Here is a 144,179-nt window from a genome sequence, read left to right on the forward strand (position 1 = left end):
TGACACAAAACAAGTGTTGTGTCATTACACAAGGACATCTTTGCAGTGGCAGCGCACTGTGCCATAAATCTGTGTGTGTGTGTGTGTGTGTGTGCAAATGTACATAAATTTGCAGACATTTGCATGTATTCAACTATCGCTCTGACCTTTTTTGTCCTTTTTCAGGCGAGTAGTCCACAGGACCTCCGGCTGTTCTATGAAAAGAACAAGACTCTCAGCCCCAAGTAAGGCGTTACAATGACAGCGCATTCATTTCTAATGTGATCAACCAATGTTATGCATTAGTTTCATGGGTTTCACTTAAAAGAGATGAGAAACTTTGCTGCGATACATCTCGAGAGCAGGCTACCCCATAAAAAGTGAAGTCCCTGAACGAAACTCTTCAGAGAGACCCAATTATCTTTGACAACGTGTTTGCGAAAACCCAAACAAATGTAGTCTTTTACATAAATGCTGCCAGTCACCGCCATGCCAGCTGGGTGGGTTTAACGGCCGAACAGCGGTGTATTCACGACATTGTGAGCGATGACGAGCCCAAAACAAATCCCCAACATCCGAAGCTAATCAACGTCTGTAAGGCTTTACGTTTCAGTTCCGCACAGCTGCCTAATGAAACCACACTGCGGCTTCCATTCATTTATTTATCTCAAGGCAATAGAGAGAGAGAGAGAGAGAGATCATGTATTTGTTGTCAGTACACACATAACAAGTAAACAGAGTGCAGCTAAAAGTGTTCCTGTGTCTCTTCTGTGTTTGCAGCATCCCCCGAGAGACGTCGAGCCACCTGAGGCACCTGCTGTTGGGTCTGCTGCAGCGCAACCACAAGGACCGCATGGACTTTGGTCCGTGAACTTAAAAGACAGGAAATTGAATGAGGCGTTGACTATTTGGTGTTGACGCAGACCTATAATACTGCTAGCTTACTTATGTAGCATTTTATAAATGCTTATCGAGTCGCATCGTCCCTGTGTCGGCCTATATTTATGAATACTGGATGTACAATACTGTTCTGACACGCTGCTCCGCTTCACGACCTCCTACTTATTCGTTTTTTTCTTTGTGTTGTTGGTAGATGAGTTTTTTTGTCATCCTTTCCTGGAGGCAAGCTCATCCCTGAAAAAGAGTAAGTGAGAATACACTTCTTATTAATGCTCCATTATGGCTGGATGATTGTCAGTAATATATAAATGTGTGTGTGTGTGTGTGTATATCTCAAATCAAATGCCTTGTATCTATGACTGTCACTTTAATAATGAACATGCCCTGATTGCAGTAATTGCAAAAGTTTGCACCTCTTTTAAAATAAGATGTAACCCTCAAAGTAATGCACAGAGCTGCCAACTTCTGTGCGACGACGACGACAAATACGCGTCGCCGGACAGCTCCAGTCCCTGTCATTACACGTTGCCCAGAAACAACAGATACGTTTTGGCTGATTGGCTATTCGTGTCGCCCATTTCTTATTTTTCTTGATTGGCTGATGATTAGTTGTGTGGCGTGAGAAAACATGCAAAAGCGCGCGTCACACGGCGAAACCGTGAGAGTCGGTAGCTCTGTCGACACAAAGACAGAACTAACGTTTTCACCCATAAGACACTTGGACTCCGTTCTAGGATTAGATCGAGGACCAGAGGCGTGTGATGCGAACGCAGCAACTAAAATCTATTACTTTTTGTCAAAACGCCAGCGACGCATGACTTTTTAGGGGCTTTTTCTGTGCACAACTCTGTGTTTCTCAAACCGCCTCGAGTGGTCTAACGAGTGTATTGCAATTGATCGCAGCGACTCCTACCGTGTCCATGACCTGCTTCCCAAGCTCGGCATCAGCCAGCTCCTGCAGCAGCTCGTCCACCTCTCACCTCGCCTCTCCACCGGTTTGTGTTTATTATTTCTGCATTATTCATCTGTATGTAGCCGAGTACTGAGGCAGTGTTTTGATGTGCAATCTTAGAAACCGAGCAAGTCAACACACGTTTCTCACACTGGTTTCTCTTTCGCTTTTTCGCTTCTTTTGCTTTCTCTCTTCGTTCACCCACGACTTTCTGTCTCCTCGTCTCTGCAGCAGTCTCTTGCTGAGGGTCAGCACTTGCGTGCCAAGGCTCTGGCCTCCCCTACCCAGGAGGCTACTGGGTTTCTCCTCAAGGACTCCTCTGGTGGGGGTGGCAGCAGCAAGAACTCCTCCTCCTGTGACACGGATGACTTTGTCATGGTGCCGGCTCACTTCCCCAGTGAGAACTTTTTTTCTTTAACCTAAATATCAAATGCTGCTGTGTATAGTCCAAGTCTGGGCTCCAGCGCTGTAGGATTACTGAAGTCATATTTTATTCAACAGTTGTTTTTTTTTCACAGACTAGCTTTTATATGGCATTAATAAGCTGGAGCTGTACTCTTGACGTCATTTCTTTCTGATTTATTTTTCCTGGTTTTCCAGCGGGTGAGCTGGCATGTGAGAGTAAAGTGCTGCAGGACAGCCTGATGAACAGCGGGTAAGACACGGGGATTGGTTATTCATAGCCATTACCTGTATTACACTGATTTATTGTTGTGCATCAGCGGTAAAGAACATCGCTAATAAAGGAGCATAACTGACTATCCGCAATTCAATCTCCAGTAAAAAGTGAGAGCAAGTTGTATTCCTTTTCAAAATGGCACCTCGATAAAGCCCTGATGACGTGTCTCCTGCATCCCTTCTCCTCTTTCATCAGCTCTCTTCTGGCTTCTGCTGGTCTGTGCAGCCAAGTCAAAACCCCACCGCACTCTCCTTCCTGTAGCGGGTCTCCAAGTCCTGTCAGGTAACAGCTCACTGCTATAAATATATGCTCGGCTACGCTGATACATGCACTGCTGTGTAACTCAGAGGGCAAGACACTGAGAGACAGAGGAGGGGTTGGTGGAAGAAAAAGAAGAAGAAGAAGAAATAGCAGCAATTGTCAAAGCAGCTGGTGCGGTACAATAATTCATTTAGCTGATATCTGCTAAATTAATTTAATAATGAATTAATTGGATTCACCTCAATTTTACACATACAATGTCATGTTTGTCTTTTACATGAGCAGTATTGTACATTGGCAGTATTAACAGAATGTCTCTATGGCTAAATATGTGGAGTACTCACACACGTACGCACACACACACACACACACACACACACACACACACACACACACACACACACACACCCTCAGCCTCTCATCGCTCAACTGTTTCTCTTGGCACACTCCGTTCTTCTCACTGTTGTTGGCAGGCCCAGTGAGTGCTCGGCAAGTAACTACAGTGGTAGCTGTGGAAACCAGGGTCAGTCCTTGCCGATCCCAGTCCCCACCCAGGTCCAGAACTACCAGCGCATGGAGCAGAATCTCCACTGTACCAAACTGGACGGCTCGCCACGGTCTGTACCGCTGCCGCTGATGTAAACGTGTGTTGACATTTCTCAAATTTGACCGCGCTGACTCGCGAACGTTGCATTATTAGGCTGTCGACACCGGTGCGGCGTTGCAGCAGCGGAAGCTCGTTGGGCTTTGCTCGGACCGGGCCTTCGCCGCCCTACGGGCAGGGGGCGGGCCCAGCCAACCGTAGGCTTTCCCTCGGAGGCGCCAGGCCTTTCCAGCTCTCGCCTCAAGGTATGTCAGAGACTGTACTTTGCTTCGTCAACACAAATGCACACCACAGCTTTCTCTATGCTACTCGTTATACTACTTAATAATATATATATAGATATATATTTACCAAATGGTAAATTGATGAATCAGAATATAATCAAACCGAACGAATCATCATGAAGTAATGAGGTGCAGCCAGAGTCAAGTGCAGACAAAGAGGGAAATACTTTTGTGGTTAGCATTTGCCAATGTTGCTCTGAGTCAACCAGTTCATTACTTTTGAAAGTCCTTGGTTGTAAAACAATAAACCAACCTCCTACGCACACAAAACACTCTCCTTCTCACCACCGGTTGCTCTCCACTCGTCTGTGCCTCAAACTGGCACAGTCCCTTCCCTGTCTGGGCATCCATCATGGCAGCGTAGGAGTTAGGCAGCACCCGTCCATCCCGGCTGTCTCTTGGTGGACGCCTTGTCTTGTTGTCTCGTCTGACATCTCATTGTGCGACGACACCTGCCGTCTAAAAGCGGGAAAAAAAACAAAAACAGTCTGACCTCTGCCTTCTGTCTCGCAGCTCCGCAGCACATCGAGTCTCGGCCGACTTCTCAGCAACACCCGCAGACGGCAGGACTGGGCACGCGGCTCCACAGTGCCCCCTGCTTGTTGGAGGGCACCGCCACCGGTGCTAAGCAAAAGATCAGGAAGCAGCACTCGGACCCGGTGGTGGCCCCCTCGGCGGGTCTGATGACTCTCCGGCCTCTACACGCTTCCCCCAGACTCAGTGAGCTGATGCAGCGTAGCCCGCTACCCACAATCCTTGGCTCCCCTTCCAGGGTGAGTCGGCAGTGTGTATGTGGGGAGGGGGGTCAGAGAGTGAGACAAATGTGTGCACGCTTAATTCTCTGGCGATACACACAACAAGGAAAGACAACCGAGCAGTTTCAACAAACCTGTGGTGCTTCCTCTCCTCTCCCTCCACAGGCCATCCCCCCGTTTGAATTCCCCAAGCCTCCCAGCACTCCAAACCTCATGACCTTCCTGACGCAGCAGGGTTTGGTCATCGGCTCCCCTTGCAGCAGGACTGCTCCGGCAGAGCCCAGAGACGCAGGACCACAAGCGCTAACGCATGTTCTCCAGCCGGCCCACTGCATCCACAGACTGAGTGACGATACCAAGGCCTTCGGAAGGTTCAATTCTTGTTTTCTACGCGTCGTGATGCTGTGTATCGGAGGAGGAATTGTTTGTCTGCAGATACAGGATAGACGAGAGCGCTTCATCGGTGTACAACTTTCCCTTTCTGTCTTTCCATGTTCTTCCTGTCCCTTTTGGAGCAGGTCTCAGAGTGCCGGTCGTCTGTCTGACATGCTGCTGATGGCTGCATTCGGACCAGGTGGACCTGTGGGTGACCGAGGCAGCGCGGAGAACTTGACCTCTGAAAAAACCACAGGCATAACGGGTAGGAAGTCTCTTGTCGAATATATTTAGGATTGCTGTTCGTTCACGTGGCTCATTCCAACGGTCTGACCTTGACTCGTCGCTCTTTTCTGCCCTCTAGTGCCCCCGGGTGGTGGGCGAGGGCTTGCACCTGGCTCGGTCAGCCCTGCTCAGGTGGTTTTCACTGTGGGCTCTCCTCCCAGTGGCGGCACCCCACCTCACTCCTCCAGACAGAGGAAATACTCAGGTAGTACATGCACATTCAAACACAAGTAAATGCAAGTAATTTGTCTCGAACTTCCTTCTGCCGCTCACGGGAATCAAATTCCACTTTTGCAGCGGCATTAGTATAATGCTCTGCACATTATACAACATCCAGCACTGCGAAGATATTACTTTCATTTTCCAATCATGTGGAAACTTAATTAAATATTAGGGAGGCGAGGATAAAAGGTTGATTTTTCTTTTCTTTTTTCGTTAAACCCAACTGTGGAGAGATGTAGCTACATTTAGGGAGTAATAACCTAATTTCCATTTTGTTTTTCCCCTAACACACAATCTTCCAATTGGTAATTAGAGTATAGAGCATTTCAGGGAAAACATTCATGTAGCTGCTGGCAGATGTTGATCATTAACTGGAACGAATCTCTACTCGATACATTGATCATCAAGTGTGAAGCATGGAAATATGTACATATTAAACACATTTAACATTTTTCTTCTCCTTTTTTCTTCCTTGACACCTCTTTTTTCTGACTCCTGCAGGCTCGTTCACTTCAATCAGCCCTGCAGGTTCCTTCACAAGCCGCTATCCCCAGACCGCCACCTATGTGGATGGCTTCGAGGCTCCTTCCAGTCCTCGCTACAGTTTCACTGATCCTATCACAGCCAACATGGGCGGGCCTGTAACCTTCGAGGCTCCTGAGCTGCCTGAGGAGACGCTAATGGAGGTGAGACGCAGGTTTCATACACGACTCAAGAAGGCAATGAAAAAAGGAGTGAGTCCTCGATTTAGAGCCTGTGTACTCTGTGTACTTATCCAGCATGTACCTCTTTGTTGTGTATATCAATGAAGGGTTCATTCTCATAAAACCTTGATAGGAATAATCCCTCTTGACAGTGCAGACTGTAAGAAAAATGTAAGAGCGCATTGTGTACTTGAAGGGTTTAGCTCAAGTCATCGTGGTAGAATTAGCCCAATGTGGAATCTGAGAATGGGAAATTAAAACGCATTGATTGACCTGAATGTGAAATCACAGTCTGGTGCTCTCTGTGTCTAAGTTCTGCCTCTGAACAATCTGTTTCTCCGTCTCTCTTCCTTCCGGTCTCTGTCGGAGCGCAGCAGGAGCACACAGACACCGTGCAAAGCCTGCGCTTCACGTTGGATTTCGCCCGCTGTCTGATGGAGGTCGCCGGAGCCTGTGGGGTCGTGGTGTTCGAGGAGCAGGAAGACATCTCTCGTGTCTTCGAGCAGCAGAGCCTGGTAGCAGATCAGATAAGCTCACTGAGCCGAGAGTGGAGGTAAGGCCGTGTCAATCAACTATCGCTGTGAGTCTTTCTGGATGGCGACGCTACCGTGGATTCAATTTGGGTAGAATATTATTTAAATGTGGATCTCCAGTTTTTTTTTCTCCCTGTTCGGAGAAAACATTGGGGACACTCGGGGTTTTGTTTGTTTTTTCCTTCTTAAGTGGCAAAACATTTTTTCACGTCAGATTTCCCTGTTGCAGTTGGCAGATTTATAGAAGCTGCTCATGAGTATTGACTTAAATATGTCAAATTCATGCCGCTTGGTATGAAACACGATTTGTAAGCTTGAACGCATTCATTTTTCGCGGCAGAGCAAACAAAGACACGCTGACATAAATATGATAAAGTCAGGGAGAAGAGAAGGAGATTTCATGCCTCCTAACATTTAGGAAAACACACCGTGGAGGAGTTTGATGATGGGGAGCGTGTAATTTAATGGGAACGACTTTGTCCTCATCTCTGGTCCTCGGGACTCGACGTGATGAGGACGATTAGAGATATTGTATGCACCATAACCAGTGGTCACATTCACATTTTCTCATTTTCTGTGGCCTTCTTGCTGCATAACGGCCCATACACCTGCCGTACAACTCGATCATGCTAACTTTCACGTTTGAACACCAACATCGTATTGCTTGTGGTCTCATTTGTCAATTTTTAAATCTGAGTTTTAAGCAGTTTTTGTGTGCGTTTGTGTCTCCTTAGTCATGCAGAACAGCTCGTCCTCTACCTAAAGACGACAGAACTCCTGTCCACTGCCTTACACACAGCCATGGAGCGAGTTAAACAGGGCAAACTCTACCCATCCTCGACAGTCAAACAAAGTATGAGACTTTTTTTTGTTTATTTTTATGAGGAATCCAATATGTGTATCAAACACATATTGCCTGATGAGTGTCCTGGCAGCATATTCAAATACATTTCTGCCTGTGTACAGTAGTGAGGAGGCTGAATGAGCTGTACAAGTCCAGCGTGGCATCCTGTCGCTCTCTCAGCACCCGTCTGGAGCACTTCTTTTCCAGGAAGCACCGTTTAATGGACCAAATCACCTCCATCACAGCCGAGCGGCTGCTGTTTAGCCACACTGTGCAGATGGTAAGCCAGGGGGGAAATTAGACAGTTGGGATGCAGAGGAGCAGATGAGGGTTATTGACCAGCGGGCCAAAGTGTAATCATTCAGATACTGTATGTGTGGGCAGGAGCAACAAATTAAACAAGCATTTATTGCCAACCTAAGCGGTCAGTATGGCAGCATTTCAAAACTCAAACTCCAAGCCCTTGCTCTCACATTGTTGCTTCATGGCCACGGCAATATTGTACGGCCCCCAAAGTAACTGTCAGCTAATTAGAGTATTTGTCTATGTGCTCCGAAAAGTGTAGTCCACAAAGCAAGGAAAACAAACACTGGTCAATGATGTTGGTGTTTAATCCGGACAAAACTTTAATATTCTACATATTGACTTGAGCCTCCCGGTGTCGTCTCAGGTTCAGACTGCTGCACTGGACGAGATGTTCCACCAGGGGGAGGCGTCCGTCCTGCGCTACCATAAAGCTCTGCTCCTGATGGAGGGCCTATCTCTGCTGCTCACTGAACAGGAGGACATCCTCAGTGTGAGCAAATGTAAGTGCGAAACATGGTTTGTTGTGTTCCTGCAGAAGAAACACTGTTGTGATCTATGCAGTGACATTCAAATAAATATTTCGGCCAGTTTATCACAGAGCTAATGCACAGAACGAATGGAAGAAACCCTAAGGCGTGGATATAACTTGTTATGCTCACTGTCTCTTCTTCTTTTTGTGTGCAGGTAAGGAGTGCATTGAACGCCGCCTCACAGCTTTGCAGTCGGGACTCTGCGTTTGACAGACACACACTGCTTCCTGAGCGTGGCTGTGATGTCAGTCATTTTTGCACCCTTGCACATTTCCAACAAACCAAATCTCCACCAAAAATCTCATGGTTGTCACTTCGAAATGCTTTGTCACTTCGAAATGCTTTTGTTTTCACGAGAAAACCACAAGGCTCGCAGTTTTGACTTGATCGTGACGGCTTGTGTGCTCACTAAATGGCTTGCCATTCGCCCCCAAGTTCTGGACAGCGGCAGTGACTTCCCCCGCGCTAAACTTGTGCCAGTATTGGACACGAAGCACCTTGTGCTGCGAAAGAATGCCTGCGCTCTCGTCCATGTGAGTAGGACTTTGCTCCTGGCGCTGACAAAAGAGGGGCACATTTTGCCAAGAAGAAGATTCCTCTCACCAGGAGTAACACCTGCAGGAGTAATTGTTGCCAAGTAGTCACATACCCACATACAATACTTTACTAAACACAAACAGATGGACAAACTGTTATATTTTACCCAGATCAGTAGCTGGAGGGGAAGTACTCTGACTGCTGTACAATGTACATTCAGTGTGCTGGTGAAGGGCGGGACTGTCCAAGTATCAATCTCATCAAATGTATGTTTGTCTCAACCCAATTGTTTGCTTTCCTGAGTTTCTTTTATTCCTGGTATTTATCTAATTGTTACTTGCTTGCTGAAGGGAAGTCTAAATAGCAACGCTCCAGCTTGTATAGAAGCCCATACGAGCGCTATTGCAAAACTGTTGCCAAAATTCAATGTAGTTTTGCTTTTGTGTTTTGTTTCGTTGGAGAGTACTGCAGGGTAACCATGCTGTTTTTTGGGGGGGAAAAGATCCCTGTGTTTGTCACTTTACTGATTCTATACCTGTCTAATGTTAAATATCATGTTCCATCTTTGAAACCATGGTGTGAGGGGGATTTTTGTGTTTAATATGGTGGCTGCTGTTAAAGCAACAGACAGAAAGATGGGTCCATAAAACACTCCCCTCCCCACTGCTAAATACAAAATATAGCCCTGAAACTGGTCTGTTAGCATCCCTGGTTGCAATCATTTCAAATAACCTGGGACGTATTCTTCAGATATACGTAAGCTCAGGTGCTGCAGTTGCTGGTAATGCCTTGACATAATTCCATATTCTGTCTGATCATATTTCGTCACTCAATCTTGTTGGAGCTGAGCAAATTTAATCGAATTTGAATGTAGGGCCTCCAAAAGAGGAACAGCCCACTGTTACTAAAATTGAGTGTTTGTTCCGGGATTAACGTCTGATTGTGTTTGCACTGTTGAAGTATTGTATGGGATGATCTTGAGTGAAACATGCTAAACGTGTTTAGTTTTTATATTTATACTGAGACATATTTGCTTATTTAGAGATTTCTTTTTCGTGCTTTTATTGCAGTTCAGTTGTATTACAGTTGTGTCAAAAGGCAAGGTGTGTTCGATGTGAGAATGCTGATGAAGAGATGGTATAAGCTATGAAACCTTAGAAAGAGTTCTTTCAGAAGAAAAAGGAGAATATAAATTGCTTTACACTGAAAAATGATTTGCATTGACTGCGCTGTGTTTAGTTTCAGAGTAGTTAGTGGATTTTTTTGAAACGTGACCGGTTGGTTTGCAGTGCTAGTTACAAATGTGTATTTTACCTGAAATGTTTATGTATTTGTTTACCGTAGCCATATATCTCAACAGGATACCTTTACTCCCCTAAAGTGTGGGCCAATGGGAAGGGTTGTACTGTGGTTGCTCTCAAAGAGAAGTTTGAGTGCATGCATGCATGTGTGAAGTGATGTTGTTCAACGTATTACTGGATAGTGGCGTTTGTTCCGTACAGAACTAATGGCATTGCTCTGCAACAAGATGTGAATGATTGGATTTGGACTCCAGTTGATTGTGTGGATGTAGTTCAACAATATCCACTAAAAGTCAGAGGTTCCTCAGGCGTAACCAACTTTCTTTTCCCTGGGGTGTTTTTTCCTCTGCTTTTTTTTCGAAGTTTATTAACATGGGGACTATTGATGCACCGAAGAGCATATTTTAGAATACGTTGTTGAGGACGATAGTTTAAGATGAGATTTTTTTTTTTTGAAAGCCAGTATAGTAGCACTGTCAGCAGAACAGAATGGAGAATCTTATGATGGAAATATACATCATTTGTATTTGATGTTTCGCCTTTTGTCAGATATTTTCTTTCATACATTTTCTTAGGTATACCTCTACTGAGAGGATTCTGCGTGTGTGTTTGCAAGAGTGTACATTCCTAATATCAACTCATCACAGCCTCGCTGTCTCTTACACATGCTGTTACGTTCTGTCAGTATGGAGTGGCAATGTCTCAAAAGATACAGATAGCAGAAAGGTATGGCATTGAACCTTTATCGAACTGATGCATGTCTCACTTTTTATTGTTCCCAACAATCATTGCTATTGGCCATCCTATCGGTGGACGGGGTCAACAGATGATGTGTGCCGCCGTTGAAATAATCTAAAACAGCCGGTTAAAGAATCATCATATAATCATTTGTCATTGATTTGGATTATTATTTTGTATGTTTGCTAAGAACATACCTGAATGTTTTAATTTTTTTTGATTTCATGTTACTCATTCTGTATTACCTGTAAATATTGTAAATTAAGTTATTGTTGTAGTATATATGACGCCGCAGGAATGGAGAGAATGGCACCATACCATCGATACGTTTCCAAAGAATAGGCCTTCTTCTGATCTTCCATATTGTCCTGTGTACTCTCAATGTTGCAAAATCATCTTAATGTTGTCATTTCTATGACCGACAAACATTCTCAGTGTCCCCGTGTGTGATGTAACCTTTACTGTTTGAGAGTTGCACCATGAATAAAGTGAAAGGAAAGGTAATTTCTCTTAAGATGCAGTGAGTTCCATAATTTATATTAAACATCCACAATGCATTGGTTTTTTTTCATATTAGTCCCCACAGCTATGGGATAATGTTCAAGGGAGACTGGCATAGCGGTATTTTGGCATGTTTTAGAATAAACTATTCATTTTGAGTCACATGTCTTCAACATTACAGCTTGTAAATTCTGGAAATATGTGTTTTCTTTTCTCTCACATCAAGCCACTAGTTTCAACTAACTAGCTTCATTTCCTTGTTGCAATGTCAATGAACAAAAACATACCGTTTAGCAACACATTATACGTTTCACAATTATTATTTTTTTGTTTGTTGCGAAATTGCTGAAATAATTGCCACGCCCCGCTTTCTACTCTCAGCCAATCCCAGGCAGAGACTGTGTGAGAGAGGCGGTACTTTACGGCAGCCTGTTGGTTGTCACGGCAACGTTGTGTGTGAGCGGAGAGCATGTCAAAACGAGTACGAAGGTAACTCAGGGAGGCGAGCTTTACTAAAGCTGTATACAGGCAACAGACCCAAGAAAACTAGGATAACAATGTAGGTTGACCTGCCGACACTGGAAAGTAATGGTGAGAGAAAACGGTGTTGCTAACGACGCGAGTTAACGGTTAACGTTAGTTCGTCGCCTTGCGAGCTAGCTAGCTAGTTAGTTAGCAATGTCGAGTCGTAATCTCCCCCCGGTGCGGCATCTGCCTCAGTGGACTCGAGTTGGGCAACTCGGGAAGTCCTGCACTCCGCAGCATTTACCAGCGAACCAACCGCATCAGCTGCCTGTTGTCCCGCCGGTGAGCAAGGGAGCGTGCGTTGCGGCGGGGACGTCCCGCCACCGCGACGTGGACCCCCGCGGCGCGTCGCTCCAGAGGAATATCCAGTTCCTTCAGCATCAACACAAGGACACTCTCGAGAAGCTCCACGCAGAAATAGAGTATCTCAGACGGGAGAATAAAGGTGAAGAAACCAGTGGGGAAAATATCATGTTTAATGAATGTAGTTTCTACCCATAATAAAAACGTATGTATGTGACTTGATATTTTGGGGTCATCACAAATTAAATCATAGAAAGTACACACATGTAGCTAGTTACAACGTGAGAAGAGAGAAAAGGGAGAAAACACGTTTGTTAAAATAAGACAATATAATATATTGTGTTTAAATGATGTGCTCTGATTTTGTGTTAGTTGAGAAGCAAAACAGCAACACTATTCATATTCATAGATGTTAGATAAAATAAGAGTCGTTTTTTTTTCATTCCCAAGAAAAAATTGCAGGGTTATGGTGTTCGTCGAGGAATTTTTCTTCATTTAAAAGGGGTAAACTTAGCAACCTGCTGTTGTGCCCACAGCGCGTCTTTTATGTAATTAATTTAAGTTAATGGCAAAGAGCTGTCTGTCCTCTGATAAGGTGCTGAAAAGAGACATTCAATCTAGGTACCATGGTCGCATAGCAACTCCAGGGTTTTGATGGTCTCTCAGTGGGAGGTGGACAAAGATCCAGTGTCACTTTACTAAACAGGTCAAATGCTGATCCATATAAAAGCCTCTCACCACCCACCAGGAGACTCTCCAGGAGATCTGTCTTTGTGCAGTCACAGCAGTCAGGACACTGTGGAAACAGGCTGTTAGTCACCTCCATGTTTCATGATTGTACCTCTTATGTGCCTCTCCCTACAGTATGTTGCACACTAAATTACTCTTAATGTGGATGTTGCAGAGTTGCAGTATAAGCTGATAATGGAGCCTTCAAAGTCAAGTAGAAAAGGTAAGATGTAATCCCTGATTTACTATTGTTTTTGGTTCTTTCTGCGATGCTCAAAGGACATTCTTGCAGGATTGGGATGGTTTGAAGTTGTTGACAATATGGGTAAAATCTTCTATCACAATATATGTGTATATATTATATTCTGATATGGATATATATTGAGATATATATGTATTATAAATCAACCAGTTATTAAGTGTATATCACTGAACTATCCCAAACCTTACTAATAGAAGTTTACTAGTTTGTCATGCTTGGCCATTTAGGTGAAACCAAATAACATCAAGGGCGCAACATTTCACAATTTCTCACACTCCTATTCTTGGATCCTCTTTCTTCTAGGGATGACATATAGTCGGAGAGGCATTAGACCACCCACTCAGGGAAGTGACGCCCATACAGGACTCTACCTGGAGGAAACACTGCAGGACATGCGAACCTCACAGGACCAAGCACTCAGGTGAATCTGTTAAACCGCTCAGAGAAACAACTTCCCACTTCACACATAAGCAATGACCGGCCATGACATAGTTGCACGTAATCACGGCCAGAAACACTGGTGAAATAGGTCTACCGTTTGGTTAACAAGCAAAAACACTTAGAGCAGATTTTACTGCATGGCAATGTTTTGCAACTAGACAGGCCCCAAACAATTATAGCTTTATTATGATATTTAGGTATGAAAAATATTGAATTATGTGTATTCTAACTCTTGTAACCAACAATAAAAAAATCCAGCATATTATTCAAATTTGAATATCCGCCTTGAACAGACATTAAGTACATTTAGATTAATTGTGACTCTGTGGCACTCTTCCCCTGAAGTAAACATGTAAATGCAGGACTTTAACTGTGTGATATTAGTAGTTTTACTATTGATAATTAATAGTTTTACTTTAAAAAAAAAACACTTTGTGTTGATTACAGCAAGCATTTGTCCCTCAAATCACTTCATCCAGCCCTGAAAAAGACACATAGTTCAGGATTACTCACATTCAGAAACATTGATAGAGGAGGTCATTTCCACATAGATGACATAACCACCTTAGTTTTAAAGTGGAGGTTAATTAGTGGACATATTCTGCTGGCGATAGTGTTTTTAGTGTCATTGTTGTTAAGTTCATACAGTGTTAAAATAGAGCGTGGATAGTCAGAATATCCCAGACATTTGTGTCACTTAACTGTGATTGAGCTGTTTATACAAATCAGTCAAGAAGTAAGAAAACACTCCATCAATCTAAAATGAATATCATAAGATTTCATCTTCATCAAGCAAAACATTGACAAGAAAAGACATGTTTGTTGATACAAGGTGATATTGAAATGAGACCAAATTAAGCTCAGTGAAACACTGAATAATATAATGTACATGTACACTGTAGGCGAACATGTTAAATGACATTAGCAAAACATAAATGGCACAAAGAAGATGTGAAACAAAGAACATATTTATAGCGACATGCAGTGGTACACCACCGCTGCAGGATGTGGAGGAGCACAGGCAGGTTCACACAGAGGTGTGGACACATTGTAACGCTCACATGATGTGACTGTTTTAGATGTGAACTCTAAAGTATATGGCCAGCATATGTAACATAGTTTGTCAGTCAAGATTGCAGTCCAATCTTGGTTTTCTGGTTTTATCTTTTGGGTTTCTACATACCACGTATTATCTAATTAAAAAAATGTTCTGTACATTATTATGTTCATGCTTTATCGGATGTGCCGAGTCTACAAAGTTATATTTGCTAAAAATAATTCTTCTAGGGCTTTTAGTGTGTGCTTTTGCAAAGACTCAATTTATTTGACTGCAATGCAGTTGGCCTGCAGCCACCTTGTGAAGCAGTCATGTAAAGAGGTGCTAGTATGACCACATAGATTTGCTAACATTCAAATGTTGGACAATTTTTCAGCATTACCTCATGTAGCAAGGAGTTTTCTTGTAAGCCACATATTTCGATACAGTCGTTACGTGTCCCCTGAGTGACGTTGTGGTTGTAGGTTGATCAAAATTAGTTTGCAAAGTCTGCGACTCACCAGAGCTAACACCTCCGAGGGGCTTGGGCCATAAAAGACATGTTTTGCAGCTGATCTTGTCGTACAAGCAAGGCAAAGGAATATTCGATCCGTACCTGTAGGTGAAGCAACTCGGCGTATACAGCCCAAACGGCCTTCAACAGCTCGTATGTTATTGCTAATTGAAATGGTCTCCCTCACTACTTAGCAACATTGGAGAGGGTAGCAACATTCTGGGATCTGCCAGGCGGGACCATAGCCCAGACATGAAGGGGGGCCTCATCACCTCATTACAGCCTCTACGAATTCACAGCCATCCCTCCCATCCGCCGCGCGCTCCCACACTGCAGGAGTGTGAGGTCATCATCCGGCAGCTCTACAATGCTAACAGTTTACAGTCACAGGAAGTAAGTGCCCCATCATCAGCCAATGTTAGTCAAAATACATTTGCTTTCCATCATTGGACTATTTCAGATTTTTGTTGTTTAATAGATATTTTGTGGGAATAATTTCATGGCTTTCATTTAGATTATTCGTGTGAAGGCATTGCTGAGAGATATTGTCTTGAGCAAGAAAATAACCCCGGAAAACCACATTCTAACCAAAGCCTACCTTGTTGATGGTACCCGGTAAAGTGAAACAATATTATCATTTTTACAGTATTCCTTGATAAAATAAAAAAGCACAATTGTGACACGGGTGTCTCTGTTTTTTTGCACTTTTCAGAAAATCTACAGAAGAAAAGAAATTTCCAAAACTTGGTCTTCAAACCTATCCGGAAAAAACGTAAGGATGTAAATATGTTTCTCTCTGTGCATCTATGTAAGTTATTGCTCAGATCTCCATCATATTGCATTCACTGCCTGTTATAACCAATACAGAGGCTTTTGGGGGGCTTTTATATCTTTTCCTCAGGTCTGGGGCCTCTCAGTCTGGGGTGGTCCTCCCAGCCCTCAACCAGAGCATCAGCTCCAACATTGCAGAGAGACAGAGGAGGACCCGTGCTGTGCAGAGAGACCGTTTCAAAAGGACGGTGCAGTGACGGAATCAAAACCTACCACAGCGTCGACTGCATCCATCTAAGTACTTGGGCTTTTTATGGTGGTTCTAAAAAGCCTTATTCAAAATGATGGATATCCATTTGAAGTATTTATGTCATGGGCACAGAAATGTACTCACAAAGGACAGATCATATGAATATATTTAGAAAAAGGTCGATAGACTTGAAATCTTTTGCACACAAAAAGAAGATGAAAGAGTCCCAAATCTACCTTTGTACTGGGAATGATAAATTCATTTATTCATTTTACCTGATAGTGCATTTTAGGACATTTGAACAATAAAAGTTCAACAACTTTAACTTATCACTGGCTGCTTATTTTCACCAAACACAGTCAGTTTTGAGTGGGTCTCAGTTTAGTTGTCAGTTCATGTTTGTAATTCTGCCAAAAGGATGGTGGAATTGTTGTATGTCATAACTGTATAGAAGTAATCACCTGTTACGTTTGAAACATCTCAGCGTTTAAAACGTCCAATAGTGCAAACAACCAAAGTTAACCTTTAAAAAACACTTGCAATTTATGAAACAGGAGACACTCATCAGGCTTGTTTCTCAGGCACTTTTTGTATTGGTTTGTATTTCTATTGTGCGTTACCAATCATCCACCTGCAATACACTTTAGCACAACAATACAAAACTCCATTAAAATGATCAGCAATCTACTGTGTAATTTTTTTGTGTACAACTTTACACCCAAGTCTGTTTACAAAAGGCACATGCGATGACGTGGGATGGAAGTTACTGAATTCACTTCTCGGGAAAGGCTGCACAGTAAAGCATATCTCAGACTGCATCTCAGCTGTCCTGTGTTCATCTGCACAATGTCAGCAAGATCTAACTCTGACTCTACTTTTAGTCTCATCACCACCAATAGATTAGCGGATGGCTGACCGAGCAGACTTTAAATGATCACTCAGCAACTCCGTTCAAAGCTCAACTTCCACACATTCTACAACTCCACATAATTCAGCCTCAATATGGTTGACCCTGAGCCTTGTATAGCGTTGTCTTCCTTCCTCACATCTTCTTAAACCCCTTAATGTGCCTCATAACATGTAGGTGCTTCTAACGGCAAGGTGTTTTATTAAGTATGAAACAAAGTCTTTAAAAGTTACTCTGGACATAATCACGCAACAGTCTCAACAATCTAAAATAAAGAAATGGACGAAACTTTACTGTTATATTTAAATAAATAACCTTACGTCCCACTAGATGGTGGTGTTTCTGAAGAAACTTCCTTGAGCATGCCTTAAATCAAGGACCACAGATGTTGTGCAATTATTTATATGCTGAAGAATCCACCCTACCGAATGGCTGTCATGACCTTGTCATGAAATCAGAATACATGGCTAGAATAAAGGTTCACAACAATTGAATGGCTAAACCATAATATTTTTGTATGATGCAGTGATGAGGTAAACAGTGTGCATCCATTTTTTTTCTACTTTTACTTCTGAGGAATAAGGAGCAGTTTGTTTTTGTCTATCCTTTTTTTTTTTTTTGCATTACTGCTCTGTTGTGGGAATTGGCCGGCTTTAGCCATTAAGACCCGGTGGGTGCAAATCTATTAACATTCAGGCAGCGCTGCAGTGATGAGAGCCGCTCTGTGCCAGCTGCAGCCTCATGATGCACGGTCACTAAAACCTCAATAACCAGAGGAACAGAGCTACAGCTTTATATATATATATTTTACTTTCATCAATTAGCAGAAGTTGTCCTGACACATTGGACAGCTTGTCATACTTTCCAACTTATTCTTTCGTTTGTGCCACTCTTTATTAAGGCTTCTTTTGAGCCACTACACCCTCTCCATTTAAATTCACTCTATCCCTTCCAGCATAATGTGCTATGGGTGGGGGGGGGTTGGGGAGCTCTGAATCGATGCGTCACAGTTCTCGGCCAGATACCGATACTTAAATTATGAGTTTGCAAGGAGGGGAAGTTGGAGAACAACAGGAAATTAAAATAGGGAAACATGTAAAACTTTTTACGGATGACATGAAACAGCTATTGCCTGAGCAAATATACTGTACCTCAAACATGTGAGCCACTCACGAAGCCACAGTAAGCTTCAGCCAAACAGAAATACTAGGCCATGAAGAAATACATCATGAATATTGATTCACATCAGATGAATGTCGTTTAATAGGACAGGCAGACAGGGATGACGTCAGATATGATTATGTGTAAAACTGTCATGACTTAAATCTGCGGTCGCTTGTTTATTACTACAGAGTAATCGTAGTGATATCAAACTGTTCATTCTGCCTTGGGAACAGCCTTGAAGAAGAGAACCTTAATCTTGATCTTGGTTTTGGGACTGTAAACTCCCTAATGCCCTTTACTTTGAGAAGTCTGCAGATGTCTACAGTTGTGAAAATAATCATAAATAATAATAACGTACATTTATGTATGTAAGACAAGTGTTGGCACACTTATTTAGTTACTTTAAACACAAATATACGTGTTAATCCACTTTTCTTTAGTGTACAGTTATTGTGCCTACTTTGCAATTTAAGATTGCATAAATATATTATATGATTAGCTAAGCATAAAATTTACATATTTGCACACAATCAACTTCAACAGCAACATGCCACTTGCACATAATGTTCAGTTTTAACTGTCCAATGCTACAACATTACAAAGTAATACATGAACCAATGTTTGCATGTTCAAAGCACCTTATTTAGCTGATAATACTTGTTTAATTTTAAATGCAGGACTGTGGTATTTGTATATATATATATATATATATATATATATATATATATATATATATATATATATATATATATATATATATAGACTTGCATCTTATGTCAAACTCTAAACTATTGTCAAATAAACACACCCAAAGAAGCTAGTTTGTTTTACAGACCAAGAGTAGACTTCTCTATTTGCGGTCGTGCAGGTCTGCAGTGTATTTAGACTGTCAACGCTGGTAGTTTGCCCTGTGATAATGATGACATCACTGCTTTATCGTACATACAAATGTTCTGAAGCTGTGTCACGGAAACATGATCGACACTCTGCTCTGGGGGTGGGGGGCCGTCCGTGGCCTCGTCACCCGCCCACCCCGTTTCCTCCTCCTCCCACCTCCCCCTCCAGGCTTCAGTGACGTGCGAACAGAAAGCGGGACCTGCCCTCCCGTCGCCATTTTTCGGTCTCGTACTCGTACTTCTGGTGGCTCGGGTGAGGGGGGGGACGAGCAGAAATAAGGGAAAGTATAAAATAAAGAACCCGTTCAGCCGGAATCCCTCGTGAGCGGTCGGGAATACACGCGCGAGCTTCAGTACAACGGCTTGGCACCTGAGATGAACGCGCAGGAGACACGCCGCTGCTGTGAAGTCTTTTTTTGTGTGAAGACGTGTTGCGGGCCGCCATTTTTTCTGTGCTGCCTCAAAAGTCTGCTCCGGCTCGAGAAAGGGGATTCAAAAACGTATTTTTTATGACGTGTACCTCACAGTAAGACCAAGAAGATACAAAGTAGTTATCTCGCTTCCGACCGGTGGCCATTGGTGACTTTTTTTTGGTGGGGGGGCGACATGAGGATTTATCAGATGAAGAACTGAGGACACCTTTTCCGTTCTCTTAACTGACACTGACTGGAGGAGATACAATTATAAGAAGAGCAGCCTGGTGTTTCTCGGAAGGCGGAACGAAAAAGGGAAGCTTCATTGATCAGTTGTTGCTTCGCTCTCCGTCAGTGTTTGTCCCTGTAAGATTTTTTTGTTTTAGCATTTTGGCTTCTGAACCAATCGATTGACTGCTGAACACAGGAACCATATTATGCTCCAAAGTTGGATCAAGCCAGTCGCAGCCTGTCTCTGAAACACGTCAGGTTGTTTTTGTTTTCTGCGGCTGTTTTTTTTTTTTTTAATTATTTTGTCATCTTTAGCCTGCAGCGTTTGTGCAGAACTCTCGGGGCGACCAGTGCCCTGCCCTGCATCTTTCTGAACCCTCCGGCTCTCCGTAATTGGCTCATTCCAACCGCGCGCACACGTTTTTTTTAAACTTATTTTCTCGTCTATTTTGTCATGTTTTCATATTATTTTTAAGTCTTCATAATAACTTATTTTTAGGGGGGTTGCAGAAATGTCCACCGCTCGGTTTGATTCGGGTGATCGGTCCACCTGGTATTTCGGACCCGTGTCGCGAGTAGAGGCACAGAATCGGTTACAAGGACAGCGGCACGGCATGTTTCTGGTTCGAGACTCGTCGACCTGCCCCGGCGACTACGTGCTGTCGGTATCCGAAAACTCCAAAGTGTCTCACTATATCATCAACTCTTTGCCCAGCAAGAGGTTTAAGATCGGCGACCAAGAGTTTGAGCACCTGCCTGCTCTCCTGGAGTTCTACAAGATCCACTACCTGGACACGACCACGCTCATAGAGCCAGCCCCCAGGTAGGAACATCTCACAACGACATGATAACAACTCGGCCCCATAGACACGTTTTACCACCGAAAAGCTGGGTGATCTTGGTTAAGTAGGTTGTCTATTTTTATCAAAAGCAACCCACTTTCAGTCAGACCTCAGTACCTTCCTGATGTGCCATGCAGCATTCGTTTGTTTGCCAAATTTGAACCTAGTGGCACTTCAACTGCACTACCACTCCCACCACACATCCAGTGTATTGGTTTTTAGCAAGGTTTTGTTGGGTCCCAACAAACAAGACACCAGCCCGAGATGCTGATACAAGTTTGTGTTTTGCCTGTCTTAACTAGATTTTACGGTTTGTTGCCAGGGCTTTTGTTTTGTCAATCTGTATGTACGATTTAAAAAAAAAAAAATATTATGGATGTTTCAGCTAATCCTTTTTTGCCAACTGTGTGTATACTACATTATTAAACATCAATGTGCCAAATCCCTGATCGGGTCCTCAATTTCATTAGTTTTAATGCTAACCATTGTGTCGCCTGGCTTGTCCTCATTGTTCTATTCTCTCAAGGTACCCAAGCACAGTGAGTGGTCCTATCCAGCCTATAGGAGGCCCAGATGAGAACCTGGAGTATGTGCGGACTCTATACGACTTCATTGGCAGCGATGCAGAGGACCTTCCCTTCAAGAAAGGGGAGATCCTCATCATCCTTGAGAAGCCAGAGGAGCAGTGGTGGAGCGCCAAGAGTAAAGAGGGACGTGTCGGGATGATCCCTGTGCCCTACGTGGAGAAATTGGTACGACCTTCACCGCATCCTGGCCAACCTCCCCAACCTCCCCATGGATCTCGCAACTCCAACAGCTATGGGATCCCAGAGCCCTCCCACGCTCTCGTCCACGCCTATGCTCAGCCCCAGACACCATCACCATTGCCACCAGGAACGCCTGGAGCAGTTATCACACCTCTACCGTCGGTGCAGAACGGCCCCGTTATGGCAAAGGCTATCCAGAAACGAGTGCCATGCGCCTATGACAAAACAGCGCTGGCTTTAGAGGTATTGTATATTTGGAGTTAATTTTAAAGTGTGTTTTGTCTTTTAGTTTTTCTTTCCCTCTTCTTTTCTGCCTGTCTAGGAGATATTACTTCATCAGCTGTTTTAAAATGATGCATTAATGGATTGCTGATATTGTGAGAGATTAAGTGTTGTACTAACTACAGTCATAAAACTCCACTTTATCGTTTGTGGGCTGTAATAGGCAACAGAGCAATATGAAGAGTTGGGAAGAGGTGTGTGTTTGGATATCAGTGGCACAAACTTTGTTTTAATTTCCAAAACAATGTGTCTGAGGTATAATTCATTCAAGGGAAAGAGATTTCCAACCGGGTCTGTCACTGCAGTGCAGCCAGAAGCAGGCCGATGGATGTCAGCCGGATGACTCGATACAAGGGGTGGACATTTGCCGGAGGGTGAGCAGGGAGCATTCACATGCATGTTGTGCCTGCGCTGCAGTGACACAGACCCATCGCTCCAGAGTCCCCATCTCCAGTCTTTCTGTCCCCTCTGGTTTTAAATGTTCAATCCCCTTTTTGCCTCTGACCTCTGTTAGGCGTAGTCAGCAGTGTGCTCTATTGAATCTGTAGTCCCACTCAACAGTGATGTAACAGGGTTTTGTGGTCCGCATTGTACATCACTACACAAATAGAGAAGTCTACTCTTGGTCTGTAAAACAAACTAGCTTCTTTGGGTGTGTTTATTTGACAACAGTTTAGAGTTTGACATAAGATGCAAGTCTTGTGCTCCTCAAATCATCACATTCTGCCTGGGAGCTCTACTGGGAGAAGCTATTTGGGCTAACTGCACTCTGCGTTGACATTGCTCGAGTCGGTAGCTAGTAACGAGAGGCCCACCACTGCTGTCAACCTTATTTTTATGTGTGAAGGTGTCATAAGATAACTTGCAGCCCTTCTGCAATCATCTTATATTTAAGGCCATTTCCTGCGCAGTCACACCAGTAGATTCATAACCAAACAGCAGCCACCCTACAGACTTTATCTGCAGGGAATCGTTGTGCTGACTCAATGGAGATGGTACTTGATAGCATTCATTGAAAATGATTGAATGTCCGTCACATTTATTTTCTTATAGCAAAGGTTTTTTTTTTAGACATTTTTGTGGAATGGTAAATGAAATGCTACATACGCTTTGGCAATGCTAAATTGAGGCTTGGCGCGGATTGTGGTCCCATTCTACCAGTTGTCTGTAGCCCAGACTTATTCTTCATACAAGCCAACTTGCGGCTGTTGCACTTCCTAGCTCGATTGTATTTTCATGAAGTGCACTCTGGCTAATACAAATTGGCTTTGACTGTGGTAACATGTCGGAGCGTGTCATGTAATGCATAACGTGCGCTTCATATACTGGGCCTCTGGAATGCCCCACTCTTGATACTAGGCTGAGCTGCAGTGATGCCCCCAGGGGACAGATGGAAAGATATATGGTAGGTATATCTGGCCTATCTCTGCTGCCATTCCCTGACATCAGAGTGAGTCAGTGGACGTAGGAAGTAAACTAGGCTGCTGCAGTGTGGGCGCTGTGCTACACGTTGTCCCTGTGAATCTGAAGGGAGGTGTATTTTTGGACCATGAGCAAACCTGGCAAAGGGTATTCATTTAAAATGTTTGTTCGCTCCTTCTCACAACATCAGTCTTGTCGTCTTGCTTCCCTTTGTGTTCCTTTTTTAAAAAACATTTTTTTAAACGCATTTGATATTAATAATCATCAAAGGAAATGCCTAATACCTCTTTCAGACTGACACTGACATGAGTTAAATGGGTCAACGAGACATGTTAGCTGGCCTGGGTCCGAGTTTTTTTTAAAAATCTTTTGTCAACAGCTGCACAGAGTAGAGATGGAAACTTCTATTAAACTATAAGTTAATTTAACAATCATCACAAAAAGAAACTGAGTGGGGACAATAGAGAAAGAGTGTGTGCTCACAAGTAGGGCAAGCGTTTTGAGAACTGAAATTAAAACATTACTTTATTTGTCTCTTTTATGTTATGCAATTCCATGTAAAGGTGTGACGCGTAGAGCTGCAGTTGCAGACTTAATCCTGGTTACCAGCAACTGGAGATTAATCTGTGACTGATCTCTCGCTGTATGAAGACATGGACGAAGTGTCAGTGCCATCGTGTAGAGAAAAAAAGTTTCTGTTTCAGAGAACCCTTGATTCACACAGAATACAACAACTACTGTTTCACATTGACATTAATTGCCTCAGTAAGAACTAATTTAAATCAATTCTGATGGTTTCTCCAGTTATTGATTATGTTGCATGTCAGGGGTACAGAAGTTGTTCTTCACATTTCCAAAAAAACGGAATCCCTCTAAATGTGGACAATCTTTGTCAAACAGGGGCAATGCTAATAATGATGTTAGTGAAAGTGCAGCATGTTTATATATGGTCCCCAAAGTCTATGAAGTAGTTAATAGTGACAGTTTTTTGTATTAAATATGTTGCTTTCCGGCATGCCTATATTCGTTATTTCCCTTCATATGAACCCTGCCTTAAAACAGGAGTACCGAGGAAACCCCTTACTCGGTTGCAGCTGCAGTGTTCCCACAGATTTAGATTAGGAGTGTGGGGTGAGAAGAGTCCATGACCACCGCACGCCTCCGTAGTCCCGCCTTGCTCGCCAGTGATGTTCTGACACCAGAAGTCTACTGGTTGATCCATCGCGACTGTCATTCCCTCAGAAAATATTTGAGTTAAATCAGAAATGCTAATATGGATCAGCAAATATACTAGGGTGACTGTTAATATACCTGTGCGGCCCGCCCAAGTAAAGAATGTATGTGGGGAAACACTGATTTGTTCTGGATTATCGTAGATCCATTGTCTGTTAACAATTCTACTTTTAAACGCATTATGCTACTAATCTTACAGTGTCTTTAATAATACTATGTCTTTCAATATTGTGCGTTATTAAAATTCTGTGCTCCAGAAATATTCTCAATTTTTCTGTTTTGAAAGATTCGGCCAGGAGACGCAAAGTAGCAGACCTAAATATAAAAGACATGTAGATTAAGATCAAAACAAGAAACTGTACTGTCCAATATTTGTTAATCGGTGCCGTAATTACTCTAATAGAGATAAGGAAGACACCAGAAACCCTGAAAAAAAAGATTACTAGAAAGAAGCCCTAGTGTGTCCTGTGGCATTTATTATTTATTGGTGCTCAAGAAGCAGAAGCTATGGGTCATTATGTATTCACTCCAGACAAGGCAGTCCCCACCAAATGAAATGAGGTTATGTCCTCATTCGTTTGAGTTGGATATTTAAATTACCTACCACATAATACTCGTCTGATTTGTTGGGATTTTGCTTGCAAAAATAAGTCTTAAGTACAAAGTTAACACAATCTTCAACATACTTGAGTATCTTAGAATTAAACTCCGCGTCATTAACAATCAACCGATTCTTATTTGCAGAATATTAACCCCTTAAAGTATGAGAGATAATTTAACACTTGGTTTAATTTTTGCCTTTGATAATGTAAGGGACGTTGGTCTAGTTTTACTACATTGTGAGTCGTTCGAATGGAAGCTTTTCTGGACTAAGTAGCGTTCTTGTCATTCCATGATGGCGTAAAGGATTATAGTTTCACATAATGTTTCAGACTGGATGTCCTCGAAGCCTCATTCTGAAGCTACCGACAGCGTGCCCTCACATTCTCATTTCAATCATGTTTTTTTTCCCCGATGAAGACTTTACCCTTCTAATCCTGATAAAGAGCATATGGTTGTAACAGATTGGGGTCACATTCAGTGTCACAACTCACAAACCCATCTGAGTGGCAGCTCTGTGCTTCTTTATCGTCTGTTCAAACCACAGCGTGAAGCCGGTGTGGAGATCTGACAAGAGGCTTCTTCTCTTTTTTTTTTTAAGTGTGTATTAATAAATCCGTTAGACTGGATATTGTGGATTGTGTTAGCATAGTTTGGAGACGGTTTAAAAATAAGGGCCATCTGTCAAAGGCTATTAACTTTGTTCTAGTTTACTTGTCTCTTCTTGTGTGCTTCTTTGCAGTAGAGTCTGCAGCAGTTAATCACCAGCTTGAAGTTTAAATGAATCCATTGATTTATCTCATTTTTGTCTGCGGTTATCAACAATGACGCTTTTGTGACTTTATTAATCACATCATAGCAAATTAGGTAGTGCAACATGTTTTAGGAGTGTGTTAATCTTTGAGTAGCGCGGAGGCTTGCCCAAGCAACCTGAGGTGGAACAAATGTAACTTTTGAGACATCACAACATCTGTACAGGAGAGGCCCCTAAAAGCTGCAATGCCATTGTGGTAATATTTATTTTTGGAAATACGTAAGCGATACAGAGCACTGTACCACCAGACACAGAAACAGCTCTTTTCCACTGGCCGTCCCTCTGAACAGTTATCAGAGACCTCCATCTGCACTATATGCACTTTTTCGACTTTTGTTGTCTTTAATGTCTTTTTTAATATTTATCTTGTTTACTGTGTATAAGTACGAAGAGCTAAGTGAAACTGGAGTTATATTCCATGTATGTGTAAACACACGTGGCCATTGAAGCTGATTCTGAGATTTTTTGTTTTTGACCGCACTGCATTTAAAAAATGTTCTACTTAGAGCGTAGTTTGATAATCCATGCTCGTCCTGTAACTCCGCCTCCTGTCCTTCTGCCCTCAGGTTGGCGACATCGTCATGGTCACGCGGATGAACATCAGCGGCCAGTGGGAGGGAGAGGTAAACGGACGGAGGGGTCTCTTCCCATTCACCCACGTCAAAATCATAGACCCCCAAAACCCGGATGAGAGTGACTGACCCAAGCGTTCGACCGGACCGTCTCGTCAGTGTTTCCTGTAGCTGAATCCGCTGGCTGTGTCCACCTTTCCCGCCAGTGTCACCATGGTTACGTGCTTGCCTGCTTTGGGCTGTACCTTGATAGCGACCCCTCTGTTGTTGCCGACCGTTGCAAGGCTTTCTGACTGTTTACAGCTTTGGACATTGGGTCCAAACTAAAACCCTGACCCCTCTTCTTCCCGGTCCTTTTCCCCCACGACTTGGCTCTAGACTGGGCAGTGTTTTTGTTTTGTTTTGTTGCATTAGTGTCCTTTTCATTTCCAGATCACTGGGCATCAGTGTGAGTGTGTATGTGTGTGCAGAAGTATGTATAATTGTGTGTGGATGTCTGTGTGCGGGTGTGATCACAATAGATATTTAGCACATTACATCACATGTTTTTCTTTTCTTTTTTCCCCCATTTCATTTCTCCAAATATTTGTTATGTTTGAAGTATTGGGGACTTTAGGAAGTGTTGGTGTGTGTTTGTTTTGTTGATGTGAGGATATTTGTACGGAGTAGGGAACAGCAATATCCCTATGGACTTTGGAGAGCACTGAGGCAATGAGGAGCTAACCAGCCAGTCAAATGTTATTTCTCCAAACAATCAAGTCACTGTTGTACCTTAACCAACACACGCGCACACACACACACACACTCACACACACACACAGGCCATGAGTTATTCAGGTTGACAGTTTGTTATTTTTACGTGTATGTGATGTGTGATTGACGTCAGGAAGAAGCAGGAGAGGGAGGGTTTGTGGAAGATCTAGGTTGTACCGTAACATTATAGATCCCATCCACTCTTCAACTTGGCACATGTCTGGCGGACAAGACTTATTTATATTTTGTTAATAAGACATGACACGGCCAAAAGTGATTTGATCCTTTTTTCTTATTTGTGCCACATGATCAAATATAGTTTTTATTTTGTTTGTTTCTCATTTGTGACATTGAGAGGATGTGTTGCAGAGGGTTGACTGCATGTCCACTCGGTACCTCTCTTTACTGTCCTCAGCATTATTTTGAACTGAAAGGACATTGCTTGGAGATTGGTAGGTTTTTTTGTTTCCGGCGGCACCGAGCACGAGAAGATATTTCAACTTTCTGCATAGGACTGCCGCTTCGAACACATTTTCAAAAGTCAAGTAGCAACGGCCCTGGCCAGCACTTTCCCACAAGCATCTGACTAAAAGGCTGAAGGTTTCCACGTTGTGAGGATTCCTGCTTTCAGTGGCACAGGTCAGGGGATGAGGTAATGTTTCAGCAAGCCAATGAGAATCCCATCAATGCCTTTTTCCAGAGAGTAAGATAAATGTATGTATGTTGTTTTTTTTTAGCTCATGCAATCCTCTCTGCCAAACTTGTGTTTTTAAATGCGATGTTGCTCCCGTCAGGTTAGGATTTCAACCATCTTTATCACTTCGATACCTGGTCTGTGCACAACTTGTCTCTTTATGCAAACTGTCAGAGTAAGTGGGAAAGCGTCTTTGTTCCTACTGTGCTGCCACCAATTTGGCCAGTAAGAGCAGCCAATTGAGCAATTGTGCAAACGGTGCCGGCCCCGACAACGTTTCTGCTGTAAAAATGACCCGTTCTGAACCCACACCCACGCGCCTAGTGCTTTCCCTATGAATCAGTGCTCAGCCATTCACTCAGAGTAATATTGTGCAGCTTTTAGTTGTATTCCAATTTTTTTTTTATTTTGCCAGTTTATAGTCGGCTATTAAATCAAGCATTTTCTTAAAAATGATTGGTGTTATTAAACTTAAGTATCTACGGTGACATTTACAAAAGGGAAAAATGCCTGCTGGTTGCCTCTGTGCATGACCTCTTGGCCGGGGGAAATGGTTCAGCCCGGCCAAATGCTGCTTAATGCCATTTTTATCCTTATTAAATCAAGGTTTCTCATTTTAATCCCCCCTGGTCTGTGCAAACGAGCCAGTGTGGGTTTTCTCATCAAACTTAATGAAATCTACTAATTAAGCAATACACCCTGATTATTTCCTTTGTTGAGGTGAACTTGCTTTTCTCTTGCTTCTGAGTTGTTTTGTAATGGCATTAACAGTATTACTGTGCTCTCTTCTCATATTTTAGGAAAGCCTGTCTTTTACTTAAGAATTGAAAATTGTGCCTTTTTATTTTCTTATACCATTTACATGTGTTAATAATTCCCATGGTTAACACCTGTGCTGGTATTGACCCTTTATGTACAGAACAAGTAAATAAAATTTACGTCTACTTCTTTAAATTTCCTCTCTCTGATCCTCTCTGGTCCATGCGCATGTTGTCTGTTAACAGATGGGTGGGCGTGGAGGTGTTGGCAGCCGCCCGGAGTCACAGGTTGTGTATCTAGAGCACAGGACAGTTGCTCTTGCTCTAATTTTTGACAGTTCCAGTTTTGATTCTGGCTGCGCCCAGGAGAAAGGAAGCAATTAATGAATTTTAATGAAGTGCTAATAAAAGAAACTTTGCTGACCTAGAGATGGGGAATGGAAAACTTTTCAAGGGCAGTATTTCAGATGGGCATGTTCTGTGACTTGTTTAATCAGCACTTTTCAAACCAGGTATACATATAACAAGTTTAAGCCAATAGGTCCTAAAATGCTAATCCAATATCTGCAAAAAAAAAAGTGATCTGTGGATGATCTACTGAAATATACACATCCTGTCTCATGTACTTGAGAATTAACATTCTCTTCCTCTTTGACCAGTGGAGATGAGCATCCCATTTTAACTACATCATAAATAAATCGTCGCCTCATTGCACCGCTGTTGTGCCTTTTCAGATCTACAATACGGATTTGAATGAAACGTAGTCCCATCGTACAAGCCGTTAGTCATTGGACTCCACATCCGATGCTTCTGATGAACAGGGAGGATTCCAACAGTTCAGTGTCTGAGACTTTATTGACGCATATGCAACTATTCCCAAGTATAGTAGCCATGGTCGTACAAGGATCCCCCAGTAAATGTACTGTAGAACGTCAACGTTCCACACTGATGGCATCGGTTCTCATGCTATAAAGCATGACTTTATAGCATAAACTGTTCACTTGCTGATTTTTAGTATATCTTCTTTTCCAATTGTGCAGTTTTAAACCTCTCCATGAGGGATGTTGTGTACTTAGTTCTCTCCCTGCCCTTTTCTGACCTTGTGCTTTGTGCATGTGCCAGGTTAAATTGTCATTAAAGCCAATCAATGCGTTGCTCCGGACCGCTGGGCGGTGGCTGCAGTGAGGATGACCACAGTGAAGCAAACGTAACGGTCTGACCTCTCCTCGGGCCACAGTGTATGTAGTAGTGTAGAAATGGATTTGCTAAACGGTCAATGAAGGCCTTCCTGCAGTCCATTACCACCAGCGCCCGCAAACTGTGATGGCCCACTACATGTTTGCAGTTAAAAAAAATCTAAAATGATTTACAGAGGAAGATAATTAAGGTTAAGATGAACAACAGACATTTCAGGAATTTAAGTGGAAAGTAAGTGTGTGTGTGTAGGGTCTTAAGTGGGCTATCAAACATTGATAGATCAATTAAGAGGGGTAAGTTCCTTAAATAGTATTGACCGCCATTTTCCGTGCTAGTCATGCTTTGTCATGTTTTCACATATTTATATTACATAGTATGCCATGTTTTGTAATGTCATACTATACTTTTTTCTTCTATACTGTGCGATGAGTTTTTTGCATAATGAAATGACAATTTTCCTTACGGCAAACCATACTACTTTACTAAGCATTTTTCAACGTACTATTCTATGATTTTTGTCATTTTTTGTCCTATTCTATGACCTTTTTTTTGTTATACTATGACTTTCTTTGGCCTACTCTTTTACGCTATACTATTTTGTTTATGAATCACTCTGCTATAGTTTTGTGACACTACATCACAGCGTTCTTAAACCGCATGAAGATTTGAATGCCATTTTGTGCGATGCACGTTGACATTCAAATACATTTTGGGCTTTCTCTACCAGGGTTTCTCAAAGCTTTGAGCACTTAGTGCTCATACAAGGAGGCCGCGTGATTGCGTGCAGCACAGGATGCTTCTCACTTTCACATTAAACTATCAAGTTGTACCCATACATGTATCATGCAATTTTAATGACATACTTTACATTTTTGATGATTTCTTTGTGACATACTCGTACATGCCCCTGGGTGCTCAAACTACAACTTGGTGCATTAGAATTGACCCCATCTGCGGTCAACATATTCATACCAAGGTGAGAGGAATCTGAAATGCACTATGTGGCTGTCCCCGATGACCCGCGCTACTTATCATCCTGTAATCACAATGTCACCCTTTCACACATCTTTACAACATAGATTGTAATGTAGCATCCTGTAGAAACACAGACTGAAAGCCTGTCTGCCTCAAGTCTGCTGCCATTCATGATTTTGCCTTTCTGTATGTATTATTTAGGGATGTAAAAAAAAAAAAAAAAGAAGAAAAAAAGTCCATCACACAAAAACATGTCAGTTGAAATGCTCTAGAAAATTCAATTGCAGTGTCTGCTCCCTGAAGCTGTTTGGATGTCCCAGATATGGTGCCTCTCTCTTTCTTTCTCGTAAAACATTTACAGCACAGACGCTGCTGCCTTCTGCAGAAGAAACTACGCCAGACTGGGATGCTAACTATCTGTCATAACTATCAGGTCAGACAGGCTTCTGGCTTTATACATACATCTTGTTTTTTCTTGTTTCTGACAAACTATTAAAGTGACCCGCCCACCCCCCCACACACACATACAGTAAAGGCTATTGGAAAAAAAACACATGAAATTATGAAACACTATGGTATAGTTTTAACAAACTGCTAGAGTGGCCTGGCCAGAGTCCACCCATAGTAGCAGCATTCCTTCACAGCTTTGAGGGTTCTAGCCCCCATCAGTGATGTCACCGTTGCAAAGTTCACCAGCAGGAGTAGGAGAAGAGCGGGTACTGGCTCCAGTCCGCTGCGTGGCCGTAGTGGTGCGGGAGGTGGTAGTAGCCGTGTTGTTGAGCGGTGTGTTCAGCGGTGGCAAGGGCATGAGGTGGAGGGTGGAGCAGGGAGTGCGCCGCATCAACGCCATTGGAAGGATATCTGGTGTAATCCATAGATCTGGAGAACCGAAGAGTGACACGGAGTTTACATTTCGCGGATCATCTGGTTGCGTTTCATTTTTCTGTGCCGTCCAAGGGTAATTGGATTTGATCTCATCCTTGGAAGGCTATCTTAAATCACCTGTAGGGCTGGTATGGCACGGACGCAGGCACCATCTGTTCTTCACAGCTGTAATCGTACTCTTGCAGCTCCAGGGCCTCGGTGTGGAGACTCTCAGACGGGTCCTGCTCCGCAGACACGGCTGAAAGGTCAGCCCTCTTCACCGACTGCTGGGTGGAAACCCGATCCCTCCCTGCATCCACTGACTGAGAGGTCAAGGGCATCCTCTGCAGGCCTGAGGTGGAAATACAATGCAATAAGACTGATAAAGACATTTAAAGAAATGTATTTTCACACTACTGCGATCTGTAAAAACTTACGAGGACTATTGCAAAGAGCGTTACTGTCCAGTGCGGCTATTTTTGGAGTAGGGCTTCTTTTTGAACGACAGCTGCAGAAAAAAATAGATATTTTAAAGCATTTTTTTTCCCACTTTTAAAGCTTTTTGATTTCATAGTTTACCGAAACGTTATGTCTTAAATTTAAATACAGAACATAAAAATGTGATTTGCTCCTACCGTTTGCTGTGGGAATGGGTGCCTCCCTCCCTGAATCCCTTAGCGAAGGGGTTGTGGTCGATTTTCAATTTGGTGATCTGAAAAAAAGCAAAAATATATAGTTGCCCAAGTGTGTTTTGTTTCAATCAAACAGGACTATAATCACATGTGTGTCTTCGTAATGTTTTTGTAAACCTGCTCATACCCTTGGATTTTGGTAAGCGGTCACCGCAGTGAAGGTGGTCTCTGGGAAGGAGGCGGTCTGGAATGGGGCCCAGCAGATAGTGTAGGGACTATCGGCCTGGGTGACATGAAACCTGGGGTAGTAGCGGTGCATGGAGTGGAGGATGATCTGACGGACAAGTGGAGACAAATTGAATCGAAAACTACACATGCACTCGTGTTATCATTTGAACTCCGGATATAAGATGGCGTGTTACATGGCCGTGTTGGTCCAATGTGTTGTTAGTGAGCTTCATCCTGAGAAAAGACAACGGCTGCTTCATCCAGTGACTTCCTGGAGCCGGGGAGTCCGGGTGCATGTATGTCCGACACGGGGGCTGGGGCTCTGCCTTCCCAGCGACCTCCCACTGCTCCTTTTTCCACTACAAAGAAACAGGAGGTTGGTGGGGAAAGGGAGGGGGGGGGAGGAGATGCAAAGTTATGAAGTGTTGGCCCGTAGGCCATGTCTGATTAATCAGAAGTCTTGGTGAGGCATGAAATACTCCTTTTCCTCCTCGTAATGCTCGGTGCAATGCAAGTGGTCGTCCCGTTACCACAAGGGAGCTGGTTCGATCCCCAGTCCCCCCACAGTTCACACGTCGAAGTGTCTCTGAGCACGACACTTAACCCCTCGTTGCTCACAGGGCAGTCCACTGCTCCTTCATCAAGGATGGGTCAAATGCAGAGAAGAATTTCCCCGAGGGGATTAATAAAAGTGTATGTTTTTTGTTTTTTTTAAGTTGTACGGGAGTTCTATCTTTCTGGTCAAGCATGTTATATTTGTACATATTCATCATAAACCACCACTCATTCACCATCAGCCCAAACCAAATGCTCCCCTACAGTACTTTCCCTTTATTGTGTCCCTCTTTGTTTCAAGTGTGTGCTAAAGGCAATATCAAGGACCAAATGGGCCACAGCAGTTGGTGTAAGAGCCGTTGAGAGCATGAATGGCCGACTGCTCCTCATTCACCGATCGCGAATAAGGAGGGATGCTAATTGATTGGGCCTCCAGCCGAGACTGCACAAACAGGAAGCAATGAAAGGCTTTGAAATGCAGCGGTGACCGGCTCAGAGTGGGCAGGCCCATGTCTGGCTGCAGACTGCTGCGTTTTACATACTGCAATCTGCTGGTTTCCGAACCCCTGAATGACGTCGACAACAGCGCACACAGTATGCAATGGGCGCTATCTATGCATTTACCTTGTATTTGAAGCTGTCTGCAGGAACCATGTCCATCATGATAACGTAATTAACAAAAGGCTGCAGCCCGGATACCCCGATGCTGCAGTGTGGAAACATCCGCCTGAAACAAACGCAGAAAGTCGCGGGTCAGCGAAGTCATTTCTTGTCGGTTCTGGACTATGTTGTGAATGGTAAATGATACAAAGCACTGTTGGCGTTTTCAGAAAGCAGCGTCCAGCGTCGCTACCTCCCATGCTTTGTTATAATCATCTCTGTCCCAATGTTGTGAAAGGACTTCCAGAGATCAGCGTTCTCCAGGGTCATCCTGGTGCAGCCCTGCTGGTATGACTCAGCTCCTGGAGGGGACTGGGGCATGCTCAGATAAGACTTTGAGTCTGTGGGGGAAATGCTTGTGAGAACAGTTCTGCAAAATCAGTTGTATGTATAGAACTTCAAAAAAGGAAAGTTCATAGAATCTGCACAGGTTGAGGATTTATTGGCCTTGTGGAACTTGACGCCGGTTACACGTTGCTCCCATATTGCTGTACATATTGTATACAATAAACAAGATAAATATGAAAAAAGACAAAACAGTCAAAATGTTCCCACAAAGCATGAAGAAGACTTGAGACATCGTATCATTGGTTAGGATACTTGTATACGCCCTATTTTATTGATAAAGTTATCTTCAAATCAGTAAAAAAAAAAAGATTAGGGTAAAAAGTAAAGTAAATTAAAGAACTATATGATACTTCATGGCATTTTGTGCCTTATTTGACATATTTTCCTATACTATTAGCATTTGTAGCAATGTTTTTTTTTAAATTTTATATTAATTCTAATTGAGTTGTTTTGTACCTTAAGTGTATTGTAATTCTGGGTGTAAAGAGAACTTAACAACACAAGCTTTTCAATGTGCGGAATAACTGCCTGTTACCTGTGCATATGACAATAAACATATCTTGAATCTTGAAAAGCATCTCGTCTTTGAGAACAAATCGTTGCACAACCAGCACAGTGAGAGATAAGAAGTTGAAACTTACCAGAGACGTGTTGCATGCTTACCGTCTGCCTGCTATCAACACCGACGCTGTCCTGAGACAAAGTGCTGCTCTCAGATGTTCTCAGATGGGTCACTACTCTGACAAAGTCTGAGCTTTGAACTTGATTGGTCATCGCACAAAAGGGTGGGGTCTGATCAGCCGAGAGGGTATGTAGACACCAGGGGGCAGGTGAGAATATTACCTGATGTGGTTCAATTGTCCTCGTGTGGCACTGTGAGCAGACAAAAGCAGCCAACCATGCTTAGATCAGGTGAGATGTGGAAAGAGAATTCCAGAAAACTTTCAATGAGATCATGAATATGTGCAAAACCGTCGTGTGTTCAATCGTTATTAGCTCTCTGGTCGGCCTGGTAGTTGTTGTCAAGACACTTAGGGGTTCAAAAACCATCTTAACAAAGAGTTCTGGGATTTTGTAGAAACTACCCAAAAAAGAGTGTGTGTTTGTATGTGTGTAGTTGTGTGTGTGTGTGTGTGTAGGCCTGAAATGCATAAACGATTCTCTCTCCTTCAGTGCAATCTTAGGAGCAGTGAGCAGAATGTCAGAGTGCCCTCGGGGGGGATGGAGGAGCAGACAGGTTCCTTCCTGGCAGCTCTGGTTGTGTATTGAGAACACATCATGAGATTACAGAGGTGATTGGTGCTGCAGCGGAGCCTCGACAATGCTGCTAATCCTACGAGGCCATTTGGGCCCGCTCCTCCACCCTGGGAGGAGAGCAGCTCTCTGATGGAGCGGGCCGTTAGCGAGCCGTTCGCGAGCCGTTAGCGGCCCATTCGCACGGCAGACAATGGGAGGGAGTTTGCGACTTAACAGGAACACATATTTAAGGGGTACAGAGCAATTTGTTTAATTCGACATGCATTTCATCGAGGAAAATGTCTTCCCAAACATGCTAGTCTGTAGAAAATGCTGTACAAAACATCTTCATTTGATGGGACGGTTCAGTCAGATACAACACCACTTCTTCGGGGTTTGAGGATTTGAGAACAAAATACTGCTTCGATGAGTTGGAGCAAGCAAATGCAGAATGCATGACTCTGTCCGACAGAGAGGTTTTGCAACATTAAAGCGAACAGGAAAAGGGAACAAAAACTAGATGAGGGGTTAAAACCTTCCCATTCTGAAGACAAATGAAAGCATCCGCAAAAAGGCTCGTGATTGTTTCTACTTACTACGATAAATGCAAAATGTAGCATAAAGGTTTCAGATGAATTGTTCCAAGCATTCACCAAATTACCCCGGAGCATACATCAAAATGTGTGCATCTGTGGTCAGACGTTGAACTGAGTTTGACCTTAATGCCTCATCATCATCATCATCATATTCACCCTTTCAGATGAGCTCAAATTTGAAGAGATCAATATCAGCTGCGACTTGCTCTTGCTCTTTGCTACTCGGCAAAGCACTCCTAACTAAATGCATTTAAATCCAGTCACCCTCCGAATGACCATCGAATTTTTATTTGTGATTCTTTATGCAGCTTTTCGGTGGTTTTACTCATCATTTTCTCGGTGCAACCACAAGTAACTTTTTAGTTCTGGGCTCAGATTAGACGGTGTGAGGGTTGTGCATATGGGGAGAGTCGTTGGCTGAGGATGCACTGTACAGTATCACCGTATTAGTTCTCTGATCCCTCTCTCCCGATTTCACAGCACACGTTAAAAGAGCGGCAAGCCGCCTTTGTGAGAGCTTCCAGCTGTCGGCGTGTTGAAACACTTCTCCTCCGTTTAAATCAACTTCAGGCTTAAAGATGGAATTCGGTCTGTTCCGGCCTGCGGCACGCGTCACCTCTGCAAATATACAAAGTCAAGTTTGTGTAGAAGAAGATATCGCTAACATCTGCCTCCGCTAATGGTATTTCAGCATGATTGGGCAGTGCTATAATGGGAATGCAAATGAAGCTCCGTCAACGTTCGCCTTGGATTTTGAGGTAATTTTGCTTCACCGTTTTTATCCAGGTGACTTGCAGTGAATCCGATAGGAGACTGCAGATCTCCAGATCTCCCATTTTGGGCTCGATGTCAGTATTCCTCCCGCTTTACATTGGTTTAGCGTCGTGTTTCTGTATGTAATGCATCTGATCCGCTGCAGAAAAAAAACAACAACTCACAGGAAGTGTTGCGGTTTCGACAGTTTCGCAAAGTTAACCCGAGCTGCAGCTGGAAGATGCAGTGCATAACCCCGGCGGTGGCAGTTTGGGGACGTGGCTGTGTGATCTGCTCACCGCGTCGGGTGAAGTGGCTGAGTGGGTGGGATGAATAATCTGAGGTCCCCCCCCCCCCCCCCAAGCAAGTCGTGACTGATACAGAGAAAGGAAGGTGGGTTTTTGTGTGGGGAGGGCAAATTCGTGAGGTTTTTATTTCCTCAAAAACAACCTCGTGCAGCATCTCAGAAACAGTATCCAGAACCACAGAGTTAGTGGAGGATGCAACACGTACAACAGATATAAAAAAACAAAAAAAGAACCAGAGAGAAGATTAAAGCAAAGTTGGAGCAATGTTTTAATGTAATAAGATCCCATAATTATAGAAGTATAGGTTAAACTAGTCTATAGTGTGTTTTTTACAATACAGTATTAATAATCAATGATGTTAGAATATGTGTCATCGTCCCTCAACTACAGAGATAAGAAGTAATGTTAAGAAGCCACATATAAGTTTTAATAAAGCTCTTATTTGTCAATACTGCCACCTGCTGGATGTTTGTTTAACATCTCAAATTGCTGTAAGTCAATGATCCTTTTGCTCACACTTGTTTTAATATAAATATATTTACCTTGAATGCTCCCTTGTCTTTAATAATGCAGGCGACGCAAATCAGTCTTTACCCTCGACAGTTGTCCTTCAATGCGGCCTCGAAAGGTTGAGTTTCATCTTGACAGCCAAATACTGTCCTGTACGGATGCTTCAAATGTCCTGCGTGGAATTATTCGTTCATATTTTTATTCAGTCAATATGGATGAGAAATAAATATGGTCGAGCAAATTAACAAAATGTTTCAGCCCGTTATATACATTTATACAACACACACACACACACACACACACACACACGTATACACCATATTTAATATAAATTAGATATGATGCAGGCATAATTAATTCCATTAATTCCAGCATCGATCCTCTGCAAATGACTAACATAGAAAAGCATGAAGGTCAAAAATCTAGACTATTAATTCTCACTTTCGTCGTACAATATGATGTTTTGGGTTTACCAAAAATGCCTTGAGGCTAAAGTTCATGTTTTTATAGGACAAATGTGCAATATTCAGCTTGATGATAAACTTGAAAGAAATCCCTTGTGCTGTATGTAAATCAATATAAAAGGTGTCGTACCCCATGTACTTTGTGTTATGCGTGTAAGTGTTGTAAGGAGACACGCTAATACTCAAAGTTTTCATGCAAAGGGGATAACGAATCCTCCAGATTTAGTGTGAAAAGCGTGTTAAATCAAAGAAAATGGAACAGGAGTTGATAACGAGAGTGAAGCTAACGAAACAATTAAGCGGAGAAATTAGAGGACGATGCAAGGAGGCGAGCCAAGACAAAGAGAAGGGCAAGAGAACGTGAAGGCAGAGGAAACAGGGATGAAAGATGAGGAAGAAGCCCCTGAGAGAGTGCAAAAGAAGAAGGAGGACCCACAGAGACTGGACGGGGCAGCTCAAGATAAAAAGGTAGCCGGAAATTGAAAGGCCGTTTCTTCATTTGGGAAAAAGAAAATAAGAAAGGGGAGAGGTCCACGAGGTAGAGTTGAGAGCAGATACGCCCGCTGCAACAGTTCCAAAAGTAGAATAAATATAACGTCCACAGTTCAGACACTCAAGTGCCTGTACATCTGAGAAGAAACTGACACAGGGTCTGAGGAAGACCCCGGGGGAGCAGACTTTAGTCCTAGTCGCTGAACAGAATTTGAAGAGACGCAAGAGCAGATCAGAGCTCAAACGCCTGCAGATATCTTCAGCTCCAACGCCGCCGCATCAGTTGGCTTGGGAGGGGGGGGGGGGGGGGGAGGGATCTTAGGGCATGTCAGCCAAACACTGGGTGCTTTAACCCGCTGCAACCCAAGTGGCGTCTGTGTGAATGTTGATCAGACCTCGCACGCTGTGTGTTCACGGTGACAAAGACCACCACCATGCTGGTTTCACGACTTCATGTCAACGTGTTATACTGCCCGCCAGCAGAGGGCGTCAGAGTGCAGACAAATAGCAGACGCGAAGATCGACGGAGAGAATGGCTTTTCTGCATATTTGCGACGGTTTTAACAATGAATTTAAAATGCCAGTTTCTACACACGTTGCTTTCAATACGAGGTAATAATTACTACAAACATTAGGCCTTGCTTTGCTTTCTAAAACTATACTACTACTACTACTACTACTACTACTACTACTACTACTACTACTACTACTACTACTACTACTACTGCTGCTGCTGCTGCTGCTGCTGCTGCTGCTACTATGAGGAAGTTAAACCCAGGACTTTCCTGCTGTGCGTTTATTTGACATTATTGGAAATGGTCACGACGAATATAGTTCCGACATGTTTAGAAAACAGTGCGGAGCTGTTTGTCACCACGGGTTAGCGCGTCTGTCAAACCATCCCAAGAGAGTATCGCAGGAGATTGCTCGGTTGGTGAGTATTCCAGCTCCAGCGTGGTTCATCTCAGATAGATCGATTGGCTCTGCTGGCCTGTGCCGGTGATAATGGGGGCAAAAGGCCTTTAGGTGTAATTTCCGGTTCAAGGAAAGAGATCCATGCCTGGCAAAGTATGTCATATATTTAAATAAATCTACATATTTGTACCATGACTGAACCGCCTCATGTCTGGGAGCAGTCACGCTTTCTGCAGCTGATGTGCAACGGTGGGCTTCATAACTCCATGAGTATTCCATGTGAACTTATGCGCTTGATCATTAGAAGTTCAAAAGTGTTGTACCATCTTTTACAACTTACTGTAGTTGAGCTCTCCAAAGGCAAAACTACTCTGGCATTCATGGCTCCCTGCAGCTTCCCCTACGGCTCCAACGTGGCTCCCTGTCAGGTCTTTAAAGGTCCGTGTTGTGTATTCTGCACCTGTGCAGCTTCAGGGGTCCTGCTCGGAGCTCTTTGATGTGCGCGTAAGGACAGGCAACATCCAAAATGGACCACCAGAACAACAGCTGCTCATTTCCCCCATGACCACCACCTCCCGGTCCATGGAGGGAGGACGATCCTGAACACACACACACACACACACACACACCGCACTTCTATCATTGTGAGGACACGCAGATTCACAATATGCATTCTCAAGCCCCTGATCTAACCATCAAATCTAAATGCCGAACCCGAACCCTTACCTTAATGACTAATTCAACCGCGATGATTAAACGCAGTACTGAATTCATAAACAGGCTTTTGAAGACGTGAAGACTGACCACATTGTGTCCACTCTCTCCGGAAATGTCCTTACTTTGAAGGTATAACACTCCTCTGGACACACACACACACACACACAGAGAGAAAGATTAAATAATCATATGCACGTAGTCGTGTGGGGTTAGCCGAGCTACCACAGTACAAAGAGAGCGGGAGTGTGTCTGATAGAGAGCATGGCTCAGAATTCAGAAATCACTGCAGAGCACTAACCTCAAGCTCTCTCTCTCTCTTTCTCTCTCTCTCCCTCTCTCTCTCAGTCATACTCATAGACAGAGGTAATTGGTTATACTTCGCCCTTCTCTGCTAGTAACATCTTGTTATAGGTCCGACAACTGGCACCTGCCTGAGCAGTGATCTTTGACTTTTGACACGCACTCACTGCCAGGCTTTTATTTGTGATGTATTTACACAACCTTGTTGAGATCTGTGCATGTGAACGTGGCAACGAGCTGATCAGCTGATCACTTTGGAACACACGAATGTCGTCAACAGCCATCATAGTTTACAGACCAACCCCCTGTTTCAATGTGTCGTTTTCTAACTTGCCATATGTGTCCGTGCACTAATGAATGCATTTTGGATGCTGCAGGTTTCACCTCCAAATATAATGGTTTGGTAATCGGCCGAAACAGCTTTTCTAATAACCTGTGTCATCATCTCATCAGACCTTAATGGAGCTCAGTCAGAGCAGTTACTTTGGGGAGTATATTGTTATCATAACTGATAGAAATTATGGTCCAAACTATTCAAAAAAAAGGCCCTTGTAATAAACAGAATTGTCCTTTAACAAACCGTATTAGCAACAACTGTGAGGAAACGTTTCCTATCTCCTCTGTGGATTACGTACTTACCGCTAAATTGCTTCTTTATCTTTGCTACTGTCTCTCTGGAGATGACATTGTTTTTCTATTTCTAAATCTGTTTGTCTTTTTCAGTGTGTGTTGGTTCTCAGGCTGACAGTTCCTCCATTATCAGTGTGCCTGTGTCTAACCCTGCGTCTGTCTATTAATCCGGCACTTCCTGTACATTTGTTTCTCCTCTCGCACTACACAACCCCAGTGCAATTCCTCAGCTTTGCGAGCAGCTCCTCAACTCTTGAATATTTTAGTTACGGAGTGATGGATTGGTTCTGCCCGGCCCATCTGGAGACTCAGTGAGCAGCGAGAGGGCCATGGGGCAACTGGAGGAGAAGCTCTGTGGATGATGACACTCTTTTTGAATATTCAGTGAAACAGTAGTTTGGAAATGAAAGGTTTTCTATTGACAATAACATTCCGGTATTACGAAATCAACCACATCTAATTGTGCCGTTAATGGTGTCTTACCAAACAGGAAGTGCCGCGAGAAAGTGACCCATCCCTGCGACGTTTGCCTGTGGGTGCAGGTGCTCTCCTGGTGGCTGCTGAGACACACCACTTAATTAATATCACTCGAGCGTGTCAAGAGCACGGAAGGAAAACTGCTGCCTTTGGCAGAAATGACGACTGAGTGACTTTTTTTAACTTTTAAACTTAGTTTTATCTGAAAACCGAACTGCGTTTTCGGGTCTGCATTATTTAGGTGAGGCTTTATTTTACAGCTTTTGGCTCGAATGAACCTCAACACAACAACTGCTTAGACATGCACACACTGGGTTTGCTCCTCTGCATGATTAGCACGCTAGGTGTGTGATGTAACTGTAACTAAAAGGTGTCAATGTGTGGTGTTCATCGTGCGTTTGCAAGTGTGTGTGTGTGTGTGTGTGTGTGTGTGTGTGTGTGTGTGTGTGTCCGTCTTAGGGCACAGTATCAGTTGTATGTGTTCAATCTTTCGAAACAATATTTGTGTTCCTGTATAGCTGTTGAGATCCACATGAGAGTAAAGAAGAGGCGATAAAAAACGCGTGGCTGACGGTAATAAGCGTAACGAGCAGCGGTGGGCGGTTTGCAGACAGAAACGGCCCCAGGCTTCCCCTTTAAGGCATAAAAAAAAGCTACTGACGGACTCTCAGAGAGGCAGAGGTTGTGCCTGCAGACTGAGAAGACTGAGAAGGCACGAACTACTCAGTGGAGAAAAATACTGCAACCTCCTCTGCACAGTCTCTAAAAACCACACCTGTAATTTAATCTATCGGTTTTTTTTTTCCTTCCATATTCCCCTTGTAATGTCCTGCAATAGAGTCGAACATCAGTCAAAAATGAAACGTCAGATATTGCAGTAAAGGAGAGTGGGGTTTTTTGCTGAGGATGCACATATTACATTCATCACGTGCACGTCGAGGCTGACGTCCTCTTAACTTCTCTGATCTGTGAGTTAAAAGGTATCTGAGCGGCTGAATTTTGGGGGGATTCGGAAACACAAAAGGTACACTGTACACGCTGCCAGCGAGTGTGCGGCATGCGATTGACATGTTGTGTTTTGCATTCCTGATGAGCAGCAGTGGCCATCACAAGTGGAGACATGCAGAACATCAGAGGGATGGAGAGCAGCTCCCAGTCGGTGTCTGCAAGCTGCCGTGTTGCCTTCATCTGTCTTCGGGGCCGGCTCCTTCTCCGTGATGCTAATTACACACTCACACAAACACAACATCGAGCACTCCAAATAGTCTTAATGTGACCGGGCAATGAAGTCATTCAGATGTTTTTCTTTTTAATTTTTCCTAAAAAAATATTTTACATTATAAAACACAGCTTAAAATATACACAGTCCACTCGGTTATGCAATAAGTGCAGAACCCTTCAACTCAAATATATCCGTCTATAGGTAAATATATCTTTACAGCAAGAATAAATCCGGGGACAAAGTTGTGACTTATGCGGCAGAAGCTCGCGGTGATACATGGTCCAACGGTCCAAAAACAAGTCTCTATAAACTATGGCCTGATTGAAGCAATGCTAAATAAACAGGAATAGTATTTCATCTGGATTTGATACAAAAGAGACAACTAAACCAAGAGCAGGGAATGCTTCTGAACCAGAGGTGGAAATGATGAAACCATTGGGAATGCGTACACGAGCGGCAGCTCCTCACTCCAGAGTACAGTTGAGAAAGAGAAACTGGTGGCGACAGAGTCCATCCACCTACACATCAGTCCATCCTCGAGGCTCTGGCAGTAAACAGTTTGCAGATCGAATGTCTGCGGCGCACATGGCAAAGTAAACCACCCTTACTTCTGCAACTTCAAATTCAAGTGTCGCCATTACTGCCTAACTTAGTTTTAAACTACTTTCAAAAGGAGTAAATGAATCGCAACGAGTTCTGTGCGGATCATCCGGAGTAACGCTGACAGGTGTGAGACACACTGTGGACTTTTTTCCCAAATGGATCTTTGCAGTGTTGAACTGCACACATCAACTGCTTTCTCCTCCACTGTATCGAGGTGTCGGCAGAAACTATGACATAATAATGAAACCACCTACATGGCTCGTTACTACTCAAGGTGTGTGGGCATAGGTTTTGGGGTAATTTTCAAAATTCAAGATGAACTTCATTATTATTCATACTATTCACGGGGCAAGTGCACCGCAGAAGGAAATAACAGCGTCATACAAAACTGCTAACAATGTTTTGACAGTTTTGAACTTGGTAAACTGTACCTTGTGATAACGCATCTCCTGTAATTTCATAAAATAGGCAACAGTGTGTGTGTGTGTGTGTGTGTGTGTTTGCTGTTCACCTTTGCGCCTGCCTAAGACCCAGGATACCTTTATCTTATCTGTATAAGAGGTATAGAAGCTGTAGATCTGCTGCACATGAAGATCAATAATTACACTGAGTGCATTTGCAATACATTTCTCTAACTTGCAGTATTTGCCCTTCCACGTATGAGGCAGTTTGACGATTCAAGAAAACACTTTGTAAAGCATGTGTGGGTTGATGCCTCTTCGGGTGACTACTAAAGCTGGCAGTGTCCACCAAATGACCTGCAAAATAAATAACAAAAAGGATACCAATGATATTGTAAGAAAAGGCTTCCACTGAGCCGGCTACTGGCCCTTCAGCCATCAGCTTGGGAGCTTTGCCCCACGCTTTGGCATCATAGCGGCTCCGAGCGGAGGGCCAGCGAGAGCGTCCAGAGAGGCGGCAGCAGCCACAGGGCGGACGGGGAGGGCCGCGCTCCTAAAGGCGAGGCGGAGTCGGAGGTGCAGGAGCACACCTCGTACCCGTTCTCCGCGTGGTCCGGCTGACGGCGCACGTTGACTCTCGTCTCCGTGTTTTTGGGTTCTGCGTCCGGAGAGTCCGACTGCATCTCGGTGCACAGCAGCCAGTCTTTAGCGATGAGGCGGGGGTATCCGGCCTCCGCCTCCATGTCGCTGCTCGGCACTCGCCAGTAGTCCTTCCCCTTGAAGAAATAGGATGAGCCTTCAGAGAGAGAGAGAGAGGGAGAGAGAGCGAGAGATAAAGACAGGTTGGTTTAAGAACGGAAGACAAGACTATGTGCTTTAGTATTCACCCACGGTGCATAATTGTTTTTGATGTAGAGTACACCTCAAGCAGAGAACACATTGATGGGATCCGGCAGGAGCGTGCTTGCTTATTAGCAAGCCTGAAAACTAAATATCTTATATCAATACAAGTATTAATATTAATATGATTACTAACATATGTTAACAGTAACGGGGCACCACCCTGGGTTCAGAGACCAATCACCAAACTGTAGATAAAGTCTCAAAATTGGTGTTCACTCAGTCATATCAATAGTGGAAGTCCTATTCCACATACATAGCCTTGGTGACATCATGGCTGTGTCACAGGGACGTCCCGTGACCTCATCCAATGAGGCGCCAGAGTTTGGTTTGACCCAAATCTAACACAGAGGTGAGATTTTGACGCCTGACGGGGATTGGTGCGGTTTAACCACTTTGCGCTTTTGAAATGCCAGGTAGGCCTCTTCTTTTGTTTTAGCCACACGGTAAAGTCCCAACAACATAAAACATCAAAGGCCTTGATTTCATGAATCAGTGATCCAGGATGCACAGTGTGTATGCTCAACAGCTTCACACTGTTGTTGACATACCACAAGGTACCAGCGCAAGACAGAGTGGGACACGTTTCTAACAGGAGGGGACTAGAAAAGATGGAAACAGAAAAGCATTACATCACTCAGCAAAGAGACATTCTATTCACACTTACATCTAATACATATAATAGAGCTCTTAGGGCATTGACACAGTCTTCAAAACTAAAACCAACAACCTGACAAGCCGTTGATGTACTTGCTGTGCAGATGGTACTGTCGGCTCTATTACCTCCAGATGAAAACATCATTGTTACCATTCACCAGGTGTTGTCACAAGCTTTCATTATTTGGTTGCAGTTAGATATTGTGGAACGGTGGCGATCCAACGAGGGAGTGGACCAAATTGAATTAAGGTGCCAGATGCATCCTGTGTTTACTTGGATGCTGTAAGCGAGAACTTTGCTGGTAAGAAAGCTGCAAGCTTACGCACCCACATCAGGAGAAACTGGATAATTGAACACCAGCAAGAGCGTGCATAAACGATCCTTAATCTAGTGAGAAGGTGTCTTTTTGTTTTAATGTTTCATGGACTTGGTTATCAGAATAATCATTTTTTTATTGCATTATGTTAGTATTAATGTGCATTTTTTTTACAAATAATCCTTTAAACTAGCCAAATACATAAAAAGAGTTAATGTCATTTTGGGGGCTCTTTGTTGCAGCGCAGGCAACAGCAACATTGTTGGACATTGTTGACGGCATAATTGCACTGCGTCAGTTGATCGTTACTGACACGCCCCCTTACTGTGCCTGTCCTGTCACTTAAAGTAATTATTGTTTTCGAAATATCGAATGAAAATACTGGTTCGTGGGAACAAAGCCTCCAAAAGGATTCATCACAAACCGGTTCAGAAAATAGATGGCAATATTTTTGCCACATGCTCTTTTTTGCGATTTCAAATATAAAATATGATTTGAGTGTAAAAATGTGACTATTATTTGTACATTTGCTTATTTGGGACCTTTATGTGGGACTCTGAGAAACAATGTGTTATCAGCAAGGCCATCACCTCCAACAAGGCTGTTGACAAAGACAAACAAGAGGAGAGAAGTAAACAGGTGATAGTATCATGGCTTATCCAATTTCTCAACTGGTGATTGAAATAAATACGCGGCCAAAGATAAACAAGTGAAGGAGCTTGAGCAAAGTGAACAATGTTCCCTTGTCGCTGATGACCTTGGGAGCTCACCTTTAACGGTGGAGTAAATGTTCTTTGGGTTTAAATAATAATTCTTGTCTAATAAAATGTATTTATAATCGGTGAGCCTGTAATATCACGCAGCCATGAGCCTTTTTATTCAGTGAGACAATGGGATGAAAGAAAATAGTCATAAAAGACTGACTGATTAAAGCATTCACTTTCTTGCACCGCGAGTGGAATATTGACTAAATCATGTAACTCAAGCATTACGTTAGCGCATCATTTTTGTGTTAAATGAAAGGAATAATGCACATTTGATCTTGCAGAAATGTATTGCCAGGCATGGCTACGTAGAAGACTGAGAACTCCTTTACATTTATTTTCCCATGCTTTGCCCTTGATGCCAAACAGTTGGCAGAAAGAATCTCTGATCTTCCAAATAAAGGCTAAATATGTTTTCTTCTGGAGAGTTCTCTGGCCTGCATGTTTAAGAAAACCCAGCAACTGAACCTTGAAAAAACTAAAAGAAACCTTCATTTCTTGTGAGTGATGCAGTTTTGTTGTTCATCATGGCTATGAGTAAAAAAAAACAAAAAACATAAAATGTACAAGGTAAGGTGAGCAAGAGTTGTGCTTATTGTAGCACTTTTCTGGAAGGTTTTCAAGGAGGTGAAGGCTCACAGAACCCAGTAGGGTTCATTTGCTGTGCATAACCACGAGATATATTCAACCTGGCTCTACATTGCACAGACACACTCATCATACCTCTAACCTTCTGAGAATTCATCTTTCTCATTCCTACCTGAACCATAAAACAAGTTCCAAAATAGCTCTGAGGCCCTTTGCAATGAGGATTTATTAAAGCCTCACTTTCCAAAAATGTCCTCATCCACCAAGTCTAGAGCTGAACTTTATCCTCGCAAAGACACGAACACAAGAATAATCACACTCACAAAGTCACTCTCCTTATCCATCCATCACTATTATTAGAAGTCCAATCCCATAGGCCTGAATGCCACTATGCCAGAATTCTTCTTTTTCCCCAAAGACTAAAAGTCCTAGCTGTACAAAGCGGTGAACACATCTGAAAGCTCGCCCACCCCTGGATAATAACACCTGAACAGCTTGAGAATACAGTTTTACTTCAGATTTTTTGACTGAGGAAAATCAATGGCTGAACAAACAGCGGGCTCTTTCTTTTACTTTGGACCTCACAGAGTTTTTCATCATTGTACAAAAAGGAAAGTTTGATTCATTCAAGACTGAAACATCAGAAGTAAAAAAAAAAAGGCAGGTGTTATTGTATATCTTCTTGTCAAGAAATCACATGAAAAGATCACACACCAGAACCCTGAAACCAGCATAGAACCCTGAGATCAGAGCAAAGAACCCTGAGATCAGAGCACAGAACCCTGAGATCAGAGCAAAGAACCCTGAGATCAGAGCATAGAACCCTAAGGTTAGAGCATAGAACCCTGAGATCAGAGCATAGAACCCTGAGACACAGCATAGAACCCTAAGGTTAGAGCATAGAACCCTGAGTTCAGAGCATAGAACCCTGAGGTCATACTGAGGTCACTCAGTAATAAGACTCAGTAATAACTCTACATAGCAAAGCTATGGATTCCTTGAATTTGCCATTGCCAGTATAATTTACTTTTATATAATAATTTCATATCTTGTTTAAAAAAAAAAATCTTGCTTATGTTGTATTTTTTGTTTCCAACTGGAACTAGTGTGTTGTGTGCAACAAGTAGCTTTTGGCTACAAAGTTGCCCGTGATTAAATTGTTTGATTCCAAAATCATTACTTGAAAAACATTCTGACATCCTGGGAACAGCGGTTGTAACTTTGACTTTACTAATGACACGCTACTAAAATGATGGATGCTGACTAGTTTATTAGAACTTCCTCTATATTAAATATAATATTCATGCTCTCACTATGACTAAATGGCAAAACTATTCCTGGTTGCCGTTCTGGTGCCAGCAGCTTTGGTTGTTACCATTACTATTTTGGTAACGAGGTGTCACCGTATCTCCTCTCTCCTTCTTGCTGCCAGATCATCACTCTTTTCTTGCCTGTGTTTTCTCTCTATGTATCTTGAGCTGGTGAAACAAACAGAGCAGGCTTTGATGTGGCTCCAGTTTCCATGCCCCATGGTCTGTCTATGTGCGCTTGTGCGTGTAAGTTTCCAAGTTTACCCTTCCTAGGCTCTGTGGTATTAATGGCCGCGGGTGAAGAGTCGGGGGGTGAAGAGTCGGGACTGTGCGATTGGCCTCATCTCATACACATCAAAGAGCTGGGAGTGAGACCAAAGACAGAACACAGACCACTAAACACCTGACAGCGAAGGAGCTTCCTTGTACTAACATACTGCAGGGGGGATTAGGGACATTTAGAGCTCCCACTGAGAGTAGCCTCAAAAGGACTCTGTGGCTGCTTTTTGGGTGTATTTTGTTTCATAGAAAAATGCCCTTGCATCATTTTAAGCGTAATACGCACACAAGCCGAACAGAAAAACAAAAATGTTGCAGGAAAGTTTCTCGCAAAATAGTGTGGGTGACTGTGGTGTTTTGATGGAAGCCGGCGTTATAACCTTGACACTCAGCTGCTACAGTGGAGCTGATCAGTGTGATTACACTGGGCGGCCTCCAAGGTTTGAACACGTTCTTCTCTGTGAATGTGAAGCAGACTGTTGGCTAGAACCGACCATGTGTGCTCAGTCCAAATAACACACAATACCTACGAGACATAGAATTTGATTAAACTAATGAATACATAACATTTCAATTCAACGTACTTTCAAGGTGCGGTAAGAATGTTCTGTATTCAGATGAGTATGAGGTGTTAAACCCTGTATTCCCTACAAACATCAATATAATGCAATGTCATGACAATAGCACCATTGCTATGCTATGCTATGCTAGCGGCACAGCAAGGGTGCACGGAGCATAAACATACCTGTTTATGTCAACATGCTAACATTCTCGCAATCATACTGCTAGCAAGCCAATGTTTAGAAGGAAGTTTAGAAGGTTAGCATGATAACATTTACTAATTAGTAGTACATTCCTAAGTTTTGCAAGTAATCAAGGTATTATCAAGTAAAATATTACAATTATTGAATGTGTGTATTACAAAAAAATCTCACATTTTAACCTCAGCGTGGTGCGGGAGGAAGTTAAGAAACAGTCAGTGGCATTCACCCTCCAGAGACCAAGAACACTCATCCACAATATTAGCATGACTAAAAAGACACATTTAAGTTGTTCCAACTGTTTCAGCTTTTTGCTGCACCTGGAAAGTTGTCTCAGAATTCTAATGTGATTGTAAAACTTCATCCAAGACTTGAGGCTGCATGTTTGCTAACTTGCATAATTGTTCGATCCTCATCTCATATATCTCTTGTAATTCATTCGTCGTTGAGGATTTCCCCGAAGAAGGATATTGCACAGTCTTGCCTTTGGCACCAGCAGATACCAGAACTACCAGTGGTCTGACGCTCTGGTGGAGTGTTACAACTCTATTTCTCTCTGAGAAATGTAATCAGTTATTGCTGGAAGAAACAGACTGTGGTGATTCATCATTTATACCTTACTAATGACAGAAGAGGTCAAAATACAGCACTGGTTTCATTTCCCCCCCTTTTTTACTGTAATAGATTATGTTTGGGGATATGTTTTTGATTGTTTATTTGTGGAAAATTGCAAAAGTAGCAACTCAGCTTTATTATCACACACAAATTAATTTGAAGTGCTTCTGGAAAGCTTTCATTTTTTCCGTTATAGAAACAGAAAGACAAATTAAGACATCTACGTTTGTGGTATTTTACAATGTTGGGATATAGTATCATAGCTATCTGTCTGGATTGCGTTTAGTTGTAAAGCACTGTGTAACATTTGAAAGAAAGCTGTCATATGAATCTAATTTTAGTTTACTTGCTTTACTTTCAGCACAGGAAGGAGCACCGTAGAAACTCAAGTAAAGGAGGTTGAGATCGTGAGCACACTTTAGGTGACGTGACCTGTCATCCAACCACGCCTGAAGGAGAGCCGCTCATATCCACTGTTGTAATGGGGTGGCTCAGACAATCTGATAAGCACCACACTTGTTGCCTTAAGCCCCAAAAGCAAAGCTTACCTCAATTCACACCTTTTGTCTTGTCAACTTTGGTTCGTGGCAAAAAATGTGATCATGGACCTTGTGCACAGGGGGTCAAATTACATTCCTTTGGAGCGTGACTGGTTTTACTCGATGTGACAAGTTGAAGTGCACAACGGACCCAAAAGTCAACGACTGCCTTTCTTCAAGTCCTGTGCATGACCCTTTACGGGAAAATAGAACCAGACCACTCTTGAGGGACTAAATCTTCTAAAATGCCAGGAATTACCAGGTGTTCGGGAGGAGGAATACAACTGGATGAGGATCAAATGTCATTTGGGTGTGTTTTTTGAGTCTTTGAAACTGACGTAAGAAGAAAGCGTCTTTAAGGTCACTCACCATCAGTCCACCTCATGGCGTCATCCAGTTGTGTCGGCAGCCCCTTCCAGAGCGTGCTGTCTTTGGGGTAGCCCTGGTCCATACGCCTCAGGTGGTCATCGTAGCGCCAGTAGTGGCTGTCCTTGAAGAAGTAAGTTTTGCCGTTGTGCAACCACACAAAGGCTGCATCCACTCCTTCCAAGGGCAGGCCAAAGTCACTGATTGGTCGAGGGTAGCCCTCCTCCACGTTATTGTCTTTAAATACCCAGTACTTCAGACCTGAAGAAGGGGGTGGAGGGTGGGCAGAACATCAATCTCACAATCTGTAGTTTTTCACATCACACACGGCAGACAGTAAATGCACTTGAGATGATACATATGAAAAAATGAGAGACCCGAACAATATGTTAAGTTCACGCTGATGAAATGAGGAAAGATTCACACGTACGTTTTGCTACGGTGCCAAGGGAAAGCGTTCTCTGCCAGGAAAGCTGTTATACATTTTCTATCAAAACTGAAACATGCCCTTGTTTCTGCCCTTGTTTTTTTTTCTTCTTTTTTACAGAAAATTTACATCTTTTCTTTCTCTCTTTCACATAGTGAGATAAAACATGCTTCAAAGTCTCTGTGACAAAGGTGTCTCTTTAATCAGGACGTATTATAGTGTGGATGAATCATATTCGAAAAAGTCTGCAAATCATCAAAAGACAAAAAAGAAGGAAAAAAAAAGCTTTTTTCTTTTTTTTTCTTCTTTTTCTTACTATTTACTTTGACAAAGAGAAGAAAGAAGACAATTCCATCCTGTGATTACCGATGCTCACTGATACTATTGAACCAGACCAACTTGAAGTACATTTCAAAGACTTATTCCAAGATTTGAGCTTGTTTTTGGTTCTGTACCTTTGAAAAAGACTATTTTGTGATCCCCTGGCCTCTCATATACAGCATCCACACTGTCCAGATTGGTGGGGAGGCCCCTCCAGAAGCGGTTGATCTGAGCCGGACGCAGAGACACCAGGTGCTTCTCTCTCGTCAGTCGCCAAAAGTACCTCCCTGTGGGGAACAAAACAGTTCACTGCAATATTTCGGATGCTGACAAATAATTACGGGTGTGGTGGCCGTTATTATTGTTTTTTTTGTTGTTTGACTGAAGAAGTTAATTAATGTATTATCAATTTGAATCACCATGCATTAGTTGTTTCCTCTGCAGTTTGTGTATTGCAGTCTACTCATGTAGACATTTTAGAAGAGCTCCAATGCTGACTGAAAACACTTTCTTTGAAAAAACACAATCCTGTGCTTCAGACAATAACCAAAATTTAATATATAGACCTTGAAGAACTGCTCGCAAAATCTACACCTTGATCAATTCAGACATCTGAAAAAATAACATTCAAAAGGCGACATGATCGTAATGACCATTCATCAAACTTCTAATGTCATCTTAATGTCAAAAAGGTTGAAACCGTTTGAAATCTGTCAGTTAAAGTTCAGCGTACTTTGCTAACGCTTCTGCATATGAAGGTGTGCGAGTCGGTTTCCTGTCTCCGTTGTCAGTGGGAGACTTGCGGTCATTCCTCTACAGGCCAAGCATGAAAGAGTGATGTAATTTTTGGACTGCAGCCTCTCAGCAGGGCTCAACTGGCTCAGTCGGCGGTCTGCATCTACCCCACTCTCTCATCCTCTTCTTCCCTCTCCTTTTTAAATTTGCTTTTATTTCAGCTCAATTAGCTAATTTTTTTATTTTTCTCAAGCAGCTCTGTAGCTTTGCGTCTGTCTTTCTCCCTTTGTGACTCGGTACCTTTGAAAAAGAAGGCCTCCCCTCGTATCTGGGCCACTGCATCAAAGTGACTGCTGCATCTGTCTGGGGCATCTCGAGCCAGCCTGAGAGAGATGTGAAGAAAGTAGGAATGAAGAATGTGAAAGGAGGGGCGGGTGGAAATAAACACTTTTGTAAAGCCGGACACATTCAATGCTTGAACACCACAGCCAATCATGTTTATGTGCTCTGATGAATGTGTGTATATGCTTGTTCACTTTGCATCAGGTGTGTCTACCCATGAACCAGAGAAACCAGAGAGTAGATGAGTAGATTATACGCCGGTTTTTAAGTGATTTAAAGCACTGACGTGGCTGGCCTTCCAATGACGAAGCCATTAGCACCACGGTGCTGGGAGTGGGAGCCTGCCAGGCCTTATATTACCAACAAAGGTCTCTATTCAAAGCTCTATTAACGCGACACCACTGCAGAGTGGTCAGCATTGGAGCCCTTGTCAGGCTTAATCCAGCTTTTTCACGCCTCATGACCTGATGGAGTCAGTAGAAAATGATTAATGAAGGCAATGGCAGTCAAAAAGTGGGGAGAAAAAGATTCATGTTAAATATTGCACCGCTGCCTGTTTAGTTTAGCTCTTTAGCTTAGTGCTGCTGCCTTGCTGTTTACTGTAGTTTTGAACTAATGTAAATTGCACCAACCTTGTGAATGAAGCCATTTTCATGTTTGATCTTCCACTGGACCTCTCGGGGGCAACTTTAAGGTTAGTGCTTGGTGGTTCGGGTGTCTGAGTGAGTTTCTGTTTGCTCATACATAAATGGACAAAATTAAGCCAAATTATCCTTGATAATCTGAAAAACCGACATGCTGATAGTGGTCCAGCTTGCTTTAGGGAATTACTTAATTAGACGGGCAGGCTCCCAAGCTCACTCTCGGCCTCTTTGCTAATTTGCTTTGTTGGCAGATCAGGACTTCCTATGAAGCACCAACAAACTCTCTGTTACAATAAAGGTTCAGTATTCCTTTAAGGATTCATTACAATATTTCTCAGTGGAAGCAGAGAGAAGGCATGAACATTAGAAAGCGATCACACTATAATTACGCTGAGGTACAGGGAACTCTATAATGACGAGCAATACAGTTACACTGCAATGACTACTACCTGTGTGAGGCCGAGTGAGAGTGTAATAGAAGTTGAACTTCTATTATTGCCCTAATTTTATTAGACACTTTTTATGGCTGTGTAAACATGCCTAGTTAAGGAACAACATAGTAAATACAAAAAAAGAGTATATGGGGAAGTTTATGAGCATTTCCAACTTTGATATGTCTTCTGGCCTCAGTTGCCAAAGAGCAGCACTTCTGGTTTTAATCAGATGTGTCCTGAGTCGATTCTGGTGCCAAAATGGTACTGTGCCATCCCGGTTTTTATCCTCTCCGCTGCACTCATCTGGACACTGCAGCACAAGCCGTGTCATGTTGAATGGGATTCAAGGCTGCAGCTGTTGTGAAGCAAGATCACTGCATTTGATCTCGGCACAACAGTAACATGCCGACGGGTTATTGAAGTGGCCAAATTAGATCTTTGAATGCACTATAGTACCAGATTGCTTTGTGTTGCATGTGAAAGAGTCCACCTCTTCTACTTACAGGAGGGTGGATCTGTTTTCAGGAAGGTCCAGCAGGACAGGAGGTTCAGCCGTCTGGGAAGGGTTGCCTGGTCGGTTTGTGTGGGACACCGAGTCTCTGACACCTAGGAAGACATCAAATGGCAACTCACATGAATATATAAAATATATAGAATAGAGCAACATTCTTGTGATTCTTGGTTATTTCCTCTACTCCCGTTCCTTTGCAATGCTACCATGTTGTACCATTTTATAACATTGCACACAATGTATGCCATTTCCCCCGTTTTGTGTTTGCTTTATTTGTTTGTTCACTCATGCACTTCATTGCACTCCTTTCCACGTTCACCATTCTCTTTCCTCACACTGCCATTTGCTATCTATCCCAGAGTGAATGGTTTGATAAGGTCTCATGCCATCATGAGGTACAATTAAAGCATCCATGTTTTCATAAAATCAATAACCTTCTACTACAGAGCTGATCAATTGCTGCCTCCTGCATGAGAAGGCCTGTGTAGCTTTTGTCGACTGAGCTGTCGCCAGCAAACGGTTGTTTCAAACACTAGTCCGTGAAACAGCAGAGGCTCTTGGGATATGGTCAGTGGAGAAAATGAAGATTCTTTTAATACAATGGCGTCCACACTGTTGTTGTTTTTACACGCTCTGAGACTTCACAGCACTTAGGAGAGAAGAGGAAGACACAAATTTCAAGACTTAAATGAACAGCTCATTCAGCCAGTATGTGGTGTGACAGAGGTATCATGGTCATAATAACAGACTTTTTCCATTGTTGTTTACAGAATTATATGTCCAGAAGGTAATGACAAGGCACGGCTAAGTGAGGTTCTGAAATCAGAAGAGTCTTTCCAAGTACTTTGGAAATTACTTTTAAAGGCTGACTGTAAAATGAATTGAACATGGACTTCCCACAAATGTCATACATGTTGTCATTTGCATTAATAAAAGGTGCTGTTCATAGTTATGGCCATTTTGTCATATTTTCTAACAGCATCTCTCTTTGTCCCAAGACATTTTTTTTTTTTTGAGTCCACTTTTTTTAGCGAAAGGTAGAATTTTTAATAGAAATGAAACTGATTTACCCACATTTTTATCTCTCTCACACATAACACACACATAGTAAGTTGACTACATGATCCCACGTACCGTAGAGCTGCCAGACGCGGACCTTGTCTTCGTAGGGTAGGTCGTACTTCAGAGGGTCTCCTACAGGACCCTGGTAGTACGGTCTCATGATGGACTCTATGGCTGAGGTGTGGACCAGGCCGATGGCGTGACCAAACTCATGGACCGCCACCGCAAACAGATCCATCCCATGAGAGTCTGACGGAGACAGAGAGAAAAGAAGAAATCATAGTCACAGTTGCTTAATCTAACTTTTCTTTGAAAATACTAAATACTTAGTACTACCAAATGGGTGCTAAATGCTCAATTTCACTTTGAACAATTCTCCATTGAACGGTATATATTATCGATAGGCCTATCAATCTGTATCATGTATTATGTGAGGGGATGAACAGAAACTACTAATGTAACGGTTAGTACTTAGTTAGAGACAAGTTTTTTCCTGATAACCATCCGAATCTTATGGCTTTCAACTATGTGTACGGGACTAGTTCATACACATATCTGTGAAGCGGCTTTTTATCCGTGACCAATATGATGGTTCAAATGGTCAAACACGTCGAATTCATTGTTCAAAATTCTGTGAGTTTGATGTTTGAACAGGGCATGAAAGAGTTTTGGGAAATGGCTTTGGAAAGACCCAGTGGCGACACTCACCAACGTGACCAATTTACTCTGTGTCCTAAATTGACCCAGTCAAAGCCCTGTTCAGGTATTTTATACTTTTTCAGCTCATCTGCTTATGGTGCAAATTAAGAGGCATGACAGACAGCTCAGGAGGCTCAGGAGTGCTGTTAGGCATGTGGTGTAGTGAGATAACTATGGTAAAGCTGCCTGAGTTCCTCAGCTGGCAATCAAAAACCTGAGTGTTGAGAGACACCTGAAGAGGCTTCAGGCTATTAAAGCATCCTTCCCTCTATGTTCAGGAAGAAAAGGAAAATAAAAAGCCTCCCAAACTCTTTGTCTGACTTTGTCAAGCAGGACAAAACCCGGGCTTGGAGATTTAGATTTGTAAAAATATGGAGAGCTAGCGTGTCAAGCCAAGCTAGCTTAGAGTTCCTTGGTGGCTGAGCTGAGGTCTGCATTCAGTTAACCTATGGCCGGCCTCAGCAGGGGACGTGCACTCATGCTTACAGTACCCAGTTGGGGTGATCAGGAGGCAAATGCCAACTAATCTACCGGAACACATGGTGCAGAGAGGAAAGGTGGACAAAAGAAAGGAGAGGGAGGGAGAGAGAGAGGGAGAGAGAGAGAGAGAGAGAGAGAGAGAGAGAGAGAGAGAGAGCGAGAGAGAGAGAGAGAGAAAATAGGGGCTCAGAACAGAGTATGTACCATGTCATCGTATTCACGGTCCATGGGAGGCTGACAGAATGAATGTAATGCCTGTGGACAAAGTAGGAGCAGAGAGAATGGGATGGATGAACCAGATTCATTTAGAAAGGCAAAAAGAGAGAGAGAGACAGAGAGGACTTTTGTGTAACTCCACAGACTATTTCATTCTTTTATATGTAGGGTAGGGGTTCAATCTATGCCATTAAGCAGGTATTTATCAACCTTAGTGCTCTCATTGCATGATGCGGATGATGGCAATTCATTTACTAGACCTCTAAACTCTTCCTGTCTTCCTTTCAGTCCTCAAAAAACTAGGATCTCAGGACACAGTGGCTTTGATCTTAGAGGGCCTTAAAGACGGCAACCTAAAAAAATAACATCACACAGCCTTCAGAGGATGCCCTAAAATTTGCCTGCAGGGCCATCATGTTTGTGGAAGACTGGCTCCGTCAACATCAGTCTGGAGTAGCTTTGATACCCTGGGAGCGTATCATGTGTGAAGAAGACCGAACATCTTCATTTCGATCTCTTGGTTTGCAAAATCCCTCCGTCGATTCTTAGTAACTAAGCTGGTTTCAAACAACTGATTTACTAAATCATGTTGCACATAAAAACATAAATGCGGTAAAACTACTTAAGGCTTTAGTAATATATAAATCATCTCCGAAACATCTGGAGCCTGGTCCAATCAAAAGCACTCATCCTGGACACAAGAAGTCATTGTAGCGTCACAAGCGCTGAGATAACTTCAAAAGAAAGTTTCGGTGGGCACACAGCATATTAATCTGTCAATTCTTTCAAAATATAATTATTACTGTGCTTTATTTATGTATGAATACACAGAAAAATAATAGTTTCGTTAATCATTAAGTTTTAGATTGAGTGCAAAATATTTAATGATGCTATCTGGGTCATATATTAGTAAGCTAACATTAGCTTTGCCAGTTGCTTCTTTTAGCATTAGTTACACGTAGCATTTACAAGGTGTTCATATAAGTGATCCTTAGTTGAGAACTAAATGGTGTGGTGGAACAAATTATATTTTACAACTCGGGGACAAGACACAATCTAAAGGCTTCAAGTTCCTAGGAAGTGTAATTGTTCTTTCGGACTACTATAACCTAATCCCCAAGAAGGCCTATCATGTGGGTTGACGACTCAAGTGTCATTTGAGGACACACAGCTGGTGAATGATAGTGGTGTGGCCCACAGGCAACGGTCAGTCCACCACTACGAAAACATTTCTTCATTTACCAGACCACACAAACAATCGAGTAACCAGAGATCATTGCCAACAACGTCCTCATTCTCCAAAAATATCTGCCACTCTGGGCCCAAAGAAGCTTGCCTCCAACATTATTACCAACTTCCTCCGTGCACATTGTCACAACCTCTCCCTTCCGGGAAGCAAGTAATGGGATAATGGGAGCCAAAACAGCCTCTTCCTCTGAGCAGTGCTCCTCATCAATACATCTGATATCCCACAAAAGGGTAAACAGAGCAGGCAGCATGCAGTCTCTGTGGCCAAACAACATTGTCTTTAATCAATAAGTCAGCAAATATTTAGTTGCATTTCACTTTCACGTTCGACAATGCATTTTTTATTTGATTTGGGCAAGGGATCTTCAATTAAAAAAAAGTTTTCCTCACAAACGATGGAAGGCTATAGTTGATATTTCTGCTTTTTTTTTGTTTTACCATATCTCCATCACATGCATATATATTATAATATTTTATGGTGTTGTTTGTTTGAGCAATTTTGAACTGCATTGCTATGTGTTTATAACTATTTCTAGAGTAGTACTAATTCTGTCATTCTGTTTATTGTTATCATAAGGATGCAATATGGGTATTAAAACTAGTTAAGACTTTCAGTGGCAAAATGTGTTGTTGCAAATATATCTAGCTCCTCAGTCCTCTGTCCAATTTCATATTAAGATGGCAAAGACAATGTTGATTAGCCAGTGTGCAAGACAGTTGATGAGAAATTGGCATTATGCAAAGTAAATAATGAGCATGGAGCAACCTTGTGGAACACATAATTAATCAGTTTATGTTGTGGTCGCCTGGTTCTTCTTCAGCTTTGTCAAAATCGAGTTGACAGTGATATATATATATGAGCTACATTCCTTAAGTTTCTGTGACTTGGTTCAATATCTTCCCACCAGGTTCTCAAACATTTATGATAAATGAAGGCGAAGCTTTTTCCGTGTCGTATATCTCACAACAGCTCTATGCTACTACATTTATTGTGTCGGATCTAAAACGGTATGATGGTTTAAGCAGGCCCTCTGGGGCTTCAGTCCAAGTAAGGATCATTTGTTGCGCAATGAATACAGTTCAGTCAAGTGCCCCATTCACCGCGATGTGACATGATGTAAAGACTCTCTGGCCTCCACTTTGCTCAACTTTAACAAGGACAAGAACGATCTAGCTCGTATCGCTGGTGTTTATTTATCTTAAATTGTACAAATGCAAATTCGTTTTGCAGTTGAGTATCATTTGATATTAATATATCTCACTAATTTTTGACTTCAGGTTTTTTCTTTCTTTTTCTTCATGAGAATGATAATTAGTGCACCGGAAACTCAGAGAGACAATAGTTAGAAATGATCTGTTAATTATCTGAACTAATAGTAATGTCATAAACAATTCAGCACGTGTTCAAGCACACAATTTCCACAGGCCACGAGAGAATAATCCCTTCCTGATATCTCCTGCATGCTCAGTGAGCCCTAACAGAGCTCTGTGTTTACATGTTTATCCACTGGGGGTACATGATCACAGCTCAGTCTTATATTGTGTAAACTCGCCAATACAATATAGTTTTCCATTCTGTTTTGCACTTCGACACTTTGTTATTGTCGGCTCTGTTTCAGCCAGCATCCGTCTGGACATGTAGTGGTGTGAAACCCAGATGTGATGCAATGTAAAATGTATTATCTGAAAGGAAGTTTAAATGAATGATAATATAGTAGCATGAATCATTAAACCGCCCAATCCGCCTACGAAGGTCATATTTTGTGTTACTGTTCATTCGCAGACGACATGAGCACACGGAGAGAAATGTCTTGAAAAATTCACCTGCTTAATAAAATACACTTGTTTTAGTCAGGGCAATCAGTTTGCAGAAGCAGATTGCTGGCGGTCTGCTAATTAATAGAGGCAATCTGCTGCCGATCAAAGCAAAAACAACACATCCCGACCTCCACTTATTCGTCTCACCGCGACTCCGCCCTCTCACGACTCCTAATGGGCGGCGGAGCCATCAATCACCCAGCAGGGGTGAACTGGGCCGCTAAACGTAATGCTTAATATTCCACTATTCAGCATCATCATACACATTAGGAGATGGCCTTGGCAAACCTAGATTTAGGGTCCCGCAGAGAATAATGCACCAGGAGATGGGGGGTAGGGAATTAGCCAAGGCAATTACTCTGCTGCGGATTTGTCTGATAAGGTTCATTTTTCTAAAGACGATTACATAGCTCCGCAATCTGCTGCGGCACCGACATTCACTTTTTACCCCCTGGGCTGACCTAACAAGTTTACATCTTCTCAAGGGATTAGCGTGCTTTTGAGAAAGTTGCTAAGAACAACAATTCATAAATCTGATAGCTTTGTGTGAGCAGAGCTGAGCCGGGCAGGACTAAACGTCTGCCGCCTTGAAGGCAGAACCACACGTAGAAGCAGTGATACTGACATCAGCTCTGCCTCAGAGACAAGTTGATGATGCTGGGGGGAGGATGTTGTGAGATAGCAGCAAGGTGAGGCTGGCAGAGTGTGACTTGCAGAAATTAAGAGTTGTTTAATTAACTTTTTTCCCCGTACGCCTCAGTGCGCCAGTCTGGCAGCCGCAGAGCGGGAGAGAAGGCAATCCCGACGGCTTAGTAAAGCATCATAATCCAGAGGTGAGCTGAACACGCAGAAGAACCACAGAAGAAGAGAGAATGTCTGCGGGCTCTCTTTGGGGGGCGCAGATTGAAGACGTCTGAGGAGAGTTTTGAAGGAAACTGAAGCATCCTTTAGAAAAGCAACGTCCAACCAGGTATGACGATTCCCACATCGAAGATGGTTTTACTCAACAAACACAATGAGCCTCGTCATCCTTCAGTCTCATTAACTTTGCTGTTAAGTTTTAGCCATTTTACTGGATTGTTCTTTAACTACAAATCTATTAAATATATTTTCACTATATCGTCGTACGGTCTTTTAAAACCACCACGATTGAGGCAGAGAAATATAGAGTTTCCACCTTTGACCGGTCCCTCCCTCACTGCCCTGCTCTCATTAACCAAAGCTACATCTATGCAGCTGTTCCTGACCCTCCAACCACACACATACACACACACACACACACACACACACACACACACACACACACACACACACACACACACACGCACACGTCTGCACGACAGCATCCTCAGCTTGTCCTGCCACTGCTGCGGCCCAGTGGGAGGTCTAATTGGAGCAGATTGAGCTGCTGTCCTGTAACATATGGCTCACAGCCCTGACAGCAGAAAACAAAGGAGGGAGACCCAAGCAGGTCCTGGCCCCATCAAAGACTCACCAGCTGGGATGGACAGACACACACGCACACATACACACACACGAACACGCACGCACGCACCCTCTCGGCTCCACCCTGCGTTTGAGGTTTAATCTAAAACATGAGGTCAACATGCACCACGGGGCTGGGTGCATTTTCTACAGATCTTTCACCTCGACAACAACGAAACCGAATAAAAGCATGTTAAATTGAAACTTGGTTACAATATTAAACACATTGTTACACTAATTTCAAACTCCAAATCTTTGCGATAAAGATGTATAATTCACACAATGTTTGTTGCTGATTAAGAAAACAGAGCTTGATCCCGAGTCCCCTCGTTAAATACACAATTCCTTTTGGCTCAGCTATGTTAGAGGGAAGTGACTAAGTGACATTAAACCGAGACTAAGAAACCAGGCATGCACTCAATTCAACGCTTCAAATTCAGTTAGGAAAAGTATAATGTTATTTATTTTAAATTCATCTTTCAGATCCATATGATGAGAAAAGTGACTGAACGTCTGGTCTCACACAATATCAGCAACTTATTTGCACCAGAGTTGAACATCCTGCTTATTGTCTGTGACAAGCGACCAACTGTCTGCACACTAAATGACCAAATGAAGAGTTATTAGGAGAAAAACCTGGACAAAATGCAACAAAGCATCACAGCAGAACTGTGCCAATCACATTGGACCAAAAACACAACTTACAACCAGCAAATGAACAAATATTCTATAACAATCTAAACACTGCAATTACAAGACCGTTCCAATGGCCCACAGATGTCAACTCTTTCCAGAATACAGCAATAAAGTACTGGTACATGAACTGTTCCTGAGCTGTTTCTCACAGTGCATTACACAAGATAACGCACACATAACACTGAAATGAGTGTGTAAGCCTACTGCCAGTGTGTGTGTGTGTGGCAAAATCCTTCAAACTCTAAGTGCAGCTGCTTCAGAAGTTACTGCTTGCTTACAGATTCTGCTCCGTTTTTGGTTGCAGCTTCGGAAGAGGTATTCATGTCATGTTTTGTCATGTATTCATCTTTCATCCAGGAATTACTCTCTTTGGGATGTCTGAGGGTGAGGTGAGAAAGAGGTGTATTTAGAAATAGGTATAAGCTGCCAAGTTGCCCAAATCTGCTGCTACTGGAAGGATGAAAAGGCTTCACTAGGAAACAGAGAAGGCGTTATGGTGGCCAACACATCACAAACTCTTGGCACCCTTTCATTTATTGGCTGCGGGGACTTTTCAGCAGATGATGATGTTGAAAGCGTGGCGGTAACAATTACTCTTCCCCTGCTTAGGCAGTGTTTGCGATTCTATACAAACAAAGGCAAAATACCACCATCAACTACTCGCAAACTTTGTGTGTACCGAGCGCAGCGCTGTCGTGTGTCTTTGAGGAGAGACTGTGCATCATGTTCGCCATTACTCACTGAACCCCACGCCGCCTCCTCTCACCTGCAGCTGGTCGCCTTTAAGTCACAGGTGATAATAAACCAGTTTTGTGGGGCTTCAGTGTGAGATAACCAACAACCTAGAATTCGAACAACCCTTTTCTTCATTTGTTTAGCGTACCCGCTATGTGTGTCACTTTAAAATGACATAAACCGTATGCCAATATCCATTATAGCTTGGTGCTAAATTAACTGAGTCAGAATAGCACCCTGAGGACACTCGTCTAGCAACCCTTTGCTTTATGAGCCAGCCTATAACGCGGTCTGATAGAAAACTTTTTTTATGTCCTAGTATTGATGGACCAAGTTAGAGTGTACAAACACAACGTATTGGCATGTGTGCACACTTGTGTTGTGACGCTAACTTCAAATAGCTTACAATCTTCTTGCTAGTGTCTTAACATGACTTTGGGGCCTTTGTCGCATTGCAATTCAATAACAATTGAGAGGGGTAAGTAAAGTACTAAAGTGTCATCCGACGACAAATTCACTTCCACTTCATTCTTGGACTTGTCGCGAGGGACTTTTTCCACAAATATTTTCTCACATCATCTCTACCTCTCTTTCCGTCATGTTTCTCTCTCTCTCTCTCTCTCTCTCTCTCCTCTGCTGTCCATCCATCTTTCAACAAAAAAAGGGATGGATGGAGGGACTGAGCAGAGGGGAGAGGAAGGACATTTTCCATCCAGTCATCCAGATGAAAGGGAGAATAAAGAAAGCAAGTCAGAGAAAAGTAGAGTTAATGATTCATGTTGTCATTCGTGTGACCGCACTGAGACAGCCTCTGCCTGACGATGCATTCAGCGCGACTAGATCACTCCGTCCGCTCATTTCATCCGGATGAATGGACTTATACTGCTCCCCTGCCCTTTCCTGCTTTCCAACTCCCTCCCTCCCTCACAAAAAAAAAAGAAAGAAAAAAGAGCAAAGGACAGTGAGGAGAAATGATGATGAAGTGACAAGCCTGCCAGAGTTTAGAGAATGTGACGATTAGGTCAAACGGTCCTGCTGTGCCACCAATCATTTAATTTGCACCAGTGAACACACACACACACACACACACACATTCATTGCTGCAGAGGTGCAAAGAGGACGCGAGTGAATGAGAAGACAGATCTTGGACAGTGAGTGAGTGAATGTATAAAAGAGGTAACTTTCTCAAGCCAGAACACCAAAGCACTGTGTTGTGTTTTCCAGAGCTGTCAAGGACTAATGGATATTTCTAATATAAGCTTGTCTTTTTTTTGATTGGCAGAGCTGATTGAATACCATTTAGAGCCGCTGTCATTCCGTGCTCATTTCAGACTCGCGGATCTCCCTCAGCGGGTAATCACGCTCTTTCAAAACTGTTTGATGAAAGTAATTTGGCCAGATCATTCAGGATAACGCTGCATAAAGCAATCTATTAGCCCGCACAGCTCCAAGCAAAAACACTGCGCGGATACGTTTCACGGGAACGGGCCAAACACAGAACAGTGTGTCGATGAGTAAAAACAGACCTAATAATAACACAATACAACAGATACCGTTTATCCAGGCTCTGGTTAATAAGCTATTTTGACAATGAATTAAAGCTTCACTTGACAGAAATGAAAGCGTTGGGATGAAGTGGCCAGGGGGTACGCAGAAAGCTCAACTGAATAATTTGGGTTAAAGAGGGAAAACAAACAGACGAATTGGATTTCAAATGGGTGTGATTGTTTTCAATTGTGAACGAAAACTAGTTGGCAAGCGAGCAAATTAGTTGAACTTTAGCTACAAGTAATGGATAGATGTTTGAAACAGTTAGCTTAAAAGGGTTTTAAATACGACATTCAAAGCATTGATTCATGGTACGCAGTGCAGACACACAGACACACACAGGCACACACACGCACACGCCTGTAACTAACTACAAATAGTTGTTTAGTGCTGTATTAATAAACTTCAAAGTTATAGATGATGGATGGAACAGTTGAAAAAGTTAGCTCAAAGTAAGAAAATGTTGAAATAGTCCCGGCATTAAACTCATATACATCAAGTTTAAAAAAAAACAACAACTCTCTTTCAGATATAAACAGAGTATTTAGTCTCCTGTGCTGCTGGCATCGAATGGATGTTACACAACATATAGACACCGCTTAAAAATAGCAGATCGCAGCGTTCCTCACCTGGAGATCTGAAGGTCCAGGCCTCGTCATCATCAAAGTGTGTATCCCCCGCTGTGAACCTCTCTCCGGGGAAAAACGCGTGCGCCACCGTCCCCCCTGGCCCGTCAAAGGGATATCCATCGTTGTGGTCGGCCTTCGTGAAGTCAATCTGAATGTCTGCATCGCTGCCGGCCACTTCATGGAAGTTCAGCGGCGCGATGTCACTCCAGACCTTCAGGGCGTAGTACATCAGGGCCCGGACTGTGTCCCTGCCCAGGGAGGCCGAATCCTTGGGGAAGGTCCTCACTCTGAGAGAAGAGAGGGGAGGGGGGGGGAGAGTGATCATGTTACATAACAGAAGAAGAGACAAGATGGGGCGAGGAGGAGGCGAGAAAGGACACAAGGGAGTTGAGATGACAAGAAAGGAGAGGAGAGAAGAGGTGGCTGATGAAGGAAACGAACGGGAGACTTGACAGAAGAACAAAGTAAAAGCGGAGACAAGAGGAGAGAGCTGGACAAAGTGAGAGGTGATAGATAAGAAACAAGAGGAGAAGAAAAAGAAAAACGAAGGAGGAAAGGGTAAGGGAAGTGAAATCCATGGTAGGAGACAGGAGACAAGGATGTCAACTGTAAGGGTGACACATCACGGATGAATAAGGAAAGGACACGACAGTAAAGTGTCTGGGAAAGAGGGAGCCGAGCACAGGACAACATGAGAAGTGGAAAAAGGAAGCAGGTTGCAGCAGTAGATGCATCCTGCAGTAGAAGAGCAGGGTGGAGAGAGAGATCTGAACTGTTGAAAAGCATAAAGGTCAACTACGCAATGTTTGCCACTGAGACAGACCTGCACAGAAACAAAAAATGATGTTTGCATATCGTGATTCTATTGTTTTTTTGTATTTCATGGTTAGCTGCCCCCGCTGCTCACACGTACTGATAATAAACAGGGAATACAATGTGCATCGGAATAGATTGTGGTTAGATTTCCCTTTTCCTTCTTTATCTCCCTATTATCGTTATTCCCTCCCTATTATCATCATGGCGTCTCTCAAGATATTTGTTTTTTGTGTCCGTGACGGTAGAAACGGGACGGGAATAAACAGAAAATCCTCCAGAAGTTTGTTTACTTCTGCTCCTTCTCCATCATTCCCTTTCTTTTCTCTCCTCCAGTGAGTCTTTGCCTCTTGCTACTCATCAGCCTTTAACTTTTTTTTCTCTGTAAATACAAGAAGCGAGTTGGCCACTGCAGGCTGCTGTTGGACATTTAATCAAGGCACTTGGTCTTGAGAGAGTGCCGTCTCATATTGCCTCTATTTTAGAATAAAAACTGTTTTTTTATTGATGGCTTGATTTGAAAATCACAATCTAACAGGAGATGGTCACAACATTAAAACATTTGCATCACTGATTGTTGCGAAAACACAGATGGAACTTTATATAGTTCAGAAAATATGTTTAACGTTTCGTAGGTGCTCAAGGTTATTCGGGTTGCACGTTTGGACAGCAACGTTTGGACAGCTTGATTTTTATCAACAATCTTAACCTCTTTTTCAATATCGTGTCCTGCATCAAATGAGGCAAAAACCCTCCCTCAATCCCCGCCCGCCCCTCTTCCCAAAAAGTGGATATTGATTCACGTATTGATTGTAATAGACAGACCTGAGACATAGTTTAAGACTTTAAGGCAAGATGCCCCACACATATCGACTGACTTCCACCAGCATAAACAGAAGATATTCGTCTCTGAAAGTGTGAAACCAAAATATACGGACAAGACTGAAATAAAATGGACAACAAATTGGTGAAAGGCAACCTCGGGAGAACATCCATTCCGACATGTAGCTGCACCAAAATAAAAATGACCTTCTGTCAAACCACCCACATTTCTCTCTTAAGCTGCAATTTGCATGCGAGAGGTAAGAAAATACTAAATTTAGGTGAAATGGGGAACTCATATATGTGCAGTTAGCAACAAGGACTGTAAACTATGTAGATGAGTGCACTGCAGCTGAGCCGTCCCTTCCCAGTAACTGTGGATAAACCAGTTTATAAATGAATTGTCTTTCACTCAAGGGATACACTGATTTTATGTTGGCTTTCCATTTTAATCCATTCATTAGAAACATGTTTTTTTTTTTCCTTCGAGCACACATTGGTTACCTCCATCAAGTCCAGTAGTTCTCAGACAGAGAGCCAGAAATGAGCAGAAATGAGTGCTGTGATGTTAGCAAGGATATTAGGATTTCGTGAAAGTTTTTTCTCCACTGGGTGCATGATAGAAAAAGTTTGAGAGAATGACTTATTTTAATCCTCAAAAAAACATTTCCTCCCACAATCAAACTTACATTTGTTCCATCTCACCTGTCGGGCGTTTGATCAATCTAAATTCAATATTAATTTTGGAGATATCTGCCTTCTCTCGATGGCTCAGTGGTGCTAGGTGAGCTAGCAGTATCGAGCGTAGATGCACGCGTCCTTCTCCACGGTAATTTGGTTGGCGGATGTAGTTCGGTAGAAATAACATAGTCCTACATAGAGCTGTTCTGGTGCATGGATTAATTTGAGTAACGTCCTCATGATTTATGGAAAGTGAGATTGTTGTTGACTTTTTCAAATATAGTTTTTTGGCATTTTGAGTCTAATAAGCCACATATTGAGTGCCAAATAGTCTCATTATATTTGAGAAAACGCATCACATACGACTGCACCAAAACAATCTAGAATGGGAAATGGTACCACCGTTAATAGAAAAAATATGCATTTTTGATTTTGGGGTGAACTATCCCTTTTTAACATTTCATTAAATTGAGTGATTTCCAGGAAACATGGTAGCACCTCTCACTGTGCCCTGCTGCCGTGTGGAAATTGACTCATTCTGTGCAGAACAAAAACAAATCAGTTGTTGCTTTTTCCAATATGCCAAATGGGAAAGGCTAATTATTGAATTTTTAATTAGAACAATGTGAGTTTGTTTGTTTGGCTGGACTGTAAACAGATACACTGCTCGCTCTACTGCTGTATTTTTGCCGCTCAAGGAATGGTTGCGAGGCAGATATCTTCATGATTTTAACCATAAACAAAAAAAAAAAATCACAGTGTAACAATTGCAATGTGGGCCGATGCGGAGAATATCAAAATCTCACTCGATGACATTAACACCCCAAAAAACCAAAATCAAGCTTCACCCGCTATTGAACTTGTCAGACTCAAGACTGTGCCAATCATAGCATATGTGTGGGTCACAAATAGGTTTCAGAGACTGAAGTTCTGTCACTACAAACAATCTGGTTTCATGAAAAGGACCCCGCGTTCGCATTCCCTCTTTTATTTAAGCTGACATCTTGAAGGCTGAGTTCCTGTCAAACAAATCATTTGTGCACACATCCTTCATGATTAGGACTTGTATTTCTGAGGACTGGTAAATCATTGCAGCTTCTCGCCCACAGTTTTCTTTAAACTTTCGAGGCTGGTAAATACCAGGGGCGAATCTCTGGTCATGGTGTAGGTACAACGGCGGTTTATAATGATTCTTTCAATGACTCATTTATCTTTCTGGCTTCTTTATCTTAACTGATTAATGCTGAACTCTTTGTTCTGGCATTCTTTAAAAAAAAGAGGAAAAAAAAGATTAAACAAAGACGTGAAGAAAAACGTGATTGCCAAGCATGTGTTTCAGACTCATTGCATTTGTTATTGACTATATCTTTAAAAACACAAAGGCTTCATACTTGTCCCCACCCTGACAGCTCATCACAGGCGTTTGAAAGTAAATGCTTACGGTCCAAAAACAAGCCGCTTACACGTAGGCAGTAATTTAAGTTGAGGCTGAATGGCTGAGTGTACGTCAATGTGTGTCTGACTGAAACGTTTTCTCAAGTGCTTCTAAATGCCTGTGTGCACGGGAGACCTTGGTGAGCATTAAACAATTTTAAGATCATATTGTTAGTCTTTTTATTAATTTCATGTGGGGACACTCACTCTTATATGATGGGGACACACGATACATGTCTAATTTGCAGAGAAACAAAAGGAGAGAATGAACAGGATGATGCAGGGTAATGAAGCCAATGAGGAAGAAAAGGGAGTATGAGGGAGAGGGAGAAACAGAGGCACTAAAAAGCAGACACACATACATATTTCTGACATCTCCCCATAGCTTCATCTTCCACAGTTCTAACTTTAGTCGGAATCAGAGTTTGTTCTTTATGAGTATGACGAGTAAGTTTGAGTGTTTCTCCAGGCTACTACACGCAGAGGGATCAGTGATCACACACACACATTTCCATCTCCAACAAAGAAATGTACCTCATTGCAAAAGCTCTTCACAAGTGTTACAGACATGTAAGACAGAGGGTGAGAGAGAGAGAGAGAGAGAGAGAGAGAGAGAGAGAGAGAGAGAGAGAGAGAGAGAGAGAGAGAGAGAGAGAGAGAGAGAGAGAGAGGGAGGCGGGGATGGGGGGCAGGTATAAGGCCTTAAGTGGCCTTCAAATCTGTGGTTTAAAAGAATTAAACTTCATGGAAGTTTGTAGTTATATCCACTTAGAGTAGCAGATTACACATAATGACAAACCTATCATTGTGGCTTCCATGATAAAGGCTATTTGTAAAACATGAATCCCCTATTCCTTTCAGTACTATATATGGCGTCTATATTCACATTTACTGAGACCTTACATTGAAAAATAATGCATAGTCCTGGTTAAACAAATGTCTTTTCTTGTATCTAAAACCGAATGTCCTTTACAGCCTGCGAGGGAATTCTGTGTGTAGCCCGAGAGGTGGAACAGTCCCAAAGCACTTTGAAGCTGCTTTACACTAGTTTGTTGTTGAGAGTACTTCTTTCAAACGAATGATAATGACTGAGCAGTGAAAGGACACCATTTAGAAATATTCTAGTGAGTCATTGAAAGTATAACAGGGGTGCCACGGGTCCTTGATGACAACTTTACCCCGTGGGCAAACAAGAACATCAATAATGGAGGATTTTACAAAACCAACAGCACAGTTTTAAAAATACGTACTTTCAATATCTGTGAATGGCGCTGTGATATGGTTAAGGTCAGAGAAAGATTGTGGTTGTGGAAAAGTAAACTGCGGTGAGGTAAGAGGAGGGTTTGGCAACTCACAAATGTTGGCTTTGGTTAGGGGGAAGATCTTGGTTATGAAAAAGCTAACTTTAATTGCATATGTGCAGATATGCCCATCCACCATCCCAACCTGCAATTCCAAGGGATACTGGGCTAGGAAATTACAACCTTGCATTAATATGTCTATGAAACAAACAACCCTGCACAATTACCACGGCTGTAGGCGCTTTCCATATTCTACGATTGCGAAATGTCGATCAGCAGGTTTTGTATTTACCATGAAGTCAGCAGTACAGTTTGCTGACTGTTTTTTAAAATTCCAAACAACACACACACACACACACACACACACACACACACACACACACACACACACACACACACACACACACACACACACACACACACAATTTCAGGTAACAAAGGCAGCAACAAAAGTTACAGGTTTTTGCATCACAATGTTTCTATGTTTCTGGTCCCAATTCCACTCAAATGTCAATGCAGCGTGTGGGTTGTGGGGATTGGGGGAGAAACAGGTCTGCAACCTATCCAGGTTTCTCCGCCACAGATTAGGAAAAAGTAATTTAACAGTCTTTGAAATTAGTTGGACGGACAGAAAGCTGATTAAGGTGCGGACTTCACTTTCTCGACCTATTGAATTCCACGGCACGATTTCCAGCGTCATTTGACAAATGAGACGGCTTACGTGCCGAGGAAGTGTGCGTGTGCATGTTGTAGGGGCTTACGCTGATATGGAAAGACACAGACGTTTCTGGCACACACACACACACACACACACCCGCACACACACTCTTCTATATTTCAACTGTTTGACTTTTAATTTCCACATACTTTTTACGGGCCTTTCCGCACGCAGAGTGATGATTCAGATAAAGAGAGGCGGACGGGAAAGAAGAGAGGGATGGATGGAGATGAAGAAAAAACCCTCAGACTCTTTGGCTGTCCCCCGCCTTAGCCTCTCTGCAGGCTCTTACCTCCTGTGGCTCTGCTGCTCCCGAGAGACATGAGCTGACATCAAAAGTGATGCTAAAACGTACAGCCGCACACACACACACACACACACACACACACACACACACACACACACACACACACACACAGACACAGAGTAATATTCACCTCCTGTGCTCCGCTACCCTCCGTAGACATAAGCTGATTACTCTGAAAATTGAAAGCTCATATGCAGACGGTGATTCATATGCTCATATGCGTTTGTGGTTGCACACATGTAGCGACACAAACACACTCACAAACAGGAAAATGTTTTGCTGTGTATTATCAAAAAGTCCTCATAATTCTCCTTATACACAACCACACATGCACACACACACGCACACAATGTCATTCAGGCTGAAGATGAAAGACGTTAAATTAAAAGGGTCTGCATGAGTCCTCCCTCTCTCCCAGTTCTCTGTCTATCCTCGGAGTTGGCGGTCTGAGTTCTGGAGAAAAATATAATAGGCTCTTAATAAGATAACACTCGACAATAGTTATAGTTATTCCTAAGGTTCCACCAAGTAATTTCACAGTTTGGTGGTCTCAAATGGCATCAGGGAGATATATGTTTAGGATTTCAAAAACCGATACGTCAATAATGTCTTCTGTGTGGCAGAACCGCTTTGTGATACAGACACAATGACAGATTTGTGATTGGTCAATAATAGAAGTAGCTCTCAGGTATATAACGCAAGCTCAAAGGATAAGCTTCCCTGACTAAGACGATTGGAACATGATTTATCAAGATAGTTCATTTAAAAAGTTCAGCAGTGTTCCAATAGCATGTAAACAAGTATGCATTATAGGGAATGTAGTAATTGCCAATCTACAAAACATTTGAGGCTATAAAAAACAGCAATTATTGTTTCCTGTGCGATTCCCGCACCTGCTACTTTCCGTATAATTCCACTTTTCAATGAACTATTTCAAAATATTTTTGTACCAAAGGCTGTCAATGAGTGGAATCAACATGCTCAACATCTTTAGAGTGCGGAGAAAATATTGCCATTATGATGAAAGATGTCTGGGATGAGTGAAAATATCTTCCAGAATAAATTAATTTTTCATCACATTAAAAATTCACTGAACAGTAAAAATGTGATTCATTGTTCCATTCAGTAAAATTCAACAATGATGATTTTTCATGTTTTCACACGCTCACACGCCACACAACCAATATCGCATGTATATTATATGTGATTAGTTGTGTTTATGATTTATAATTATTAATATTAGTTAGTCCCAGCTAATGGAAGTATTTCAGGCAAAGTCATACTACCACTTTGGACCACGATGAAATATCTCAAATATCTTTGCACAGGCATTCACGGTTCCCAGATTTGTGTGATGCACTCAACTTTTCCTTTGGATCAGTAAATATTTGAGTTTGTCTAATAGTTTATTTTATGATCAAATACCTTTTCCATTAGCCTCAACTGCTCTGTGTGTTCTGCGCTAATGTGTTAAACTAGTGTTAAACTAAGATGCATAACAAACTAAAAGTTAGCATGTTGTCAATGTCATTTTGAGCATGTTAGCATGTTGACGTTAGCTAGTACAATCTCACATAGCCTCACAGAGCTGCTAGCATGGCTTTAGAGTCTTGCAATCAGACCAGTAACTCAGGCATTTATTTATATTTTACTCCTTATTAGCCACGTCAGTATGGATATGAAAGATGTCACAGATTAGCCCTTTGGGCACACTATTGTATAAAATCTCCCAATGCAGGCCGGAATGTAACAATAAATGGAATTCTAACACAACTTGCTGATATTGTTGAACATTGCACTGAAAGTGTGCCAGTGAATTACCTGGTTAAATAAGGAACAAGACATATTCCAAGTATTTCATAGGTGCCAAAGGAACAAGATAATGAAAAAAACGTTTGTCACCCTGTGGTATGCGTGGACATTACTGCTAGCAGCTTTACATTATTATACTCCCAGAGCTGCTTTTACGACTATACCATACCGGTGCCATTGGATACAGCTGTGGCATTTCTTAACACTCACTAACAACTGTGAGCTATGGCTATAATTAGTACATTGATGGACCCCTGCTGCTGAGTTATGACCAAGACTATACTAAATATTCTCATTAGCGACTGCCTTTAACTTTGGATATGTCTTTACTGTTTTTAAATTATTCTCACTGGCTTCAGAGCACGAGGCTACAACAAGACAATGGCTTTGAGCACTGCTAAAACAATAACAATATAGACGTCACAAAATGTTAAGAGCATGATCCCCTGTGAATTCACATCTATGATGGATTTTCATTGTAATTAAGTGTGAGTTCATCTTCCTACATCGCTCATTCTTGTGCTCACTCCATTTACTTCATTGGCTTCATTAGAAAGATGACAAGTCTAAAGAGACTGATGAGAGTTGGTGATTTTTCCCATCTAGCATTTAGTCGTTACAACCCACCCACTGCATCGGACTCAACAGATGCAGCGAGAGAAGTTCTTCCTCTCCACGTTTGCGGATTGTTTTATATTCTTTCCTCTTCGTTATCCTCCTCCCAATCTCTCCTCTCAGCTCGCTACACACCTATCTGTTTGAGTTATCAGTTGGGCTGCTAATGACTGCCAGGCTGTCGGCTGTGATGATGGTCCAAAAATATGAGATAATGAGCTAACAGAGGACTCCTACACAACTGGGCTGTAACATACTTGACTGAGTGCAGTGTGCTGTATGGGCGTGAGTGTAAGAGGAAGAGAAAAAGAGTTAAGCGGTTAAATTGGGGATTAAGGGCTCAGCCCTGGCACAAAGACTTGCAGACATCATCACAAAAATAATTTACTTATTTCTATTGCGTAAAACACATTACTTGAATCCCAGTCCTTAAAATCAATGGCTACTTAGCCTAACACCTTATCTTTTCTTCTTTCTCCCTTCTATGAAATAACACTCCCCACCTCCTACTCTGCACATTTTCAGAACACAATGATGTGATTGATGTGTGTGAACAACCAGAGGAGTGTGTGCAGTGCCAGCAGAGACCGACATTGTCAAATGTGCAGAGATTAGCTAAATCAGGAATCGGGCAAGTCTTTGTTTCTAACTGTAAATTAATATAATAACATAATTAAACAATCCATACATAACGGTGCAGATGTTTGCAAGACCGTTTATATTTAAATGCTGAAGGAACAGAAAGCCTTGGTTTCTGTAAATACTCCAAAAAATGCCACAGTTCTATTCCAAGAATTTAAATGCCAGAATAAAACTATGGAGCAGTAAAATACTTTGCATGCCAACACCTGCACATAATTGCACTTTGCACTTTCTTGAAGAACAATATATTTATTTTTTAATCAGAGCATGGGGACGCAAGCATAATGACATTGCTTTTGCCCACTGCTTTCCGCTACTCTTTTTTTTTCTTTATTGAGGAAACCATATTTCATCCAGCTCATTGCGGCATGAGCACAGACTCAGAAGACCGATCTAGAGGTGAATGACAGGAGGACTGATAAATAACTTAACTAAGTAACTCTTGCAATGATTGCAATCTTAATGTGAACAACATAACTCACTGATAATGTTGTTAACATGACAGCTACCATAAGATGAATGAATGTTGACTTTATATTCCAGGATAGTGACCAGACTACCACTTATTAATACACTGTTAGAAAACTACAATACATTAAATCCTACTAGACTAATTAGAGTAATGGGACGTGTAGTCCTACATAAAAAGTACTGTCGAAACAAATCTATTACAATCTATTGTATGTTGTGTCAGCTTCTCAGACATTGGGGACTACAGCAAGATCCTTCGTTATGCCTTGACCCCCTGCTGTAATCTGTCAAGCAGTCATAGCTACATTGGAGCCCACACTGTCAATAACTGCCCTTGCCTGAATGAATATCATTTAATTTTTGGAAAAGTAAAAATTGGATTTCAGAGAAAAGAAGACCAACGAGTCTGTAATATGCGTTTGAAGAATATATCCAGGAGGTCGAACTGATTCAGCAGCAAAACAGGTTGAAAAGATCAGGGTAGAAGCTACGGCCTACAGTCCACAGTGTAGAAGTGAACCACCACATCGCCTACCAAACGACAGAAGACAATACAATTAAGCAACAACGATGTTCCTGTGAAGCTGCGTAGGTATTCATTCACTGTTAAATAATCTTTAGTAGCTTGTGTTGTTCACACGTGCTAAGGTAGTTAATGATACTCTGCTAATGTTAGCTCCACATGTTTTTTTTACGACGAAATGTAACATTTTCTACAGGTACATTTCCACCCAACCTCTCTGAATAACGAGTGTCACTATTTCTCGTGGCCCAGGCACAACATTTAACTATGACTCGCTCAAAATCAACAAAACCAGCCGTGGTTGGAGTTGGACGCTGTTATGCTATACTCTGAAGAAGTTAACTGTGTTTTGAACTCCATCTGAACAAAATGTTACCTTCCGATTTTATTCATATACCTTACCTTCATGGCTTTATAATGAAATAATTAAAAATGATGTACTGATGCAATATTTATGTTGCATCAGTAGATCATTATAAATATCAATATAAATAGGTGTACTTTTTCTTTAATCTGATGATGTGGTGGATGAAAATACTAATACTTAATATGCCTGTCAGATTGCATCTGACTCATTAGATGTTTTGAGCATTATCTCAATTCTGTCAGCCCTGTTCAGCCATATAATCTAATAAAGCAAAGATACCATGAAATATTGGATGATAAAAATAATTTTCCCAACCGAGCAGCGAGGAAATCGCTATGCAAGTGCGACAATGTCAGCTGAAAAAGACAGAAGCCGAAAGCACGACCAGAGAATTACGGTGGCGGCCAATCTACACAGAATATGAATGCTTTGTTGTTGGGCTTTACTAAAAATCCGTACCATATGGAAATCTCTCTGTATCTGAAGCTGCAGCATTTAGTCCACAACTGTTCCAGCACACGGTTCTACAAATATGAGTGCTGTGAATACAAAGGTGCTTCACGAGAACCATCGGACTGAAGAAAAAACCTGTTATATTTCAAGGTGGAGTTAGCTGACGGGATCACACTCTATGATTGGCAGCAGTACAAAGAGGAGAAAGAAAGTTAAACCCCCACCAGAAGGGAGGCAAATGCATACACACTTGTGTGCTTGTGCATGTAAATTCAATGGCTCTCCTGAAGTCTGAAATGACACGCATATTCATATTCTTCACCATAGATCAGCTTGTAGCAGTTTATTGTTGAATCAGCCCTGATAGCTTGTGTGAATCCCCACAGACTAACCATGTTGCACTGCCTCTGCTGTCAAACACTACAGGCTATGGTTTCTCAGGTGGTCATGAATCCATATTATACTATCGTGGGAGACCGACACAAAAAAAAGACCTCTCTCTGTAACAGAGCCTCAGCTCTTTGGGAATCATACACTTGACTTTCTTCTTTCACTACCTGTAGCCTCAAAAGATGGCTCGAAAAAGTTTGTATGATGTTTTTTTTGTGGAAGACGGCAGCTGTGCGTAGCTTGGATTCACGGCAGAAGACATTTATTCCAACAATGAAACATAGTCACATGTTCCAATCCACAGGAACCCTTTCTGCAGTATTACCTGCTTTTCTTCTGTTGATCAGCATGTTGAGTGTATTTCAAAGCCTATTTTTTTCCAATAGATTGCTAAATGCACAGCTTCTGGTGGAGCTTTTGAGATGTTTGCAGGCAATGGCGCGAGGAAGTAGTGATGCATTTATCTGAAGTGAGCAGAGGTCTAGTTCTGCAGGTGTGCTTTGGAAAGTTTCTATGGTTTTTAATGTTTTAATATATTTTCAGAGGGACTCTGGGTCACCTTAGGAATTCATTGTAATTAAGATAGACTTGAGAGATAGTTATGTTTTCTGTGGAATATAATTGCAGTAGAACGGCATACATTTAGAAATGATCCAATTAAGGCATGTACAAATTATTCATGAATTTTCTTTACTTTTTTGTAATAATGGCGTTCTTTTGGCAAATAGACATGTTCAATCACTTAAAACGACATAATATCTTATAAGGTTAATGGTATCGGAGTCTTTCATTGAGAAGACAGATGTGTTTGTTATCTGTTAAAGGTCTCTCTAATCAGTTTGTTCGACACTTTCACAAAATGCCTTTCCTTTGAGCCAGAAATGATCCGGAGAGCAAAATATTTCCAGCTTGAGGAAGAGTCCTCTAATCTCCAAAACTGCATGAGGCTCAGAGAAACAGATCTGATATGCAATAAACAAATTATGCTGAAAATCACAACATATTAAACAAACTCAACTGAATGATTCTCATCCATAACACGACCACGTTCTGTTGAGCATGAACATGCATTTCACCATAGAAAGAGTAAATAGTGTAACTCCTACACATATAATTCATCTTATTTTCCCATCCGTTGCTTGGAGTATTGTAGCGGTATCAACATGACCTCCATTAGACTTCATACATGCATGTCATTGTTCCTACCTCCAGGACAGATGTCTCTTGTTCCATTTGTTCTGAGGAGTCGGGCTTCGTTTCCTGCGGCCCACTGTCCCCTCAGCCTCAGAGACATCTGGTAAAGAACATCTGGGTGTTGTCATTAGGCCCAGTGTGGCTTGGTCTAAAGAGGAGAGAAGGTGATAGTTGGTGGTGTTCTTAATTGGATGGAAGTACCTTCATTCCTATAAGATATTTCTCCTTCACCCAGCCAAACTGTCATCCATCCTACACGATACCCCCAAACAAACAAACACGGCCACATACCCAAGACTCCGGTCTCCTTCAGCCCGCCGTACTTCTGCATGGCTTTGATGGCCTTCGTCAGCGCCTCCTTGGTCTGAAGCTGACCAGTCACTGGGTCAGGGGGCGGGAGGTAGCCAAACTTACTCAGCCAGTCCTGGAGGGGAAACAGTAGACAGAGTTCAAGAGTCACGGCAAGCATTTCAGGCACTCCAAGTATCCCAACGCCTCTGAGAGGGTGTGACACCTGTTCGTGTTTACTGTCTTTGAACACCGTGTGGTTCCCTGCACATACATGAGTGATTGCATGTGGAGCTTTAGCAAAGAAGCAATTATGAGTTGGCCTGCTCTAAAGCACTATTATTCACACCAGATGTAAGAAATTACCGTACCCAAAGTGTTATTTCACAGTGCGTGTATACACCTGTCTGTTGACAGTAAACATAGAGCAAGAGGGATGACATGCAATGTGTCACAATTACATCTTGTGCATTTTAGACCACACGGCCATAAGGAAGACCCGATTGCTAACAACCTTGTGCGCTTGTTCTCCAGCAAAAATGTAGTACATGTATGTACAAATGCAGGCAATTAAGGCAATGTGTGTGCTGAATGTTGGCGGCGCAAAATGGGGTCAGCCGCACACAATTATTTCCTATTAACTGACGATGCATCGCCACCAGTCCGAGTTCACTAAAGTGGAACGTGATACGATGAGAAGATGCAAATTGTGCAAATGTGCGAAAGTGCATCAATACTGCAACCCCATATCCATTCGAGACCAACGAAGTTGCTGCCAATCAAAGCAGCTCAAGCTGAGCTGCAACTTGAATGCTGCTCTCTTCTCTCTCTCTTGCCTCTTCTCTGCAAAGACCTCACTTTGTCTTGGTTCTCTCTTTCCTTCGACTGCCTCCACCCAAGCAAAGCCCCCTCCTGCCGTCGCATGATCTGGCAGCTATTAAGATGGTGACAGAGACCAATAGCGAGGCATCCTTTCTGTATTGACAACACCGGTGAAATCCCATTAACTGAATGATTTAGCTCTACCGTAGCTCTCTGTTGGCTGGTATTTGCCTCTTTCTCCTTGGCTGGTTTAATATGCTCTCTCTCTTTTTGGTTCTGGCTAATAGGCAAGCTGCAGAGTTTTGAATGAGTCACAGTTTTCTTTCGGGAAGCCAGTAAAAAGTGCATTACAGTAATCGAGTAGGCTTGAAATAAACGCGTCAATCAGTTTTTCAGCATATTTTTGTTGAATAAATCGTTGCACTTTACCTTGAATGTAAAACGTTCTCCATGTATTGATTTTAAAAAAAAAAAACGTTTAACACAGTCTGAAAGACCATCCAACTTTTGAAGACAATTGATTTTGTTATAGTCGTATCAAATGACGTACGTATGTCTGAGAGGACAAGGATTAAGACCTTATTTTTTTATTTACTCTATTGTTGCTGATTATTTTTCCTAAAAGCTTTTTTAGTGCTTTGGTACGTTCTCAAGCCTGACTGAGAAACTCGGGTGTGTCTGTTGTAAAGCAAGAGTTAGAAGTCAGTCCAGTGTGCTGGTTCAGTTCAGGTGCAGAGTTGCTGGAAGGTTGTTGCTAGCTACCTAATAGCCAAGGGCCTATCATAAGATTATCTTTTTTGACTCATACATTTCCTTTTGTTCTTTTAAAAAATGTTAATATCATATTTCTTTGTGAGATTGAAGTCTTGTGACGGATAAAAAAGAAGAGATCCTTAAAGAATGAGGCCCAAGTTGTACTAATATTAATAAACATTTTCTTTAAATCAAAGCTAATTTAATAAAGCATATGCCTGTGCACATTGTGTGAATGTGCATCCGTCCATACAGGCAAGAGGTTTATGTTCCTCTTCCCTGTAAGGAAGGTGTGCTGGTGATGGATTACATCTGCCCTGTCTACACAACCGCAATGCCCTGTTTTCACACTCATAAACTTACCACATCAAACTTTTTTGTGGAGCCAGCAACTAATTTAAAGTCTGACACCGTAGCTCATCGGGGAGGGAGCAGTAAAACCTGCCAACGAGTTCAGTAACATGCTGAACACTTCTAAATTATATATGTCACTGTGTTTAGGTGAGACTGTGTGTACTTACAGAAGTCTGCACACAAGTCACCTGACTTCTAACAGAGAAACAAAAAAAGTGATTCCTGGATAAGGAGAACAAAGTTAAGCACACTTACAGTAAAACAGCAAGAATTCTAACTTCTGACAGCGACAGCTCAAAGATACAATCACGATTGTGGGACCGCAAACGATTTACAAGCACTTCATATTTAATGAACTAAAAAAAGAATGTTTCCTGTTTCCTCGGGTCTTCACCCTCTGAGAATGATGCGGTAGAGAGAAATACACAGAATGTGGTCTGTTCAACAAATTAATCCTCTGCAAGTCTCTGATTAACAATAAGAGCTCAGATGGCTGCCATTTATTTTATCGCTCATTAGGATACACCAAGTACAAACACATACATACATGCATACACACTCTGAATGCGCAAAACGGATGTGTATCACTGTACTGCATCCCGAATGAGAAGCATTCTTTTCCAGCCGTCGATGCTGCAGTGGTAACTTGTTTGACTCAACCATTGCAGCAATGTTTTGATTGCCGTGTTGTGTTCTGCATAAAATAAGAGGGTGGACTCGTACTTTCTTGCGCCAGAGTTGTAAAGCAGAACTGAAAAAAAAAGCATTTTTAATGGCACAGTGTAAAGTTCAACTACTGCTTCAAGCAACATAAAAAAAACGTATGGGTTTCTCTCTTTATGATAATTAACTCCGGGAGCTGAGAGTATTTGAAATAAAGATGGAGGAGAGCAGAAAAATAAAAGTTTCCTGTCAGAAAATGATTAAGACTTTAAAGGTCAATCAAAGAAAACTGGAGAGAAAGCATTCTCTTTAAATCTGATGTTGTTTCACTCGCGCTGGGGAAAAGCAACACCACTGTTAACTAATCAGTTGATACAGGAAACCTTGTTGTTGACAAAGCAGAAATGTGACAGTGTCTTTTATTTTGAAACTCACAATCTGCGCCTGATTAATTGAACGGAAAGGAGAAGGAATTAAAAGAACGCTAATTAGAGGAAGGCATTGATTAAAAGGCATGAAAAATAAAATGAAAAAGATATGGATTGCAATCTAAGCCAATGAACGCCACAATACGGTGTGTGTTTAATGAGCACGTAGTCGCAACATTGCATCCTCTCTCTTTTTACCAAGTGGTCAGATAAAATACAAATGAATGTATTATCACCCATCATTTGTGAAACTTCATTTGTCATTAAATCCACAGAAACAAAGAAAGACAATAAACAAGCTAAGTTATCTCCTTTTCCTCACTCTGTTTTCTTTCTCCGTTGAAGCCAGAGGCTCAGCAGCAGATCAGCAACCCAGAAAGCTGGTATTCAATGACTTCTGCAGGGCAAATTCTTGCTGACGTGGGGGCTCGACCCCATGTCCCAACTCAGGCCCGGGGGTTCCTACCACTTAGCCTTCCTGCTGATAAAATGACCTACACAGTCCTGCTAAATTAACATTCAGCTTTTACTGGTGTGGCGAAGCCATATCATATATATATATATATATATATATATATATATATATATATATATATATATATATATATATATATATATATATATATATAGTAGAGCTGTTTGGCAAATGCTGTTTTGTTACAGAGTTATATCACATTTTAAAAGTTTAAAAGGTGGATTAACCCAAAATATTCCCCACAATATCTACTCAATAATGTTAATACATTTTAATGTTTTTTTTTGTTTGTTTTTTTTACATTTTTTGTTTTGTGAAAGCAACTCTTAATTGCAAGCTGAGCAAAATTCAATCACCATTGAACCCAAACCTCAAGTAGCCCACTGTTCCAAATTTGTGATACTGCAAAATGCACAAATCAAAAAGAAAAACAAAACAATAGGATGTTTCCTGGGTCGAAGCTATGAATCATCGGTGTGAAATGAAAGTGCCACCTGCGCTAACTCAAAGACAAAAGTTTGGTGGTTTTAAAATAAAGTTTGGCATTTTGAAAAATATGTTTTTCTTGCTGAGAGAAAAAAGGACAATATACTGCGTGTATCATATCAGCAAATATGAAGCTACCTCCAGCAGCCGGCTAACTTGGCAAATAATACTCAAATACAGGGGAAATCCATGAATTTATCATATTAAAGACCCTGACACTATATTTTTGATCAGCTTCTTACTATCAGCAACCGGGTAAACCAAGCATAATTGTATGCTTATGTTGGAACAATTTATTACTTCAAAAGCTGCACTTGTCAATCCAATCAGATCAAACCAATGATGAGGACAACAGCTGGGTTTTTGAGCGTCATATTTCTTCTTTTTTCCCCCAGATGATTCATGCCGAGTCATTAATATTCAATGCCAGAGAAAAAGAAAACTTCAAATCCAAAGTCTCCCACATCGCTCCATCATCTTTTTTCCCCAGATTATTCTTTCATCAACTCTTTCACAGTCATGTTTGAGAAAAATGCCATTAGTGCTGCAGAGTCCCGCCAGCGCTCTGCAAAACGACATACCCTTGTTTTCGTTCCTCTTTTCATTGGAATACTGGTAGCTGTGCTGCATTTCATCAATCGCAGCGGCACTTTTCATCACTGTCAATCAGCTGACATTCATCACTCGCCGTATACTTGGTGAGGTACGGGGCGGCGCTGATGCACTTTACTGTGGCACACTTAGACAGCCTCCTGAATCAAACTCGTCTGTTGATGTACCACTAACTGCAACGGCAGTCAATTTTCCTCCGCACGTGACCCTGGCAGATTAAGCTCTTGGTCTCACGGCATCCTTTCTGTCAAATCTTTTGATCAATGTGTGCGCCTACGTTTCCCATGTTCCGCACAGCCCGAGTCCCCTGGTTGGTGATGATATACTGTGTGTACAATGACACAAAGGAAAGCCGTCAGATGGCAGACGTTGTCCTGTTTATCTGGAACAAACTGTCTTCTCTGTGGTAACTGTATTAGCAATGTTGGAAATCGGCAAGCAGAGGCCAGGTTCACCAAGTTTGCGACGCAAGCTCACTTCCTCACACTTGCATTACACTTTGTAAGCAACCATTACTCGGGAAGTGTGTTTTTGCTTCCATTTGGTATCTACGCTTGTGAGGAGGGCCCCAGGTGTGGATCGGATTGGATTTTGGGTTCACAGGATTATTGAATTAATGTGAAAAAGTACTTTGATGTCAGCTATTTACTTCCCTGCATTAGCCAGCACAGTCCATTGAATTTCGAGGAAATATACCGTAACACAATATCACAAACTAAAATTACCTGGATGCCACTTTAAACACCAGGGAATCTTAAATGAGAAAAAAAAAACCTCGCCACTCCAGACGGACCATCGTTTTATAAATTTTCAAAAGATGCCTTGTCGAGTTTTCTTGTAAACAAACAGTTTTTTATTTATATTCAGCGTCTCTCGCCAAAACAAACTCTGTGTATCTCTGTGGTCTGAAAATGTGCTGAATGTATTTTCTTCCAAATAACACAGAAAGTTTACATTTGGTTTTGTTTACGTCCATGTTTATCGCAGTCTTCTTCTTCATTGCTGTGTTTTTTGGTGCATTATCCACACCTGGAGATAAGAAGGAAAACGGTGAAACATTGGCAGGAATGTGTACCGAGTAATCCGCGCGTGTCTGCGTGAAACCTCATGTGCACGCACAAAAACGCAAGAAACTGGGACATAGCACAGGTCAGAAACTCCTTAATGTATATTTGCTTCAAATATGGTTCGAAGCCAATAGAAGTCCATCTCTAAAAGTTGAACTGTCTCGTTTAACAACTTTAAAACATACTCAATCCCTCCTTTCCCCTCTGTGTGACAGGAAAATGGCTTCAATGCAATGCCTACAGCAACGCATACCTGAACCTACTTATACTTATGTAGATATACATAGGGCAGGGAAATAAAGCCTTACCTTCTATCCACATATAAATGATGTATTATATCAATGACATACAGTACATAGTACAGTTTTTGGTTATTCATTTAATTAATAGTCCTTATAATAGTCCTACTTTTGTAAACTCCTGTTTGAATTAAATACTAAAAGGGTACTCACTATTTGGATATTTCTCTACCATTCTCGCTTTATTAATAAAATGTATTTATACCAGCCGGGGACGGTTAATAAGAGTGAGCAGTCAAATGACGGAGATGATAATCATTTTATGGAAAAAATAAATAGAAATGTCCGGCTATAAACTGACAATGTTAAGGATGCACACAAATACAGCGTAATAAGTTTATTACAAGGCAGTCTGACTTAACTACTCTGGGGTATAAGCAGAGTTCTTGAATCATAAGACCAACTGAAGTTGAACCATAAAACTGAATTATTGAATTAATACAATTCTGCACATTGCTGTTGGGAAACAATGTATTTTAACTCACAGTTGGGTTTCAAGAGAACACTTGAAAATGATTTGCCACCATTATTGTGCAGAAAAAAAAAACGTCCTGAGCTGCAACTTAAAGGTTGGAGACGCCAGGTTGTAATGGCATTGAACTAAATGGTAATATAAAAACAAAAACCTCAAATATATTTCTGAAGACAATGTTCTGTGTACTCTTTCTCCAAAATATAAAAACTGCGGACGACGTTAATATGAAGGAAAAGGTTGTGGGCTTAATGGAACACTTCTTGGAGAATACAACAATAATATATTCTATTCATGTGACACACCAACTCTCTTCCAAGGATTTCTGACAACAAATTACCTTGAAATAATATAGAGAGAGACATCCTGTACCATATATATGATACTTCAGGATTTTGCAATTGTGTGGAAATAGTTGATCCCATATTTCACTTTCCTAGAATACAGTGCCTTCTTCTACAACACGCAAGTCATTAACACAATTATGCAAGCATAAATACTTGAGTACTGACCCAGGAGTTCATGCAGACACATAACTCAAACACATACTCAAATCTTTTATTTATATCCGCACTGAAACAATAATTCGCAGCGGGACATTAACACATGCTGCACACATATTCTGCTTTTCCCTTTCTCACAAATACACACATAATTGAGGCGTTGAGCTGTTATTATGGGGTTTGACATTCTCCCAGTCTGTGCTGCAGTATCTGGATGTGAGGGATAATTTATCTCTGTAATCCTGAGCCCTGCTCCCGGTAAGCCTTTAATACAGTAAGGTTTGGAGTAGTAGAACATTCATAAAAAAAAACAAAAAACAACTACAAAAACATTCAGACGCAAAGAAGACAGCTATAGAGAAAAGCCTAACCCTACACATAGTTGATGGTATTTATAGTACAGTATGGCGTACTAACAATATGTGTACAGCTGGTTATCCTGTCTGACAAAGACAATTCCTCAGTCTTTCCCAAATCAAATTTTAAATGACGATTTGTGTCTGCGGACTAAGTGAGTGAACTGCTCACCGCTGTTGCGCAACACGGCTGATCGAGCCAGCCAAGGACAAAACAGATTTGAGCGAGAAAGCCAAGTTTCATGTGCGCGAGACATTGATTAATGTGGGCGCAGATTTAAAGCCTTGATGAAGTGCAGATACATCAGTGGAGCGTTTGAAACGGGACGGGTGAGACAGCGTGGCAGCGTGTGGGTGTTTGGGCTAGAGCGAGGACAATGCAGAGTTTGGCGATTTAAGGAAATGTTACTTATAGGTGTTTTATTAATGGAAAGATATTTTGAATGTCAACGTAAAAAAAATAAGGTATTGTTAATAGTTTTTGTCATTAGAACGGAGGAATAAAAGGTCTTCGTGAAGTATCCAAAATGTTCCTTTTCAACGGGAGCAGCGTGTCTGTGTTTGATTGATGAGCTCCGGTGCAGAACTCTGGCAAAGGGAACAAGAGGAAATTTGCACTGCTTGCTTACGAGCAATAGCTGGATGGCCTGTTGTGAACAGTGGGATGGAAGATTATGGCCCACAAGTGATCATTTCAGAGAGGTTTACATCCCGGTTAATGGAGCTGAGCAGGTAATTAGCTAAAGCCAGAAAACTCAGGATCTCAGTGCATTTCCTGTGTACATTAAACAAAATATTGGGGGTGCCACAATGAAACCACACATATAATATATTCATTTCAAACAAGCTGAGACAGTCCACTCCGTCCCGCTCCTTACCAAATGGCCTGCGGGGCACATTGTTTCTTGTTTACCGAAAAAAAAGAAGACGCTCAAGAAAAAAAGGCGGCCATTTCTTTCTGGCATTTAGTGTGCACAGAGATCTTTTATAACAAGAACCTGGGAACGTGTGAACGCAAGTCACTTTGAAAAGTTTGCTCAGTTAATTAATGTTGAGGCTGTGATATGCTAAAGGTAAAAGGTCTCTGCCTCATTATCTTTTTGACAACTTTATTGCGACTCCTCTGGAGCAATGTTCACACTTGCACCGGCCTCATCTCTCCGTCTGTTTCAGTGTGTGGCTCTGGCAGACTCGCAGGTCAAAAGGTCACCGTTGTCTAACGTTGACCTCCAGATAGAATAATGACTCAAGATTCAGTCGTCTTGAACCGATCAATGTACCATCATCCCGTTTGCCCAATATCACACTGCCAGACTACAAACTGCAGCATCAGTCTCACGCTACATGCTCACCATTCTGTTACGATGTCAGATATGTGACTTCACATCCTTTCCTGGTCCTTTCATGTAATTATGTCAACTGATACAAAACACACACACACACACACACACACACACACACACACACGCACATACACACAATGACTTCTGTGACTGGTATCGCCACGGAAACATCTTCCAAAAGTGGAATCTGTTTTTTCCACCGTGGGCCCGGCCTCACACAGTACCTCCCTGTTCAGCCCTGATGAGCAGCTGCTGAGCCCCTTCATCTTCAGCATCAGGGACAGGAAATGAGTCACTGGGAGACATCCGACCTTGCGACCTCACCGACTCTCAAAGGCTCGTAAAGTAGCACAGACAATTATATTGTTTACATGTTTCCTTACTACCTTAAAGATATAGGTCAGACCTGTGGCCGACATCCCGGTTATCAATCTGCACTCGTTTTAAAAGCTCTGAGATATAGTCACGTGAAAGCAATATTCAATGCCAATTAAGGATCAAGCTTTTCCTCGCCCCTTTAGGGCACTTTGCTGACAACTAAACATGGCAACTTATAGAAGGAAGAGGGGGAGGGCAGCATTCAGAGCATCAGATGCTACTTGTTTTATGCACACAATGCAACTATTTCCCAATACGTACTTGCAGCTCCATGTGTTAAGCTTAACAATTGCGATTTTTCACCATTACATTCTGCAAATAACCATAATCACAGTCCACTCAATGTTGGGGAAGCCCATCTCATTAAGGGTCACGCGGGCCCCCAATTGTGAATAGGCGACCGTCGTCACCTCCAAACCATTCAAGTGGATCCGTCGCTGTAATGTCGGCAGGAAATAAGCGGATCAAATCAAGACAGAAAAAGCAGAGGTGAATGAAAAACACAGATGACATGATAATAATGGAGCAAACGGGCAAAGAGGTGGAGCGGAAAAGGTTAATATCTTGAGGTTGATCCTGCAGGTCGTTTGAAGATGGTACATTCATTAATCAGAACCAACGCGTGCTGAAAGTCCCTGCCAGCCGCAGCGGTGGTAACCGTCCACACGGACCAACTGAGGAGGAGAGGGAACGAGTCTGGACAGATGAGCAGCAGGAGGCCGATCCCACCGGAGAACAGGAGCAAGGGGAGGAGCCCGAGGATCTCCCAGCAGAGGATACACGCGACAGTGTGAACGCCTCTTATTTGTGGTTGAGCGCAATGGATGTTTTTCCAACTATTTTCCGACGGAAATTACCACGGCAAATTGTGTTCCCCGTCCGACCCTGCTTGTGTTTTACCTGACAGCAATAGAATTATAGCGGTGAATGCAGTTGACTCATCGTATCAGCCCGACGAGAAGACTGGGGATGACTTTGTGGAAACTACATCTGATTAAGTGGGTATTATATTAAATTATCTCCCGGACTAGACGTTGACGCGTTCACTCCGAATGCAGTTGGTATCCATCTCTGCTCTGTAGAGTGAACCTGTTGCATTAAGAGAGTGTTGCATTATGGGTTCTTTGCAATGTGGCTCGGCTCACAAGTTTACCTCAATTCTGTTTACTGTGTGTGTGTTTTTTATCAATAAAATCAGTCCGGCTCAAAAGTGTGACCACAAGATATTTTGCAGCCACAGAGAAAATATGTTGTCGGGTGCAAACCTGTCAAAAGCATATCAAGATATCTTAACTGCAGAAATGGAGTGAAAACTGAACCATCAGTCAAGCAGCCAAGAACTACTGTGGTCATGAAATGTCATGATGATGTCCTCAAAAAGAGTCAAACACATGTGGTGTGTAAGTTTCTGCTTTTGGATATCACTGTCACGAATATGTATGTATATATGTATTGGAGTAAGGATATTTTCGGATAAAGAAACAGCTTAGACAACACAGAAAGCTTATTCTTTAAAGTTCTGTATAAAAACAAACCACACAAATTTGCTGTCTAAATAACATATAAGGAAATAAACACAAAGGTGAAAATGTCTCACATTAAGCAATCATTTGCTTTTTGTAACTGAGGAAATGTCTTTCAACAGAGTTCCATCAGAACATCCTTGGGCACAAATATGATGTCATTATTCAAAGCAGTTATAGCAGCTTCAGATTTGATATCACCAGCTTATTCAGAGAAAGGTGGTTTACCTAAAGTGTTACACGGGGATGATGTAGGATTCAGGGAATGAGAGCTTAAGTGTGTTTGAATGAGAATCCATTCCAATAGCACATCCTGAGCGCAAACACAATTCACTGAAGAAAATGCAGGATTTAGTCTCATTTGTGCAAACAGATAAGATCAAGGAGGGAGAATATAGGGGGATAGAAAGAGAGGGGATTGGGGTGCAGCCGGAATGACAAACCTAATCCAACAGAAACCTTGCCAGGCAGGAAAAGAGCGAGCATTAATCCATGCCTAGAAATCATCCCTCCACTCTGACGTTCCCTCACCTTTCCTCTCACGGCTTTTTGCATGTTTAGGACTGTGTGTGTGTTCAGGGTTTACAGCGTGCACTTTTTTCTAATTATTCGAAATCCACAAAGTGAAGAGAAAAAGAAGTGCTGTTTTTTTTTTTTTGAATTTTGCCCGCAAGACCCTGATTAATGTTTTTTTATAAATTGCCAATTATTTTGAATAGTTATAATGTCAAATGGTTTCGGGACATCCACTATTTGAATTAAGATAGCTACGTATCAAATGTGTGTTGATGAGTGTGTATAATTGAATGCCATTAGTGTAAGAACATGTGTGGGTTGTTGTATTAAGAGAGATAAAATAACTTTATCACACAGTAAACCACAGACTGTATTCAGTTTTTTTAGGACCTCACGTTCAAAAGCCGCCTTGCGTCTCGGTTAGTCGTAAGAAAAGGTTTGTTGACCAATTCAGTCAAGTCAAAATATATAAAACTTGCAGAGAGAAGTCCAACCTGCTTCTCAACCATCTTTGATTCCCACAGCAGCAGGAAAGTCGTCAGTACTCCAGGATCAGTTACGCCGTTAACGATCAGAAGAAAACCACAAACACGTATTCACAGAAACAAAATGAAAACAATGTATTTAAAATCTCATTCTCCACAAACACATTCGCCATGTTTTATTTTACAAGACAATCGATGCGTGGTTAACGTCTTTGCAGAAGTCTGACATTGGCGTGTGTTGCAAACGTAGAACTCGTAACATTGCTTTTGTGAACCCAAATTCCAGTTTCTGATTTCCACAGACACCTTTTTGTTCTTTCAAGACCAATATTCAGCATGTTTACTATTTTTTTTATGGATTGTACAAGGATATGATTCACATGATGTTGACCAAGTAACAGATGGGGTTTGAAATATTCCTGCCTGTGACAGGATACGTTGATCCTGCACAGCCTCCAGCCTGCAGACTGGGTATGTTTGACAGGCAGCGGACTCATGTGAGCTTCTGTTATTGATTTGTAAACTATCAGAATCAGTCTGTATGATGTTAAAGAGTGGTCAATGAATGACCTTTATCTGTTATAAACAGTAAACTGGCAATCAGACAAAACTATATGTAATTGTATTTTACTTTGTAGTTTGTATTGTTTAACCACACACCGCACAGTTTTCAATTTCTATGACCGGAAGCATATTTCGAGCAGGCCTCTGCACAAGCACACCCATTTACTGTAACAAGCTGATGATGAATGTTGTTGTTGCAGCAGCAAGAAACGCAACTTTTGGATGCATGGGAGTCCGCCGGAATTCTGTCACTTCATTTTTAAAAACGGTGTATTATTCAGTGAAAATAAAAACAATGAGCCTCTTGTTACTGACTGGATCTACAGTACACACACACACATCATCGCTTTCTTTTTATACCTCCAATTATCCGGCCCAGTTTTTATATTTAGCGTCATTTATATAAGATTTCCTGTTGATGCATAATGGACCTGGCAAATGGCATTGCCTCTGCTGAACAACGAACAATGTGACAAAGAGCCTCTGTAAAACGTGTGTCCCTCAGAGCTACAGCTTCGTGCTCTTCTGCAAAATATCTCTACATTAGGTCTCAACATTATGCAAATTAATCTTTAGCTTTAGATCTCTAGATTGCGTCCGCTTCAAAATCTTTACAACTTTTAAGTCCCAATCCAGAAAGCAAAGTAGCTGCTGTTTTGGCCGACAAGGACACAAGAGGACGTGAGAAGTTGTACAGCTTGGTTTCGTTCCACTCAGGTATTTCAAAAAGAGACTTTATTAAGGAAGTTCTTTCAGGTTATGAACAATTTTCCTCAGATTGCAGGCAGCAGATTCACAGTCACACTCGCCATCCTGGCTGAAACTCCATCTCATCACCTTTCTCTCTCCTGCAGATACAATGAGCGATGCAATGGGGCGACCGAGTCTGACTTGTGAGAAAGATACAGTACATTCTGATGGACGTCCTTAGTCTGACACACAGCGTCCATTCAGTTAGGAGTGAATGTCATTTCCGAGACACATGGGAGGAAAATCGGTCCTAATTTGCATGTTTGCGTGTGTGAGAGCGTGGCATCAGGGATTACGGTGCGACTGTAAGTGAATCATCTAATCCCTGGTTTAGGAACAGCTGACTGTACAGAGAGCGGCGACTCAACTACTGTGTTCCTGGAGGCCGCGAGGAGGAAGGAGGAGAGACAGCAATGTGACAAGAATACGAAGACAGAGTGACACGGAGAGAGAGAGAAAGAAAAGAGGATTGTGCAGAAGAAAAGAGTTCAGAAAAAAAAGTAATACAGAAAATTAAGAAAAAAGGAATGTAGAAAGAGGGAATCTGAAAAGAGGATGCCGTCAAGAAACCGGATTATTGAGAGAAACCAGTTGAAGCAGGACACTGATGAATATATTTAGATGCACCGCAACAAGCTAGGGCCTTGTTAATCACACATTAGTAAACAGAGAAATGAATGAGAAAACCGTCCACGCTCAAATTGCCACACCTAGCCTCATCCATCAGTGTGTGAGCGTGTGTGTGTGTGTGTGTGTGTGTGTGTGTGTGTTTCGAAGCACTCCTGACAACAGAATGCAACTAAAAAGAAACCTCTGCCAATAGAAATTAATTACACACACAGAACACTCTACTTGTTATATAGGGGCCGACACATTGTTTGCAACGATGACTGGCCCTTCCGTTTCTGACAGTATGACAGCGGGTCTTTTTAGGGACCTCAGGAACCTCCTCTGAGACTGCTAATCCCTGCCTTGTTCAACATGAGCAACATTTGCGTGATCTGTGCCGGCAGCAACTCACCTCTATGTTTGAGAGGTCAGCGACATGGCATCCCTGTGCCCGTTCAAGTCCTATCAGCTCTGAATTTATCTATCTTTTCCTGTGGCAAATTAATGCTCAAAAGGCATACAACCCCGCCAATACAAAGATGTATTTATAACAGACAAAGCCCTGTCTCGGTATGTCGGACCATTAACCTCAAATACCTAACTCAAAATAGAAGTCTGGATGGACGGAGGGAGATTTCCGGCACTGAATAAACAAGTGAGGGATGATAGAAAGAGATGCAAAAGAGCAAGGGGACTTTAAAGAACTGTCAGTCATATTTTAAAGATGAACAAATCTAATGGGAGTCAATTAGGACTCCCCCATGTAACTGGAGCATCATTTAACAGGTATACATTTCAGTGTCTCCGTTAAGGGGGAAAAGACCCAAGTGTGGAAATGCACTGCTCCAAAGACCACAGACACAAGGATTGAATAAAACATACCAAGTGTCCCCTGAGAGTGCAGATCACAGAGAAGACCGTAAAGACAGACAAACCTACAGACACATGACCAATTATGACTGTCCCAGTCTACCTTCTTGTTCTCTTATCGGCTTACCGAGTTCACCTACGCGTGCTTCTGCGTCCGGCAAAGTTGCCCATTTGGCCACGAAGCCAAGAAGGGATGTCCATCATACTTGTCTGGGAGGGATTCCACATGGATGCTAAAAGCAAGTTCGACACGTGAAGGTTCAAAACTCTGAATGCAACTTGCACGTTTTCATCGCGAGATCTTTGTGAAATCTCAAAAGGAGATCGCAACGCAAAGGACATTCATCGTAAAATAATTATTGTTCTGTCAAAAACTCAACTGTGGCCTTTACTGATATGGAACAATACGTCAATCAAATACTCGATAGAAATCAGGGACAGAACACATCATATAGTCATGTGTTATGAATATACCAATGTGTAATACGCATAATAATCTGCAGCTCAGAAACTGTTAGGTATACCATGCATCTCTGCAACCGTTTTCAACTTGGAGTATAGACATGAGCATGTATTTATAGACTGTCCTTATATGCAGGTCTTAGAGCCAACACGGAAGCCATGAAATAGCTGCCATGTGTCACTACACTGACCCCTGCAGAGAAGACAATGTCCCTCTAGTGTTAGCGGAGGAATTCTGGCAACTGGCACGTCTGCAGTGAGTATGCACATGCAAAAATACCCACACATATTATATACATGTGTGCGTTCGCCTCTGTGTGTACGCTACTCTATATTTAAACTAAACCCTAAAAGAGCATGGCTCTATTCAGCGGGGTTTACACTGGTCCAGACTGCAAATCACACAATCACGAGGAGCACTTCAAATCCAACAGACTGTTAGTGGCTCATTATATTCACTTGATCGCGAGTGGAGTATCAACACTGGACTAAAAGGAAGTGGGCTTAATTGCCAGTGACAGTTGGATGGAGACATATCTTATCTCTGCCACCCACTCGGTCTCTCTTGGTGTTCCCTCCCCGCTGCTGTCTTCATTTCACTTGGACCTTCAGAGAAATGAGATCACGGTCACGCGACGGTCTCAAAGTCGACTGCACAGACGATAAGCAACCGTCCGCTCCCCTTCCCTTTTTTTTCTTTTTTTTTGTCGTCATCTGTTTGGCTCGGACTTGTTCAGAAGTGACATATGAGACCCGTGTGGCGGCGGCACACACGCGCAATCAAGCATGCGCGTGTTTTGTAGCGACGCACACGGGTAGAAAGTGACTCACGCACAAAACCACATTTTTGGAAACAATTCTGCCAATTTCTGCAAGCAATTTCAGCGTCGCTTTGTTGTTGCTTTGGGGTTTTCTTGATCGTACTATTAAAGAGGCCTATTGGCAGTCCAGTTGGCAGGTCTATAGATTATTGTAGGCTTCAGCATGTGAGGCAGCGCAACACCAGAAACCACTGTAATTACAAGATCTGGTCGGCCCTTTGAAATAGCAACGCAACCAAAACCTTGATCTGGTCAAAGACAAGGAGGAGAGGCGGGGCTCCTCGGGTTAAAATAGAACTGTCCACATGGAGTTGATTTGAGGTTTACTATATGGGAAGCCCCAGAGTGCGTCTGCTCGGGTAATGAAGTCACTTCAAGCTATTGGAAAAAGTCTATCGCGTGCAACTCCGTTGTGGCGCACAGAACTCACTTGGCCACAATGTTAAATGCACGACTTCTGTACAAATCAAACAGAAAGTAAGCTGGCATCTGATCTCTGCGTCTGCAAATGGAACTTTTTAAATATCCACACTTTTCTTTTGAAAAGAAAATATACTGATGAGATGAACATTAAAGTCCTTGAATCAAAGCGCATCACTGCACTGTTAAACAAAGCAGCACAGCAGAGAGAGAGAATGCATTTGTTTCTTTATACATCACATGAAATGCATGTATATAAATCCTCCCAAAGCAACAGGGGCCTGTTTCACAAAGATATTTTAGACTGGTCTGTAGTGTTGGCTTCGATGAGTTTGAACCGAGTGTCAGAAAAAAATATTTAAAAAAGAAATACTCCAAAAGTATTCTCTCTCAATCATCCCTTATCCACTGTAAGTGTGTGTCGGTGTCTCTATCAGCAGAGACCCGGACCTCTGCCTGTATTTGCTTATTTTGCTGTGTGTCAGGATGTGCATCCAAGATGAAGCTACAAAAGTGGAGGTCAAAAAACGCAAAAAAAAAATAGCAAGTGGACAAAGCTTGATCCAACACGATAGCAAAAATCCAGGGTTGTCTTTCATTACCCGCTGCTGTGTGTGATGCTGCAGGTGCTACACCGGGCTGGGGACGCGCACTTCTGGTGTCGCTGACAACTTTAAATGTTGTGTTTGCAAAGAGTAAGCTACAGTTCCTGTACGGTAGCTTATGGCTAAAACTCATTCAATCGCATCCTCAGGCTCAGGTTTAATAAAGATCCATGTTCCATTTGCCCACTGAAACCGTCCTGAGCCTGACTGATGGGTTGGTTGAAGCACTGATCCCTGCCACATTAAGAAGCCTCAGCATATCAGCCCCGCTACAGGTCTGCACTGTGTTGAGCCTTTGTACGAGTTTTCCCAGGAAACTGTCCTTGTCCCTCTTTAATTCTTCTACAACAGTACCAGACAGGGATTTACAATTTGGGTTAAAGACCCAGCCAGAAACAAGCGTCTATAAATGTATGACCTGCTATTTACAAAGCGGAACTGCCTGGCTTTCCTGTCTATATTATCGACTTTGATCACATATTTACCCAAATATACTTTGTGTTTTCACTGACTAAAAATGACGAGCAGAAGTGTCGCAGCTGCCACGCATCAGTCCCACACTGCTGTGCTACAGTGGCAGCCAATAAAGTGTCAGGGCCCTTAAGATCTTTGTTGAAATGGCCTCCAAGGATATTATGAACTCTGACAATCTCCTCAGAAACGTGCAACTCCTTGGAGAACTGTTTCACTTTGCAACGCCGCGATGACAGATTGGATCGGATTGAAGGACCGGTTGGTTTCCACAGTATCTCCCTCTTCCTGGGAAGCTGTGAATGTGCTACATGCTGAACTGTCTCTTGTGCTCGCTGTCATTTATTGCACAATGATACATGATATACTGCTGTGCAGTTATCTATCAGTTGACATCCAAGGAAAAAAGAAAAAAAAAAGGTGTCCTTGCCCTGGATTTAAGCCCCAAGATATGGACAGGAAGGTCACACAGCGTGATGGGACCGCGGAGCTCAAAGTCTCAGACTGATCCGGCATACTGCAATGATTCAAACTAGCGTTTGGTGCTCTTATACTCATCTGCAGTCATGCCGCAGCTGTTTGCAACAATTATTTAAAATCCCTCCCGAAAACACGACGCACTCACACATTCAAAGTACTCGCGATGATATATTCGGTTTCTTTTCATTTTTATACGTTTCCTGTCTTGACCCTGGCTGGTTGATTACTTATTTCAGCACAGCAAGTTCTTCAACGTAGTTTTCTCTTTGAGCCCCATCCACCCCGGGGCCTCTGGGTGTAATCAGTAGAGCCCATGATGTGCTGGAGGAAGAAAGCCTCTCATCTAGATTGGAGGAGGAAAATTGAAGAAAGGAGACTGGAAGACTGAGGGGACAAATATGATAGTGGTGAAATGTGCACTCATGGGAGGCAAAGAGGGAGCTAACGAGGGCTGGTGGTGCTGGTGCCGGGCAGGCTAGCTGCATGTGAACTCAATATTATGAGGCCGAGCAGGAAGGGAGAGTAAGTAGGACTCGTGGTTGAAGCTGGCGGAGGAGGGTGGCGTCTATCAGGCTTTTTTTTTCCTCCTTCTTCTCCCCCTTCCTCTCTCCTCTATACAGTGCCGACCAGATGGTGTTCTCATTGAAGAAATTATATAGCGAAATGAGAATTAGAAGCAGACTGGCAGGGGGAACACTGGTTTCATTTTCTTGCAATACATTAAAGAAATGACAGAAATGAACTGTTCCTCACTGAAAGAGATTAAATGCCACACAGACATCCTTCAAGGTCAGTTTCTACAGGATTATATAGGCTGTTAGCTGCTTTTATCAGCAGCAAATATGGTCACCTCACTCCTCAATCTTAAGCCAGTTGCTAAAGCAAAGCACAGCACTGCTTCTGAATAGTCCTCCAAGGAGCTCAGGTGTTCTGTGCTGGCGCAGAAAACGCAAATCAGGAGTTAAATTTCATGAAGAGCAAAATGCAGATTGCATTCTAGCTGTTATGGAGCAGTACCCTAAAATGCTGCAATTGCAAATCGACGCACGAAAGTCATATTCTGGGCTAGACAACAGTGAAACTAGGAGCTTGTTGCCTCAGAGCTGTGCTAAAGTTTGTGGTTTCAGCTAATCACAGTCACGGTGAACAGCAGTTTACGAGGAGAGATAGATACATTGAGTGATGCGGCGCTGTGACTCTGACGCGCAATGGGGCCGGGGAGCAGCAGAGCTGGAGACCAGGACACGGTTCTGTGAGTAGACGGTTGTTTTTGTGGTCCGAGTCCCAAATGTATAGCACTTACCGCGAACACAACTGGGCTGAGCTGGGAGAACCCACTCAAACCCTCAACAACCAATTATCCTGCTCTCAACAGCTGACAGCAATTTCATCAAGGCAGGAGAAGTCTTATTTAAAAGTCAATCAGGCAGTCACCGGGGAGGAGGGCATCTGTGGATGGTTGCTCATCTGTCCATCTGGCTGTCCAACTCCCTCGGTCCCCCTAAATCCCTTTTACTGTGAACCAACAATTGGAGGGAAATCTGCGCGCGCCTTTGTTAACAAGACCAGTTATCACAGTGAAGCGTATACGATCACATTCACTGCGAGGATGAAAACCAGTCACTGTACAGAGCTCACGCACGACACACTGGGAATACTGGTTGGGTCTAAAGGTAACGTCTGGCTTGCTGAAACCGCAAGTCAAAAAGTTGAGAATCGATTTTTCATTTGAATGCTCCACGTTTGCTGTTTCTCCAGTGTGAGGATTTTCTGTTTTTAAACAGTGTTATGTTGGAGCTGCTTTTTTTTCTTTTTTTTTTTTCAAAGACATTTTGAGACATCACTTGGGTATTGGGAAACTGTTGTTTTCATTATGTTCTGAGTTTTTGTCGACAAAACAACAATTCAAGCAAAATTTGTCACCAGCATTCTTCTAACTATTGAATTCCACTCTTCTTCACTGTAAAGACGCTGAGGCACGACATCTCCAAGGATTCTACACGTCCATGTTAAAGTCCCCGTCCAATGAAGTTTATAACTTTGTTAACATGTCCAAACGGAGTCTTATATGCTATAAGACATGTCATGAGCGAAAGCCAGACTGCATACCTAAGAAACCAATCTCGTCCATTAGTAGGGAGGGGCTTCCCTCGTCATCATTAGCATAACGTGACGGCGAAACAAGGCGTATGAGAGGACAAGCCAGGTGGAGCTAAATGTCAGTATTTTGCAGGTTTTATTAACTTCAAAACGAGCAGTAGAATACACTCCAACAGCTTGACGCGCACTGCTCCACCCGGCATGAACAGCGGTGGCAGAACTTCTGAATCTGGCCCCGCCAGATTCAGAAGTTCTCAATTGGGAGGAAACAGCATGTCCAGCCCCTTTTCAGAGTTGTTTGTCATTATTGATGTTGGGAAAAAAATATGTAACAAAGTATTAATCATCGTATGGTCATTTTTTTTCAAACTTTAAAATGTGTCTGGAGAGATTTTTTTAACTGGGCGAAATGTGATTTGAAAATGACAGATTTATTTAAATGCCATTGAGTTTATTCTGAATAACTTTTATTTTTCAATCTTAAACCTAGAAAATAAATCCTGGTAATTTAAACCTGGGGTGGAAAAATACTTGAATGTCAAAACCAAATTGACTTTCCTCCAAGAATATGTAGAATGTTTGTTTGTGCTGTCAATCTCTGATAATACGGATTCAGCACTTAGAAGCTTTTAAGCCCCTTTTCATTGTTTTGGTTTGTAGTTTCATAAGGAAAGCAAACTGTGGGCGACTGCTCTCGGCACAGAAACTCATACAAACCAGTCGCACGGCATTAAATGATGAAGGGCAGATGTACACACATGGCGGATGAGCAGAGTGTAAAACCATAAGAGTAAAAAACACGCAAGTCTTTTGCTCCAAAACCTGCTGAACAAAACCATGAAAAGAACCGCAGTGGATTTCCTTCTTCCACTAGATGTGTGGTGGGAAAAATTGCTCCAGCGATGCCCACACTGCTCTGCTTCTGCTGGGTGAAGAAGAAGCCAAGTGTTTGCTCACACACTCAAACAAAGCTTGATAAGGGATAAGATGGTATCAAGGCAGCTTTAAGGATTGCCTGTTCAAACAGCATTCGCATCCAACAACAAACTGAATCTTCAGAGTAAACACAAGTTCAAAGCAACTACTTTTATCAATTGGAGAAATGTAACGAACGGTATTCAGCAATGATTCATACCTCCTTACAGCTGTGGCCCATGGGAACCTTGCATTTGAACAAAAGTACAATAATGCTGTTTTGAAAGACAAGCCTTATGCTGCACATCCCTTCTGGTCACCCGGGGATGTGTCCTCTCCTCTTGTTGTCTTCTACAGCTGGTTTGTAGATGGCACACTGCTTATCTCTGTGCCCTGCAGTCCTAAACAAGACCATGTGAGGGACGAGTCACGTCTGCAGCTAAGAGTATCTACGACCGAGGCTGCCACCTGGCAGCACACATACACAGGGAGTTAGAGGTCCAGCAAGAGAAATACCCCACCAATGTCTTTACTTACAAGGTTCATCGTCCAACTCCCAAAAAAAAAGGACACGTTGCAGCTGAAGAGACACAAGAGTGAGCTACTGAAGAGCTAGAAGTTGGATGACCGGCATGAACATGAATCCATCCATCCAAATGAGGAATGCATGTTGATATTAGAGGCATTAAAAACAAACAATTAATTAGGATGTTGTCTCAAGAGGTACCAATTAGGAGATACTTGTTTTAGTGCTCCGCTCATCAAACTCCAAAGCTGAAATATATTGCCAGTGGACCCCATCATTGAAAGATAGCACTCAGATGCAGTGCATTGGGGGTGACTGTAATTTGTTGTCATACCATTGCCTGTTTCATTTAATGTGTTCAGCAGGATCTGCTGCTTCATGACTTCTCATTACAAACAAGCCTATTTTTAATGCAGTCATTGTATAGATTTGGCATCAGGTGACACGCATTTTGAAGGCATGACTGAGAAGAGGAAATAGCTATCATCTGATGTCTCAGTGTGCCACTGTGCTGGATGTGAGCCCTGGGTGTCACTCAGCAGTGCAGGATATACACACTATGTCAGCATGCTGTGTGGAGGAGGTCGATATTCCGCCAAGTTAAATACATTTACATATATTTATTGCAAGATTTGCGTTGGAGAACAGGCGCCTATTTTATGTTCCGTCACATCCGAACCGAGTGTTGAAATTCAGATCAAGTAAGGAGAGGACAGCATCCAAAAAGTGGGGCAAACTGCCATCTCAGAGAGAGAGAGAGAGAGAGAAAGAGAGAGAGAGAGAGAGAGAGAGAGAGAGAGAGAGAGAGAGAGAGAGAGAGAGAGGGTGTCTGGTAACACACCACTATACGGTAGACTGTCAGTGGTGGTGTCAAGTGCACAAACTTTTCACCTCCCCATGTTCAGAATATGTAGCTATAAGTAGTAAAAGTTGCAGAGCACATGTATATTAAAAAAAAAAAAAAAAAAAAACTTACCACCCCGGTGTCCAGCTGCTCGGTCGTCAGAGACGGAGCCGCTCCAGTCAGAGGTAAAAACCACAATATCTGCACCAGCAGCAGCATCTCCGGTGAAATATTCCTCATCCACTTGTGAAGCGCCACAGACATCATGGTGCCCTATGACAGGCGGGTCCCGCGGGGCTCAGACAGCGACCCCGACAGCCGCATCCACGGGAGCGAAACACACACGCCGACGCTTGCGTAAAAACGTGTCCGTCTACCTCACTGTTGAGCGCAAACACATGAAACACATTCAAACCAGCGCCGGTGAGATCGGTTAGGATTTAGAAGTTTGTTTTTTCCCCCCCACCACACGGCACTTTTAACTACGAGGTAATTCTCAGATGAACAAAAAAAAACCCAACAACGTGTTTTTGTCCTATATCAAGTCCATCGGGGGCGATATCCCTGCAGCAAGAAGCGCGAGCTCCCCTCCTGCCCGCTCAGTCTCGAGCACTGGAAAATGAAAGCAGCTGCGTGCGGTTTTGTCCTGAGCGGCGGCAGAGACGGCACGTTGACGCACACGCGGCGAGAGTGAACGGAGTATTTGGCCCCCACGGATTCATGTGAGGGGAGGAGGAGGAGGAGGAGGAGGAGGGGAGTTCAGCGCCTTCTCAGCCCACTTTGAACACCAGATTCATGACGCGCCTCGTGCGCAATATGAGTATCTCAAGGGTCGAGACCAAAAGACGTACTTTTGCCTGTGTTGCTTTTTTTTCCATCGTTGTATGACAAATGTTTGTGTCGGGTAGGTTTGACATGCCTTGGAGAAGGATGAGTTTTAGCTGGCATTTTATTGTCTCTTATTAACAACCCCCAAATACGCTATAGGTGAGCAAAATATGAATAATGAAGGCATTAAGACTAGAGCTGTGTTTGAAATGGCATACTTTTTCTTTTTTACTTTAATTTTAAACGGCAGATGCCTTCACAAAGTATGTACAGTTGCATGCATGATGCATTCAATTGGGACATACTACTTCCTCCTAACATGGCACCTTGTATTTTGACCCTTGCTCATACTATAAGTGCTGAGCAAAGGATCATGGGTCAGAATAGCCAGAAAAGCATGCTGGCTTGCATACATACTGTTTTTTTTTAGTGGCATATTCCATTTGACACACTATAATGTGTTAAGATGTACTAAATGTTTTTCTGGTCCACAACATAACATAGTAGTATGGATAATAACATTTACAGCAGTTTTTAGCCACATATTGTAGCTGTCGGCCATTCGGTCCACCACTGTGGTTCACACTATCAGATGGATTACTATGGGATTTGGCAAAGTCATCAGTGCTTCCCTCAGGATGAATTTTAATAACTCTGGTGATCCTCTGACTTTTCCTCTACCGCCACTGCCATTTCAACATTTAAATGTGAATATTGCAGCTGTGCAATACTTATGGTTTTCTGACCACACACCTGCACAACTAAGGCCTTTACTTATTGTTACTGTTTTGTGGTAATCTAAGCAAACGAAGGCAAGTTTAACATACGAAAGTAAGATGGATGACATGGTAAACATTAAACCTGCTTAACATTAGCATGGTAGCATCTAGCGCTCAGCTTTGCAGCGTCCTGGAACAATTGTCTGCTTTGACAATTTCACAAATAGTTTATCCTGAACTCCACCTTCTAGTTATTGTATTTGTATTGTATATTTGTCCTGGTGGAAGAAATTTGCCAGCATCCCAATTCACATGCACACATAGAGCTTAGATCATACTTATGTGTATTTAAGCATATTTATGCATGTCGTCAATGAACGGTAAATTGACCTGTATAGCCCTTTTCTAGTCTTCCGACCATTCAAAATGCTTTAACACTCCATGACATCATTCATCCATTCACACACTGATGGGAGGAGCTCCCATGCAAGGAGCCACATCAGTATCAGTAACTATTCATACATCGTAGGTGCAGCTACGGGAGCAATTTAGGGTTAAGTGTCTTGCTCAAGGACACATCAACATGGGGCTAGCGGAGGCCTAGCACACCACCGAGCCACAGTCGCCCAATAGTTATGAATAATAACACAATACAACCAGGTGTGAACAACACAGCTAAGGAATAATCAAGTTACGATAAAATAGTCCCCCAATAAAATCATATCATATAACACTACACCACTATTTATTATTTTGATGGAGGACGGAATTAATACTTTTTTTTTTTTTTTTTTACCGATTTAGCCTTCATATTTCATTCTGAACTATCTGCCTGAAGGCAACACCTGGTATTCTGGTCGAAGCTGCGACAGGGTTTTAAATGATTAAGATAAGGCCTTGGCAAGGAATGTAGAAAGAAAGAGCAATTAGCCTTTTTCTTTAGTCTTGAAGCTCTGAATTCAGCCTCGAGTCAGCCGACTGATTTGGGGTTTCTCTTTCACTGCCTTCAGTCAGAGGTCTCTCTCTCACGACAAAAAAATACTAGTACTATTTCCTGTTCAAATGCAATGCCATTTATATAATCTTTGTCATCTTGTAAGCACATGAGGGCTAAGGATGTCAATTTTTTTTTTCTTCCAGAAAGCAAGGACACAATGTATTATTATTACAGTGCCAGTAGTTTTAGTCGTAGCAGACTTGGAATTAAGATGTCAGTGAGCGTTCACCAATTAAATATACATCAGCGGAAGTATTGAAACTACATGTTTCTGAAATGCAAAGATGTTTTATTTCTTACCCCTCATTAAACTTATATTTTCACCACGTTTGAGAAAACATCAGAGGAAAGCACAAAACTATTTGCTGAGCTGCAGAGATAATTATTGCATGAAACAGTGGTGTCATCCTTCTGCTTTCTTCTTCTGGGTAAAGACTAATGCACTTATTTATGTCTGTTGTGTTGCGTAACATTACAATCCACCAGGTAATGAAGGAACACGCTGTGCTGACTAACAATCGCTAAGCGCTACATGCCCCCGTAGCCTATTAACCAATTTAATGGAGCCACCTTATGGTTGATGCGCCACTCAATCAAAGAATCTGAAAACAAAGATGAACTGAGTGCTTGTTGATTGTTTTAAAGTCACCATACTCTTGTTCTTGGTAAGAACACACACATGCACTGATACACACACTTCCCGTTGTTATTCAGATCCATTACAGCAGTTATTCATCAGTGATCCAGAAGGGAAAGACATGAAAGATGTGTTTTCTGCTCAGCAGCATTAAGTTAGCGTGCTGAAGGCTTAAAACATCTCAAGCTTAGCGCCTCCAGTCCCAGTTACACTTAACCACAATATGACAATTGTAGCAGCTGAATATTGTGTCTCATATGTCTGCTGGCTAAAGAAAAGAAGCTTCAGTCAGTCAGTTTCACATTAACAGAAGGTTAAAACATCAATTTACTCATCTCAGTCTGCTGTCCACGTTCCACCTGAAGTACTTCAATATCATCAGACTAATTCCCAGAGAACGTTCGGACATTTTCTTTGGTTAGATCATATAATTATTGGAAAACCCTTTGCCCAGTGCAGACATGGACTGAATTGAGTTAGTTGGCTGTCATTTTTACACATGTATTTTAATATTTATTGAAGCATTTTGAGCCAAGTTGGCTGCAGGCCTATTGCATTGCTGAGGTTAAAACTCAAAAGATAGATATCTCTATTCACCATTGCATATATTATCATGCAGTATCACTGACACATGTTGTTTTGTGTGGCTTAGTGGGATGTTGTTTGAACATGGAGGCAGTGTTGTATAACTGTAAATATGAACAATGTGAAATGCATTATTGTCTTGTTATTCTATTTCATTATTTTATTGATGTCATTCTGTGTGTTTAAGCTAAATCATGAAGACTTGAAAACAATCTTTGGAAGAGTTGCAACACATTCTCACATCACATTTTCTTTAGTAAGTTACATACATATGTGGCATCAGTTAGTAAGTTACGTAACACACAATGATGATGATTGATGATATGAGAGCAACCTGGTGGAATATGAATGTTGCCTCTGGATAGCGACAATTAAACACCTTTTTTAAAGTACTGATTAAGTTACCCAGGCACATAAAAAAAGCTCCTTAATGCATACATGTGCTCTGCATGTGTTCAAGATGAATATGGATTAGTAAATTAAGACATTCCCATCATTTAAATGCTATCAGTAAGGACACTCCCTCTGGCATCATTACTTTTGTAAAACCATCACCAAACAATTTAAGAAAGGATAAACATACGATTTTTAAATATGTATCAATATTGTATCATCAGTAAGAATCAACATGGCATTTCTCTATATAACTATAATCCACCTAATGATGTTGGAAATCATGTTTAACCAATCATTTGGCAGAGTATCTCAGAAATTGGCATCTGTCTACAATTTATTCCATATGCTCTTCATTTTTATTAAAACAGATAACAGAGATTTTATTTCTGCTACTTTCAGCCAGTCGAGTCTGGTGCAGCAGTGACGAAGATAAAATCCGTTTTCTGACACCTAAACATTTGTGGCGTTTAACATAGAGTTTTACACCATCATGCACAAACCTAAATCCATTATTTTTTTGCCTGCGCTGTGGTGTAAATCACGTTTCCAATAACATGATCAAGTTTGTAGGTCTTGTCAATATCACTCGGACGGTAAACTAGATGATGCTAATGGGTGAGTTGTAATGAATCAATGCTACACAGTGTGCATGTGTTACTGTCTCCAGTGCATCTCCTTCCCAAATCTCCCTCTTCTTCCTCCTCCTCTCAAAGCCTGTCTCACCCAATCTCTCTGTCACAGACTCGCAGACTTTGATGTACAGTTCTCGTAAGTCGTTGGGACTGCCCCACCATAAAATCCATAGTGGAAGCACATGAGGCGTTTCCAGGACACTCTCGGTGAGTGGGCCATGCTTCGGGGAAAGAATCCATAATTAATGATTGTGTCTTTAAAAAATTGGGGACCGCAGAAGAAAAACAAATAAGCACATTGTGAGAAGCTTATTGTTTCTTGGGATGGGACGGCGGGGTTCGGACTGAGATATAGCAACAACAAGCAGACGGATTGCCTTGAAATCGTGAACAGACATTCCTGCAAGCAGACTGATCCTTTTGAGTTCTTTTGTCTTGGGGTTTCAGTTCTTCTTGCACTCTGTGGACAGTTTTGCAGCAATATTTTTTTATTTCCGCCAGAGAACAGGGGTTTGGATGAACTAGACTCACAACTCGTTATAACACAAACCAGTAGTTCTCTTCTCTTTAGTCCTCGGCAGTAAACACTTTAGGTTAAATTGTCTCTGCAACTGCTCTGAAACAACTCCATGCGACCACACAGTGGCCGAGGCCGACTGGTGTGCGTTCGTCACCCGGGGGCGACTGATTGTGGTGACTGCACTTATGGTGACATCACATGTACAACCTCTTAACTGATCTCTGCTCACAAGCACTGCTCTCTAAGTTGCACTTGCAGCTGTGGAGGACACTCCTTTTTAAGCGGGAGGGTATAAATAGGCAACCTGTGGGGCATTCTTGCTGCATGATAGACGTAGCACTGACACGGTTGATGTGTCTTACAATGTGTTGTTAGGTCAATTTATTTTTTCCCTTTCTCATGCATGTCAAGGCCAGTGCTCACACTCAGTCTGAGGGTTTAGTTGACTTCCACTTCACACAGGTTGCTATAAGGCCTTTGTCCTGCTTTTGAGCATCTGTATCTCAGCAGTGGAAACAACTCAGTATATATATATTTTTTTTTTCATATTTGTACAACGCCCACTAAAGGTCCTTCCCCGCCCCCACCCCCTAAGGTTATTTGAAGGACATTTACCTGCATGCTCATAAATCGCTGTCTTTCCCATGGCATCCCTGACATTCACAGTGATTTGAAATAACGTTTTTTGCCTTTGACCATGTGTTCGCTGTCACCTGTCACTTCTTATGAAGTCAGTCAGTCCAAGGAAGTTGATGATATGCCGCACAAGAAAGCTCAGTATGATGTTACTTGACGGAGTTTAAAAATCCTCACTTGCATGACAAACAGGGAGAAGCATTTGTACTTCTCTCTAATTTCCATCATGCATACGCTCCAATATTTGACTGGGGAAGATAGATGTTAACAATATGAAGACTGACATGATGCAACAACTTGCTGTAGTGATTCAAAGCAGACATCTAAATGGGTCTGGGCGAGGAATGGTTGGGTTACGAGGTCAACATTGTCTGTTTGATATATTTGAGAATTGGAGGGGAGATTTTAACTGTCAGTTTTTATATTAGTTTTGATATTATTGGGGCGGCATGAGAGTCTGCAAGTCTTTGGGAGGTTTAAATGGACTGTATTTGTATCATGCTTCTTGTCTTTTGAACACTCAAAGGCCTTTAACATCATTCATTGTTCACCCATTTAAACACTGATGGCATGCAAGGGGTTTGCCCTAGCACATATTGACATGGAGCCAAACAACCGATCCTCTGATTGAAGGATGACCCTCCTCTATCACTGAGCCACAGTCGCCCCTGAATGTGCAAAACCTCTCAGATCACCAGATAATCCTGGCTCACCAGGTCGAAGTCACAGATTTCTCCTCTAATTGTCAGGAGGGGTGAATCTGGGACAGCTGACATTCGTCTCACTAAAGCTGAGCCTTTATGCTTTCTTTTCACGTTTCCATTTACTTCCATCTACATGGAACCCCCAATGTGTTGAATATAAACTAGATACAATATGTTTTATTAGGAAATAAATAATTATATTAACATGTTGTGTAAAATATAGAAATGAAGGGCATATTGAAGAGTTTGGGCTTCCATGAATCTCCAATCCTCCTGTTGGACCGCTATTCCCTCTGCACTTGTCCTGTTTTCGACTGTGTGATAGTAGGGAGCATATCAGGATTTTATTTTTTGTATAGTAATGTAAGATTTGATAATGGCAGTCGTGACTGCACTGGTAAGTTGTTTTGATAGTGAAGTCATACTTTATCAGTCACAATGTAATTTCATTCTTATCTAATTATGACTTCTCCGTTGATAAAACATATATAATATAACATGTTCATCAGGCATACTTTACTGTTGAAATGTACAAAGAGGACTTGGCTGAATTCTTGTTGTATCGACAACCGTAGCTTAAGTGTGTGTGACGCAACAAGTGGCGACTGTTGGTTCAGTCAAAACAACAACGTCCACTTCTAAAGAGGTCATAGATGTCGCTGGAAAAAACAACAACTGGAAACTATCTGTTCATTTAAAGGAGAGCAAAGGACGGCACTGTTTTCATCTGTTCTCCCGGCTTACTTTGGCGAGAGATTGATTGGCAGATGGTTCATCCAATCACCTGCCAACTACCTTTGAAAGTGCCTGCCCGTTGAAACAGTTTGCGGCGATGGCTTCTCAGATTGTTCTCTGTGACAAACCATATGGTTAGCTTGTTGTATCCCATTGGACAGTTCCTTTCTGCTCAGGGATGTGACAGATGATTAATAAGGTTCTGCAGAGTAAAGCAAAGGGCCCGGTCCTCACTCTGGTGATGAGAAAGACAACAAGAAGCTTCTTTTGATCACACATCAATGAAACCCACATCCTCTTCCGTTCCACTATGATGTGATCTAAACCTGTTACTAACTCTTGTTGTCAGCAGTCGTAAAAAAAAAAAAAAAAAAAGAAGTCTTCTCAGACATTAAAAGGTGGACAAGACATAAAACTGATGGCATAAACAAATTGTTGCTTCATGTCAAAGAACAACAGAGCAGAGCTTGAGAAGTGCCACTTGAGGATGTGGAGTACTAGACTCCTCTTACCATCTATAATCACTAACTTCCCATCAGCCTCTACTCTTTTATACATTTTCATGTCAAGCTAAACTCATCACTTGTGCGTTAGCCTTGTTCTTACTGGGTGCCGGTCTCTGTGGGATCTCCACACGCTATCCAAATGTGATGAGTCGGATTCACGAGTGACCTAAAATCATTCGGTCGCTCTACAAAACAGAGTTCCACAATAGCGAGCGTGGTGTTCCCTCAATCATCCTCCCTTTAATGAATGGCCAAATTAATCCAATTAGGGCCCTAAAGTGGATTTATAGCGTCGTGATGAATTATTCATTACAGGTTACAAATGATGTAGAAGAACAGAGGAGGTTGTACGACTACGATAGTCATGTTTAATTTATCGCTATCTCAGCTTGATCTCATGCAAGATGCAGCGTTGCCCACTGGGTGCTGCCGAGAGGTTCCGCATGTGTGAAACGCACATTGATCTCCAGATGTGTTTGTGATTAGTGGCAATAGTATGATTAGACCCTTGATTAAATCCGTAACAGCCGAGCTGCAGCACAGCATAATGAAAGCTGGTATCCTGGCCGAGAGAGGGCTGCATACAGCCGAGCGACATTACCGCCGTAAAATAGATGAACGTCTCCTCCATGTTGGATAGTGAAATGAGAAAGGCCAAGAGGTTGTGGATGCAATAGATGTGCACCTTTGTTCCGTCCTTGATAATCAGACTGGAGAGTAATCCCGATGGCTCTTCCCGCCCAGAGGCTCCGTGAGAGTTGTGTCCTAGATTGGAAGTGGTTCTTTGAAACTGTGCTCGGGGCTCACATGCCCAGAGGTGATCTTTTTTTTTTTCTCAGCTTCCATGTCCTTCCAGCTGCAGTAAACACAGCATGAAAAAAAAAAGTCTTTGTACAAGTTTATATTTGTGTTTCTGTGGGTCAAGGCATGGCTGTGATTTGTTTAACTCTCGACAACGTGCTTCTCTGTATTATCTGCACCACACGGACAGGTTTCATACTGTCCATGTTGAAGTGTTTTTGAACAAAATACTGAAGCTCTACTTGCTCCCTGGGCACTTTACAACAGACCACCACTCTTAAAGTGCTTAGAACGGCTTAAATGTGGAGGTCACATTTGATGTAAGAGCCTATATGACAAATGAAATGAAGTTTAAACTTTGCATTTGAAGTTCAATTCCTTTCCTCTCTGCATATACGGCATGTTTGGGCGTATAGGGTGAGTTAATTGACTTATTTTATCAAATGTCAATAAGTGTGACCACAGGAAATAGTACTTAATATTGTCTGCTCTCCCACAGTTCAATGGTGCTGTGGCCGTGACAGATAATAAAGAGCTGAACAATGGGGGATGCTGTGACAATGTTCTAGTCGTTCTGCTGTTCTCCCGTTCCCATTTTCCTTCTCATCTCCTCCCCATTCATCGTCCTCCTCGCAAATCACATAATATTCCTTTTTCGAAACTTGTTTTGTCTACTGCCAAAAGGGGGCATTCACCATTATTGTTGGTTCAGCAAACAAGTTTCTCTTGAAAAGAGCACAGCTCTGAAAAACAACGTAGAAATGGGAAGCCACAAAATGAGAGCACAGAGATGAACGGCTGATTATACACCAGACGCCCTTCAGTAATGAATAAAGACTAGTTGTGTTGCCAATGTTATTTTCAATTGACTTTTGTATTATTCATTTCTATTTCATTTTGTCATTAATATGCAAAATGCACACATTTTTAATTTCCAGATTTGATGAATGAAGCCTGAAGATGATGAAGGTTTTGGCAACCTTACAGACTGCAACAGTTCCCATCTTTACATGTTTAGGGCTATTGAACCTGCATCCATCAATCAACCACGACCCATTAAAAGTTTGAGGGATTTGTCATCTTTACATTGAAAACATGCACACAATTTTGTTTTTTGCATTCAAGAGAATGCAAATTCTATTTGTAAATAACTGACTAAAAAGAAATGTTTAAATAACAATTGTTAATTGTGTTACTTTTACAAGGATATCTACACCAAAGTGTTACCTATTACAGACATTATACGTCTACAAAGGCATGTTGTGGAGCACAATTAGAAGGATTGATAGAGCCAATGCAGACTTTTTTTTTCCCCAACTATCACACCACAGCTTCCTGGGAGCCGTTTGAAACACTCAGAGCCCGAGGTTGCTTTGGCGCACTGAGAGACCTGAGATTCTGCCAAGTAATGACATAATCTCTCACAATACTGTGTTTCCTTCCTGGAGGAATTCATCAATCCCTTCACAGACTGTGGAATGTAAAACTATGGAAATCTACTCAAAATAACATCTCAGCTTTGCTTCAGCCATGCTTGAACATTTCTCTTAGAAATGTCCAGGTTTGAGGTCAGCTTTAATAACATCAGCAGCTTATTCTGGCTCCAGAATGAGAGGACAAACTTTAAGTATCCTTAACCCCGCTTTGCTAAACTAAAGCTTGACCGAAAGATACTTATGGCCCCTGGCATCCAAAATATGGAGGTCCACAATATGTAAAAGCTGTATTAATATGAGTTGCCACTGGACGGCGGTTAAGACCTGGAAGTTTTCCAAGTTTAAGAACCTCTCCATCTCCGTCTCTCTCTCTCTTCCAATTATGCAAAAAGCATATTCAAGTGAGCAAACCCATCATGTTGTTTAGCGCTGAGAAACAAACTGTATTTTCAGCATCACAGATTTACCTCCATCCGAACAAGAACAACAGTAATAATGCAGAAACATTAAACTAACCGAAGCGCTCATAATCTACATAACGCCATCCTTCCATTTGGAAGATTAGTCTTTGCGACGTGGGATTTTATTCTTGCATTAATCTTCCTTGAGTAATTAAAGGGAGACTAGGATGCAAAGACCTCAGTTCTCGAAACAACTTTTGGCTATTTTTATTTTGGATGTACAACCAAACACAATAGACTTCACCCCCAAAACCTCTGGTGTCAGTAAGCCACTCTCTGAGGATACAGAGTTCACTCACAATGGCTGCTTGGACAGTTTAGGTCTCCTTGTAGAATAATAATGAATGAATAAGTAGATTAAAAGAGCGTATGAGCACAGTTCTTACAGTATACAGTAATGTAAAGCAAGAGAAAGTCCTAATACACATGATCATGATGTCGCCTGCATTACAACGGCTATGTGTTGTGAATATAGTTCCACAAAATAGGTGCACGATAGTCCAATCAGTAAGTCAAGGCTCACTTCAGTTGGTTATTTGTGGAGCGTTTGTTACATACAGACAGACAGACAGACAGACAGACAGACAGACATTCATACATTCATACATTCATACATACATACATACATACACAATCTGCTGCCGGAGAAAACCAATAGTAATATGTAGATTTTAAAAAAATTGGAAAAGAACCATATCATGTTTTAGTTAGAGTAAATAACCCCAAACAATGTCTGTTGTATAATTGTCCGATTGAGGGCTACCCGTGACGCTTTCAGTTCCTCCTGCTTTAGTTTCACAGACAGCTTAGGGGTTCACATAGAGGACGGAGACATTTCAGCCGTGTTATTCCTGCAAACACATTTCAGGTCTACGTTGTCAACCCTGGCTTTTGTGGGCCAAGTCTGTGAAGTGCTCTGAGGGAGTGGAGAATGCTGTACCGCTTCTTCGTGGCCCCAGCGATGCAGGCTGAACACAAATACATTATCTGTCGGCCACCCATGTCTGCATCCTGCATCCTTACCACCTCTGTCTGCATCCTGCATCCTTACCACCTCTGTCTGCATCCTGCATTCCTGCCTCGCGTTGCAAGACCTCTGCTGTCGGTTCCAGTCGGTCTCGGTTCTCCTCTGAGGCTGCCATGCACTCTACCGGCTGTCTGTGACCACAAACATGTCCCCAGTGGATAACAGGGCCTCTTGGGGGTTCTTCGCCAATAAGTGACTCTTCTGATTATTGGTAAAGAAAAAGTTGCCAGCTGGTGTTTTGGGACCAGCAGCACAATGATTTGTAACCAGGAGCGACTAAAACATAAAAGTAAAAGTATTTTAAGCATGTAATGGTGAAACCCTAATCCATCTGGAGCATTTCCAACAGCCTGTTCGCATTAAAAAAAAAAGCCAGAAACCAGAGGAAACCATGGTTTTAAATCCCCAATTTTCTTCTGGACCAAGAAATACCTGGATTAGGATCCTCCTCCAGTATTTCACCAGGCTTTATAAATATAGCATCTCACTATTCCTGAATGTCAGTGGAGAACAGAGATGACCTTTTGGCTTGAGGACAGCCATTTTGAATGATATTATCCAATTCAGACGTTATCCGCACCATTGTAATGCTCCAGAAGAGGCAGTTTTAAACATGGAGTTAATGTTTCGTATTGAAACAAAACTAATTGTTTGAGATTAAACAACAAAACCACTTGAATAAATTAAAGAAAAGTTAAAACAAAACAAAACAAAAAAAAAACATGGTTTGGTTTAAAATAAGAATAATTGTGATGTTACATAACTGCATACTTTGTCCTTTTGTATTCGTTACCTTGATCAATGTGAATAGAAGATAACAGCCTTCACAACCCACTGGGTGTACCGGGCCATCATCTCCGCATGTAACTCAGGAACAGTTTCGTACACACCATAATGGAGAATACTATGGATTAGAGCCGTAATGACGTGCTGACCCTGAACCTCCATGAATAACATCGACTACCATCGACAGTCAGCTAGTGACTCATTCTATGGCATTGAAGATCATTTCTGCTGCACATGGCTTGTGCAGATAACACGGTTTAGGAGATGAGGAAAGGCCCAGGAGATTGTATAAGAAGACTTTGTTCCTGAACACATTGAGAATCCATTTCCACTGCATGCGTTGAGTTAAGATGATAGTTGGGTGTAAACGTCGGGAACTACAGTATAATTACATGGTATTAAATTATTATCGCAGATGAGGCTTCTCGGAGAACATACCAGTAACATTAATATTGTAGTTTACTTCTCAGCTGTGAAGATACAGATCCAAGGCTTTTAATGAGTAAGATCAGGGTCGGTGTGTAATGATTTGATGTCTGAATAAAACATAATCTGTATACTTGCATCACACTGTACTAAAGTTACAGTTACAGTTAGTTATAGGCCACATACAATGAGGTTGATTGATTAAACAAAGCAATGTATGGGAAGACTTCATTATTAACCGGGCGCGGCCACAACATTTCCTCTGATTACTTATTCATAGGAACACAGTTCAGATGGATATGTTCTCCTTTGAGCTCTCAAAATATTGCATTTTGCCGTGTGATTTGTCTCTTATACCAACAGTAATGGAATCACCAGAGTGCAAGTAAACAAACTTCACAGCATTTCCCTGCTGCTTGAGAGGACTTCGCACAGTTCTTGATCCTGTTGATCTGTCACACTCCAGATTGTTGCAGAACAACATTATTTAGCATCTAATTTGGTCGAAGAAAGACAAATAAAACATCCTCTTTCTTTTACAATTCAAGTTTGTAAGACTATTTGTATATTATGTGAGCAATACATACATCAACATGACATTTAAGTCAATCACTTTTCACATTGAGTGAAGCACCCTGCTCCCCTGACAGCCGTTATCTTTGTCATTACACGTCATAATCCAATCCCCGAAGAAACTCTGTAAAAGAGCACTGGCAATCTTTAAATCTCTCTTAGGTACAGAAATCACTTCTCAAAATAAGTTGTTTTTTGGTTTGAGAGTCTACCGCCTCGCCCGATTGATCCCACAGCCAACAGAGGAACAATATCCCCCTGCTTTCCGTTGCACCGGCAGATGACATCTTGATTAGGTTGGTGGCGAGACCCGGTCCATGTCGTATGCCTCTTTTTGATCAACGACTTGAAAATCGGAATATTCTTCGCTCCTCTCTTCCTTCAACTTTGAGAGGTAATATTTCTTTATGGTAAGCCACAAGGTTCCATCGGACAAAGCCTCTCTTCGAGAACACTTTAGTTTTGCCCTTCCAACCAAATTGTGCATGAATCAATTTTTTTCTCATGTCACTCCATACTAAAAATGCTATTTTTGTCTCCATGGACTCTCAAAAGTCTGCACTACCACGCAAACACATTGCCCAAGACATGTGTGTCCACGTCAGACCAAACGATAAATAACTGGAGAGTTTCAGACAGTTTTTTAAAAAGGTTTTGTTTGTATGAGATATTTGAACTCAGCGTTGGATTCTTAGAAATGTTGTATTATTATTGTCCCGTTTCATTGGGTTTGTATGATTCAGTCCAAATGTATTCTGTTCTTGGGGCATCCTTTTTACAGGAAATGTCACCGCCATTTGAAATAAACCTGACATAAATCAGCACAGCCATGATTATTCGGCTGTGGCGGTTCACCTTCTGTCTTTTACAGTCCCCTTTTGTAAATTTTATTTCTCAACATAATTCCGTCTATATAAGTCAGCCCTTGCACAGAATACATTGTCAATAATTAGAGCTACATCAGGTAATGACACCTCTGGCACACGGTCATGCTCCTGTGCCTCACACTGTTCATAAGGTGCTGGCTCCTCTTCTTTTTTTTTGTTCAAAATAAATCACCATCTTTAAATGATGTCACTGAACGGTGGTTGATTCAATCCATTACACACATGAACTTTAAACCTATCTATCAAACCCTGTAAATCCAGACCGGGTGTTTTGATACTGGGAGGTAAAACACATTTTTTATGCAGGCGCATTGTAAGATATCACATCTTCTGGATCAAAACAATACACAATTAAATAGATCTATTCAACAATTATGGTTCTTCAAAAAATATATTGCAGTACGTTTTCTGCGGTGGATGCATTTGTAATGACATTTTGCGTACCTGCATGACAGATTTATTATCTAGAGGTTTATGGAATGGTAAATTAACCTATGAGTGGTGAATTAAATGTGGATAATGGTTGACAACTGAAGGTATTTACACGGTGGTGGAGGGAACTCTCATTCTGGAGATGGACACACAGAAGGTTTGGTGTTTGGGTCATTTCCCCTCACGTCTGGACAGAACACTGTGTTAACTTATTGACTGGGTGGGGGGGGTGCTGGCAGACCCTTTCAACCTTTTTGTAATCAGACTCTGTGCTTGAAGATACTGTGTAGACTCTAGGGAGTCCAGCCTCCTCATATTGTTGTTATTGAAGCTTTAAACCTTGAGCCCTCACATCTGCCTGGTGTTTATTTCATTTGTCTCATGAAATAATCATTATACTTATATATATATATACTATTTATATATTACCTCAGATTCATGTGTTTCCGTCATACACATAGCTTCCATTTGCTTGCGCCCTCAGAAAGGCATCATAATAATAATAATAATAATGGAGCAACGTATTGAAATTTCTTTTGACTTTTAAGTGTTGATCGATCAAAAGTGTACTGATATGGCAAACGAGAAGAGAAATATAATATTAGGAATGGAAAACTTTTGGAAGCCAGCACTGAAAGTGATGTGAGGTAATACAAAGAGATTTTTTATGTAATTATTAGGAGAGAATACAAATGCACTGGAGTAAAATATCTTCCCGCATTGGCCTTTTTTTATAATTTACAGTACAGAGTTTCATATATTTAAAACATTTCCCTTCATTATTTCCTCCATGGCCTGACTGAAGTGTACAAATGGGCTTGATTTCGCCTCCTCTTGATCTTGTGTTCGATACATTATCATACTGCGGTACACATTTACAAAACCTCTTTTAGTCTGAGAGCTACTTAGAAGCAAGATGGATTAGAATTTGGGTTCGGTAGACATTGTGAAAGTGTTCAAAGGACACTGCAGTTAATATTGTGCACGCGTGTGTGATGGTAGTGAATGCAGTCAATACTGTACGTGCTTGTGCCAGCGCATGTGTGCGTTTACTCACAACAGTTTCAAAATGAATTATGTATTAGTTCCAGTAGTCCTCTGTGTGCCATTCTCCATAGGATTAACCACAAACAGTATCTTATATAATTGCTTAGGGCCATTAGTCTTCTCATTGTTATTATATTGTAGTCTTGTGTATGCCGTTCAGGATGACAAAAGAATAAACTCCCTCTCAACACAAAGCAATCTGTAATTTACCGACTGAGGTCGTCCCATTTGACCATTACTTTCCAAGAAAAGGGATACAACTCTTAATCCCCAGGGATGCCTAATTTGCAAATATTCAAGCGAGGGCTCTGTTCCTTCTCATTTCATCATTCACTGAGGCAGAACTCCACAACTGTAAAAAAAAATCTCCGCTACTCAAGATGGTGTTATTACGTTGCCATCAACTTTTTAAAAAAAATTGCAAGTTTGGCTGAATGGTTACGCGAACGATTGGAAAAGAATTACAGAACATAGCAAGTGAGCGAGTGCCCGTATGTTTACTCGAGTGTTCGCTTCTTTATTATTGATTCATTTTCAAAGAGGTTTTGCGGACTGAAGATATTCGTGTGCAGCTGATGTGTCAGTGATGCCAGCTGACATTCTGTCATGGTTAGCCAATAGCAAAGTGTGTTCCTGATAGCTGATGTGGTCCAAATGCTGATTGAGATGCACCATTTATTCATGCAAGCCCGGAGGATATTTGCTAGAATGCAACATAAATCACTGACTGCTCTCAATTAAACAGAGTGCCTTTATTTACTGAGAAAATAGCACTAGGCCCGCTCATTTATTAATGTAAATCCTCATTCAAATATATATATATATATATATATATATATATATATATATATATATATATATATATATATATATAAATCCTTTCTGAAATAATACATTTCTGATTGGAAAAAGCACTGCGAATGGGAGAAGACATACTGCTAAAAGTTCTCAGCATTTAATACGTTGAACAAAACACTGTGCTTCAAAAATAGCAATTAAGATAAATACATTCAATATATGCTTGAATATAGAGTTCTATCTTTTGGTACCAGGCGGAAAACATGTTTATTTGTGCTGAAAAGTAATACATTTTAATACAAGCGTCACTGGAGATTAACTCACTTCTGGATCCGGCCTCAAGTGGCCATTTGAAAAACTGCAGTTTTTTTAATGTCCTGTCATTTGTGGAGCTTCCTTCCGTGGCTAAAATAATTTTGATAAGATAAGAGTGAATTAAAACCGTAAAGTTTAAGTCCTTTGAACCACAATGCTGAATATTTGGCTCAAAATTCTGTGTGGGTCACTTTCATGGATTTCTTGAACATTACAATATAATAATCTTATACATTGGTGATTGAAAAATATCTTGCCACCCTTGCCCTCTTTACATTGCAGTTTGTAAGCAGAGGAAATCTCCATCTTTGATAACAATAAGAGGAGGACCGTGGGTGAGCAACAGGAAGCAGGCTGAGTCATAGTAATGCAAGCAGAACAAAGGCCACAAAGGAGGATAAAGACCGATGAATTCCTCAGAGCCTGTGGGCAAAAGAGCAGAAAGTAAAGCAGGACCACTTCATTCCAAGAGGAAAGTGTAGATCTAAAGATAGTCCATCTGTCATAAGTGTGTATGAAGTGTATGTGTGTTATAAATGTAGTGTATCTAATCATTATGACCTCACAAAGGACTAGATGTCCCAGTGTGTATACGAGTGTACAGTACACTGTATATGCATGCATGCATGCAACTGTATGTGCTCTTTCGTCCAGTGTAAATTCCACTGATTGCAACAAATGCTGTCTGACTTTAAGGAATGAAGTGAAGAGTGAATTCTCAGATTGCTCATTTTGCCCTCCACTGGATCCTTGTATCCCCGTATGAGTATGAAGCAGCCATCAACCAACCATCTACTCGTGCTGGATGCTGATGAAAAAAAAAAAACTCAGGACCCTCGACTCTGAGGCCAGCAGCGAAGCAAAACGGCCAACCGATGCTGAATAATCTGGGCACTCAGATGGATAGATGTCGGACAGCATTTGAAACATGCTCCATCAAATACACATTTGGGTAAAAACAACAAGAGTCAGTCTACTGTCGGGGCAGGGACAGGTTTATCTCAGAAATCATATTCACATTGGATGTATTCCAAGTTACAAAGAGCCCACATCCCCCCAAAACTATGTCAGGGACCACTGAAGGCCAAAGAGGAATAACAGAGATTCAATATCTATTGAAAGGTGATGACTCTTTTTCTCTTTCCTCTCTGACAGAACCTACGCAATGATGAGTGGTGGAGGCACCGGCCCGTAACATCTATTATTCAGAAAAGCATGTGTGAGCAGCTGTTTCCAGCCTCATTAGACAGACACACACCAAAACTGATGATACAATGATTGATGTGCTCTCACCCGTACATGCTATCTGGGAGGATCAAGGCAGTAACTTGGGAAGATAAAACAGAGACAGAGAATTAATGATTGAAAATAAAACAGTATAGCCAGTTACATTTCATACTACTATTATACATAGTCAATTTACATTATATTATTAATAGTACATTAGTAGACTACTACAAATCCCTTGTTTGAAGTCTTTAAAACAAATACATATCAGTATGTATATATATATATATATATATATATATATATATATATATATATAGATATATATATATATATATATATATATATATATATATATATATATATATATATATATATATATATATATTGTTCCAACAGAATCTAACAAAAAAACACAAGTCAGCACTTCCATCTGATGGATAGATGTGGAGAAGAAAAATGTATTATATTTTTGTGAGTCCTGAGAGAAAGTTTGGAGTCTCACTGCTCCATTACCCATTGCATCTGTCCCTGGTGCGAGTGTTAGCGGTTGAGTAATAGAGGGGAAAGCCTCTACCCCCGCAACTAGTCAATCCCATAATGCCCCACCCTGCCAGCTCACTTAGATCTAGTTGCTAATTAAGGGAGTGCTATGGCAGGGTGACCCAGTTCATCCACAGGACACGTAAATCAAATTAGTTTTCTTTCTCACTGCAGAATCCTCACATCAACTGTAAAGCCATCAAGTAAAAGCTCGCTTGTTTACGCGTGTGGGCCTGGAAACGTGTTTGAGCATTACGCTCAGTTGTGCTTTATTGTGTTTCTTTTAAGTGTGTCCTGTGTGTGTACATGCATGGCCATGAGTATTGCGCTTCAGCGTGTTCCCGTTGGTGCACATTTGGGCATCTTAGTCGGCCTTTGTTCTGCACAGTTGCACAAAAGCTCGGCCCATTATCTTGATTAATTGAGGATGGTGGATGGAGGTGGAAAGATGGGTGATGGTGGAAGGAAACGATACATGATAAACAGAGAGAGTGAGGAAAGAGTGGGTAGGGACGAGAAATAAAAAGGGAAAGATTGGACAACGATGGGACTCTACGGGAGTGCGTTGGGAAGAGTAATAACTTTTTTACTCGTCCATTTCGAACTGAAGGCCACAAAAGTGTCCGTGGGAAAATGTCTATCAAGGTCTGTACAGCTTATTCAATTTCATGGAGCAGCCGAAGATGATGGTAATCCAGTTAAATTGAAAAATGTGAATGTCTTCGCATCCTCGTTCATACTCTTATTAATCCTTTGTTACATTCATGCAGCCAGTAAGTTCATATGATTAGCACTGAGTGGGGATAATGACTGGCACAGTGCTGCAATGTTCTGCCATGGAGATTTTGACTTAGTATGTTCACAATGTGGTTTAGGGGGGAAAATAATGCTCATAGCAGGTTTTTAACTGTGCCTCAGTAATGCTTGGTTATGAATAAATCAGTGGACTTTGCTGGCCCCACTTGTGTTTAATGGAACAGTTAAATGGAGTGTCATCATAAGAGGACATAAGATGAACTCCCGTTATATATTAGGTGGCCATGTTTTTCCTCTCATTTCTGCATCTGTCTGTGTGGGCTACCATTAGCCAACCCACACAAGACAAGTTATGTTTGCTGTCCCAGAAGTTATGAATGAAGGGGCATTTGAGGAAAACTTAGCGCCATAAAACATCGAAAAGGCACATCTGTAAAATGTCCTGTCCACCCCCACCTGTCACAATAAAGTCCCTTTCTCATTCCCCTGGTTCAGTTCAGGGTTAATGAAAATGGAGGTACTTTATGGCTGCTGAAAGGCACTGAATCTGTGCCCGATCGTTTGGCTGTGGAGGTAGTATTGGTTGGTTTGTTTCTATTAGTGCTTCTAGCAGCCGTGTGTGTGTGTGTGTTTTGCGCACAAGGCTGTAATAAATTATCAACCCGCACATGTTTTTACACAGCTTTGTCCTAAATAAATCATAATGATTCAGAACTGTGTCTAATTGGTAATGAGCGTTGTATATCACTTTCTAGTTTAGAGCAGGCAAGGAGATGTTTCCCTCTCACCTCCCTAGCTGTACGACATCACCAGAATGAAATGTGAAGGATTCTGATAAATGATGAATGTGCAGGAATCCGTCTCGCTGACATTTCTCAGTCTATTGATACACATCAGGTACTCAAATAGGATGCAATGATACAGTGAAAACAAGAAGACAACATGGATCAATAGCAGTGATTAGCCCTTAGATATACACTTCCACATTTTCTTCTTCTTCTCCAAATGTAAATATGAAGGTAATAGGGAGCGGGTGAACCACTTCAAGCAACCAGAGCTACATGTGGAACATCAGAGCTACATGTGGAACATCAAACACCTCCCACACTGCCGCTACTGACACCGCCGCTGCTCAATGCTGAGATCCCCTGATTTTTATCAAAAAGTAATGATGAATCAGCAACTTACAGAAATATTTGGAGGTAGATGATTCTGCAACATTGCGGTTATCCACTCTCTATGACGACACCTGGAGGCGTTTCCTGTTCTGACGTCGGTTCAGGGCAACAACACTTATTTTTTCTTATTTATTCAGGTCCAATCCCATCAGCCCTCTGTGCTGTTTTCACTATTTGAAATACGTAACTCAATTACATTCAAAGGTATTGAGTCATTCCGCACTATGAGACCAATTGAATGTGCAAAAGGTGTTTTAGCTTCTCCCTCTCGGATTCACTGAATTTGTCAAGAAGGATTATTAGAACAGATTTAGTGGCAGTGGGCTGTATTTCTACAATAATGAAATAAATAGAGTGCAACAGTCAACACGTCAATACAACTGTCAAAACCCTGAAGATACACACTTCTTGGTCTCTTACTAGTAAACACATAGGCCAGTGTCCCGACTCCGTTATTGCTTTGCTATCTTTGGCCGCTTGCGTCATATTTGGGTCAAAAATGGTATTTTCCTCGGGCTGCTTTATCAAAGCCAGATTAAATGCTGAGGTCTCCTGCCAAGGGAAACCCAGCAGGGCCATCATGCCTGCCAGTCAGAATGAAGCTCAGACAGGTTGCGACCTCACTCTTTGTTGGATGTGGAGAGGCTGCTGTGTAATATTAGAGATAGCAGGAGACTGGCGCCGCTCCGCAGTGAATTGCAAAGAAAGAAAAGTGATCACAGAGAGGAGGAAATTCTGTTCTGCGATCGAGAAAATGGTGTAAGTAAGACACCATTTCAATCAGACGAAGCTTCGTTTTGAGTCAAAGAATATCTCATTGACGTCATTGTATATTTTAAGGGGGTATAGGAAACCATGCTATGGAGTCCAGACGCTGGTGGCGGCGAGATGAAGAGAATGCTGCAGATCTGGACGAGATGACGAGTGGATTTCTGATGAGCCAAACCTGGACACTGAATGATGGCTGGAGGTGAAAGGGCTGGAGGAGGCCGCAAGGATTTCACCTATAGATTTAAAGTTTGACAGGAACAACAAGATAAGCATATAGATAAGTCTTCCGGATTGAATTTTGTCTGAGCCTCAATTGGCAGGAAAGAAAAAGGCTGAGTAATTACAGTATGGTCGGTCACAGGAAGACAAAAATGCCACCAACATTTTTTTTCCCGCACCAATACTGCAAAAGCTGTGATTTCCCTTTGGTGATAAAACAGATAATCAAACTCACTTGTTCAACTCCAATCCATTGTAGCACGTTGCCATGGAAATTCCACTGCAACACACGGACAGTTACAGTACATGTAGTACAGTGGTAAAGGTAACGCCTCTGAACCCTTCTGTGAGAAAAATAAAATACAATACAAACTCCGAGGCGTCAAGCTTGGTGGCCCATTGTTGGACTCGCTCATTAGAGGTCTTTCCCAATTACCGTGGAGCTGTCTGCATTTCTAATGGCCCAGTCGTATAGAGGCCATTGTTCAGCAAGCTCTGCCCACGTTGCAGGGGATGAATGTGAAGGAGTGTATGTCGGAGGGGAACGATGGCTGCTTCTCTCTGCATATTGTCCAGCGATGCAGGGCTGTTCGACGAAGCCTGCAGCAGACAGCAGGAGGGAAAAGCCACGGTAGATGGGGGTTAAAAGAGGGACACCACCAACACCGCTGCAGCTGATTCTGTCCACTGACTCAGTCAAAAGCTCCAGTGTTCCCCCCTGTTTCCTGTCACAGTCCAATTGGCCTTCCTGCATGCAACGTAGAACATCCAGCTGAGACCTCGAGGGTCTTCCGACACAAACACTACAGCCATGCAGTGCACAATAAAGTACAACAGCCAGTTAGACTGATATTATTATGCATCCTATGTATGGTGTCAGTCCCTGCCTACACCTGCCTACCTGTCTCCCTGCTTTTACTACTCTCTATCTATCCCAGTCCGATATACTTCATTTTTCCTCTCTAAAAGGAAGGCTCATTATGACAAATAAACAAATGGGGGAAGAGACACATCACACTCGTCATCTTAACTTGTCCTCAGTCTGTGCAGCCCATCCTTGTCTTTGTCTTCCCATCTGTCTTTTTCTGTCTCAGACATCTGTCTATTCTGATTAAGACAAATACTATGAAGTCGGTAAGTGGTTTTAAAAGCACCAGGGGTGTTGTGTCCCCGTCGTGAAGCTCCATTAAAAGGAGAGAAACAACTGATGCATGCACTTGAAGGCACTCGGATATTATTCTACTGCGGAACACTTTGGAAATGATACAAAACATGTTGCAATGTAATTAGTGAACACAATTGTTTACCTGTGTAGATATGTGTGTTTCTTCATCTCAGTTTATATGAATCTGCTTATTTTACCTCTCTTTTCCCCCCCTGTAACTCCTTCAGCACTGGACTGGAATGTTACCAGGATCCAGGTCAGGTTTTGCATTTGAACTTTGGGCAGACGGCTATATCCAGAGCGACTTGAAAAAATAAATGGCAACAATAAAAGAACATCATACCAACTCTGCAGGGCCTCAAGGAAGAATATTTTTCCCTGTGCCTTTCTCATTAACATTTCTGGTAGCTAGTAGTGAATCACTCAGAACATTTAGTGAACTAAAGCACACCAGGAGTCAAACTAAAATGTCAAGGCCTGAGTGTGAATCACTGAGTCATCCGGGGTCAAATTTGCCAAGTAATTACCATTTATTGAAAAGGGAAATTTGTATACATAGGACAGTGTGAAGACTAGAACATATATAAGTAGTCTTGGATGACATTTCATTCAGTGTAATACAAAAGCTGAATACACAGGAGCAAAGCAGCCCACAGAGGTTTAGATTACATGTGGGCCTTTAGGGTGTCCATGAGCAAGGGACTTAACTCAACTGCTACAGAACGCTTGCCCTGTTTGATTGTGGTTGAATTGGACAGCTTTCAGGTGTGAATATTGAGAAATATATAGCCTGCAGTGCATTTATAGTTTATCCACAACTTGCAACTGTTTCTAGTATGTGGGAAAAAACAGAATACACACACACACACACACACACACACACACACACACACACACACACACACACACACACACACACACACAGTGTTGACAATAGTTCATGAAGTTCTAGTGCTTTTACAAAATACACAAATGAGATATGATGTGTTAATGTGTCAAACCTTTTGGTACTAATGGTAGTTAGGTTTTTGATAGATCTAACAGAAGAAATGAGGACCAAAATTCTTGCAGAAGTTATAAAAAAGTGCAGAAGACAGGAAGTTCGCCACATGTATTCCAATGTCAGATTGGCTGCATTGTGATGAACAGCCAACTTCGTCATCAGGCCTTATTATAACCAGGCGAAAGGCTGTGGAGAGGAAGCTAGTGCGGAAAGTCAGTGTGGTGAAGGACTGTGTAAATAAATCTTGACTTTACGGCTTTATTCTGGATTTCAAATTACGTCCAATTGTAGGTGGCATTTAAAAGTTCGCCACCTGGTGCAGATATCCTGGAGTACTTAATCTAACAGCGACCTTTTCACATCTGGAAAAGCAAGCGAAAGAGCTGAAAGTCAAACAGTATTCACATATGCTTGGAAAAAAAAATCTGCTTTGGTAATAAAGGGATCTGTGCTTATTGTAAGAAAGATTCCTCACTCCACTTGATTTGACTCAATGTTATCTATTCCTCAGTGGCAGTGGACAATTACGCATTGAAAAAGCCTCACTACTTTATCAAAGGCAGCACAGCTGTTGAGGCCGATAAAAGGCAATACTAATCAAATCAAATTCTTTTCATACACACACATACACAGCAGGAATGAAAGTTTGACCCATGGGTCATATCGTATCAAGGCAAGACACTCACAGATGAAAGTAAGAGGTGCCAAAAAATTGGGATTTTTGTGATCTCATGCACTGGGAATATTGGAGGATTTAAATTCTAAAGCATCCAGATAGACATCCTTTATCAAACAGGCTTTGAGTTTTCACAGTCAGTGAATGATGTGGAGAAATATCTCCTCTTCTGTTGTTGTGGCCCTTTCAATTACCCGACGGTGACATGGACAAAAAATATGAACTGCCAAATGAGCAGTTTTCTGGATTTGAAAAACATCATTCTGCCTTAACCTTTTCCACTTCGTGTAGAGCATCCTTTTATTCATTGGCACGGAGAAATAACTCTAAAGAAGCCTCAAGGCATTTGGCAAAAGAGGTACTCAGGGCCAATGTTTATCTAAAATAGCAGTTTATAGATCAACTAGAAAAGTGCATTATGTAGAGTGCAGATCTTTGCCTTATGTGATGAATAAAATGTTTAGTCTTGAACTTATAGTTAAATGTGTCAAATACTAACAGTGTCAATTAGCCCTATTTGAGTACTTTATTTATTTTCATCACAAAATGTGGATGCTGTTCACTTAATTTTTTTCCTATGCCAGCTACCATCAGTGGTACACATACTTTCATAATTTGTATTCTGTCTTCCCCTACATGTCCTTTACACCAGCGGTCCCCAACCACCGTCGGTTGGTACTGGGCCGCACAGAAAGAATGAATGAATTTTAAAAAAGTAAAAAAAAATTAAAAAAAGAATTTCATTTTAGAGAAAAAAAAGTGGGGAATTTTTTTAATTTTGAAATAGGACAACATGCATCCGTCTGTGTGTCTGAGGTTCTCACGAGGTCACGAAATATGTGACCTCTTGAGACGTGTCACGTAATATGTGACCTTGTGAGAAAAGCTAGCGAACCCACGAGCGATAGCATACAAGCTAGCGAAAATGAGTGAAAAAAAAACATCTTTGAAGAGCTTTATTGGCAAGGGGAAAAGACCCAATGAGACAGAGGAAGAAGAAGAAAAACCTACAAGGTCCGAAAAAAAGAAAGCTGCATTCAAAACACACTATCAGGAGTCATACTTTGGTTTATCACTGCAGGCGAGTCTCACGCGCCGAACCAGCTATCAAACGAGGCAATGAAGTTTTCAAAACTGCTTCGGCACAAGAAAATCCTTTGGAGTTTTTCAAAAGAAAAAAACGTGAACAAGAAGGACAGACGCAATTATTAATAGCCACCACGACAACAAATGTGAGTGCACTGAGAGCATTGTACATGGTGGCTCACTGTATTGCTAAGGCGAAGAAAGCTTTTAACATTGTTGAAGATTAGATCCTGAGAGATCTTTTGCCGGAGTGTTTGAGCTACGAGAGCCGCTGCACAGATTTTTTTTCGAAATAAAGTCACCACTGGCGTCACATTTCAGTGACAGGGAATGGGTGTTAAAACTCGCTTACTTGTGCGACATTTTCAACCAGCTCAATGAACTAAATCTGTCACTTCAGGGGAAAATGACAACGGTCTTCAAGTTGGCAGATAAAGTTGCTGCATTCAAAGCCAAACTGGAATTGTGGGGACGGCGAGTGAACAGAGGAATATTTGACATGTTTCAAACATTGACCGGGCTTTTGGAAGAAACTGAGGCAGCGCCATTATTCTCCCAGTTGGAGCACGATTACTTAGCTTTGCTTTTAAAAGAGTTCGAGCGGTACTTCCCAACCACAAAACCCCCGCGGACTGCGAAAGAATGGATCTGCGACCCATTTGTCAACAAACCCGGTGAATCGAGCCTGTCTGTACGGGAAGAAGATCAGCTGTTGGAGATCGCGAATGACGGTGGCCTTGAAAGTACATTTGGATCAAAAATAAAGGCAGAATATCCCAGAGATTGCAAAAAAAAGCACTGAAAATCTTGCTTCCATTTCCAATGCCATATCTTTGTGAAGCGGGTTTTTTTGCAATGTCGGCGACCAAAACTAAATCACAGAACAGACTGGACATAAAACACACACTTTGGGTTTCGTTGTCGTCCATCACCCTGCGATGGGACCGGCTTGTTGCAGCGTACATCCATGCCAATAAAGCTTATTGAATTGAAATTGGTGAGTTGTATTTGTATGCACTTTATATTTGTTTTTTTATGCCGGTTGTATCATTTTATGACATCATATTTATTATGTCGTGTTTATCGCCCACACTGAAGGCCGGTCCCTAAAAAAATATTGTCGGACATGAAACTGGGTCGAGGCTAAAAAAAAGGGACCACCGGGATACCGGTCCGTAGGTGCCCTGGTACCGGGCCGCACAGAACAAACGAATGAAAAAAAAGTTGATTGATTACTAAGGTCGGAAAAAAATGTTTTATTTTGAAAAATGACTGAAAAAGCTCTGAAAGCTCTGAATATCCAACATCCTGTCTTTGTGAAGCAGGGTTTTCTGCAGTGACAGCGATCACAGCTTAGTTCCGCAGTAGACTGGACATAAAGAACACACGTTGGGTGTTGATGTCTCCTGTCACCCCGAGATGGGACCGGCTAATTGCAGAAAAACAAGCTCAGGGCTCACACTAATTCGGCGTAAGGATGAGTTGTATTTTCATGCAGTTTATATTTGTTTTTATCTCGGTCGTAGAACTTTATTACGTTATATTTACAGCCCATACTGTGAAGACCGGTCTGGGAAAATATTGCCTGACACAAAACCGGTCCTTGGCGTAAAAAGGTTGGTGGCCGCCGTTTTAGACAGTAAACAGTACTGTATCCACGGTAGATTGTATTTGGTGCTTAACACATTTTGCAACATAAAAGGTCGCGGTCGAGAGCAGCAACAAGTAGCAATTTCCTTTCGATCATTATCTCCACATTGCAATGTCTGCAAGAGTCTGCAAACAATAAATCAGTCTTGAAATTAATTAGATGAAATTGATTACACTGATCCTTCACTTTTGTAATTGCAAACAACAAGAAAACGTTATGGACAACATATCCCACAAGGAAGTGGCTCCACGGTCCGTTTGTTACCAACCAGAAACACAAAGGAAAGGCTTTAAAACAGCAGCTGAGACACACAGAGGGAACTCTAAAAACAGCTTCACATGTGAAACTTGTGAGCACTGAAGAGTAAGACAGCTGGGGAGGGACTGAGAAAGAAAACAGCAGTGGAGAAGAAGGAAAGTAACAAAAGATCACAAGCCTTAATGGAGGGATACAATACAGCCCTCAGGCAGCTTCACAATTAGGCAATACTGCAAATAATGTCATTATCAGTTCAGAGAATATAGGAATCCCTCTTCTTAAACAGGAAGCAAGATTCTGTAGCGTATGAATTATTTACCCTACTTAAAATTCTCAGCACCAAAGCACATGTCAACCTTGCAGCCTGTTTTCTCAGTCAGGTATGAAACCACCAGATATGTCTGCTTAAAGGTTAGCCTTTTTAGTTCTCACTTACAAAGCTGCTCAAGACATGACAAAGTCATAACCTGGCCGCTGAGGGAGGGGACACATTGAAGCCATATCTACTTAGTTTTGGGATGTCAAAGGATTTGTGATAATTGTAAAGTCTCGAGCAAATTCACTTTATTGTTTGTGCACAGTATATATTCTACACTTACCAATTATGAAATATGGAGCTGTAAATTTCAACTGCACAGGTGGTTTTATACACTACAATACAAGTGCAGTGACATAAGGTGAAGGGCAAGTTTTGAATCTTTCAGAGGGGCATAATTTGTAAAAATAAATGAAAGTAGATAAATATAAGAAATTTTAGTATTTTAGTGTTACACAAATTTATCTGCTACACATGGTGGCAATTTCAATAGGTGCCAGATAATGGTCATCCATTTTTTAATTTACCATTTACATGATATTTATATATGATAATAAAAATGGGCCTGCATTAAGAGTAGTTTATATTGGCAGAACTAACCAAGATTGCTATTGATGGTCTTGACCATACACTAAGAACCATTTATGATGGAAAGAGTACGACCTGCATTTTCCTTGAAGTAGAAGCAATGTTCTCTAAAGTAAAATAGTAAATACACATTAATTCCGAACTATTACATTATAGTCCACCATATATTCCTAAAAATAGTGTATTTTGTCAACCTATTCACAAGCTGAACAATTTCCTGCCACCACTTATTTATGTCTAAGCCAACAATACATCTCTGCACACACTTGATATCCATTACAGATAATCAACTGAACCTTCCTCAGTGTCGTCTCCCTATAATTAACCAAAAGTGGACACATTTGGATAATTAAACCTAAATGACCAACTTTGAATAAAAATAGATGGAGCCTATTTTCTGGAGCAGTGTGCAACAGTGGACTGACAAAATAAAAATACAGGTTGAAAGTAAAAAGAGAGCTGAATAGTTTTTACGCACGCACGCACACACACACACACACACACACACACACACACACACGCATTAGATAAATATAAGAAATTGCAGGATTAGTATTGCAGTGCTGTGCTTGTTGATGTCCTTCTCAGCACCAAGTGGATGTAACTTATCTTTCTATCCCACTGTACTTCTTAAACAGTTGTCAAACATTGAGCTTTAACTCGGCTCTACATTGCCCCAAGAAGAAAGCCCCAGTCACATCACCGAGACAGGTGACCAGTTAATAATCAGGATTATGTTAACCTGCATGCAGCTGATACTATCGCAACACAAAGGGCATAGTGTAAAGCTTCATGGAAGAACCTGCTTAATTAGTTTTAAGTGTCCCAGCGTATAACTGTAGACTGATAATCACACACTGGCTGTATTTCATCAATCTCCACACAGGTTTTGATCATGGTCACCACCTAAAATGACGACACTCACACTAATATCAATCAACACAAATCCAAAGCAACAACAGCACATCATTAAAACACTTAAACTAGAACAGGAACGGTGCAAAGCAGAGTCCCATGAGCCTTTGCGTTCCATCAGTGGAAGAGTTTATAAAGGGGGTAACTGCAGTTTGTTCAACTTGGGTGTCGTAGCTTGTTGGATGGTGCATTAAATCAGCAATTAATCAAAGAAGTTTTTTGCTATGCAGCGGTAATTAGTGTTGGGACAATACCAAAATGATGGCTTAATATCTCAATACCAAAACAAACTAAAACGATGCCATTCCAAAAAAACGAGACATTTGGAAGACTAACTGAATTAGAGGACAGAACATAGAACTAAAACCATTTTGTTTTCATTAATTAAAAAACATAACATATTATGTTAAAATATTTTGACTCCTCTGGTAAGCGTGCCATGTCGTGTTTATGCCAAGTGCTTTTATTGTGAAAGGTAACAACGGAAAGAGTGAAGCCGTAACGGGCCACTGCTGCCATTGACCAGGTGGGAGCAATAAAGAGCATACCGTTTTGGTTCAGACTTTGGAGCCTCCAAATTATTATATTATTACATTCAGAAGAATAAGTGCAACTCATAATCATTAGCTGCAGTACTTTAGTGTTATATTTGTCTTTAAGCGTCTGCTTGTCGTCAGCCTCCGGATGGTCACCAAGAGCAGCTGTATTTACAGCGTGCATATGAGAGAAAAAACCAAACACAGTCGGCATGCCCATTATGTCTTCAGGGAGTGGAAGTACAGCGCTTCACACACTGCCCCTATGTTGAACATTGAGTCAACTTATAAATGCGGCTCATATAAAATGTCTTTTACACTTAACAGGACAAATATAATGTGGTATGTGCCTTTCTAGTATCAATATACCGTACAATACTAATGCTTTGGGCTAATCTTAACCTGAAACCATAATATCTTTACATTTATTGCGTTGTGGTTATTTTATGCATTGTACTCAAATGGCTTGACCTGAGCACAACTGCACCACTCACATGTTTTCCAGAGTGTAAGCTAAGTGTCACGTCTCTGGACATGGAGCTTTGCTTTCCTTTGTCCACAGAAACACCAGCTGCTTCACCTTCTGCGGCGGCTGCTGCTGCTTTAGCGGCTGCTGCTCCTTTTCTTTTGTTTAATTCTCACACAGTTCATGGTGAGTCTTTCAAATTACTTTTGTTCTTACTCTATAGCAAAGTCAAATACTTGATAGAAAATATGTCAGTGTAAGTAAAATGACGGATTTATGAAGATACAAAAAAGAAATGAAGTGAATTGAACATGTGACTCCCACCCTTGCTAATATCTGGCTGTCCTCCCAAAAAGAACAAAAGTGTCAGATCTCCAAAACAACGTGTTACGTGTGTTCCAGCCAGATGATGAAATTGTTCATTGTGGACGTAAACCTTTTTATTGATCGCTCTGATCCAAATAAATAACTACCTTGAAGGGCAGAAGAAAAACAGAAAAAAATAGCTTGTGAATCAGTCCGTGCCTCGCATGCATGTGGCCTCCCAGTCACAGACAAACAAACAGGGACACACTTTTCTAACTGTGAAAGTAGTGTGTGGGTAACTGCAAAGGTGATATTCGGTCACAGGTCCTGAAGTAAGTGGCTTCACAACAAAATGCATCAGTAAAAAAAAAATAAAAAATTTAAAATACTAGTCAGGCACTGCTTTCATCCAAAATACATACCTGTGCCAGAAGTGCACTTACAGCATTTGCTACTCTGGTGTGAGCCATTAAAGTGAAATATAATGTTGTAACTAGAAAATTTCGCAAGAAATTTTGAAAGTGTGGCTACTACTGCCGTAAGACCTCGCAATATATAGCTTTTGTTTCTGACGCCCGTCTCTCCTCCAAAGCACTTGAGTTGGTTTGTGTGTTAAACTGATTGGCTGATATGAAGCACCTGTGTGCTGCCGTCGTCATGGTGACCAAGTGAGCGCCAGCAGACTGATTAGAGGCAGACTGGACTGTGGACTTAAGGAAATAAACTACTGAACGTCCTGAACACACACAAACGTATATGAAATATCATATGACCTTATTAATGATCAGTGTTGACAACTACACAATATAAAACACACGTAAACGTCTTTGTGTGTGTCTGTGTGTGTGTGTATGTGTCTGTTTGTGTGTGTGTGTTTGTGTGTCTGTTTGTGTGTGTGTGTGTTTGTTTGTTTGTGTATGTGTTTGTTTGTTTGTGTGTGTGTCTGTGTGTCTGTGTGTGTGAGACAAACAGACAGAGAGACAGAAGTCATCTGTGTTGTGTGTGCGTGTGTAAGTGTCTGTGTGTCTGTTAAACTGCTCTAACGAGAACACCTGTGGGTCGTTAGATCAAAGGTTGCCATGGTGATGACTTCAAAGGGACTTCCTTACGCTGAGCTTAATAGACCTAAATACTGTGGAACTCCTTTCAAACTATTTAAAAAAAATGGTACTTTAAAAGCCACTATTGCTTCGATATCGCATATTGAGCGTTAGGAAGACCTGATGAACAGATACTGTGACTGGCGAGTCTGTACGATAAAACATGTGTCTGTACGGGCGATTTACAAATCAGGTACGAGCTTCAGGGGAGACGTGGCTTTGGAGGGAGATTTAACATGGCGGCGGATGGCAGAGCGAGGTGGACTTGCTCTCACATTCAGTCCGATTTCAAGACGTCTGAGTCCGTTGGATTTCTATCGACCACAGTTTACGACAGAAGACAATATTTCCAACGTTTCTATCCAACAATGGTGTATGAAGAGTGAACATTGTGGGAGTAAAGACAAAATACGTTTTATTTTTTTAACAGTTTCTGTCGCTTCTTCTCACTCTGTTAATTGGCGCGCCACCCTCTACGAACGTTTCGTGAAATTTTTTTTATGTTTTTTGCATTTTTCGGGAAAACGTACGGGCGAATCTCTTAGAAAAGTCATACCTCACGATTCCCGCGCAAACCGCACGTTTCGATGTAATTTTTGCGCATGTGCTGGCAACGCTCTGGGAGGAGTAGTGGTTTGACTATAAGAAGAATAATAATAATAATAAGCCCGCAGGAGAACATGAAGTGTGCTTCCAGCATGGGGTCTCTGACCCCATGCGGCTGAAGCCACACTTAACTATTGAACTACTTTGTGAACGAACCCTTCCCCTTGGCAGCATTGATGGCATGCTGACCTGAAGAGTTATTGGCTCTTCAGATGCAGCAAGAAGATCCAGATAAGTGAGCACGATGAAACAAAGAGGACATTTTAAAACAGGAGAAGGACGTAATCAAGTATGTATCACAGGAAACAAGTCAAGTTGCAGTTTACACCATGTCTGTCTCGACTAGAATAGTATATGTGATGGAGACTTGTTGGGATAGTGATAGCCTGGCGACCTGAAGATGTACCCCGCCTTTTCCTAATTCTCAGCTGGGATTGCCTCCAACCTCGCTGTGACCCTGAACAGGATAAGCGGTTACCGATATTAGGTGGTAGGAGGGATGGATTCCAGGGATTTATTTGAGGAGAAAGAAGGGGAACTTTTGAGTCCGGAGGACTGAGAGAGCTTTGTCATATGATTCAGCGACAATCACCTGAAGCTCGGTATCAGCAAAGCCAATGAGCTTGTGGTGGACTGCCAGAGATACAGGAGGCCTCCAGTTCTGGTTGTCATCCAGGGAGAGGAAGTGAAGAAGGTAGACTAACACAAGTACTTTGGGGTCTGTATCAATAAAAAATGGGACTGGACTCAGAACACTGTCCCTTACTGTGGAGGAATTCAGAGCAGATTGTTTTTCCCGAGGAGGTTTAGACTCTTCAGTGTGAGCAACAGGCTACTACAGATCTTCTCTTTGTAGTCTGAATTAGCCAGTGCTCTCTGTTCCACCACCAAATTGGTGTGTTCGGGTAGAGTCGTCGAGGCTCGGAGACCAGCAGTCTTAACAAGCTGTTAAGAAAGGCATGCTCGGTGATCAGTTCGGTAATTGACAGTGTGGAGGCAGCGGCGTAGAGGAAGAAGGGGGACAAGATCAAAGTCTTCTAAGCCTTCTCACCCTCTCTATAATGAACTGTGGTAGAACTGTGGCAGCTTGTCGCAGAGAGAATGATGAAGGACAAGATCAAAGCTTGGGAGTTCCTTATCAGAATCGAAGGTCTTATGATCAAGAATATTGTTTGTTGTACAGCTTGTGAAGCCCTCTGATCTGTGATATAGGGATCAGGTCTGTAGTCCGCTGAAGAAGTTTGACCTCCTCTTTAACCAATCCAGTGGGAGATGAGGTACAACAATATGTACGTAATCTCTTATTTTAGTAAATTGCACGCTACCTGCTCGTGTATATGAATTGTAAATAAACATGAGAAAGTAATTGCCGCATTTTTAAATAGTTTAAATCTACACTTAACTGATGAGTCTCAAAGCTGAACCGTGTGGACACATTTATAGGATTTCTTCAGTTAGAACGAGCCATCAAAGCTGTAGAAAGTGGATGGCAGTTGTATTTAAAACAAAGCATTTCAAATATGAATTCGACCAAACATGTTGAAATAGGCCAATTCTCATTTGTTCATATTCAAACCCTATCATGTTGGCCAAGGGCCAACTAGCACCAGCTTATCCCGCAGAAAAATCTATCAACAACCCAAACACGACCTGCAAACCACCAACTTTATGCATTATAGCAGCAAAATTGTCAGGACTGAGACAAGGACAGAGACAAGGACTCAATGTGTGTGAGTGTGTGAGCCTTCTCTCGCTCCGCCCCGGAAATAATGGATTAGGAAGCGCTTTTCTCCTTGGGACAGTAACACCAGCAATTGTCTGACCAACAAGAATTCGGTCTGACAAGAGCATACATGCCAGAACACGTACGACTCAGCTGATTTACAATACTCCAGCTAGTCCAATTCAATCCAACATCCAATCTGTTGGGGAAGATGAAATTTCACAATTTATTCCAGACAAAATGTCACGGTGCAGCCGTCGGCGAGCTGAAGCATCAGAAAGTCTCAAGAAGAAATCTATGAATGAATGTATATGTCCTTAATCAGCCCTGTCTGCTAAAACCTGCCGTCTCATACATACAACTGCATTGTGAATTACGTTTCGAGGGAAACCTTTTGTCGTGGATTTCGCTTGGCATGAAGTGCCAAGTATACATCACAAATACATCTGTGTTGGGAAGATAAGTAGTTTTGCTGACTAAACTTAAGCTGTTGCTTTTGTTGCTATTTCTGTTATTATTTCAATTTCACAGTCATTTAAAGCTAAACCATAATGTTTTATTAAATTTATCTGAGTATTTTCGTTGCCTATGTATGTCTGGTCCTGTAATAGCCTATACTCTAAATCTAGCCTGAGATAAACTCCTGTCTCCAATAATCCAGCACAGGTTACATGGTATACAGATAAAGGATGAAGTAATTTCCTCCTTCTGGCCTTCATTTTCAGAATAAAATACAGAGGTAAAAAAAAAAACAACCTCCTCAATGGGGAAGGACTGTTTTGATGCCCGTCTCATTCTGCACAAAGCGGTCTGCTCGATATTTTCACTTTAGCTTGACAAATAAACAGCACAGAAAAGCAGCCAAAACTCAACTTTATTTCATTATTACTTTTACCTCAACATTGAGCCTTTTTTCTTCTTCAATCCATTCTTCTTGTAATTTGATTCGATTTTCAAATCAATGACAACATTTACCAAAACATAACTAGGACTTTTGCACTCACAGGAAGAAACTAATCAAAAAACACATTTTCTTCTTCAACGTTATTGTCGATTTTTCAAAAGATCCTGCCGAGCATCCCCAGCCACCTTGCAACGTGGATAGAAACCATCAAATCATTTCGATGCTATTTTTGCCAATCCATATTCCACAAGCAGATGTAAAACGCTATTGACTAAACCTCAAGCATACTTACAACATCTCCAAAAAGGTAAAATATGTACCTAATGACCAGGATCGCAACCAGAACACACAACTGCAATCAAACTAGATTAATTGAGAAAGAACGCACGGTTGGCAAACCAAGCATGTGAATGAAGAAGAAGAGTCTTCTCAGGCCAAAGATCCCAGTTAGCATAAAGGTCACTCGGATCATTTATGTTGTTAGTCCTGCTCACAACTTTGTGCGTCGTTTTTCATGCTTGTCGTACGTGTGGCTCGTCATGTGACCTGTTTGTCACTTGCTAGTGACACAAGTGACTAAAGAGTAAAGTTGAGGTCACTTTTCCTAACTGACAAAGTGGTTTTGTTGCTTAAACTGAACTTCCTGTGAAGACAAGTGTTTATTTGTAAAGGACTATATGCATGTCACAAGTATGGATCGCTGACACATCGGAAATCTAACGCTAAGGGTTTGCAGCAATCTATGACGATGCAATGGGCACTGGCCAACTAGTGGAATTTGATCAGGTGGGAGTGAGAATGTGACACCACAACCAGTGAAAGGATTGAGTGATGTGATGGAAAATCAAGTTTCTGCAGCTAAATACCCCACAGAGACCCCCCACACACACACACAGAGGAGCAAAGGACTTATTAGACACAGCTGCTGGAGTGAGCGGGAAGACACTGACATGTGGGGAGACATCTGGTGAGCAGGTAGGGAAACAAAGGGCCTGTAGAGGAACAAAGAAGAAATATGTTTTTTTTAAACCAAGATTAAATGAAACACTCAAACATGAAAATATTTGTTATTGCTCGTTTGGCTCATTTTAGAATTCATTGGCCTATTTTTTGTAATTTATGAAAGAGCACTCGTTGTGATTACTGCAACAGTGTCAGTGAGAATGATCAAGAGCAAGACTGATTTCAGCTGAGAATAAAATCAAATATAGAAATTGGCCCAGCGGAGTGGAAAAAAGGTCACGCTCGTTTAACCTTTATTAATAAGGAGGGAGAAGAGATGACAGAGACAGACAAAGGAGAAAGATAGAAAGAGCAATGTCCGAAAGAGCAAGAGATGGAGATTTAGTGGGCAAAGAGAACGTAATTAAGGAAATTCAAAAGAAATCTAAGGGAGGAAAGAGCAGGAAAAAAACAACTAGACAGCCTCACCTTTTGTTTTTTTAACGGCAGGCTACTTGACATACTGTAGTGTTTTAAAACCTGGTAGTTAAAGGGTGCCATCTGTACCATTTACTCAAAGGGTCATCAACATGGCACCGTAAAGTAGGCATAATTACAGCTAACTGATAATGACAAATTGGCTTGAATTTCCGAGAGGAAGTGAATGTGAGTGGAGACTGTGGTTATAGCGAGTGAGATAACCCACAGATGGGAGAATTAAAATTAAGCCGTTAAAGTGCTTCTATTTGAGCATATTCACAGTTTAAACTGAAATCATTAGGCTCTCATTAGAAATCCACAAAACCAACCCGGTCTCATTCCCAATGCTTGGTCAGTGTCACTGGACGCCTGATACCAATGCATAGGGCTTACAACCAACTACAACGTTAACCTATATATATATACATCCACGTCATTGTTAGACGCTCAGAGCCACGATGATGTCATATCACGAGCGAGAGAGTTCAGTTGGGATAAATCAAATCAACACAGGACTTTCATTCAGGAAACTGTCGGTTGTCTACGATGCAAAAGTGAAAGTAAATGTTGACACTTTGTCATGTGAGTCGCTCGTCACGTGACTCATTAGTTAATCGGTAGCCACATGATCGGTTAGTCAGTGAAGTTAACGCCAACAAAGCTCTTTTTCTAAAGAAGAACCAAATGAAGTGGTTTTGTTGCCTAAAACTAATATCTTGTCAAGAAAACAGTTCATGTTGAAGACACTGTGAGTGTAACGAGTTCAAACAGATTTCTGTTACAAACTGATGCCAGGCCCAGAGCATTGTAGTTTAAAGCTTATGTCCACTAACCAGACGACAGCATTTGTCCAGTGAGAGTGAGAATGTGTTGACAAGACAATTCCAAAAGTTTCTTTGCTCAAACAATCTTTCACACAATTGAAGCTAAACATCTTGAATATTGCATACAGTTTTAGCATTGTATTGCATAATACAACCAGAGATATAGTCTGTTTTATTCCACCCATTCTTTATCTGGTAGCTACCTATATTACCCACAAAGCAATTCGACACCCAACTGTTCAGTCAGGGACCTCGGTCCTTTTATTTGAGTCGTGCCTCAAAGTGCTAGCCTCCAGCAGAGACGAGGAGCGGGCTACAGAGGTCTGACGTGTTCTCTTCTTTCTATTTCAACACCCACACATTATTTAAAATTTTTCAAAACTTCAGCAACAAAGTAAATAGAAGCTCCTAAACATCCAAAAATGCCTAAATTATGTAAGAAACAGATTTGCGTTCAAAAGCGACAAAGCTTCAGCAGTGTTGGCGTTGATGTCCTGTTGCGGAATTAAGATGCCACACAAACTATAACATCACTGGTTCAAGTCCAACAGGGTATGTTTGTTGGATTTCTCTCTCCCGTTTCCTGTCATCTCTGCACTGGCACTTTCTAACAAATGCATAAAATCCCCCACACCAACCCCCAAATATGATAATTTATATCAAGAAGCAGACATGTTGCTTCCTAGTAGATTCTACCCTGTTTTTATTTGTCAGCCTACAAGAGCTTTGTAAGAAAAAGTATATTACACATAAGAAATTCCTATTTTAAGTACCTAACTCGAACTGATGTAAAGGAAGTAATATCTGTGAGGCAGCACTGCTGGACTACTTAGTGTTTTTAATCATGTCTGCTTCTCTTCGTTCAATATTACTGCTCCCTGTAAAACCGATAGAATTAGGTCTGACATAAGATCCCTGAGGATAAATGATCCGCTAAAAGAACATTATAGGGCTCTTTATATGTCTCTGAGCTAATAACTTCCAACACAAGTCACAAACTAAGGCTCCTATTTATTGTCCTGTTCATGTTCTTCTGCCGTCCTGTGACTGAGACCTCCTTGCACTTCTCTTGACAAATGTGAAGGTCTTTGTAATTCCATGAACATCTGTGCTCCATCTCATTGTAAGACCTTGTAGATATACTATAATGTAGTAATTGACAAGCCCCTTGGACTCATTAATAAAGCACATAAAAAAGGATGGAGCCACCTGGCTCTTACTTGTTGGTATTCGCAGCTCACTCTGTACTGGCTGTGGTACTAATAGACTCACCCTGATATATCAATGTTTAATATCTCCAAGCCTTTCCTCAAACATCCCTTTATCCCCCCATTTACAACATTTTATTTCCCCACAAAATTACACAAATTAACGACATGCTCTGTTTTTTCCTACAAGACATTTATATACAAAATATGTAAAGTACACCGGACACAAAGGAACCAAGATGTCTTCTTGCCAAACTGTTCCTACACAGACCACATTCACACTCAATTTACACATATTTTTCCTTCCTGCTTTGTCAAACTCTTTGATTTAATTTGACAATAATAACCTTTAGGAAGTATTGTAAATTCTACTAATGGCCTACACAGAACATATAAATTGTCCTCTTTACAATTCTTTTCTTTTTGGCTATTTTTTTCAACCCAAAGATGATTTACAGGAAGTCAGATCATCTTCGAAAGATAAGGCATAAAAGCCTTGGAATGTGCTTGTACTTCAAGCAATATGTTGATAGCCTATAGAGCATGTCATGATAATTTAGCAAAAACATAATTAAGTCAAAAGTAAAAAGAATATAACGTTTCAGTTTTTTGACGAGGACCATATCTGTCAAGGAAAATACTTCAGAGAGGAAATACGTCCAGATTGAACAAGTTCTCCCCACATGATTTACGCACAGTGTCAAAGTTCAGGAGGAAGGAAGTAGCGCTTAATGCAGAGACGCAGAGCATAAGGATGTGGAGATCATGGATGGATGGGTGTGAAAACATTCATTTAACATAATTTGGACTCTTGCAGAGTCGTCAAAGTTTGACAAATGTGTAGTAACTGAAACGTGTTTGTGCCCCAAAGGAGAGGTTACACTTCCTCCTCCACTGCCCAAATTATAAATACCAGAGAAACTCAAATCTGGCCTTGTGTATATTATGCAACCGCAACCCAAATATTACTCGGAGAAGAGAGTTAATTTGATAGTATTGAGCATGACATGTTTCTCTAAGAACTGAAAGGGAGACCATTTATTTTTTACTCTTGTATTGATTTAATTTTTGTGTGACTAAAAGACTTGAGGTTATTAAACTGCTCTCTCAACATTCAGTAAGACATATGCTTGTGCTATCAAACAGCTGATGTAAAGTCTGCCGCAAAAACACTTCGACCATCACAATTTGTAAAATAAAATAGCTACAGAAAAATGCATTAGTATACTAATTATATTGCTCTTTCCTTCCTGCAGAAAATGAAAATGGTGTAGTGGGTTATCCAACACAACTCTACCTTCAGGCTCCAGGCTTAGTTTTAACTGTCTGCTCCTAAGTGGCTTTAATTGCTCAAGTGTACCGCTGTCTGCTCAGATTACATTAGTGCACCGCTGCATACGTATAGGAATGAAGGAATAACCCCGCATCAACATGCAACTGAGGCTGATGATTGAGTCAGATCATGTTTTTATGAGGCGCAAGTTAATACATTAAGATAATAAAGATCAAAGCACTTCAGCAAGTCACATCTCAAGGAATTAAATCGCACAGATAGCATTTTGTATGCTGGCATCGTATCGAAAGAATCCGGCACAATCAGAAATCTGCAACCTTAATTTTCAAATTGATATTGAAAGGACGTATTTGGTTACTTTATTAACTTCATTGAAATGGTTTCATGGCTATAACGATATAGAAGATTGGCACACTTTAAATACATTTATTCCAATTAACTGCTACAGCAACCAACACAGCCTGTCCATTTGGTGGTTGTACATCACAGAACAATGACAATGTGAATGCGGGTGTAGCCCAACAGCACTGATATTGCTGATATTGCTCCCATATTCATTTTGCGCACGTTTAAGATTTGGTTAAACCCTCAGGAAATTAATGTAACGCATTGTCCTTACATGTGACATAAATGCATGATTGTGTCAAAGGTTGACAGAGCAGGAAACATTCTCACTTTAATGACTGAAACTGTCTCGGTTCATCTGAAAGGAGACGTTCTCTATATTTATCTTCTCGCTCTCCATCCTCTATTCTCATCGTCATCATTTCTGCAAACAAAGAGTGATGACAGTGCAGGACAGATGACTGAAAACAGAGAAAAGAGAAATAAAGTGATAGAGAGGGAGAGAGAGAGATTAAGAGATACGGAAAAGTATTGCATTGAAGAGGAAAGAAGCAGAATTGACATATAAACATGAACAATTAGAACAAAGCCACACAGTACGAGATTAATTCAGTTAAAATGCAGGGCAGTAGAGGCGATGCTACCTTTCTGTTTGTGTACTATCAACATGTTTGGGCTGAGATACCAGGGAGAAGCGTAAGGGTTGAAATTCGGACTGACATCTTGAAAGTTTGTTCCAAAACCAAACTGAAAAGTAGCCTGCCTCTAAAACCTGTTCTGTCAACATAACGACGTTCAGAAGTCTTGGAGAGGAGAGACATTGTGGGAAGAGAGGACAAGAGACTAAATCTATACAACAAGAAATTATTGGGAAAGTTCAGAGGAGATGAGAGTACAAGACAAGAGACTATGAGGAAGAACAATTTATACAGGTGCTTCATTCATAGAAGGATAAATGGACCAGAAAACAATAGAGCAATAGAGTGGGTGGAGTAGATCATCCTCCTGTCGGGGGCAAAGAGTTGGTCATGATAGAGAGAAAAAAAGAGACAAAGAGGCAGGACTGCCAGAATCCACAGCTCATTGTCATTGCAAATAATCTGCTTGGGGTCACCTTATCCAGTGTGACCATGGCTGTGTCCCTCAGTAACTCCTGCTGCTGCCAGGAACTCCTGATTATGGCTTCTTCTGCTCCACGTCTTGCAGTCTTGGACCAAACATATGGGAAATTCTTCTATACACAGAGTTTGAGTTTCAATGCACAACGCACTGAAACTTAATACTTACAAAAAGAAGGATTTTAAATGAGTTAACCCATGTAATAGCCTTTAACATAAATAAGAACATGGAATGTTATCTCAGACAAAATAATATATTCTGTTGTTTGCATCCAAGTTTAGTCTCAGGACTTCATAAACAAATTGCATGTAAATTGTGGGATTTTCAAATATCCAAACGCTATTAAAATGACTATTGATTTCCTTTCGAAGCTGTGTTCTAAGTATTTAGACTGCACCCCTAAAAAAGTCCTTTTAAAAGTGAAACAAAAACAATCTGTCTCCACTTTTTCACATGTAAAAAAAAATAATCTGTTTTTGTTATTAAATTGTCCATGGAATAATATCATAAATGTTCCTTTTTTCAGTCAGCCTCTGAAAGGGAGTGCGGTGTCCATGTTGATTGACAGCGGAGCTGGCAGGCTGAGCTACAGCTGGGAAATGAGAAACAAACTGTGACTACAAGCCATTGGCAGACAGCATTTTGCAAACATTAGAGTTGAAAAGTGAATGACATCACCAGCATTTAAGTTGACAACAAAATCAATTAATTCATTAATCATTTTCAGGTATGTTTTTGAGGCGGACCCGTCTGACGTTCTAAATGAACCCTTCCCCATGGATGTGTGTATGGAAGCTCATTCAACAAGTCAGGGTGGATATCACAATGTGTGTAAATGTTCCTAAATTAGAAAGAGACATAGCAGGGAAAGTAATACTTATGGCTTATGTTGTGAGCCACAAGTATGAAGCTGAAGCAATCATAACATATGTTTAGTTACACACTAAATAGTCATGAACGTAATATACACAAACAGAATCTCTCTCCATTGATATATTAATGTATGCTGTCTTTTTCTCTCACGCACAAACACAATTGCTGCCAAACCGCAGAAAGACCAGAATTGATGATGTCCTGCCAAGTAATGTCATCTCCATTTGAATACTGCTTAATTGTCTGGGTTTGACAGGCTCTGTTAATTTGTAGCTGCTAAATGACTTGCATCTAAGGATTATCCATTGACCTTATCGTCAATCAAGATGGAAGCCAACTCTGAACGTGTATGTTCTATCATCAGGAAAATGATCTGGAGCAATAATAATGTATTTGTTGGATTTCACCACATGGGGTGCAGCACCCTGTGTGTGTGTGTGTGTGTGTGAGGGGGGGGGGGGGGGGGGGGTGACGCAAAAACAGGCTTTCAGTAAGTTAATGACCTTCACTTAATGTTTTACGTTTCAGTCAATCAAGTATCTTTCAAATACAGGTAAAAAAATACTCAATTCACTATACTAATATCATCAATGGCCGTTGTATGTCATTGAGGTTTTACATTTACAGTTCAATTCAACTACACACAACAAAATTACAATAAGATGCACTTACATTTAGAGTCAAACCATTACATTTGAAGAAATAACTTTAGCATATTCCTATATTTCTTGAAAATGAGCACTCAAATTATTCCCAAATGTTTATTCCTTCCAGATAAACCAACAAGATTAAAGAGAGGATTTACAAACGGATGCTGAATGATTGAACAAACGTTTCCTAAAGGTTTTTCTGCTCATGTATGAGTGATATGGGACGTCACCAGTTTGATATCCATCTCTATGCATTTTTAATTTCTGTGTACAGTAAATGCCTTTCGCAATCTGCTAAGCAACACATTGAACAACTTACTGAGCGTGTATTTCTCGAGAGGTGCCCATGCTTTGTATGCATGTGGCTATTTGAATCTTTCAGATTCAATCATTTGTGTCCCAAAGACCTACAAAGGAAGATATTTGTATGGCTGTTAACTAGTGTCAGCGGCATCAGTGTAGGGCAGCTTAGCAATTGCTTGTATTATTGTTGACATCTTATATTTACATTTTATACCACAAGTAAGTGGTAGGTAAGGAAAACAAGCAGCATGCCGCTCTGAGGCAATGACCCATCATAATTATATGACAAAAGGTAGCAAGTGGCCCTGAGAGCTAGACGGGCGGGAGAGGGGGCAAAAGACCTCAGGCAGTCGGCCGGGAGTCTGGACAGACGGGCAGAAGCTCTCGGGAAGGTGGCCTATCGGGCCGATGGGTGGAGCAGGTCTGGAAGGCAGTGGCAGCCGTGCCGCGATCAGCTGTTAAACTAAACAGCTCGCGTAGGTACCTATTCCACGGCCCACCACTGCTGGAACGTGATCAGGCGGGGAAGCCGCTTACGTGAGATCAGGACATTTGGCTGGAGCGTGCAGTAGGCTGATGGGTTTTACGACCAGATTCAGACAGCTGGTGTTTAGCACTGGATTCAGACCGCTGGAGTTCTGGACCAGATTCAGGCAATCGGCCAGGGCATCAGCAAGGCAGCGCTCTGGCTAAACAACACAGGAGGCCAGGCACAGAGACGGGACAACAGAGGAGGACACACCCACAGAGTTGGGGGCACACAGGAATACAGCCACGGACACAGCAGCAGACAGGACAGCTATGGAAACAGGACCACATTGGAGCCCAGCCACTGAGAGAAGACCACACTGGAGCATAGCCACGGAGACTTGAGGAATGGGATGGTAGCTGGCAACTGATGTTGGATCAGTGGAGGGCTGAAGAGGAAGAGAAGGATGTTGTGGCCAAGGAGGAAGAAGACGTAGCAATTTCACTAGCCACAGCTTAGGGGAAACCTCCCAGTGTGCACATGTCAATGATTCCTCCCTTTCCTTCCTAGTGGAGTTCTCCAGTCATTGCAGATGTACTGACGGTTTCAAGACGGGTTCATGCAGTTTCTGATCCAATAGTTCCAGTTCTGGGTTCATTATTGGTCAGTTTCTACGTTTCACAAACACATTTGATGGCAAAACTTAAATCCCTGCAATTATTAGAGGAGAAGAAAATGAATCTGATTGTCTTTGTGTGCTTGATGAATCCAATAGAACAACTCCCCTTGTGGGGCAATCTATGAGACAATCAAGAGCCCCAGTTCATTCATACTTTATTAAATTCATACAAACTTGGAACAGGGCGGAAGTTATGGACGGAAAAAAAAAAAAAGGAAAGAGAAAACACTCGACCTTAATTAATGAAATTGTGAAAGATGAAAGAAGGGAGAACGTTTATTTGTCTCGGGTGCCTATGTGTGTGTTTGTCCATGAGTTTGTATGTTCTGGCCCACGGGTCTCTAATGCTGTTCATTAGCTAGAGGAGTTGTGTCAAGATGTTAAAGCAGGCTGCCAAAACCTTGAGCCCCTGGTGTAATGCTGCCTGCACAGAGATGACACTCCTCCCAAAGGACGGGGCCTAGCTGTCTGTAACAGAGCACGGCCGACACAGAGCCTAGTCAATTAAACAGCAACACTGTTCACATAACAGCTGCACCACAGGAAACGCTGGGACACAAGGCCTTACTCGCCCCCTGTACAGTAGCAGCAGGCGACAGGAACCTCTGCATAAGGTACTGACACAAAGAGGTAAA

The 144,179-nt window shown here is 41.8% G+C and overlaps 5 protein-coding genes across 10 annotated transcripts in view; 3 read left to right on the top strand and 2 right to left on the bottom strand.

Annotated features, from left to right (window-relative positions):
* ulk1b (unc-51 like autophagy activating kinase 1) overlaps window positions 1–11,303 on the top strand; it is a 20,543-nt gene extending 9,240 nt beyond the window's left edge. For 2 of the 3 annotated variants that reach the window (XM_068573882.1, XM_068573884.1), the window contains 19 exons: window positions 166–224; window positions 760–842; window positions 1,073–1,123; window positions 1,783–1,874; window positions 2,063–2,228; window positions 2,432–2,486; window positions 2,706–2,792; window positions 3,245–3,388; window positions 3,472–3,620; window positions 4,173–4,432; window positions 4,580–4,785; window positions 4,933–5,054; window positions 5,154–5,279; window positions 5,798–5,982; window positions 6,375–6,553; window positions 7,268–7,386; window positions 7,500–7,657; window positions 8,048–8,183; window positions 8,368–11,303. In XM_068573882.1, coding sequence (XP_068429983.1) covers window positions 166–224; window positions 760–842; window positions 1,073–1,123; window positions 1,783–1,874; window positions 2,063–2,228; window positions 2,432–2,486; window positions 2,706–2,792; window positions 3,245–3,388; window positions 3,472–3,620; window positions 4,173–4,432; window positions 4,580–4,785; window positions 4,933–5,054; window positions 5,154–5,279; window positions 5,798–5,982; window positions 6,375–6,553; window positions 7,268–7,386; window positions 7,500–7,657; window positions 8,048–8,183; window positions 8,368–8,423 — 2,433 coding nt within the window. In that variant the 3' untranslated portion in view covers window positions 8,424–11,303. The remainder of the gene's footprint in view (window positions 1–165; window positions 225–759; window positions 843–1,072; window positions 1,124–1,782; window positions 1,875–2,062; window positions 2,229–2,431; window positions 2,487–2,705; window positions 2,793–3,244; window positions 3,389–3,471; window positions 3,621–4,172; window positions 4,433–4,579; window positions 4,786–4,932; window positions 5,055–5,153; window positions 5,280–5,797; window positions 5,983–6,374; window positions 6,554–7,267; window positions 7,387–7,499; window positions 7,658–8,047; window positions 8,184–8,367) is intronic. The other variant, XM_068573883.1, reaches the window with a different exon arrangement.
* A 424-nt stretch (window positions 11,304–11,727) lies between these two features.
* Window positions 11,728–16,806, top strand: ccdc74b (coiled-coil domain containing 74B). Its single transcript, XM_068573289.1, has 7 exons — window positions 11,728–12,260; window positions 13,023–13,070; window positions 13,413–13,530; window positions 15,295–15,493; window positions 15,615–15,715; window positions 15,813–15,872; window positions 16,002–16,806. The coding sequence occupies exons 1-7, from the start codon at window positions 11,969–11,971 to the stop codon at window positions 16,126–16,128; spliced, it is 945 nt and encodes a 314-aa protein (XP_068429390.1). The 5' UTR covers window positions 11,728–11,968; the 3' UTR covers window positions 16,129–16,806.
* A 2,506-nt stretch (window positions 16,807–19,312) lies between these two features.
* On the top strand, window positions 19,313–28,928 carry crkl (v-crk avian sarcoma virus CT10 oncogene homolog-like). The gene is made up of 3 exons (XM_068573562.1): window positions 19,313–20,555; window positions 21,101–21,584; window positions 26,259–28,928. Exons 1-3 carry the CDS (start codon window positions 20,245–20,247, stop codon window positions 26,391–26,393), a joined length of 930 nt encoding a protein of 309 aa, XP_068429663.1. The 5' UTR covers window positions 19,313–20,244; the 3' UTR covers window positions 26,394–28,928.
* Window positions 28,929–31,201: 2,273 nt separating this feature from the next.
* LOC137783536 (T-box-containing protein TBX6L-like) lies at window positions 31,202–40,120 on the bottom strand. Of its 2 annotated transcripts, XM_068573560.1 has the most exons (10): window positions 39,543–40,120; window positions 34,570–34,801; window positions 33,774–33,921; window positions 33,545–33,647; window positions 32,560–32,724; window positions 32,325–32,471; window positions 32,141–32,217; window positions 31,943–32,013; window positions 31,644–31,857; window positions 31,202–31,520 (listed from the first exon to the last, which is right to left on the bottom strand). In XM_068573560.1, the coding sequence occupies exons 1-10, from the start codon at window positions 39,582–39,584 to the stop codon at window positions 31,331–31,333; spliced, it is 1,389 nt and encodes a 462-aa protein (XP_068429661.1). In that variant the 5' UTR covers window positions 39,585–40,120; the 3' UTR covers window positions 31,202–31,330. The 2 variants fall into 2 exon arrangements, with proteins under 2 accessions (XP_068429661.1, XP_068429662.1); XM_068573561.1 differs by lacking the exon at window positions 39,543–40,120 and having other exon boundaries at window positions 34,592–35,052.
* A 2,378-nt stretch (window positions 40,121–42,498) lies between these two features.
* On the bottom strand, window positions 42,499–100,033 carry LOC137783762 (matrix metalloproteinase-17-like). Of its 3 annotated transcripts, XM_068574061.1 has the most exons (10): window positions 99,614–100,033; window positions 77,513–77,645; window positions 77,234–77,369; window positions 64,679–64,965; window positions 55,197–55,373; window positions 54,055–54,157; window positions 52,432–52,514; window positions 51,531–51,683; window positions 50,652–50,909; window positions 42,499–44,348 (listed from the first exon to the last, which is right to left on the bottom strand). In XM_068574061.1, the coding sequence occupies exons 1-10, from the start codon at window positions 99,746–99,748 to the stop codon at window positions 44,023–44,025; spliced, it is 1,791 nt and encodes a 596-aa protein (XP_068430162.1). In that variant the 5' UTR covers window positions 99,749–100,033; the 3' UTR covers window positions 42,499–44,022. The 3 variants fall into 3 exon arrangements, with proteins under 3 accessions (XP_068430162.1, XP_068430164.1, XP_068430163.1); XM_068574063.1 differs by lacking the exon at window positions 99,614–100,033 and having other exon boundaries at window positions 64,679–65,101; window positions 77,513–77,603; XM_068574062.1 differs by lacking the exons at window positions 77,513–77,645; window positions 99,614–100,033 and having other exon boundaries at window positions 64,679–65,168; window positions 77,234–77,325.
* Window positions 100,034–144,179: the final 44,146 nt, after the last annotated feature.

Source organism: Clinocottus analis, unplaced genomic scaffold (assembly GCF_023055335.1).
Source record: "Clinocottus analis isolate CAN_PGR_092001 unplaced genomic scaffold, fCliAna1.0.p SCAF_13, whole genome shotgun sequence".
NCBI classification, from domain to species: domain Eukaryota; kingdom Metazoa; phylum Chordata; class Actinopteri; order Perciformes; family Cottidae; genus Clinocottus; species Clinocottus analis.

What these genes read in the sequence shown, in the direction of transcription:
- ccdc74b (XM_068573289.1), top strand. Translation starts at nt 11,969, where the DNA reads ATGTCGAGTCGTAATCTCCCCCCGGTGCGGCATCTGCCTCAGTGGACT. An exon ending in TCACAGGACCAAGCACTCAG is followed by an intron (nt 13,531 to 15,294) that starts GTGAATCTGTTA and finishes CTCACTACTTAG; the next exon opens with CAACATTGGAGAGGGTAGCA. An exon ending in ACAGTTTACAGTCACAGGAA is followed by an intron (nt 15,494 to 15,614) that starts GTAAGTGCCCCA and finishes GCTTTCATTTAG; the next exon opens with ATTATTCGTGTGAAGGCATT.
- crkl (XM_068573562.1), top strand. Translation starts at nt 20,245, where the DNA reads ATGTCCACCGCTCGGTTTGATTCGGGTGATCGGTCCACCTGGTATTTC. An exon ending in CTCATAGAGCCAGCCCCCAG is followed by an intron (nt 20,556 to 21,100) that starts GTAGGAACATCT and finishes TATTCTCTCAAG; the next exon opens with GTACCCAAGCACAGTGAGTG. An exon ending in AAACAGCGCTGGCTTTAGAG is followed by an intron (nt 21,585 to 26,258) that starts GTATTGTATATT and finishes TTCTGCCCTCAG; the next exon opens with GTTGGCGACATCGTCATGGT.
- LOC137783536 (XM_068573560.1), bottom strand. Translation starts at nt 39,584, where the DNA reads ATGAATGCCAGAGTAGTTTTGCCTTTGGAGAGCTCAACTACA. An exon ending in ATTATAACAAAGCATGGGAG is followed by an intron (nt 33,648 to 33,773) that starts GTAGCGACGCTG and finishes CGTTTGTTTCAG; the next exon opens with GCGGATGTTTCCACACTGCA. An exon ending in ACCCATTCCCACAGCAAACG is followed by an intron (nt 32,014 to 32,140) that starts GTAGGAGCAAAT and finishes TTTTTTCTGCAG; the next exon opens with CTGTCGTTCAAAAAGAAGCC.
- LOC137783762 (XM_068574061.1), bottom strand. Translation starts at nt 99,748, where the DNA reads ATGATGTCTGTGGCGCTTCACAAGTGGATGAGGAATATTTCACCGGAG. An exon ending in GAAGGAGACCGGAGTCTTGG is followed by an intron (nt 77,370 to 77,512) that starts GTATGTGGCCGT and finishes TCTCCTCTTTAG; the next exon opens with ACCAAGCCACACTGGGCCTA. An exon ending in CTGGACCTTCAGATCTCCAG is followed by an intron (nt 55,374 to 64,678) that starts GTGAGGAACGCT and finishes TGTCTCCGTCAG; the next exon opens with ACTCTCATGGGATGGATCTG.